General features: G+C 56.7%; 15 protein-coding genes and 2 non-coding genes across 26 annotated transcripts; 10 read left to right on the forward strand and 7 right to left on the reverse strand.

The window, feature by feature from the left end:
- Nucleotides 1–3,346: 3,346 nt before the first annotated feature.
- Nucleotides 3,347–9,307, reverse strand: TRAF4 (TNF receptor associated factor 4). Its single transcript, XM_041423031.1, has 7 exons — nt 8,679–9,307; nt 5,912–5,963; nt 5,501–5,605; nt 5,265–5,426; nt 4,793–4,954; nt 4,564–4,719; nt 3,347–4,199 (listed from the first exon to the last, which is right to left on the reverse strand). Exons 1-7 carry the CDS (start codon nt 9,020–9,022, stop codon nt 3,567–3,569), a joined length of 1,614 nt encoding a protein of 537 aa, XP_041278965.1. The 5' UTR covers nt 9,023–9,307; the 3' UTR covers nt 3,347–3,566.
- Nucleotides 9,308–12,718: 3,411 nt separating this feature from the next.
- Nucleotides 12,719–26,493, reverse strand: NEK8 (NIMA related kinase 8). Of its 5 annotated transcripts, none has more exons than XM_041423027.1 (15): nt 26,365–26,493; nt 22,862–23,067; nt 21,704–21,936; nt 20,934–21,065; nt 20,538–20,746; nt 20,054–20,133; nt 19,603–19,784; nt 19,242–19,392; nt 18,049–18,125; nt 16,717–16,834; nt 16,287–16,437; nt 16,009–16,172; nt 15,635–15,793; nt 15,370–15,528; nt 12,719–13,803 (listed from the first exon to the last, which is right to left on the reverse strand). In XM_041423027.1, exons 2-15 carry the CDS (start codon nt 22,995–22,997, stop codon nt 13,775–13,777), a joined length of 1,980 nt encoding a protein of 659 aa, XP_041278961.1. In that variant the 5' UTR covers nt 22,998–23,067; nt 26,365–26,493; the 3' UTR covers nt 12,719–13,774. The 5 variants fall into 5 exon arrangements, with proteins under 5 accessions (XP_041278961.1, XP_041278962.1, XP_041278959.1 ...); XM_041423028.1 differs by lacking the exon at nt 26,365–26,493 and adding an exon at nt 25,512–25,629; XM_041423025.1 differs by lacking the exon at nt 26,365–26,493 and adding an exon at nt 25,211–25,347.
- Nucleotides 24,663–26,913, forward strand: TLCD1 (TLC domain containing 1). The gene is made up of 4 exons (XM_041423029.1): nt 24,663–25,093; nt 25,237–25,319; nt 25,648–25,730; nt 26,153–26,913. The coding sequence occupies exons 1-4, from the start codon at nt 24,897–24,899 to the stop codon at nt 26,546–26,548; spliced, it is 759 nt and encodes a 252-aa protein (XP_041278963.1). The 5' UTR covers nt 24,663–24,896; the 3' UTR covers nt 26,549–26,913.
- A 2,674-nt stretch (nt 26,914–29,587) lies between these two features.
- RPL23A (ribosomal protein L23a) lies at nt 29,588–32,140 on the reverse strand. The gene is made up of 5 exons (XM_041423080.1): nt 31,995–32,140; nt 31,384–31,564; nt 30,971–31,147; nt 30,514–30,583; nt 29,588–29,649 (listed from the first exon to the last, which is right to left on the reverse strand). The coding sequence occupies exons 1-5, from the start codon at nt 32,017–32,019 to the stop codon at nt 29,635–29,637; spliced, it is 468 nt and encodes a 155-aa protein (XP_041279014.1). The 5' UTR covers nt 32,020–32,140; the 3' UTR covers nt 29,588–29,634.
- Nucleotides 30,655–30,720, reverse strand: LOC121345899. The gene has a single exon (XR_005954019.1). It is a non-coding gene; the product is annotated as a small nucleolar RNA SNORD42 (small nucleolar RNA).
- LOC121345904 lies at nt 31,218–31,288 on the reverse strand. The gene has a single exon (XR_005954024.1). It is a non-coding gene; the product is annotated as a small nucleolar RNA Z17 (small nucleolar RNA).
- Nucleotides 32,141–32,411: 271 nt separating the features above from the next.
- Nucleotides 32,412–35,527, forward strand: RAB34 (RAB34, member RAS oncogene family). Of its 3 annotated transcripts, none has more exons than XM_041423135.1 (11): nt 32,412–32,472; nt 33,156–33,254; nt 33,337–33,428; nt 33,759–33,824; nt 33,975–34,076; nt 34,148–34,212; nt 34,298–34,349; nt 34,484–34,565; nt 34,645–34,735; nt 34,822–34,932; nt 35,018–35,215. In XM_041423135.1, the coding sequence occupies exons 2-11, from the start codon at nt 33,201–33,203 to the stop codon at nt 35,083–35,085; spliced, it is 783 nt and encodes a 260-aa protein (XP_041279069.1). In that variant the 5' UTR covers nt 32,412–32,472; nt 33,156–33,200; the 3' UTR covers nt 35,086–35,215. The 3 variants fall into 3 exon arrangements, with proteins under 3 accessions (XP_041279069.1, XP_041279066.1, XP_041279067.1); XM_041423132.1 differs by having other exon boundaries at nt 32,423–32,479; nt 34,822–34,928; nt 35,018–35,527; XM_041423133.1 differs by lacking the exon at nt 32,412–32,472 and having other exon boundaries at nt 32,510–33,254; nt 34,822–34,928; nt 35,018–35,527.
- On the reverse strand, nt 35,291–36,700 carry LOC121345865 (adenine phosphoribosyltransferase-like). 2 transcript variants are annotated; one of them, XM_041423136.1, is made up of 6 exons: nt 36,634–36,700; nt 36,376–36,516; nt 36,149–36,242; nt 35,919–36,065; nt 35,739–35,834; nt 35,291–35,665 (listed from the first exon to the last, which is right to left on the reverse strand). In XM_041423136.1, exons 2-6 carry the CDS (start codon nt 36,496–36,498, stop codon nt 35,538–35,540), a joined length of 588 nt encoding a protein of 195 aa, XP_041279070.1. In that variant the 5' UTR covers nt 36,499–36,516; nt 36,634–36,700; the 3' UTR covers nt 35,291–35,537. The 2 variants fall into 2 exon arrangements, with proteins under 2 accessions (XP_041279070.1, XP_041279071.1); XM_041423137.1 differs by lacking the exon at nt 35,739–35,834 and having other exon boundaries at nt 35,398–35,665.
- Nucleotides 36,701–37,389: 689 nt separating this feature from the next.
- Nucleotides 37,390–39,833, forward strand: PROCA1 (protein interacting with cyclin A1). The gene is made up of 4 exons (XM_041423053.1): nt 37,390–38,105; nt 38,851–38,983; nt 39,068–39,202; nt 39,280–39,833. The coding sequence occupies exons 1-4, from the start codon at nt 37,925–37,927 to the stop codon at nt 39,761–39,763; spliced, it is 933 nt and encodes a 310-aa protein (XP_041278987.1). The 5' UTR covers nt 37,390–37,924; the 3' UTR covers nt 39,764–39,833.
- Nucleotides 39,834–40,713: 880 nt separating this feature from the next.
- Nucleotides 40,714–67,457, reverse strand: SUPT6H (SPT6 homolog, histone chaperone and transcription elongation factor). 2 transcript variants are annotated; one of them, XM_041423111.1, is made up of 38 exons: nt 67,241–67,457; nt 66,049–66,115; nt 62,051–62,182; nt 61,448–61,600; nt 61,209–61,279; nt 60,494–60,689; nt 59,714–59,798; nt 59,032–59,305; nt 57,701–57,802; nt 57,340–57,453; nt 56,775–56,864; nt 56,163–56,305; nt 55,772–55,923; nt 55,191–55,289; nt 54,897–55,026; nt 54,645–54,795; nt 54,102–54,256; nt 53,424–53,619; nt 53,080–53,219; nt 52,884–53,001; nt 52,714–52,790; nt 52,450–52,585; nt 51,931–52,068; nt 51,463–51,630; nt 50,663–50,790; nt 49,451–49,658; nt 48,869–49,016; nt 48,492–48,634; nt 47,609–47,749; nt 46,339–46,534; nt 45,977–46,215; nt 45,640–45,753; nt 45,403–45,527; nt 44,819–44,931; nt 44,370–44,447; nt 44,115–44,281; nt 42,768–42,949; nt 40,714–42,612 (listed from the first exon to the last, which is right to left on the reverse strand). In XM_041423111.1, exons 3-38 carry the CDS (start codon nt 62,157–62,159, stop codon nt 42,426–42,428), a joined length of 5,166 nt encoding a protein of 1,721 aa, XP_041279045.1. In that variant the 5' UTR covers nt 62,160–62,182; nt 66,049–66,115; nt 67,241–67,457; the 3' UTR covers nt 40,714–42,425. The 2 variants fall into 2 exon arrangements, with proteins under 2 accessions (XP_041279045.1, XP_041279044.1); XM_041423110.1 differs by lacking the exon at nt 66,049–66,115.
- Nucleotides 67,458–67,484: 27 nt separating this feature from the next.
- SDF2 (stromal cell derived factor 2) lies at nt 67,485–69,236 on the forward strand. The gene is made up of 3 exons (XM_041423112.1): nt 67,485–67,682; nt 67,762–67,958; nt 68,427–69,236. The coding sequence occupies exons 1-3, from the start codon at nt 67,505–67,507 to the stop codon at nt 68,712–68,714; spliced, it is 663 nt and encodes a 220-aa protein (XP_041279046.1). The 5' UTR covers nt 67,485–67,504; the 3' UTR covers nt 68,715–69,236.
- Nucleotides 69,237–70,660: 1,424 nt separating this feature from the next.
- On the forward strand, nt 70,661–83,613 carry KIAA0100 (KIAA0100 ortholog). Its single transcript, XM_041423109.1, has 38 exons — nt 70,661–70,829; nt 71,099–71,145; nt 71,421–71,583; nt 71,663–71,781; nt 72,124–72,184; nt 72,396–72,594; nt 72,756–72,879; nt 73,249–73,373; nt 73,459–73,526; nt 73,620–73,768; nt 73,988–74,106; nt 74,298–74,461; nt 74,588–74,852; nt 74,962–75,167; nt 75,323–76,418; nt 76,640–76,831; nt 76,909–77,111; nt 77,189–77,307; nt 77,382–77,602; nt 77,717–77,907; nt 77,993–78,092; nt 78,166–78,368; nt 78,669–78,963; nt 79,082–79,239; nt 79,330–79,536; nt 79,644–79,743; nt 79,938–80,120; nt 80,292–80,413; nt 80,491–80,646; nt 80,720–80,841; nt 81,122–81,302; nt 81,379–81,465; nt 81,566–81,676; nt 81,761–81,896; nt 82,113–82,237; nt 82,576–82,677; nt 82,758–82,892; nt 83,060–83,613. Exons 4-38 carry the CDS (start codon nt 71,678–71,680, stop codon nt 83,240–83,242), a joined length of 6,312 nt encoding a protein of 2,103 aa, XP_041279043.1. The 5' UTR covers nt 70,661–70,829; nt 71,099–71,145; nt 71,421–71,583; nt 71,663–71,677; the 3' UTR covers nt 83,243–83,613.
- A 371-nt stretch (nt 83,614–83,984) lies between these two features.
- Nucleotides 83,985–87,495, forward strand: RSKR (ribosomal protein S6 kinase related). The gene is made up of 11 exons (XM_041422846.1): nt 83,985–84,479; nt 85,167–85,250; nt 85,320–85,388; nt 85,536–85,605; nt 86,259–86,366; nt 86,503–86,543; nt 86,639–86,666; nt 86,763–86,852; nt 86,925–87,013; nt 87,083–87,193; nt 87,274–87,495. Exons 1-11 carry the CDS (start codon nt 83,985–83,987, stop codon nt 87,493–87,495), a joined length of 1,407 nt encoding a protein of 468 aa, XP_041278780.1.
- Nucleotides 87,496–90,687: 3,192 nt separating this feature from the next.
- Nucleotides 90,688–97,020, forward strand: SPAG5 (sperm associated antigen 5). The gene is made up of 21 exons (XM_041423079.1): nt 90,688–90,860; nt 90,944–91,136; nt 91,687–91,779; nt 91,885–92,019; nt 92,279–92,398; nt 92,633–92,725; nt 92,872–93,006; nt 93,130–93,223; nt 93,306–93,399; nt 93,486–93,567; nt 94,021–94,154; nt 94,449–94,614; nt 94,765–94,939; nt 95,049–95,120; nt 95,265–95,388; nt 95,664–95,775; nt 95,974–96,054; nt 96,139–96,237; nt 96,432–96,506; nt 96,681–96,761; nt 96,843–97,020. The coding sequence occupies exons 1-21, from the start codon at nt 90,688–90,690 to the stop codon at nt 96,948–96,950; spliced, it is 2,439 nt and encodes an 812-aa protein (XP_041279013.1). The 3' UTR covers nt 96,951–97,020.
- A 1,857-nt stretch (nt 97,021–98,877) lies between these two features.
- Nucleotides 98,878–102,692, forward strand: ALDOC (aldolase, fructose-bisphosphate C). Its single transcript, XM_041423046.1, has 9 exons — nt 98,878–98,989; nt 99,922–100,044; nt 100,128–100,339; nt 100,432–100,486; nt 100,591–100,751; nt 101,228–101,311; nt 101,394–101,568; nt 101,649–101,848; nt 102,202–102,692. Exons 2-9 carry the CDS (start codon nt 99,933–99,935, stop codon nt 102,295–102,297), a joined length of 1,095 nt encoding a protein of 364 aa, XP_041278980.1. The 5' UTR covers nt 98,878–98,989; nt 99,922–99,932; the 3' UTR covers nt 102,298–102,692.
- Nucleotides 102,693–103,136: 444 nt separating this feature from the next.
- Nucleotides 103,137–107,064, forward strand: PIGS (phosphatidylinositol glycan anchor biosynthesis class S). 2 transcript variants are annotated; one of them, XM_041423044.1, is made up of 12 exons: nt 103,137–103,197; nt 103,298–103,437; nt 103,511–103,622; nt 104,051–104,140; nt 104,277–104,368; nt 104,494–104,692; nt 104,961–105,103; nt 105,196–105,310; nt 105,481–105,626; nt 105,746–105,846; nt 106,182–106,392; nt 106,477–107,064. In XM_041423044.1, exons 1-12 carry the CDS (start codon nt 103,161–103,163, stop codon nt 106,750–106,752), a joined length of 1,662 nt encoding a protein of 553 aa, XP_041278978.1. In that variant the 5' UTR covers nt 103,137–103,160; the 3' UTR covers nt 106,753–107,064. The 2 variants fall into 2 exon arrangements, with proteins under 2 accessions (XP_041278978.1, XP_041278979.1); XM_041423045.1 differs by having other exon boundaries at nt 104,306–104,331.
- Nucleotides 107,065–107,615: 551 nt separating this feature from the next.
- Nucleotides 107,616–122,458, forward strand: UNC119 (unc-119 lipid binding chaperone). The gene is made up of 5 exons (XM_041423038.1): nt 107,616–107,733; nt 117,208–117,321; nt 118,208–118,310; nt 119,010–119,182; nt 120,590–122,458. Exons 1-5 carry the CDS (start codon nt 107,616–107,618, stop codon nt 120,700–120,702), a joined length of 621 nt encoding a protein of 206 aa, XP_041278972.1. The 3' UTR covers nt 120,703–122,458.
- The last annotated feature ends 6,784 nt before the right edge of the window (nt 122,459–129,242 follow it).

The following is a 129,242-nucleotide window of genomic DNA, read 5'->3' on the forward strand; positions in this document are numbered from 1 at the left end:
TTCAGCAGAGCCAAATTGCAATAAAATTACTGGAGTGTTTTATCTGCTTAGTTTAAGTTAATTTCAAAGCAATTGGGTACAGGCTGTTAATTCTGCTGGGGCGGCTGCAAGCCTGAGAGATGTACGGAGAGTGAAGGGAGATTGCACCAAAAAACTGCTGTGAAATCTTGTCAGCTTTCACTGCCCTCAAACCCCTCAGTCCTGGGGAAAATGGGGAGGGAGGGGGCCCAGATAAGTCTTTAATAAAGGATGTGCAAAGGAAATTTTTCTCACATTTTTCTCCCTATACAATATCAATGTCTGGTTTCAGAAGAAGCATCAAGAATCAGCACAAATTTGGGCTCTATGGTGTGAGCGGATGAAGTGGTTTTGCCAAAAAATCCTCCCTGTCTACAATCCCAAAGAGGTTAAAAAGGTTTGGGGGTTATTTAGGGCATCTCCACTGAGGTGGGGGTCTTACACAGGCAAAGAGCCCTCCAGGTGGGGTCTTCCTCGATTTTTCAGATATTTAATAAGATTTTCCTCCCTGATTTCAGCATCTTCTGGGGTCCTTCCAGCATCTCAGCAACGCTGGGACAGCGGAGCAGGGAGTGAGCTGGCAGCACAAACCTTTAGAATAAACCCTCAAACCACCAAGTTTGCAGGAAGTTTATTTTTAAACTTGATATTTGAGGCTAAATTTAGCAGCAAGCATCGATTTGTCTCCCTCTCCTCCCTGAGCACTGAGAGCATCTCCCCCTCCTGCTTTTCCTCGGCCCAGCCCTGCCGGGGAATCGCCGCCACGCTGAAGGTTAAGAGGTGCTCCAAGATCCCGCTGACATTTCCAGGGAACCGAGCTGGAGTGCAGCAATCAACAGCACATCCCACAGACAGGGTGGAAAGGGGCAGGAAAAGGGGAAAATCAACCCAAGCAGGGAAAGCAGAGCTGGGAGTTGGTCCCTGAGGTGGGGACAGGGATAACTCCAAGCTCCCAGAGTGGTTTTTTTCATCCAGGAGCTGCTGCCCAGGCTTCCTCCAGCACTGCTTCCCCCTTTTAGTTCATAAATTGTATAAGGATTTTGATTTTATTTTATTTATTTTAAGGCAACTTGTTGGAATAAAGGATTGTCAACACCCTGTCTGTGGGCTGGTCAGAGGGACAGGGCTGTCCCTGCACTCTGTGTGTGTATGGGGGTGTGTATATACACACACAAATAAAAATATATAAATAAAATGTGCATAACACATATACAATATAAAATATAAGAACAAGAATTATGAATGGCTATTAAATAGAAATTAAATGTATGATAAATATGAAGAATGGAAGGTGTGTAAAAACACAGATAAAATTTCTATAATATAAAATACTAAAATATTATGTAATGCAATTATATTGGTATATGAAATTTGATATAATAATATAAATATACTTATATCGTATATGAAATATTTAAATTAAATATTTTAAAGTATTATATATAAAATGTATATATTAAATAAAATTCATTACTATAGAATAAAAAATAAGCAGAAAATATGTAAGTATAAAATGTATACTTAATACTAATTATAAAAATTTGTTGCCATAATAATTATAATGATAATAATAATGATAATTATTATTCATGTATATAAATTATAAGGCAATAAATTTCTATCAACATCTTCCCCTCCCCTCGGTCCCCACGCGGCGGCGCCACTGAGCCGAGCACCGGGCGGGGGGACACGGGGACACCGGGACGGGCTGGAACGGGGCGCGGGAATGGGCTGGAACTGGCACTGGGATAGGCACTGGAATGGACTGGAACCGGGCACTGGGATGGGCACTGGGATGGGCTGGAACTGGCACTGGGATGGACTGGAACTGAGCACTGGGATGGGCACTGGGATGGGCTGGAACCAGGCACCAGTGTGGGTCAGCACGGGTCACCAGGCACCAGTGTGGATTGGCACTGGACATTAACAAATGGGTGGCACTGGGCACCAGTACAGGCTGAAACTGGGCACCAGTACAGGCTGAAACTGGGCACCAGTATGGGCTGGCAATGGACTGGCCACTTTGTGCTGGCACTGGTACCAGTATGGCCGGGCCCTGGGCAGCAGTTTGGGCTGGCACGGGTCACCAGTGTGGGCTAGCACGGGTCACCAGTGTGGGTTGGAACTGCCACCGCTCTGGGCTGGCTCTGGGCACCAGCACAGGCTGATACTGGGCAGGCCAGGCACCAGCATGGGCAAGAACTGTCCAACATCTGGGGCTGGCATCACAAATCAGCTTGAGGCTGGCACTGGGCACGAGCGTGGGGTGACACTGGGTGCCAGTGTGGACACCAGTACAGGCTGACATTGAACACCAGAATGGGCTGGCATCAGACCCGTTTGGTGGCCCAGTATGGACTGGCACTGGACACTATAGGCTGGCACTGGGCAGAGGGGTGGGCTAGTACTGGGCACCAGTTTGGGCAGGAACTGGGCACCAGAACAGGCTGGCACTGCGTACCAGCAAGGACAGCAGCATTGCCCAGCTCCCCAGGGCCCCAGGGCTGCCACACCGGGCTGGGACCTGCTCAGGGGACATTCCTGGGGGGGTGAGGGGGGAACGGGGTATGGGGACACCCCCGGCAGTGCTGCCCCCCACCAGCCCAGCCAGGGCCGCAGGGTGCAGCTAATTAGGGGCTAATTGCCTTAAACCAGAGCAGCACTAATGCAATTGTGGGATTATCCTGCAGAGACAGCGACTCCCCCATCGCCGCCGGGGTGACGGGAGGGGGCCCAGACACACGGACACGGGGCCTGATCCAGCCCGACACCCCCAGTCTGCCCCAGTGCCCCCCACCATCGCCCACCCCGTTTGCTCGGGATGCCGCCCTCCCCCGGGGCGTTAATTACTCCAGCGCTAACGAGGGGCTGATGGGACCGAGGGGGGCCCTGCAGGGAAACAGCCCCCCCGGGGCTGGCGGCTCCTCCATCCCCGCTGCTGCCGGTGATTACCGAATTAACCGGCTCCATCTGAGCCCGTCTGCCGCCGGGACGTGGCTCAGGGATTACCCCTCTCCGTGCCCCCCTGCCCGCTCCCGGCTCTCCCTGTCCGCAGCACCCAGGAGCATCCCCCGCTCCTGCCACCCCGACCCCGGCAGGCAGAGGAAGGAGGTTCAGGCTGAGGAAGGAGGTTCAGGCGGCCGTAATAAATACAAGAAAAGTTTATTGAAAAGAAAAAAAAATGTGGGGAGGGGGCAGCAGCCCCAGCCCGGGGTAATAAATAACAACCTGGGGAGCACCAGTTTACAAAATATGGCTCTGGCCAGTGGGGTCCTGCAGGGTCCCCAGCGAGGCTGGCGGGGGCCGCTGGGCACCTCGGGGAGGGGCTCAGGGGGCCCAGCCCCCCGGCACCCCCGGGCACCTGAGAAGGGGCTGCCCCAGGGGACAGTCCCAGCCCCAGGAGGGACGCGGGAGCAGCCCCGTGTCCCTGCCTGTCCTGAGAGCCACCGCGGTGCCACGGCAGCGTCCCCACGCCGGGGACAGCGGCTGCGGGCGGGGGCTCAGCACCACCGGGGGCACCCCGGTCACATCCTGTCCCCCTCCGGGGCTCAGGCCAGGATCTTCTGGGGGATCTCCACCGAAGCTTTGATGAAGATGGCGTTGTCCCGCACGTAGTTCCGTTTCCTGATGTCCTCGTGGGAGATGAACTTGGGGTAGCCGAAGCCCAGGGTGCTCTCGTCCAGGGAGCTGCGCGAGGCTCCCGGCTTCTGGAAGTTTTTCCAGTTGGGGTCGGGGTGGAAGGTCTCGGTGATGTGCTGGGGCTTGGAGAGCGAGGGGTCGCTCTGGTCCAGCAAGGAGAAGGTGACGCGGTAGGAGAAGGGCCACTCCAGCAGGTTGTCGTACTCGCCCGGCAGCACGCGGATGTAGACGGAGAGGTGGCTGCTCTCCCCGCTGCCGTTGCCGTTGAGGAAAGCCGACACCTGGAGCTTGTAGCCGTACTTGTGGGTGTAGAACGGGGGGCTGAAGAACTCGTAGTTGCTGCGGGCTTTGGCCTCCTGCAGCTTGCGGGCGTAGTCGGCGATTTTCCAGATGAGGGTCCCGTCGCTGCTCACCGACAGCTCCTCCACGTCCCGGCGCAGCTCCAGGATCTCCTGGCGCTGCCGGCTCACCAGGGCACACACCATGCCCAGGTGGGTCTTGGTGCTCTCCTCCAGGTGCCGACCCATGGCTAGCTTGGGGCACTGGGGGGACAGCGGGACCGTCAGCAGCGGGGTGGCAGGGACAGCAGGGGGACACAGGACAGGAGAGGAGGTACCGTAGGGATAACATGGAGATGTCACTGGAGCACGGGGTACTGGCACAGGCATGTCATGGGGACACAGGGGTGGCACAGGGACACCTGGTTGGGGTGGCAGGGCGACACTTGGGGGGCGAACGCAGGGGTGAGGACATGGAGCCACATGGATGAGGCTGAACACAAGGGATGGGACAGACATCGGGGCAGGAGCGGCGTGGAGGTGCTGTGGGGGACAGGCGTGACACAGTAGGGACAGCAGCCCATGCCCAAGGACGCCAGCGCAGGCTGGTCTCAGGGACAGCACTCACCCGGTGCTTGCAGCCAGCTTCCTTGAAGGGGCACAGCAGCATGGCAGTGTTGCAGCTCTCCTTGAGGTGGGTGGGCACATCCTCCCGGGCAATGCTGGGTGTCCCGCACTGGTTGGGGCACGGCACGGGGTACCGGGGACACTGGTACTGGTGGTTCTGGGGAGGCAGAGAGGCTGTCAGCAGGGGCTGGGAGCTGGCAGGGAGAGGGTCCCCGTGGGCTCCATCTCACCTGGATGGTGTCAAAGACGAACTCCTTGGAGCAGTAGGTGCAGGGCTGGGTGCGCTTGGGGCACTCGGCCAGGGCGTGCTGGGACAGCAGGCGCCGCATCATGCGGGCCCCACACTTGTTCTCACAGTACACGCTCTCCTGGGGACATGTGCCCTGGTGGCCCTGGGGACCACAACAGTGTCATCACCCTCTGGCTGCCCTCACCAGCCAGCCCTGACAGGGATGAGGACATCCCCACAGCCAGAGGGCACAACGACCACAGAAGCCCACATGTCCACATCCCCCCCAAGGCTGTCCCCATCACCACATGTCCTCATCCAGGCCCTGTCCCCATCCCCAGGCTGTGTCCCCACGGTGCCCCCGCAGCCCATGGGGTGCCCACACATCCCGGCTACACCCCCACAACACCCCCAGCACAGCCACACCCACCCTGGCCAGCGGTGTCCCCACCAGTGTCCCCCCCAGTGCCCACCTCGAAGGCCTCCCCAGTGAAGTCGCTGGCGCAGAACTCGCACTTGACCCTGCGCTTGGGGCAGCCGTGCTGGACGTGCTCGGGGAGGTCACGGCGGCTCAGTTTGGCGCTGCACCGGTTGGGGCAGGGGATCACGTTGAAGCCACAGGTGCCGAGATGGGCCTGGGGGACACAGGGATGGTGACGGGAAGGCCACGGGGTACAACTCTGCCACCCCCCATCCTCCCAGGCCCTACCTGGAGGTGCTTGATGAGCCCGCTCCAGCGGCAGCCCTCCTCGCTGTGGATGCAGCGGATGGCCAGGCTCAGCACCTGCGCCTCCAGCTCGGGGTCGGGGTAGATCTGGAGGGGCAGCAGAGGGGTATCAGCATCCTGCAGCGGGCTGGGGGGGCACAGAGCCCCCGGCACAGCCTGGCTGGGAGCCCTGGGCACGCTGCCCGGGGCCGGATCCCCCCCGGGCACAGCAACAAGCGCCCTTTGTCGGGAGCGGGTTTCCGCTCCCCGGCCCGCGGCACAAAGGGCTCTTGCTTCCGCCCGGGCGCCCGTGCCAGGCCGGCGTGGCTGTGCCAGGCGCTGTGCAGAGCTGGGGACGGCCCCTGGTGGGGATGTCCCCTTGGAGCAGGGTACCCATCCGTGTGCCAGGCTCACCTTGGCGTAGTCCAGGGGCAGCTGGTCCTCTGGACACTTGAAGACGCCTTCGCTGCAAAGACAGAGAAGGCTCGGGATCACTGGGGCTCACCGGTGACACAGCCACCGTGTCCCACCGGCTCCCTGCCATCCCGCCCCAGGACGTTGCTGCTGTCCCTGCACTGCTGAGCGCTCCCCCCGTACCAAATCCAGCCGCCACCCTGGGGGAGCCGCGGCTCTAATCCCGCTCCATCTGTCTGAGCTGGGAAATGCCCCCGCCAGACACCCCCCAGGCAGCCCCCCACGGCCCGGCCGCGCTCCCCAGGGGCCAGGCCAGCCGCTGGCACCATCTGGAGCCCCGGCAGCCCCTCGCCCATCCGTCCCCTGGGATTAAGGAGGGTGCCGGCGGCTGGCCAGGAGGGGGCCGGCAGGGGCAGCCCCAGGTGCCGGGGGGCCCAGGAGAGGAGGGGGAGGGCAACAGCTGGGCGCCAGATGTGCAGCCCTGATGCGTGGCCCTGGGGCTCCTGCTCCACAGGAAATGGCCCCAGCAGCCACCACGGTGAGTCAGGACGGGGGACAGGCAGCCCCCCTGGAGGGGTCCCCATCCTGCTGGGCCCCCAGGAGCTGTCCCTGAGGTGGGAAGGGCCCTGCTCAGTCCTGCCATGCAGAGGAGCAGCACGAAGTGGAGACAGGGACCCAGCCAAAAGGCTGTGTCGCCTGTGACAAAGCTGCCCAGGAGTCACCATCACCTCTGGTCCACAGATCACTGTGCCCAGGGGGTGGAGAGGGTGTCCATGCACCATTCCTGATGGACACTGGGGTGCGAGACCACACGTGCTGCCTACAGGGACATGCAGCAGGGACACAAAGGGACCCTGTGGCTCTGCTGTCTTTGAGGTGACACTGGACAAGGCTGTCCTGCCTGGACAGCCCTTGTGCCCATCTAATCACTGCAAGCCCTTGGCAGGCACTGGCGTGGCCTCGACCAGAGCTGCCAAGTGGATGTGAGACTCCAGGATGGAGCCAGCAGTGCTGCCGGGCACGCGCCAGCCTGGGCTGCCTGGCCGTGTCCCCTGCGGCCACCAAACTGTGCTGGGAGTGCAAGTGAACCCCAGGAACACCCTGTGGGGTGTGACCCACGTGAGGAAGGGCTGCAACCAGCTCTGCCACGTGCCCCCTCTGTTTGTCGCGGGTGGTTTTGTGGGAGTCATCAGGGATCCACCGAGATAAGGTGCTCCCAGACAGGGCCGGGCACCCGTGGCATTGCCTCGTGGCTGCCACTGCCCCGTGGCTGGGATCACTCTGCTGCCCTTCCAGGGCTGCCAGCTGTGCCTGCACCCCGTGCACGGTGTTGGGGTGCTGGGGCTGGCAGGGAAGTGGGACGATGACCCGAAGCCAGCGCCTAATCCCCGACAAAGCCTCCCCATTCCTCACGCTTGGCCGGGCAGGGAATGTGCTGAGGCAGCACCCGGGGGGACCGTCCTTGCCTCTGACCTTCACGGCGTGTTGGGGCACAGCGAGGTGATGGGGCGGGGAGCCCCGGCACCCCCCGGCACCCCCCGACACCCCCGGCAGCCCTTCCCAGCACCGCGCTGGGGCTGGATGGCTCAGCCCAAGGGAGCCCCAAACTGATCCGGGGCAAACACGTTGTGCTCGGGGGGGATCCCCCGAGGCCATTCCCCCCGGCAGAGCGGAGGTGCCGGCGGGAGGGGTACGGGGGAGCGGGGGGGACAGATGCGCCCTGACACGTGCCCCGGGGAACGCCCGGTTTCACAGAAACCGGCCCCGGTGACGGTGGTGCCCGTGAGCTGTCCCCGGGCGAAGGTCGCTCCGGCTGGGAAAGGCGGGGAAAGGCCCGGGGTGACGATTGTCACCGCCCGGAGGGAGCACGGGCAGCCCCTCGCCGTGCCCCGCGGGACCCCGGCTGAGCCGGGAACCGGGACAGCACCGGCCCCGCACGTGTGCCCCGGCTGCCGGTACCGGGGGTCCCAAACCGCAGGGCTCGGAAGAGGCCCCGGCTCCTCGCTCCCGTCCAGCGCACACGGCCGGGTCGCGCTCACCCGTGGGCGCGGGGACCCCGGGGTGGCCGTGCGCCCCTCCCCAAAAACACCCCCGGCCACTTCCTCCGCCGGGGCCGGGGCAGGAAGGGGTTAAGCGCGATTCTCGAAACTCGCCGCTCCGGGCTTCACCCGGCCCTCCTCTTCCTCCTCCTCAGCGAAAGGGGCCACGGGCCGCTGCACCCGCGGGGCGGCTGTCACGGGCTGGGCGCGCCCCGCACCCCCTCCCTGCCCCGGGGCACCCCGGGCACCCCGCGCCTTTCCCTGGCCAGAGGCATCCCGGGGCGCCCCGCAGCTTCCCCGGGGCACTCCGCGGCTTCTCCGGGGCTCTCCGCGCCTTGTCCCGGAGCACACCGCTGCCGTTCCCCGGCCCGGAGCACCCCCGTCACCCCGCATCTCTCCCCGGGACCCCCGCACCCCCAGGCACCCCGCGCCCCTTCCCGGGATATCCCGCATTCCCTCCCGGGCCCGGGGCATCCGCACCCCCGTGCACCACGCACTCCGGCACCGGCCCGGGGCACCCCGCACCCCTCTCCGGGGCACCCCGGGCACCGCACCCCGGGCACCGCACCCCGGGCCCGGCGGCGGATGGGGGGTGGCGATGGCGAGGAGCCCCCGCTGCCGCCCGGGGTGCGGAAGCCCGGACCGGGCGGTGCGGGGCACCCCACGGGGGACGGGGTGCGCGGAGTAACGTCAGCTCGGGTCGCCCGTGGGGTGATGCGGGGTCTCACCTGAGGAACTCCTGCAGGCAGGTGTCGCAGAAGCGGTGGCCGCAGGTGGAGACGCGGACGGGCTCCCGCATGGGCTTCCCGCAGAGCGGGCACAGCACCCGGCGCCGCGGCCGCTCCAGCAGCTTGTAGTCGTAGCCCGGCATCCCGCCGCCGCCGCCGCCGCCGCCGCCGCCGCCCCGCGCCCGCTCGGCTCCGCGCTCCGCGCCCGGCTCCGCCCGGAGGCCGGACGGGGCGGCGGGACCGGCCTGAGCCCGCCCCGCGACGGGGAACGGCATCGGCATCGCCCCCGCCCCCCGCCCGAGCCCGCCCCCCGCCGCACGGGGGGGATGGAGCCGTGCCGGCATCCCGGGGGCTCGGGGAGCATCGCACGGGGACAGCCCCTCCGAGGGGTTTGGGGTGCAGCACGTGGGGACGGCCACCCTGGGGGCTTGGGGAGCACCCCACCGGGCACAGCCCTCTGCGGGGGTTTGGTACCCTCCGCACTGGGAACGGTCACCGCAGGAGTTTGGGGAGCATCAACATCGCATCACACGCGGCCCCTCGCCCTCTGCAGCCTCCCCCGGGCCGGGCCCGGGCTCTGCGGGCACGCACTGCGGTGTCCTCGCTGCCCCTGCATGCCTCAGGGGTGTCCCAGGGGTGCCACACTCCTGCTCGCAGCCCGAGGACACGGCTGGGGGTGGGATACAGCTCCCAGGCCTGCTCCTACCACAGAGCAGCTCGTGTCCCAGCCACCACCCACAGCAGGACACCGAGGGGCTGCCCTGAGCCCTCCACGCTACAGGAACGAGGGGGACACACGCTCCTGTGGCTTTGTCTTGCTGGGGACTCTCACCCCAGGCTGCAGCCAACAGCTTCCCTCCAGCCACGGTTTGTAACTGAGCAAGAGCCTGGAGGAGGGAGAATAAAAGCAAATCTGTCTGGCTCCAGCCCCCTCGTCACTCTTTCAGAAATCAGAGCAGCATATGGGAGTATTTGCCCCTTTCCCCAGAGATGGAGCCGAGCAGATGACAGGCTGCGAGCATGTGTTAGTCCCACCAACGCTCGCTCCAGCCAGCTTCCCATTAAGGGCGGCAGTTGCTCCAGACCCAAATGTTAGCAGTTTTCAATTAGCAAATGGCAGAGGAGAGGGATTCCTGGGGGACACGCTGAGCAAGTCGAGCTCTATCACTTGTCACTCAAAGAGCTCACGTTACCCTTCTCCCCAAGAGGCTCTGCTTAAAATAAAACGCTGCAGCAGCCTGGGGGGAGGCAGCCTGCTCGCTGCCAGAGCTGCCAGGGAAGGGATGGGTGGCTCATTTTTGGGGTTACCCTGAGGGATGGCAGATTGTTCTGAGCTGCACTGGGGATTCCAAATATCAGGGAACCTTGTACTGGGGTACACTGAGCTGCCACCAGCAGGGGATTTTCCAGGAGACCGTGAGCTGCTGCTCAGATGAGGGAAAGCACTGAGCTAAACTTTAACCAGCTCCCAGTGGTACTGGAAACCCGACAGGTAAAAACAAGTGACAGTGGGCAGCTGTACAGGGAGCAGTGGGGAGCAACAGCCACCTTGAGCTGGGGTTGAGGTGCTGCCCAGCCGGGTTTGCTCAGGGCTGTGACACCCCCAGGGCAGCAGCCCCACGGTCCAGCTGGTTCTGCCACTCTGTGCCAGCAGAGCCCGGAGCCAGGCTGTCTCCAACAAGAGATAGGCACGACCCAGACACTGTCCCTGACACCCTGTGACCTGGCCCCGACTAGAAACTGTCCCTGGACACGACTGTGGGACAAGGTTCAGGCCAAAAGGACAGGTCCTTGGTGTCCTGGGGGTTGGGACTCCAAAGACAGGACACATCAGTCCTGTAAACACAGGCAGCCTGTGCCTCCGATGACAACCATGAAACAGCCGACTTTTATCATTATTTACTGCTTCTCTTTGATGTTTTAAAATTATTCTTCCCTAACCTCACTGAAGAGCATCTCTGCTAATTAGCCAGGAGCTGACAAAGCCATCAGAAGGTGCTGGCTGTGCCGGCAGGGCGGCTGGGAGGTGTCAGACCCTGCAAACAAAGATCCCTCCTTTTCCCCTCTCCCCAAGCAAAGCCCTCCCCGCACTCAACATCACAGCCAGGCATTTGTCTCACACAAAGGCGACACTCAGGGCAATTCCCTTTGTCGGGGTGATATGTTCCCTGTCTCCCGTGATGGGTCACTTCTTGAAACCATCTGAGTTCGGAGAGGCCTCTTGTGCTCTTCCCCAGCCTCTCCCTGCTACTCCATCCCTCCGCCTTCTATTTAACTTCAACTGGAGGGACAGAAAACCGACGCTCCGGCTCCTAAACGAGTTAAGGTGGAGCCTTTGGCCGCAGGGAAAGGAGTGGGGAGAGTGCTCTCCCGGCTGCTGGGGCCTCGTGCCCAGGGAGGGCAGGATAAGGGATGCAGGCAGACGGACAGAGGGACAGCAGCCGCACCTCCTGCCTAAGCCTCGTGGGAATGAGGATACGACCTCGACAGAGGTGCCGGAATCAAAATAAATCAGCTGCGGGATCAGCAGGCAGTTTCCTGCTACAGTAATGGCCCCAAGTCAGCAGGATCTTATTTGGAACGGGGACAGCCTTTGCCTGGGTGACAATGGCCAGAGGGGACCAGGATGCACAGGAGGGACCAGGCAGCCTCATCCCACACCAACCCCTTCCCCTCCGGCCCTGCCTTTCCTGAGCAGGAAGAGCCGCGGGGACAGCGATCCACCACCGGCTCCACACCACCCCAACAAAACAAGGACAAAGGGAGAAGCCCCGAGACCTGCAGATTTCACCGGGAGCTTCTGCAGGGAAACAAAGCAGCCGACGTGAGGAATGCAAGTGGCCTATTTGCCCAGGCTGCTCTCTGCCTCCGGCAGCACGGACATGCCTCGGCTTGTCGTTCCAGGAGCTTTTGTTGCTCGGGGCTGGGGGCCTCTTTGTTTCCTTTACCCTTTTCGCTAGGCTTGGTCACAGCCCGGTATTAAATTATTCAAATGATCTCGCTGGGCTTCACAGCTGAACTCCTGTGCGGAGAGCCCGGGCTGTGAAATCCCGAGGGCTCCTGCCCTCCCCGGAGTCCCTGGCCCAGCACAAAGGGCACTGGTCCACACTGGTTTCCCCAGTCTGGAGCAAAGGAGCCCAATATTCAAGCTGGTGACACCTCCAGTGTCAGCACTGCAGTGCAAAGGCGTCATTAAGCCATAAAATCATTCACCTAACACCAGTACACTGATAGGAAGCAAGTGGGGGGGCCGCACCCCTGGATTTGGCAGCCCAGCTAGAGCAGGAAGAGCTCAGCTCCTGAAGCAGTGGCATTCTGGTGCCACTGCTGACAAGACAAAGGGTGTTGGACCTCTGTCCTGCCTGCTGCTGTCCTGGCAGGCTGCAGGAGGAACACCAGCCCCATCCTATGGGATGTGTTTGAATGGGGTGTGGGGCAAGGGGAGCCCTGAGAGCTCTGCACAACACAGGCAAGAGAAATCTGGTGCTGGAAAGGAGCTGGAGCTGCTGCCAGCTCCAGACAAGGAAGAGAGGCAGCGGCCCAGAGAGGCTTTGAGGCAATTGAACCCAGCCCTGCAGCCACCCTGGTGCCCAGGTTGGTCTGGGAAGGGGAAGCACCTTCCCCGACACCGCGCTGAGCCGTCTCCGTAACCTGCAGCACAGGAAAGTGCCAAAGGACTGGCAGAACCTTTGAATTCCAGTCGGCTTCCTGGGATAGCAGGGTGTAACCGCCTGAAAAGGCAGCTCCACAAGAAACAAAAAAGGCAGGGAAAAACCCATGCACCCACCCTGCCAGGAGCCAAACAGGGAGGCTGTGTCTGCAGCCAGGGCTGCACACGCCTCTCCCGGCCGGACGGGACCTGCTCCCTTCCCCAGCTGGAGCCTGGCAGGCGAGGGAAGGACGGGCAGGAGCTGCAGAAATTCATTACCTTCCACATGACAGAGGGATCAGTTGGCTTTTACCAGAGCCCGTCGAGGTTTCCCTCATTGAAAACAGGAAAGAATCACGAAAATAATTAGAGAGATTTCATCTCAGCCAGCTTATGAAAGCACCGACTTTATACACAACAGATTGGCAACAGCACAAAGATGGATGTGAAAGGCAAGAGCATTTGCAATGTCAGACAGATCAGAGACAGAAGCTCATCAAAAAATGGCCCAGGGCAAATGTAAGTTAAAAAAAGAAAAGAAGAGGAAAAAAAAATAAAGGAAAGGAAACGACCCTTCTGGAGACAAAAAATGTGACTCCTGTCCATAGCACATGGATGTGCTTCTCCTGCCCGAAAAGACCCCTGGTGAAAACTCATCAGCTCCCTGGACAAATCTGGGTTAAAAAACTTCAAGTACTGACGATCACTGGCTGTGTTTTGCTGCCTTCTCTAGCTCAGCTGGGAGCCAGTGAGCCGGTCAGCAGCAGGACTGAGGAGCCTGAGGACAAATGTCAGCTGGAGGATCCTCCAGCGACCTCCTGGGGCCAGGGGAGGCTGTAATTGGAAAGCTCCAGGCAGCATTTGGGGAGAGCTGTGCAGCACAGGGAGGCTGCTCATGCAGAGCTCGGCCAGCCCTGCAGGCAGGACCCTCCAAAGTGTGCTCAATAAATGGGTGAAACGTTTTAGAGGGGGATGGGAAAGGACAGACTTCTCTAATTAGCAAAGAGGTTTGCATTTAGTCACCCAGCACAGCGCCTGGGGCCCTGACTCCAGACGCTGCTGTGCAAAGGCTGACAGCCCTCTCAGACACGGAGCTGTCAGCCTGGGCTTTGTAACCAGAAACAGTTTCCACAGAGGAAAACAACCTCCGTGCTCCTCACTCTTCCACACAGGCACTTCCAGCAGGGAGGGGAAGAGCCACAGTGTGACCCCCTGAAGGCAGCCCCAGAGCTCTGGGCACATCCAGGGCAGTGACTCTCAGGCACTGGAGGTTCACAGTGACGATTCAATAAGTGAGACCAGCTCTGGTTCCTTGGGAACCATCGTTAGGAGCTCTCTGTTTCCAGACTGCAGCCTTCAGAGTGCAGCTGAGGAGCTCTGGAGCCTGGAGTGTGTCTGAGCCAGGCCACCGTGGGCAGCAGGAAGAGCAGGATGAGGCTGCTCTCACTCACTGGGAAGGCGACTCCTCCACGACAGCTGAAACAAAAAGAGTAAAGATTGTGATTTAGCTGGAGGCCCCACCTTGATGAAGCTACAGGAAGTGTTCTGCCCCACACAGACACAATACCCAACAGATGGGCACCAAAATCCCTGTCCCCTTCCCTACAGGAAGCCACTGCAAGACCTCAGTAGTGGCACAAGCAAGGCAACGCCCAGCAGACAGAGCCCAAGCAGGATGAAATGCAGTCTCTTGAGGTTTGTGCTCTCCTCCTCTCCAGCCTGGCTTCTCCCAGTTTTTCTGTTTGCAGTGGGATTGAGAGAAGGGAGCAGCAGCAGCTCACGATAACCTGGGCAGCAGCCCAAGCCAGTCAAAAGTGGAGCTGGCCCCATGGGAGGAGCAGAACGGCCGCCCCAAAGGTAGAGTGCAGCTCGCCTGTGCCAGCACCCTCCCAGGCCAGATCACAGCAGCAATGACATCACATGTGTCACCAGATCCCGTGTTCTCACTGGAGAAATTTCCAGGCAGATTGAGCTGTGTGAAAGCCTGAATCTCAGCTCTTTACACAGCTCTTAGTGCTTTTTTGCATGCTGGTTGCTGAGAGATGCTGGGGCAGGCAAGGCTGCTGCCCTCACACCGCTGAGTTTGCACTCCTGGTATCGGGACAGGACAAGGTTTTGTGCAGAGGGACAGCAGTGGGGCTGCACACTCAGTCCCTGCTCTTACAGTGCTGCAGGTGGGAGCCCACAAACCAGCTGCCACAGAGTGCAGGGCAACTCAAGCAGCGGAAGGGGAGAGCAGCCTGCAGTCTTCCTGCAGAGACAAAACCCTTTTACTCCCATGACAAATGCCCTACTTGTTCCTGAGCCTGGGGACTCGGCCATTCCCTGTCCCCTTCACGTGGCAGCACACATCACATGAGAGCTGGGCACTTGCAGGGGAGGAACAGAGCCAGGGCCATCGGGCCGGGCCTCCTCCCCTCCGGGCTGTAATTAGCCTCCTTGAAGTGGGCTGGGGCTGGACTCCCTCAGCCCAGGCTGAGGCCATAATCAGCCCAGCACAGGAGGAAGAAAGGCCCCTGCAGCAGTCTGGGCCAGGCTCCCGTTGTACATCCAGGCAACGGAAGGGCAGGTCACGCCACGGGCACGTTTTAACCGAGCCACGATGCTGCCTCTGGCCTGAGCAGAGAGGAACCACAAAACCATTGCTATCTTTTCCAAACCACAATGGAAAGGCAGCAGCCAAAATGACGCCTCAAATCTCAGCTTCTATTTCAGCAGCATCAATTAGAGAGCTGCTCTTTTTGGATACTGAGTGGACCGCTGGCACGCTAGCTTGGCCAGCCTACCTGTCTGGGAGTGCACCAGACAGCCTCTGCCATCCCTTTGCTCCCCTTGCCCAGTGGGAGAGGCAGTGTCACAGAGTTGAAGAGCAGCAGGGGAATTATTTTGGGCTTGAAGTTATTTCTATTCATCTACAGCTCAAAAAGGACTAGAATAACAGTGAGTTACATGCCAGGGTTACTCAGCACAGCTCCAGTCATAAGGCACTGTGTCTGGCTAGGTCCTCATGGCAGGAATCACAGGGAGAAAGCCTTCACTCACGCTTTACTGCCAGCAGTGTGTTCCCGTGGCAGCAGGCAACGGAGGTCACCAGGTATGGATGTGTCTCCTCCAGCTGCACTGGCCTTGGCACTCCTGTTTCCTCGTCCTTCCTGCCCAGGCGTCCCCTGGCTCCTTTCCCCCACGTGCACACCTCGCCGTCTGCAGAGGGATGAAAACACCTCACTGCACACCTGCCTTGGCCACAGCAGAGGCAGAGGCCAGCCAGGGCCTGCTGCAGCCCAGGACATGGGGGCTTCAGCCTCACCTGCCCCGATGGCCACAGTGAAGGCATCTCCACAAGCCACCACGGTGACCTTCATCGTCTCGAGCCCCACAACCAGGTGGGGCACGCGGCTGTTGCGGCAGGAGTTGGTGCCCAGCTGCCCATGCTGGTTGCTGCCAAAGGTGTAACAGTGGCCAGAGGCTGACAGCAGAGAGGAGAGACACAACTGGGTGTCACTTGGGACACATTGAAACCCCAGAAGCTCTTTGCTGTCTCCAGGCTGAGCATCCTGCTCCACAGAGCTTCAACACTGGGAGCAGAGTGTCTCTTGAGAGACTGCCCATGGGAAACAGGCAGAAGGAAGACAGGGAAAATGCAGGTGTCCCCCCTCTCAGAATTTGGGCACACACCCTCACCTGTGACAGCAGCTGAATGTGCTGTACCAATGTCAGCACACACAATGGGCTCTTGGTTCAAGGGGGCTGACTGGGCACACACAAACACAGTGGCCTCCTCCACCTGGTCCTCTGGGGAAGGCTCCTCTGCTGAGCTGATCCGGTCTAGGCCCAGCTTGTTACATCTGCACAGGGAAAATCTCTAGAATCACACAGGGATGTATTCTGGAGCCCCTTAGTCACAACACAGACAGACTCAGGATGGAAAAATGTGGACCACAGATGCTCACCCATCTTACCTGTTGCTCCCACAAGCAAGAATCTGGTTCTTCACTGTGAGGACCATGGAGGAATCGATGCCACAGATGACCCTCTGAGCCTCGTGCTCCGGAGGGACTGTGACCTGCTGGGGGCAGTTGTGGCACTCCAGGGTGCCCAGTCCAAGCCGACCTGGTAGGAGGAACAGAGCAGGGAACAGCTGATGGCAACACACACCCTGAGCACAGCCCCACTGAGAGCAGCCCTGACACAGCTGCTGCAAGAGCCCAGCCTGGGATCCCAGAAAGCAGAGAAACCCAAAGCACGGGGGCCCTGGTATGCAGCAAAACAGCTGCAGCTCTTCCACAGCCACCCACCCTGGCACATCTGGAGGGGACTGTGGGCAAGCAGGGCCAGCAAAGGGAGTGGGAACAGGCACAAGCCCTGTTCTGCAAAACACACTTCTCTTACCGTTATCCCCCCTGCCCCAGGCAAACACTTCCCGTTCGTTGGAGACCGCCAGGACGTGAGATGCACCACAGGCCACCTGCACCATCTCGTAGCCCAGCAGGGCCTCCACAATCTTGGGCTGGCAGGGGAAGAGCAGCAGCCGTCAGCCGAGACCTCCCAGCCTGCCTGGCTGCTCCCATCCCTCCCACCCGGCCCCCCCAGACTCAACACAGCGCTGGCAGCATCCCAGTTTTCATCCAACACAAACAACAGAGAAATTTCTTTTTTTTTTTTTTTTTTGTTCCAAACAATCTTCAAAGGGATATGAGACTACGTGCACGCAGCACAGAAGATAATGCAAACATCTCTGGGGCGGAAGAAAGCAGCCAGCATGAGAGTTTGGAGAGGGAAGAGGTTCAGCAAGGGTTGGGATTTGCCCCCCTGCCCATGTGGGGAGTGCCAGGGGCTGTGAACGCCTGCTCTGAGCAGGCAGGGGCTTGGTGCAGGATGTGTTGGCTCAAAGGCTCTCGTGCAGAGGAGCTGTGAGTTAACAGCTCAGATTCATTAGGGTGTGGAGGGAGCAGGATCTCCACATTTCACCCGGCCCCTGCTGTGACCTGCTGTTAGATCTGACACCTCGCCTCATACTCATTATCGTCCTCAAGTGAAAAGCACCGTTTGTTGGGATCTGGCTGCTGCTTCCAACTGGTCTCCCCTCCCCAGCCATAAGCAGGGAGCAGCTCAGCTCTGGGAGGAGCAGGAACAAACGGGCCAGCTGACCACAGTGACAAATGGCACCAGTCCCCAGGCTCGGCTGGAAGCCATCGGCTGCTGCCACATCCGAGGGCAGGCGAGGAAGAAGCTGGAAGGGAGCAATGAGCCCTCAGCCCCAGTGTTCCGAGCCAATCGGAAACACACAGCTCTTCTTTAAATACTGGCTCTTTTGAAAAATAACTTTTCTCAGTGAACCCTGGCAGCTGCAGGCCAAGAGTGAAGCAGGCAGGTGTGTGATTGGAGGCAGGCTCCAAGCTGGGAGCCTGCCAACAGCAACCACAAGGCAGCTCTTGACTTCCCCCACGCTCAAAGGGATCTTTGTGTAGGGGGGGAGAGAAAGAGAGAGGCAGGTTGGCTCTTTTAAAACCCGCAGTGACATGCAGGAGAGGAGGGGGAGGGGGTCAGATGCCAGAGCATGCCTGGGATGCACATCCCTGGAGCTGGGATGAGCCCCCTCACGTGGTGCAGAAGCCACGATCCATCCTTTACCCTGGGGGAACAGCACCATCCTTTACCCTGGGGGAACAGCACCATCCTTTACCCTGGGGGAACAGCACGCCCAGCACCCTCTCCACCAACCTGGCTCACGTCCGTGAAGTTTCCGTGCCCCAAACAGCCATTGCTGCCGCTGCCGAAAGTCATGATTATCCCCCTGTCTGCAGGAGCAGAAAGGAGCCCTGTCAGTGGCACACGTGAGGCCCTGCAAGGCACACGTGAGGCCCTGGGAGGTGACACAGCCGAGGGATGGCCATGGCTCCCAGGACATCGGACCCACTCTGACTCAGAACGAGCTGCAGGGGCCACAAAGCCTTCAGCGAGCTTCCAGGGAGCTGCAGGAGCTTCCAGGGAGCTGCAGGAGCTTCCAGAGAGCTGCAAGAACTTCCAGGGAGCTGCAGGATCTCCCAGGGAGCTGCAGCCTCACCGTGCTGCAACGGCTCAACAAACAAACAGGAGTGATAAGAGCACTGAGATAACGTTGCTGCAGCTGGGTATGCAGGAGCTGAGGACCCCACGGTCTCTCAAGGTCACAGAGGCACTCCCTGAGCAGCTGCCCAGCAGAGGGGTGGCAGGAAATGCCATGGGAGGTAGGATAAACACATGCCCATGGAGTTTGCCCACTGTGTATTTGTTGTTTGCTGCTCTGACCCCCAGGAGAAGAGCAAACAGAGCTCCCACAGGACCCCTGGGAGGGCTTTGCTCACAAGCATGGCCTTGGACTGGTGTGTGTGCTCCAACTTCAACCCAGAACGCTTCCTGGGCTGCTCTGAGGAGGTTTCAAATCCTGCTCTCCTGCAGTTTGAGGACAACAGCCCTGAAGCAGCTCACACTGACTCCTCACTGTCACCCCAGACATTGGTGGTCACTGCATGTGCCTTTGTCACATTCAGAGTATGTCACACTGCAGTCCCCACTGTCAGTTCTGGTTTCAGGTGACACCAATGCAACCAGGACAACAAACACAGGAGATTTCATAGAATCATAAAGTAATTTAGGTTGGAAAAGACCTTTAAGATCACCTAAGTCCAACTGTTTGTGGCCCTCCCCACATCAGACAGTTTGGGACCAAGTTGCCCAGTGTGGCATCACAGGAGGATCCTGTCTGTCATTTCTGACTCCCACCTGATCCTACATGAGAGGCCACAGAGGCCTCTGGGTCACCCCAGCCCAGAGCATCTCTCTGGTTCCTCTCTGAGCAGGCTCCGCAGGCAGTCCCACTGGGTTTTAGGGGGTGCTGGGACCCAGGCAGGTGGAAGCAGGAGGTAGCAGCTCACCTGTGAGGCAGGCTGTGAAAAGATCACCACAGGACACATGTTTGATGGTCACTCCAGACTGGCCCTCCAGAAAGCGGGACACAAACTGAGGCTGGAGCTGCTCAGTGGCTCCTGGGAGAGAAGGACCCCCAGCAGCACCCATGGGAGGAGCCTGATGGAGAGAAATCATGGAAGAGCAGGGTTGGAGAACACTGATGAACCCCTTCCCACAGGCTTATCAGCATTACCCACACCCTGGCTGGGACTGCAGTCCTGGAGGAAGCAGTGCCAGGCTCTGTGAGTGAGCAGAAATGCCTCCTTCACAGGAATCACACATCCACGGCTCCACAGCCACTCCTGCCCCAGCTCCCCTGTCACTCACCTCCCACAGGATGAGCCTCCCAGATTTGGTGACCCCAGCCTTCTGTGTCCTGCCAGCAGAGACCTGCACCACCTCGGTGTTCAGCATGGGCAGGCGCAGAGGGGTGGTGATCCCACTGCCCCACGTGTAGATGGATGACAGTGGAGGTGGGATTCCTGTCCTGGCTGAACCACGTCGGACACCTGTGGGGCACAGAGAAATCCTTAGTGTGGATCCCTGACTCTGCTCCCACAGGAAAAGTGACAGCACCAGCCAGTCTGGGTGCCAGCAGAGCTGTCAGAGCCAGACCAGTGCAGGTCCAAGGGGCTGCAGGGCTCCTCCAGAGCTCAGGGAAGGTGACATCTCTTAAGTTCCTCTCTTCAGAACCCTGAGTGCCTCTCTGCCTTGTGTCATCCAAAGGAAAGGGTCCTTCCAAATGGAGCTGAGTTGAACACACCATGCCAGAACTCACCCCTCTGCCTGGCACTGCTTGCCCGTCCCCCTGTCCGGCTGTGGGTCACTGTGGGCACCGGAGCCAAGGGTTTTTCAGGCCTGCCAAACCAAAATCCAGCCTTTAATGTCCTGCAGAGCCCTGGATCACAGAATGTCTGGGCAGAGCTACAGCAGAAGCCACGGGTGAAATCACTCCCAGCACTGCTTTGTCGGTGCTTTAAACAACCTGAGAGAGAGGAGCTGGCACCAGCTCACTTCCCCCTGTGCTCACAGCTCTGTTTGCTGTCACTGTGATGACAAGCCAACACCTGCCATGGCACCTGCCTGGCTCTGAGCCCCTGGGCCAAGCTCAGCCAGCAGCAGCTGCACATTAGGCAGCAGAGGAGAGCTGCAATAGGAAAATGCTCCCTTTGGAGCTCAGAAGGGAGGCAGTGAGCTAGTCAGCCATGCTGTGGGCTGTGGCAGCCTCTCCCAAGGGACACTGAGGTGGCAGTGTCACTTGCCTCCTCATTTTGACGCTGCCCACATCTGTGTAGAGGTTCAGGAGGGGCCGGATGCAGATGGCCTGGGCCATGATCTCATTCAGCTGGGGCCGTTTGGAAGGATCCAGGTTGAGCATGCTGAGGATGAGCTGGCGCAGGTCGGGGCTGTATCGATCTGATATCGGGGCAAACGTCCCGCTCATGATCTTCAGCACTAAGGCAGGAAGGTTCTGGAGAGAAAACAAGAGACAAAACAGTGGCTGGGCAGTCAGGGGCGAGGCCAAGGAGGAAGCAGCTCTCAGCACTGCCCTCTGCCTTCACACTTCCCGGCTCGCTGAGAAGTGATCCCGGCACACATTTTCACCTCTGTGAGAGGCCACGGCTCCCTGTGCTACGTGTAAACCACGTCGCTCTTACCGCAGCCTCGAAAGCCCTCTTGAGGCTGGCGAGCTCGTACAGCACACAGCCCAGGGCCCAGATGTCACTCTTCTGGTTGTAAGGCTTCCCTTCACAGAGCTCCGGGGAGATGTAGCACGGAGTTCCCACCACCTACAAGAGACAAAAATTTACCACAGTGCAGAGAAACTGGGGCAGAGAGGTGGAAAGAGGGAGGCTTGGTGCAGAGCTGGCTGGAACACCACCAACCAAAGCTCCACAGAGCTGGCCTTTTGTTCCCTTGGCATCAACAGCTGCCTGAAAATCTCAGTGAAAAACAAGAGGATTTGCCTTTCCAGTGACACATACAGTGATTGCCTCTAATTTTGCTTCTATCCACTTGAGAGAATCAGAGCCCAGAGTGCTGAGCGTGATACACACGTCTGGTCAGATTAGCCCAGGTGGGGAAAGACATTAAATGTCAAGCAGAGAAAGGAGATTAAGGCAGGGTGGGAGTGCACAGGCAGGAATTTATTTGCTAAGGATGTGTCAGACAAGTCTGCAAACACCACCCCAGCAGGAGCCACCCTGCCTGCCCTCACCAGTGGGCCCAGACACCTCATCCTCTCCCAGCTTTGGGCAGGTCTTCCTTACCTTTCTGCAGCCCACAGAGCCACAGCAAACTGAGGCATGAAGATATCAGCCAAGGAACAAAGCAGCACTGCCTAAAGCCACTTCCCAGAGAGGACTGTGAGCCAAATCCAGAGTTTCCAGCCTGCTGCCATGGGGTAGGAAGCTGCCCTGGCACTCACCGTGTAGGCTTTGCTCTTGCTGCTCAGGATTTTGGAGATGCCAAAGTCTCCGATCTTGACGATCATGCGGTGCTTGTCCAGGAGGATGTTCTGGGTCTTCAGGTCACGGTGCAGGATCTGCTTGGTGTGCACGTGGTGCAGGGCCAGGAGGATCTGCACGAAGAAGTGCAGGATGGTGTCCTCATCCAGCAAGGAATTACAGCGCTTGTGGATGAACTCTGCCAGAGTGCCCCCTGCAAGGAACAGCAAAGGGCTGTGGGCACAGGACAGCACAAACCTGGCCTAAAACTGAGGGGATTTTGCCATTTTGGCTTCCTAACTAGCCAAGCATGTCGGAAAAACACATCCTGGTGGGATATGCAGCACATCCTCCAATGCTCCTGAACAACGGCAGCACAGTTGGTGGGAGGAAGAAGCAGCCAGAGAGAAGTTATTGTTGACATATTATCAAAAGCAGGAAAAAGAAACACTAAAATTACAGCTCTTGGGAGAGGACATAAACCTCCACGGCAGAACAAGATCAGCCTGTTCTGCAGAGCAGGATTCTTGCAGTCCAAGAGGCCACGTGGCACAGAGAGGCCCCTGTTGGGAAGGGGAGGTCCAGATTCAGGGCTCACACACAGCTTTTAGCAAACCCTCATGCAAATGTTGATTTCATCAGAAATTCCACAGGAAATCTTGTTAGAAATGTGGGGCCAACAGAGTTGACACAGGGAAATGTGCCTGAAACCTGAGCCAGGGCAGATGGTAGCATGCTGATCAGGGACAGAGGGGTTTGAAATCTCCTTGTTTTGGATATGGTTAGCAGGTGTAAGGCTTATAACCATGGAGGTTGGAAGGGACCTTGTGAGGTCACTGCTCAAGGAGAGACACCGAGCTTGTCCAGGACCAGAATCTTTTGAGTAGCTCCAAGGATGGTGACTGCATCAATGCTTGGTCACTTGGCTCATTGTCAATTGACCAAGAACCAGATACTCTTCTACAAAAAAATGTCTCCTCAAGAGAGACAGGCTTGGTCTCCTGGGGATGCAAAACCCGGGATTGTTACAAGGAGAACAACATGAGACCAAGCAGGTTGACCCAAAGAGAGCCAAGTGCTTGGCATCCCCTGGACCTGCCAGGGAGCAGCTACAGGCTCTGGGGGACAGCAGGGCCCACCTGGGGCGTATTCCATGGCGATCATGAGCGCCTTGTCCTCCAGGAAGTTCTCGTAGTACTCGATGACATTGGGGTGGCTGAGCAGCTTGAGGACCTGGCACTCGTTCTGCGCTGCCAGCCGCTCATCCTTGCTCATCTGCTCCACCGGGATCTGCTTCAGGATCACCAGCTTCTGGTCGGCCTTGCGCAGGCACAGGTGCACGATGCTGCGGGGACAGGGACGGGGCCTCAGCGCGGGGAGGGGGGACGCAACACAGGGCCTGGACATCACCCTGGGGTGACACAGGTCGCCCGCAATCGCCGCGCCCCGGGGTGTCGCGCTCTTTCCGCCATGTCCCCCCCGCTGCCACACCCCGGCCGACCCCGCACTGCCGCGGCCACAAGCGCCTCGCTGCCGCGGGGACGCGGCTGAAAGACCTCCCGCCCGGAGGCGGAAAGACTGGAGACGTGCCCATCGCCCATCTCCGGCGGCCCCTCACCCGAAGGCCCCTCTCCCCACCACCCGGATCCGCTCGTATTTCTCCATCCCTGGGCCCGGCTCCTCCCGTCTCCATGGAGACACTTCCGCGCTGCTACGGCGTCCGCGGGCGGACAAACCTCGCCGCGCGTGTACGGCCCGGGGGCTCCGTGTTTCGGTGGGGGGCAACGCCACCCCCCGCTCGGTGACACCCCAGTGCCACCGGCAGCCAGACCCTCTTGGGTCTGAGAGAGACAGACCAGAGAGAGAGGTTTGGGGTGCGCTGGGCTGCCCGACCCGACTGCGGGAGGCCAGCAGGACCCCCCGCACCCCCAGAGAGCGGCGGTGTGCCCAGCAGCCCCCAGCCCCGGGCCGGGAGGGACACCTGCGCTGCTGCAGGGCCAGCACACGGGGCACGAGTCCCCTCCATGGCCCCCCAGCCCTGCTTTAGACGCCCCCAGGACCACGAGCACCCCTGGGGCCGGCCGTGATGGCGGCTATAGCGTGGAGGCGGGTCCTGCCCTGCACCCAGGAGTGGCGGCCTCTGTCCTGGAGCGGGGACAGTGACAGCAGCGGCGGTGGTGGCACTGCCACGTGGCCCTGCTGCCACCTAGCGACAGGCGGCTCGGCTCACCGGGGAGGGGATCAGCCCTGCAGCGTGGGGCAGCGATGGGGCAGGACCCCCGCGCAGGAACCAGCCCCCCGCCTTTCGGTGCCGCCTTGTCGGCCTCACCCTACTGCAGCCTGGTATTGAGGGCACCTTTGAGTGCCCCAGCCCCGCTCCCATGTCTTGAGGTGAGCGTTTGTGGCTGCTCCCACTAATTTTCCAAATGTTTTCCCGGGCATCCTCCCCACCCCGACACAACGCGCCGCAAACACCGGCGACAGCCACACCGTGCTGGGTACACACACACGGCGCCGAACAGATGTGCGAGGCCCACGCCAGCTGTGCACCAGCGTGGCAGATGTGCAGGGCCCAGCACAGATGTGCAACGTCTGCCACGCACGCCCTCCCGCGCTGCCCGGTACAGCCGGGCGGTATCTGGCACCCACGCGTGCGGTGTCCGGCACACACGTGCAATGCCGCGCTGGCTCGGGAGCAGCGCCCGGCAGCCCGCACACCTGCCCGCCCCGCACACCTGTACACCCGCACACCTGTGTGCACCACAGACTTGCCCGCCCCGCACACTTGTACACCCGCACACCCCGCACACTTGCATACCCGCACACCTGTACACCCGCACACCTGTACACCCGCACACCTGCACACCCCGCACGCCCCGCACAGGCGCGCCGCGCCCGCGCCACGCTCCGCACACGTGAACGCGTACGCGCGTACACACCCGGCCGGGGGGGGCGTGGCCAGCGCGCCGCTTTATCAATGAAAGGCGCGGCCACGCCCCTCAGCGCCCGCCAACCCCGCGCAGGCGCGCGCGGGGGAGGCGTGGCCAGCGCGGAGGGAGTGCCCAATGGGAAGGCGTGGCCCCGCTGGCGCACGCGAAGGGGGCGTGGCCGGCGCGAAGGCGCGGCCGGGGATGGGGCGTGGCCCCGCGGCCGCGCGCCGCCGGACTGGGCGCGATGGGCCCGGGCTGGCGGGCGGCCTCGGCGGCGCTGGTGGGCGGCAGCGTGGCGATCTTCGGGGCACTGCGCCGGCTGGCCCTGGCCGTGCCACAGCCCGCCGCCGTAAGGAGCCGTCCCGGCCGCGTCTGGCGCTGGAGGAATCTCCTCGTCTCTTTCGCACACTCCGTGCTGGCCGGGCTATGGGCCCTCTTCAGGTACCGGGCAGCGCGGGGAGAGGCGGGCGCGGTGCGCACGCTGCGAACTGGGCACTCCTGGGGAGGGGGCAGCGGGTAGGGGGTCCCCGTGTTCCCCGTCCCGGAGCCTAGGCTGACCCCCTTCCTCCTCTCCTCACTCGCAGCCTCTGGCACTCTCCGGAGCTGCTCTCCGACATCCAGGACGGCTACAGCGTCTCAGGGCACCTGCTGGTCTGCTTTTCCTCAGGTAAGGAGCCAGGCGGGGCAGTGGCCGCAGCCACCCCGCCGGACTTCGCCCACTCCCTGCTCAGCTTCGCCCGGTATGCTGGCTCGGGACGAGCCACTGGCTCAAGGGCTGGGCAGCTCCATGCCTCCTGCCTTAATCACAGCGTGAGGCCCACAGGCTGCCAACCCCCAGGGAATCGCTGTCTCTCCATACCCAGACGGGGTGGAGGCGTTTCTGACACCTGAAGAACAGTCACACCACCCTCCTCCTCCTCCTCGCTGCTCCTCCTTTCCACAGTGGGTCACAGTGCACAAGCCAGACCTTCTGAACGCTCTCCTTCATCCCACAGGCTACTTCATCCACGACACCCTTGACATCATCTTCAACCATCAGTCCCGCTCATCTTGGGAGTACCTGGTGCACCATGCCATGGTGAGTATGGCCAGCACAGGGGGGTTACCACACACCCCGGGGCTCAGCCCACCCAGGTTTCATGGGGCAAGCTGGAGCCCTTCTCTCTGCCTCACCCTGGCTGCCAGGTAGGCTCTGCATCAACAAGGCGAGGGCGCCTGGCGGGGCAGGACGCCTGCCAGCATCGGCTCCGAGCGCCTGGAGCCAGACAGGCTGCCGAGCTGGGAGGGGGGAGAGCTGGAGGCTCATCCCAGCACAGGGAGGTGTAACTGGTCCTGGGGGATCTGGCTTTCCAGACTGGTTTTCTCTAAGCTCAGGTGCCTGCTGGGATCTCTGGGTGGGGGGAACAGAACTGTGTGCTCTCAGTGAGGGCAGGGAAGGACTCGCTTTCCCCAGGGCAAGGCGAGCTGACCCTGTTCTCTGTGTGTGTGTGTGTCTCCCAGGCCATCTCCGCCTTCGTCTCACTCATCATCACAGGCCGCTTCCTGGTGGCAGCGGTGCTGCTGCTGCTGGTGGAGGTGAGCAACATCTTCCTCACGGTGCGCATGCTGCTGAAGATGAGCAACGTGCCTTCCCCGGCGCTCTACGAGGCCAACAAATACATCAACCTGGTGATGTACTTCGCCTTCCGCCTGGCGCCCCAGGCCTACCTCACCTGCTACTTCCTCCGCCACGTGGAGGTGCAGGGCCAGGGTGCCTTCCTCACTGCCAACCTCCTGCTGCTCGACGCCATGATCCTCATGTACTTCTCCCGCCTCCTCCGCTCCGATTTTTTCCCCTCCCTGCGCAAGGGCTCTGCGGGGAGAGACGTAGATGGTGAGAAGTTTCTGATAGACTGAGACGTGCGCGCCGAGGGGGACCCGGACTCCGGCTCCTGGAAGTTTTGGGCTCTCCAAAGCTGCTCTGATGTGCCTTAGGGCTTTCTCCCTGGCCCCAGGCCCTGCCTTCACCCGCTCTGCTGTCTAAAAGCGCTTCCCTGCTGGACCAGCCCGACAGCTTCGCTGAGCTGCGGGGATGCTGCTGAAGCCAGAGGCACGGCCGATGGAGAAGCAGCCCAAGCCGGCTTCCCTGCAGGCAGCTGGAGGGCCAGGGGTGGCTGTGCTTTGCAGCTGATGCCTGGAAGGGTTGTGAGAGAGGGGGAGTCCCTCCCGTGGTGATGTTGGGTGTTATGTGCATTAAAATCGGTCTATTTACTGCTGCCGCAGCACACCTGGACTGGCTCTTCTGTGGGGCAGAGCAGGTTGGGGACTCCCCCTGGGCCAGGGCTGTGGGAAGGGATGTGCCCCATTCCCAGAGGAGGGCTGGCAGTTCTCAGGGACGGAGAGGGCACATTCCTGCTGCTCGCTTTTTTCTAGGGAGTTTTCAGCCTGCTGGGTCCTGCCAACCCAGTTGAGCCTTGAACAGCACAACTCTGTCTCTTCTGTGGATGGGTTCCCCTCTTCTTCATTCCTCTGCTCTTCCAGAGACCCAGGGCTGTGTAGGGAACAGTTGAAGGGAACCAGGAGAGGTACCGAGCCTTGTGGCAGTGCCTGACCTGCCTGTCTCCAGCCTGGCTGGGCTGTGTGACTCACCCGGCAGCCACGTGAAGTGGAGCTGGCATGGAAAAGCCATGTGAGGCCAAGGGCTCTTCCTGGAAGATTGCTGCATGCTTGCATCCCCCTGAAGCAGTCTTCACTGGCGCAGTGCAGCTGCAGCCCTGTGGGCATGCTGGGCCCTCTCCTGCAGCCACAGGACCAGGATGGTTCCAGCAGAGCAGTGGGAGCAGAAGCAGGGTTCAGCTCCCTGGCAGAGTAGAGCTAGAACTGGCCCAGCCGGTCCTGTGGAGCACCAGAGGAAAATCCTGCTGATGTGACAGCGCCAGGAGCGGTGTTAGCAGCAGGGCTTAGAGGGACTCCTGCCCAGCCCCTGCTCTGGGCACGACCTGTCCCAGCCACCCCAGCACCTGCCCGGCCCAGGCAGAGACAGACGCTGCGGTTGAAATAAGCCAGTGATTGAGGGGAGGCAGTGGGGGATCACCTTTCCACCAGAGAGCTGGGAAACACCCCACAGGATGTGGATCCTGGTGGGACTCCCTGGTGTGCACTGACACAGTGCCAGGAACAGCCTGGCAGCTGGAACAGAGATTGGATAGCTGGGACAGTGTGGGCAGGGATCGATGCCAGCTCCAAACCTGCTCCTTGTCCCTCCTTGCTCCAAGCAGAGCTCAGCAGCCCTGGCAGGGCTCAGCCTTGCTCTCAGCAGCACATCCCAACAGCTTCAGCTGTGTCTTCCAGTTTAAAAAACCCTTTGCAGTTCAGATGACTGCATCTGTAGTGACAACTAAGCTCAAACGTTAATTTTCCCCTCACCCCTGTTGCTGCACATTCCCCCTTGTCTCTCCACTTGAAGCAGACACAGCTCTGTCCCAGCAGGTCACAGGCTCAGACCAGCCCACACTTCCCCTGTCCTTAAACCAGTGTGGAAAGCCAGGCATGACAAAGCTTCCCAAAGGAGGCAACTCCCTGCTGTTCCCCTCCAGGCTTCCAGCAGGAGCCTCCCCCAGCAGTGCAGCTGTGGATCAGGCAGGCTGGCAGCCAGGAGCAGGAGGCAAGTGAAGTACCAGGGCAGCACCACTGGGCTGAGGCAAGGCCAGGGCTGACTGCAAGTCATGCTGATGTGGAATCCCTCCCAGCCTCTGGCTGCAGCACATCCAGGTTCTCCAGACCCAACCCTTGCCCAGCAGGGACAGCAGCTTTGCTACAAGAGGCAACTACTCACACATCTTTCTTACGTGTAAAAAGGTGCCTGGGGGTCAGGGGACCCTGCTGCTATGAATCCACAGGGAAGAAGCAGGGCTGGTGGTGCCAGGGAAGCACACAGGGAAGCAGCACTCCTCCCTCCAGGCAGTTTTTAACCCCTTGCAGCAGGCAGGGAGCATCTCCTGCCCACCTCCCCCGAGCCCAAGCGAGGGGTGTCAAGCCAGGGCCACAGAACCCACACAAAGCTCCACCGAATCCTGAGAGCAGCTCCTGCTTTCCATCCACCACTGTCCTGGGAATCTGCCACCCTCCACAAGAGGCCTGAAGGAACTCGGTGTCCCAGCATTCAAGAGCACAAATACCCCAATCAATATTTGGCCCCGGCTTTAATCATCGTTCTCAGTCAAGTTTAAGTGTGTACTTAAGCTCAAGTACCCTTAAGACTTTTCCATAACTCCCCCACTCCCTGCTCAGCCAGTGCTCCACATTCTCCTGACTCCAAACACTCTAAAAGCTGGTTTCATCTAGAGACTTAAAAGCCAAACGTTGCAGAGGCAGCAACAGTAGTATTTGGAAACAACCCTGAGGACAGTGAACCCTGTGAGGAATAGCAACAGGGAAACTCATGCTGCAAGCACATGGAGTGGAGATTGTGCCAGAAAAACCCACAAAGCCTCCACTGCTGGATTAGCAGGAGGATTCCAAGTGAACCTGCAGCATAAGCAGGGAGCTGATACGCTGGGGAAATGGTGTGACAGGTCACCTGTGTCACATCAGGGCCACTGACAGGTTTTTGTTGTGGCCACCCATGCTCTGCTCCACAAGGAAGTGACGTAGGACACCCAAAACACTGATCACAAACACATCCCAAACACCCTGTGCAAGAAAATGCAAGACACAAGAGGTGAGGGGGTAAATGTAGAGATATTTGAGATTTAGGTGTCACCTCATGCTGACAGGATCCCAGACACCCTCTGAGTAGGGCAGCACTGCTCCTGCACAGCCCTCTCGTGGAGCAGCCAGCCCTGCCCACCCAGTGCCAGGGAAGGAGTTTTCCCTCTAAAGAAGGGAAGGCCCAGGAGTTTGCTGGGTGCTCTCTCTCACACGGGCTGTGCTGTCACAAAACACAAGAGCCCTCAGTGGTGTCACAATGTTTATTAGTCTGTACAGTCCTCGGCAGATGCAGTTTAGATGATTCCAATCTGGAAAGAAGCAAAGGATGTTAAAACAGATGGTATGGTGGCAGAAAGGCAGAGCCTCCGCCACAGACATCACTGCATCTCCCCAGGATTCCTGTCCTCCGGGGCTTCCTCCTCCCAGAGCTGCCCAGGAGCTTTACACATCCACTCTGTGCACTGATTCCAGTGATCCTTGTGCTGTACATTCCCCTACTCCAAGGTTTCCTCCTCCCAGAGCTGCCCAGGAGCTTTACACATCCACTCTGTGCACTGATTCCACACTGATCCTTGTGCTGTACATTCCCCTACTCCAAGGTTTCCTCCTCCCAGAGCTGCCCAGGAGCTTTACACATCCACTCTGTGCACTGATTCCAGTGATCCTTGTGCTGTACATTCCCCTACTCCAAGGTTTCCTCCTCCCAGAGCTGCCCAGGAGCTTTACACATCCACTCTGTGCACTGATTCCAGTGATCCTTGTGCTGTACATTCCCCTACTCCAAGGTTTCCTCCTCCCAGAGCTGCCCAGGAGCTTTACACATCCACTCTGTGCACTGATTCCAGTGATCCTTGTGCTGTACATTCCCCTACTCCAAGGTTTCCTCCTCCCAGAGCTGCCCAGGAGCTTTACACATCCACTCTGTGCACTGATTCCAGTGATCCTTGTGCTGTACATTCCCCTACTCCACTTTGCCTCCTGCCTACCTCAACCACCTTGAGGACTGAACTGACTGAGGACGTGGCTCCCCAGCACTCGGATCCTGGCTGCCTTACAGGGCCACAGAGGTGCCACCACACAAGCACCTCATGAAGAAACTCAGCAAGAACAATCAGCGGAGGAGACACGAGACAAGGTGCAAAAAAAGCTTCCAAGTTTCAAAGCCATCTCACCTTGTTGGCCACATCCAGCGCATCATAATCGGGAGCCAGTCGGACGTAAGCCTTTTTCTCTCCATCAGGCCTAGAGAGGGACAGGAGGCATCAGGACAGAGACAACTCCTTCCTCCTGCTCCACATTCCTACAATTCCCATGTGCATCAGTGGTTCCTTTGGAAGCATCACTTTACTCAGTGGAATCAAAGTTTACATCACTTGCACAGGACTCCAGGGTGTGAGAAGTGCTCCTTGAGGAGGCAAAGAGCCCTCTGAAGAAGCCAAGAGCTCCCTGAGGAAACCAACCCTCTGTTCTGCCAGCATTTCCCACTTCCACCAAGATGTGCTCAGCCAAAAGCTGCACTTAGCTGTGGAGCTTCATCCCACATCTCCTCAATCTCACACACACTCCCATTTTCTGCTACAATGAAGCCCCTCACACCCTGCAGGGACCTGTTCTCCTCCCCCTCCTCACCTGATCAACGTGTTAACCTTGGCCACATCGATATCATAGAGCTTCTTGACAGCCTGTTTGATCTGGTGCTTGTTTGCCTTGACATCCACGATGAACACCAGGGTGTTGTTATCCTCAATCTTCTTCATGGCTGATTCTGTGGTCAGAGGGAACTTGATAATGGCATAATGGTCCAGCCTGCAAGAGAGGTCCTACGATTAACAGAGGGCAGGCAGGTGCTCCTCTGAATTTTAGGAGCTTTCTTTGGGGTGCATCAGTCACCTAAGGTTATAATCACAAACTCTCAGGCTTTGGTCGCTTAAAATCATCACCTGCATCCCAAACCACCAGGTCCCCACACAGCAGCCCATTCAGGGGGCTGCTCCCACCACCCAAACCCTCCAGCAGGGCAGAGTCCCACTGCCCACACGCACTTGTTTCTCCGGGGGGCGCTTTTCCGGGGGTACTTGGGCTGCCTCCGCAGCCGCAGCGTCTTGGGCCTGCGGAAAGTGGGCGACGTGCGGATCTTCTTCTTCTTGTGGCTGTGGACCCCCTTCAGGACGGCCTTCTTGGCCTTCAGCGCCTTTGCCTTCGCCTCTGTCTTCGGAGGCACAGCTGTGAGGAGAGCTCAGTCAGCACCACAAGCATCGGCAGGGTCGGGGTGTGCTCCCCGGCCGGGCATGGCTTCCCCCGCCCAATGAGCACGACCTCACCCCGCGGCCCGCGCTCCCTCATCCAACCAAGAGGAGCCCCAAAACGCCCATCTGTGGTAAAAGTCTCCCGTTTCCGTGCGGGAAAAGGCACTTATTCCCTCCCTCCCCACGCACGAGTCCCAGCATCGAGATGGGAACACCCCGCACCTCCCTCAGACGACCCGGCGGGCCTCTCCCGCCACCTCCACGTGCCCGCGCTCAACACAGCGCTGGAACCCCGCGCCACTCCCCGCTTCGCTCAGCCCGGTCTCCCCACACATACAGCAGCCCCCCGCGGGGTCGCACACGCCGCCCCGCGCCCCCAGCAGGGACCCAGCGCCCCGCGCCCTCACCCTCCTTCTTCGCCTTGGGCGCCATCTTGGCCAGGCGGAAGCCGAAAGGGGTCTCCCGCACCGCGCTGCACGGGCTTATACCCCCAAATCTCGCGGGAGCAAGACGGAATCCCCATCACCCCTCCGCCCCAAGTCTCGCGATATCTTCGAGGCATGCCGGTAGTGGTAGTACCTCACTAACGGACTCCTGCGCGCACGCGCGGCGGTGTCCCGTGCGCCGTAGGGCGTCATGGGAGTTGTAGTCTGGCGCGCTGCCGTCCCTCCCCGCCGTCGTGGCGGTGCGGGACCGGGGTGAGCCCCGGGGTGGCGGGCGATTACCGGGGTCCCGTCGCGGTGGTAGCAGCGCAATGGCCCAGTCCCGGAGTAACCGGCGTCCTGGCCCCTCCCACGCCCCCGTTCGGGGGCGTGGGAGGGGCCAGGACGCCGGTTACTCCGGGACTGGGCGTGAAGCACCGAGCACCGCTACCGGCGCTGGGAGGTTGGCGGTAACGGGGACACCCCGCTTCATTCCCTCGCTGTGGGGACAGGGACGAGGCGGGGAGAGCTTGATGTTGGACTGGGATGGGGCGAGGGGACGGCGGGGTCCGTGCACGGCGGGCACGGGACGTGGGGGGGACACGCGGGGACCGGTGGGACACGGAGATGGGGGTGGGTGGCACTTGGGGACAGACAGACTGCGGGGCAGGGACAGCGACACCGTGGGGACAGCTGGGACACGGGGATGGATGGATGGTGGGGACAGTGGTGCGGGAATGTGAGGGTGGCGGGACACGGGGACAGCTGTGTGCCGGGCTGTGCGACAGCCACGCCTGGGGACAGGGGGACGGTGACACCCCGGGGATGGCACACTCGGGATGTGGGGATGGCTGGGACACGGGGACAGCTGGGACACGGGCTGTGAGGCCAGCCACGGGCAGGGAGCTCGAGGTGGCAGGGATGTGGTGGCAGCCATCCTTGGTGTCGTGGGGAGCCAGGACACGGGGACAACCATGTCCTGGGAAAGCGGAGACTTGGGATGAGGGGACAGCCCCACCTGGGGACACGGGGACAGCCACGATCCAAAACGCTGTTCGTGGGGACACCAGTGACACGGGGACAGCAGTGACACGGGGACAGCAGTGACACGGGGACATCGCCGCTCCTCGCTCTCTGTGTCCCCAGAGCTCGCGGTGACCGTCACCCCGTCCCCGCTGCCACCCCCGGACCATGAACGTGCTGGCTCCGGTCCGCAGGGACAGGGTCATCGCCGACCTGCCCGCGGTGAGCAGGGGGACACGCCAGCGCGGGGCTGAGCCCGCCGAGCCCCGCGGTCACCGCCGTGTCCCCCTTTGTCCCCTCTCAGTGTTTTCGGAAGGAGGCCGCCCTGCACACCCGCCCCGCCTTCCACCCCGGCGTGGCCAGCGCCTGCCGGGAGCAGCGGACGGGCACCGTGGGGTCAGTGCCGCCTCTTTGGGGGTGACAAAGGGCCGGGCTGGGGGTGACAAGGGTCCCCAGCCGCGGGTGGGGGTCCCCGGCGTGGGCGCCGCGTGGCCGCCGGCGCTGCCGGTGCCGAGCCCTGCGTCACGGCGCTGGAATGCGGAGCGGGGGGGACACCGGGGGGACACGGGGGGAACACGGGGAGAGCGCGGGGGTCCGGGGGGAGCCGCGGCAGGGCACACGAGGGGCCGTGCGGGGATGGCCGCCCTGCCCGGGAGCCCCTCTGCCCCCCCCGGGACGGCCGGGGGTGCCCCCACCCTGCTGAGCCGCGCCTGCCCCTCGCTGCAGGTTCAAGATCTCCAAGATTATCGTGGTGGGCGACCTGTCGGTGGGGAAGACGTGCCTGATCAACCGGTAACGGGAGCCCCGGGAGGCTCGGAGTGGGATGCAGAGTTGGGAGTGACCCCACAGGGGCCCCGGGGAGGGGGCACCGAGCCCCCACGGGGTTGGGATGAGGGGCTCAGGGGATGTTGATAGCTTGATACCCCCCTGACTCCCCCCCAGGTTCTGCAAGGACACTTTTGATAAGAACTACAAGGCGACCATCGGGGTGGATTTCGAGATGGAGCGGTTCGAGGTGCTGGGGGTGCCCTTCAGCCTGCAGCTGTGAGTGTTCGCCAGCCCCCTCCCCACACAGCCCTGCAAAGCCCCCCTCCTCACCTCCCACGCCCCCCCAGGTGGGACACGGCCGGCCAGGAGCGTTTCAAGTGCATCGCCTCCACCTACTACCGGGGAGCACAGGGTGAGCTCCCCTCTGCAGCCCAGCTGCCCACCCCGCTGGCCCTGTCCCTGTCCCTGTCCCCATCTCAGCCTCCTTCTTCCTCCAGCCATCGTGATTGTCTTCGATGTCAACGACGTGGGGTCCCTGGAGCACACACGGTGGGTGACACATGGCCCGGGGTGGGGCCAGGGGTGGCAGTGGGGGCCTCAAGGGCTGGACAGAGAGGGGTTGTGGGGCTGGCGTGGTGTGTGAGCAGCGCTCGGCCAGCAGCTGGTGACAGTGGCTCCCACAGGCAGTGGCTGGCTGACGCCCTGAAGGAGAACGACCCATCCAACGTGATCCTCTTCCTGGTGGGCTCCAAGAAGGATCTGAGCGTGAGTGTGACCCCCACCCTGTGGGCAAACTGTGCCCTGGCTGTCCCTGTCACCCACCCATGGCCGGCTCCATTGGCAGACCCCAGCACAGTACAGCCTGATGGAGAAGGACGCTCTCAAGGTGGCCCAGGAGATGCAGGCAGAGTACTGGGCTGTCTCCTCGCTCACTGGTGAGTCCCAGCTGGGTGGGGGGCTGCAGATCCCAGCGTCAGCCAGCTCAGGGGGCACTCAGGAGGGGTCTCTTCCCGCGGGGCAGGGGAGAACGTGCGGGATTTCTTCTTCCGAGTGGCGGCACTGACCTTCGAGAGCAGCGTGCTGGGCGAGCTGGAGCGCGGCAGCAGCGCCCGCAGGATCGGCGACACCGTGCGTGAGTAGCCCTGGCCAGCCCTGCCCGGGGGTCTCCCTTGTCCCGCCACCCACCCGCCCACCCCCGCTGCTTTTCTGTCCCTCAGGGATCAGCAGCAAGGAGAGCGACCTGTACCTGTCAGCGCCCCGCAAGAAACCCAAGTGCTGCCAGTGAGGGGCAGCCCCAGCCCCCCCCCGTGCTCTGGACCAAAGAGGGGCGACCCCGGCCGGCCCCGAGGAGACGTCCCTGCCACCCCCAGCCCCCCCGGCCCCTGGCCTGCCTGGGCACCCCTGGCTGGGGCGAGCAGGAGCACTCGTGTGGCTCCTGCAGCTATGCAAACCCAGGTACTGCTCGCAGGGGGAGATGTCCTCAGGCTCCCTTTTGTCTTAATAAAATATTTTTTATGCTTTGTAAGAAAGACGTGGGGCTGGGGGTAGGGGGCTGGGGCTGGCTGTGGGTCTCCCTGTCACTGGGTGCAGCCCCCAGGCTCACAGGCAAGCAGGAGAATGGGTGGCTGCCACTGAGGACGAGTTCCTTTTCCACCGAGGATCATCCCTGTCCTGCAGAGCCAGCAGCCCTGTGTCACTCGGGGGGCTGCAGGGGACACACGAGGTGACACTCCCACATCAGTCCCAGCCAAACTGGTGCTGGTCGAAGCGGGGCTGCAGGCGGGGGGGGACACAGTGGGAGCACTTGTAGCGCTCCTGGATCCACTTCCCTCCCTCGCTGCTCTCCATGCAGATGGCAGCGACACCTGTGGGGACACACCGGGGGGCTCAGCACGGCCCACGGGAGTGGTGGTCCCACACTGGGGTGCCCTCTCCTACCTGCCACGACCCCCCCCAGCCGCTCCACCAGCTCGATGGCCGCTCTCATGGTGCCCCCAGTTTCAACCCACTGGTCCACCAGGAGGATGCGCAGACCTGCGGCGGGCGGGGAGAGGCTGCGGATGAGTGCCCCGTGCCCGCACCGCCGCCCCCCGAAGGGAGCGCGCCCCGCTGGCTCACCGGGCGAGATGGCGTCGGTGCGCAGCTCCATCAGCTTCTGGCGGCCCGAGTAGTCGCTGTAGGGCTGCGCCTCCGTCGGCACGCACAGGTGCCCGGCCTTGCGGATGGCCAGGAAGCCTTTCCGCAGGGTGGCAGCGGCTGCGGCGCCTGCAGGTGGGCACGGCACTGTCAGGACCCCCAGGACAAGGGACAGAGACCCTGCACTCGTGTGGGACCTGTGCCCTGCTCACCCAGGATGAAGCCCATGGCGTCGATGCCGGCCACCATGTCGATGGCGTCTCCCTGGAAGGGCTGCAGCAGGTCGGCCACGCAGTCCTGCAAGCCCTGGGGGGACAGTGGAGGGGCTGGGTGCCCGCAGCCCACCATGGGCACCCACAGCTGGGTGCCCCAGCAGCCCCGTGGAGATGCAGCCCTCCCTGGCACCCCGGGGGTGCCATCCACCCCGGGCACTGGGTACTTGCGGGTGGCAGTAGAGCCGGGAGGGGTCCAGCCAGGCATAGTTGGGACCTTTGACGTTGGGGGCCATCAGTGCCAGGTACCAGCCCTTCTCCCGGGTGGCAGGGACATGGCACAGGTCCATGTGTGGGGACTGCAAGCACTGAGCAGGAAGGGGGGGTGAGACTTCCCCACCTCCAGCCTCCCCACGGCCTGGGGCCTCCCACCCACACCCACACGTGGCACCCTAGGGCCCAGGGTTCCCGTTCTGGCTCCATACCTGGGTGCTGGTGGCAGGGCTGAGCCGAGCAGGACCGTCACAGGAGCGTCACAGACAGCGACAGCTGAGCAGGGGCAGCCCCTGTGGCACCGGGCCAGAGCCCTCAGCCAGCTGGACACGGGGACAGTGCCAGGCAGGAACCCTTCCCATGGGCCACCGACGTCCCCAGGGCTCTGCTGCCCCAGCCAGGCAGCGCTGTGGTGGGAAGCAACATTTGCACCCCACGTGGGTGTCCCCAGCACCAGCTGCCTGTGCCAGTGTGGGTGGCACGGTGGGGTGGCACCCTGTGACGCCGGGGTCAGCCAGCCAGGGTGCTGCTCAGGGGGATGTCCTGCAGCTTTGGGTGGTCTTGGGCAGCGCAGGGATTTTTTGAGGCCACGCACGTCCCCGTTGGGGTGTCCAGGCACTGTCCTGCCCTGCTGAGAGCTGGCTGCCGCTGCATCCCAGCGAGCCAGGGCTGTGTCCTGACTGCCAATGGGCTCCACGGGCAGGAGCTGGCCAGGAGGGACAGCCCTGGCAGCGCTCTGGGAGTGCCGGTGTGGGCGGCCAGCCCGGCTGGGCACCGAGCTCTGGGCTGTCCTGTGAAAGGCACATCCACGGGAGGAAGGGGATGCAGGGCCACAGGGAGCATCCCTGGGGTGGGACACGGGGATGGAGCACGCACCCATGGGGTGGGGTGTGCAGATGTGGGGAGCACCGCAGGAAGGGACAGGGGGATGCAGGGAGCATCTGCGGGCTGGGATGCGGGGCTGCACAGGGCATCCATCCACAGGGATGCAGGGAGCATCTGAGGGCTGGGATGCGGGGCTGCACAGGGCATCCATCCACAGGGATGCAGGGAGCATCTGAGGGCTGGGATGCGGGGCTGCACAGGGCATCCATCCACAGGGATGCAGGGAGCATCTGAGGGCTGGGATGCGGGGCTGCACAGGGCATCCATCCACAGGGATGCAGGGAGCATCGTTCTCCCGTCGGGGGCCGCTCCGGGGCCGGGGGCTGTGCGGGCCCGGCGCGTCACGGGGCGGGGGTTTGGGGCCGGCTCGTTACCGGTCCCGGCACATCACCCCACCGGCTGCCACAGCAACGGGGCCGGTCCCACCGGGAGGGGTGACCCCTTCCCCGCGGGCTGCCGGCGCGGGACGTGCCGCGGCTGCGGGAGCGGCGGCAGGACCCCGGCTCTGCGGGACCCTCGGCGCGGTGCCGGGCCGTGCCAAGCCGTGCCGGGCCGCCCCGCGTGGGCGGGCTGCGCCACTCTATAAGGCGGCCCCACGGCGGAGAGCGGCGCGGTGCCATGTGCGCCCCGGGGCTGCTCTGCCGCCTCCTCCTCCTCCTCCTCCTCTTCCTCCTGCTCCTGCTGCCACCTGCCCCCGGAGCGGCCCCGCCGGGACGGCCCCGCGCCCGCCGCGGGCTCACCTACCCCGGGACGCTGTGGTGCGGTGCGGGCAGCAACGCGGACAGCTACGAGCAGCTGGGTAAGGGCGGCAGGGATGCTGCTACGTCTACCTTCCCATCCTATCTCATCCCATCCCTTCTCATCCCATCCCACTCCTTTCCATCCCTTCCAATTCCGTTCCTCAAATCCCATCCCATTCCCAATCCAATGCTGCTCCATCCCAACCCAGTGTTGGGTCAATCCCCACCAATCCTAATCCAGTGCATCCCAGTACTGGTCTATTCCAGCCCCTGTTCCCATGCTAGTTGAATCCCGGTCTGTCCCAGTCCAATCCCAGTTCATCTCTGCCTAGTCCCTATCACAGTTCTTTCTGGTGCTGGCCCGCTCTTGATCCACCCCCTGTCCCCAGCCTACTCTGCGGTCCATCCTGCTGCCATTCCAGTCCCCACCCCAATAGTGCTCCACTCCCAGTTGCTATCCTGATCCCGAAACCCTCTCATGGCCCTGCTCCAGGACCCCAGTCTAGCCCAGTCTGATCCCCAGTGTGGGATTGCCCCATCCCAGTGCCAGCCTCGTCCCCACCCAAGTGCTGAACCCATCCACCCTCACCTATCCCAGTGTGATTCCACACACGCGTCACTCCAATCCAACCCTGACCCTAGTCCTAGCCTAGCTCAACCCCAGCCCTGCCTGCAGCCCCCGTTTCCCCGCAGGGGAGCACCGGTGTCACTCCAATCTAACCCTGACCCTAGTCCTAGCCTACCTCAACCCCAGCCCTGCACGCGGGCCCCCCAGCCCTGCCTGCAGCCCCCGTTTCCCCGCAGGGGAGCACCGGGACACGGACCGGTGCTGCCGGGAGCACGACCACTGCCAGCACGTCATCCACCCCTTCACGGCCCGCTACGGCTACCGCAACCTGCGCTGGCACACCATCAGCCACTGCGACTGTGACCACAGGTGAGCGTCCCCAAAGTGCCCCGGGGCTCCCCGGCATCCCCCCGGGGCGTGGCATCCCCCTGAGCCCGGCCGTGCCCCGGGCAGGTTGAAGGAGTGCCTGCGGCGGGTGAACGACACGGCGTCGCGCGTGGTGGGCCAGGCCTTCTTCAACGTCATCCAGGTGCCCTGCTTCGAGTTCACCTACAGGGAGGAGTGTGTGGAGCCTTATCTCTATGTCTGGTGAGTGCCCCCCTGCCCTGGGGACTGCCCCCTGCCCGGGCTTGTCCCACCCTGTGGTGCCTCCTCGATTTTGGCAGGTGTAAGGCGTACAACACGGTGGCCGTGGCGGTGCCCCGAGAGCCAGTGCTGTATGAATTTGGGGGGGAGCTGATTGACAGGGCAGCCAGGCCCAGGGGAGTCCCCCTGAGCCCCCCGTGGGGCAGCACAGGAGGAGGAGCCCTCCCAGGGGATCATCGCACCGGGACAGCGCCCAAGGCAGGCAAGAAAGAGAGGAAGAGAAAGAAAGATAAGAAAAAAAAAGGGAAAGGTTTGAAGAAGAAAGGCTCTTCTGAAAAGGGGGCACGGAGCCATCCTGGCCCTGCTGATCCCCGGGCCCTGCTGCCATCCTTGGGGGAAGCATCCAACACCATCCTGAGTGATGCCCCGGCACGGGAGGGAGTGGGCAGGGAGCCAGTGCCAGCCACTCCCTCCCCGGTCCCCACCACCAGCGAGAAGAGGAGGAGGAAGGAGAGGAACAGAAAGAAGAGGCTGAAAAGTAAAACTGAGGCCGAGCCTGCATGAGAGCTGCAGCTCTGAGTCCCCCCCTGAGCCCTGCATGGCTCCTGGCTGTGAAATAAATTTACATCTGCTCAAGCATCCTTGGCTTTGTCTCTGGGGGAAAGGATGGCACTGGGGGCAGCATCCAGGGGAAATCCCAGGGCTGATCCCTGGGAACACCTAGAGCTGGGTGGGTATCCAGGGGTTCGAGCTGTTCCTCACTGCCCCCCTCAGTTCATGTCATTGTCCTGGCACTGGGGATGCAGCTCTTGGCCACATGCTGGCAGCAGGGCTGAGCCCCAGTTTTAGCTGCCCTGCTAGAGGGTTAAATTCCAGCTCCTCAGGCATGTAATTTTCTCTGCGAGTTCTCTGAATTGCACCACCCAAGCTCTCTCATCCTCTAAATGCCTTGCCTTTCCCATGCTCCCACACCAGCATCAACTCCTTTTCCCTTCCTCTGGGAGGAACAGGGGCTTGGCCCTCCCTGAAGGCTCCTCAAATGCCTGCAGAGCTCCTTAGAGTGGGACAACAGACACTTTTCCAGCCCTGGGACAAAGGCAGATGCTGCTGGGAAGAGCTGGGAAGAGCTGTGTCCCTTGCTGGTGGGTGGGGATCCTGTCTGGGCCCTGTAGCCAGGAGCAGGAACAGGGCATGGCCACCAACTCCTCCAAAGTGCTTTCAAGGGTGGAGCATGGCTCAGCCCAGCGTCCTGGTGAGGTGGTGGAAAGATTTTCCTGCAGCAGCACCAAATTCCAGCCTTAGAAAAAGCTGGAGTGCCAGGAGCCAAGCAGACAGCAAACCCCACACTGAGGAGCGTGCAGTGCAATCCCAAATCCCTGAAATAAGCGGATCACCCGAGGCCAGGGGGGAATACCAAGGGTGGAGGAAGGCATTGCTTCCTCTCTGGGTGCAAAGCCCCCGTGGCAGCCACAGCATCCCGGCAGGAAGCACGGACAGGGGGCACGCGGACCAGCTTCCCAAAAGTAGAACTTTTATTGACAGCAAGGGAAAACTAAAAACAAAGACAGCCAGAAAGGAGGCAACAACACACAACTAGCCTCCCCTTTCAGGTCCAACCAGTAAGGAGCTGCTCCCAGTCAAATTCCTATTGTACAGTCTCATGAAATAAGAAAATAGCGCCAGGTTCGTCCACCCGAGACCTGCGAGCTGTGGGCCCCAGCCCACGGTTCTCCCCACGGGCCTGGGTGGCTTTGGGAGGAGCAGGACCCTGTCACCCCCTCAGCACTGCAGAGGGGATGGCATTGAAGCCAGGACCTGCGTTTCTCTGTGCAAAGAGCTTTGCTTTGTCTCCCGGGTCGCTGCCATTCTTCAGGAGCATTTACATGCAAAGAAGAGCTTTGTTTCCTAAGATCTGCTGTTCCTGCTCATTTCCTAGCAAAGGAGGCTGACCAGGAGCACTGGGAAGGAACAAAGACTCTGCTTCCATAGAAAATCCCTACTAACAAAGCAGGAGAGGGGAGAGTGTGTGCAGCAGGAACTTTCCCTCTCAGAAATGTCTCTCCCATGCGGGCAATCCCTCAGGAGCAGCACACTGGGCTGCTTCTTTATCGACTTTATCCCTCTCCCAATGTCTCTCCCTACCCAACAGCCACAGGGAGGTGCCCCCGATGTCAGTGTGATGTCTCCATGTGGTGCATCCATAACAAAACCTTATTTGCTAACAACAGAAATCAGCTCCTCTGTGAAACTTGCAGCACACAGAGGGCAACACCAAGCAACAAAGGCAGAAGGAGCATCGACTTCCACCAAGCAACTCTGCTCTGAGCAAATCCTAAGGGAAGGGCAGGCTGCAGGCAGAAAACCTCTGAGCTAGCATTCAGTAAAAACTCTATTTATTCACCCCTCTTGGTTACAGCTGGGCAGGGAAGCGGGTACAGAGGAGGAGGCCATGCACTCCGGGCTGCTCCGTGCTGCTTCATCCCACGTGTCTGTCCCGGGGAAGCTGCCGCAGGCTGGCGCTTTATTTCGCAGTCTGATTAAAAAAAAATAGTCAAAACTAAATAAATATTGTTCCAAAAGAAGCCAGAGGAGAGAGCAAGCCTTTGGTACGACAGCTGCATCTCCAGCAAGACCCCGAGCTGCTGTGCTGGACCCCTCCAGACACAGCTGGGGTTGGCACAGGCTCTGCTGAGCCTGTCACACAGGAAAACATGGAGCAAACAACAACAGGAAATTTGTGAGAACTCTGGTTCGTTTGTCACAACCCCCACGACTTTGCTTTGTGGTCTCGGGACGAGGGGAGGTGACAGTCAGGGTTTGGGAGAATCCAAAGGAAACAGGCTCACTCCAGGGCAATGCACTTTCAGCTCCATTTGCTTCCCAGTCTTTGGGGTGGAAGCAGAGTGCTGTGCATGTACAAGGACAGACTCCTTTGACCTCATGTTTGCTTAGCTAAGTTTCCAAGGTGCCTCAAAACCGGAGCCTAGAACGCAGAGGCCGATGCAGCATTCCTTTCTATGATATATTTTTCTTATATATAGCATATATTTTTAAACCAGCCCTGCCAAGTCTATTCTCTCGCTCAGGTGCACATCACCAAGAGTCATTTCCCACCATCCCACGACGTATAAAACAGGAGTTATGTGTCTAAGGGAAGTCGCTTCCTATTGTTCCCCCTCCTTCCCCCTTCCTCGGAGAAGAGAGGGGAGGTGTCGGGTGTCAGGTCCTATCGATCCATCTCATCCAGGAGAGGCGTGGCGTCCCCGGCGATGGACATGGGCGTGCTCTCGATCATGGGGCTGGGAGAGGGGCGGGGGGTCAACCTCTGCTTCTGTTTCCTCCGCTCAGCCTCCTTCTCCTGCAGCCACTGCTCGGCCATCTTGCCCCAGTCGATGGCAGCGTGGCTGTTGGTCCTGCAAGGACAGGGGGACAACGTGAGATGTGACGGGAAAAATTCCCTGCCCTCCCTCCCTCCTCGTGGGGGAAGTAACCCCATCATGCAGCTTCCACAAAAACCAAGAAAAGCAATGGAGACAGGACAGGGATAGGAGCACTCAGAGCTACTCACTTTGGCTGCTGCCTCTGCCTGGAGCTGGATGAGGGCTGTGACTGGGACTGGGTGGACTGGGGTGTGGTGTTGGCCTGGAGCTGGTACTGGGGTGTGGTGATGGGCTGGCTGGGAGTAGTGTAGGAGTAGCTGGGGGTCATCAGAGGGGTGGCCACTGGCTGCTGTGCTGGAGTTGTGAAGACCTGTGGAGAGCAGAGGCTGTCAGGGACCCTGCTAGGCTGGGGGGGCTCTGCACTGCCCTGCTCACCCAGGAGGGTGCCCACCCTCACTCTGCATGCCCCCAGCCCTGCTGAGCACAGCACAATTGCTCCCCTGAGAGCTGGGCCAGCACAGCCTGCCCTCCTTGCTCACCCAAGGGGAGATACTGGAGCCAAGCAAAGGCAAGGGGCACAGGAGACACTTGGGGCAAGCCAGCAGCAATGACATCCTGCAGTAGGCATGAAGAACAGCTAAATTCTTCCCCTGCAGGCTGCAGAGAAGGTGCAGCAGCTCCCAGGATGGCTCCCTCCCACAACCCAAGCCAGCTGGCTTCTTGTCCCATGAAGAGCTTAGTGTCTTTGCCTCCTGGTGCTCACCTCCCTTTTTTTTTTTCAGATGTCTTGATGATTAATACCGTGTTATCCACAGTCCCTGCCTATCCTCAGCTCAGCATTTACTGTGCCAAACTTCCTGAAAGCCTCCCAAGGTGCTCTAAAGGAGGATCACTCCTCCCTGCAAGCCTTGTCTTGCAGCATCTCTTTGGCTGCAACAGCTGGGTGTGTTTTTTGCACCCAGGCTCCTCAGTCCTTCCGCAGCTGGAATTTGCCTTGGTGCCAGCTGGGAGCTTGCAGAGTGGGTTGGAAGCAGGCGCACACCAAGGAAGGCTTCACCATGAGCCAAAGCTGTCCAATTCCATCTTACTCCCTGCAAAGCCCCTGGGTGTTGGGTCAGGCTGAGGTGTTCCCCACCGGTGCAGCTCAGAGATTAGCGCTGAGCTGAAAAGCCCTGCAAACTCAGCGCATACTTTCCCAGCTAATCTCCTCCACTGGCAGCTCACGTTGCCAATTCAGGGGCACAATCAGAAGGTTGTCTGCCCTCACTGCTGGATCCCTCCTCTCCACCCTGCCACATTCCTTGGGGGCCAGACCAGTTTGCTCCTTGCTCCAACTCCCCCGGAGCAGGGCTGTGTTATGTGCCTCATTTCTCCAGTCACGGGAGGCAAAAGGAAACCTGGTTCAAGAATCCAGCCTGTGCAGCACCACAGGGACAAAACCAGGACTTGGGGACCCCAGGCAATGAGGGATTCCTTAGGCTCCCAGAGGTTTCTAGCAGCCAGGAGAAGCCAGCAGAAGTTTAAGTGACACCTACGTGGTACGCGCTGCTGCCGCCTCCGCTGCCCCCGTAGCCATACTGGCTGGAGCCCCACTGTGCTGGGGTGGCATTTGGGTTCTGTCCCTGGCCTGTCACAGCAGCAATGGCACTGAACATCTGGGAGGTCATGTTCTGTGGTAGAGCATTCACTGCACGTGTCAGGTCTGCAAGGGAGACACACCACATTAGGAAAAGTGGAGCCTGGAGGAGCAGCTCACATCCCAATTCCAGCCGGGAATGGCTTGCACTGACCTGCCAGGTTGATGTTAGCTGGAGTAGCATTAATGGAGGCTGGAGTCCTGGTCCGACTGCTGCTGCTGGGGGTGATACCTGTGTAAAACACCAAGAGGTAGATTAATTCTCCTGGAAGAGCAGCCATTGGTCTGAAACTCAGGATTGGAAGTTGTTACCAGGGAATGGTGTGTGCTGGATTGTATGGTAGGGGAGACAAAGGGGAGGAAAGGGACTGGTCCAGACTTTGCTGCACAGCCCACTTGATGAAAGATTAACTCTCAGGAGAGCTCTCAGTGGGTTGGTGCATGGAGCGAAACATTTCAAGCATTGCTTGGAAACTTCCCACACATAAGAAAAATCCTAGGACACATTTTTGGGACAAGGAAGATGGAACTGTCCTTTAATAACTGTCCCTGGTACCGTGTGATAAACAAACAGCTGAGGCACTGAAGTTTTAGGCTGCTCACCTGGAACAGGGTCCTGATAATGATCCTTAAACCATCGGAAAAGTCCATTCACAGTAGGGAAGACTTGGCCCCGGTAGCGGAATCCCTCTGGTGTCACTGTCACATACTCTATCCTGGGAGAGCAGGGACAGCAGGAGACATCACAGGCTGTGTCAGCCACTCACTGACAGGTCACACTCAGAACAGGCACGGACTAAAACCACAGGCAACAGCTGCACTGATAATGAACACACAGATCCACCCAAGGCACTTTATCTTCAAACAATTACTTCAAACTACCCTGCCTTTCCATGACAAATCTGCCTTTCCATGAAAAACCCACCCTTCCCTGCCTACACTCCTACAACACCCACAGCCCAGGGCAGTGCTGCTTGTGGCAGCCAGATGGTAAAGAAACATGGGAGTCTCCTAGGTGAGATTTACTGCTAGAATTGGGTCCTCCACTGTCAGGAGGCCAAATCCTGGCAAAGAGGAGGTGTGATTTGCAGGGATTTTGACAGAGCTGGAAGAAAAACTGGCACCAGTCAGCTGAGGTTGGATACTGGCAGTACTCAGTGCAGATGATGGGCTTGCCTCTCACTTACCTTGGTTTGCCTCGAGGCTGATATCCCAAGAGGAATTTACCAGGTAGGTCTTTACAGGCACTAATAAAGTACGGAATAAATGTTGGCTTCTCTTTCTTGGTCTTTATCAGCAGCTCTTCCAGCTTCTAATTAGAGAGAGAAAGAAGATAAATGCTCCAGGGAAGCCCACATTTTCAGCAGCACACAGAGCCCATGGATCTCTTCCTAAGAAGATACCACATCCTGGGACTGTCTCACCTTCTTGTCTCCACCATTGCAGTCCTGATAGTATTTGTGGTTCAACAGGTCTCTGGCAAAAGAAGCCATTGGCTGGACATAACGAGCAACAATTTCATCCAGGTCTTCAAACTCCTTTGAACAAACACATTTAAAGAGATATTTAGGGTGTATTTGGTCATGCACTCTGCACAGCAAGGCTTGAGGAAAAGAAAAGAGACAAGTATTGTCTAAGGATCCAGAGAGTGTATTGGAAGTTACTCTCCAAGAGTGTGGAAGCAGCTACAAGGACAAAAGGGCTGTGTCAACCTGTAAAATAAGTCCTTCCCCTTCCCAGGGGGGCTCTGCAGGGCTTTACCTCTGTGTTAATCCAGAGCATGGAGCCCAGGCTGAAGGCATTCTCCTTGCCCTCCTCCCGGACATCCACGTGCTGGTAAATGCCGTCGTTGACCTTCCAGGTGACAGTCAGATGGTTCTCCCCTTTGCTGCTCGGCCGAATAATCACATCCCCTTGGTCCATGGTCTCCATCATCTTCTCTGCTTGCTTGAAGCTGATGTTGTGGAATGATGGGTGAGCAATTACCCTCTTGATGTACGCTGGGGAACAAAGGGAATGTTCAGCCTTCCAAGAGGAACTGCTTTAATGCAACTGTATCTAATTGTGCTGATTGTCCTGGGAAGGCTGGAATTACAAGGGAGAGAGAAATTAAGAGAACTCACTTGTCCTCTGCTGCTTTCTTTTCATGTCTTCTTCCTGTTTGTGATCTGCTGCCTCGGAGTCGAAGTCGTAGTAGGTGTCTTTGGGCAGTTTCCACTCATTGTTCTTGTCCATCAGGTCTGAGGTCCTGCAGGTCAGGTCTGCACTGAATTTCTCAATGTCAATCTTCATGATGCGGCAGTGGACAGTCATTCCCACCTGCAGAGGAGGAGCAGGCCAAGGTGAGCAGCAGGTTTGGCTGATACACCAGAATCCCTGTGCTACAGAACAATCCATGTGGATCCTGCTGACACTGAGGAGGTACAAATCACCTCAGCTGCTTCAGACTGATACAACCTTTAAAAGTGATCTTTCTACACAAACTGGAAGTCAACTGATCCCAAAAATGACCAGAATCAAAAGAGATTAAGGGGAAAATGATCAGTTCTCCAGCACATCTATTACCCACACCACACAGAAAGCTGCATGTCTGGAGGGCGAGGACAATCACCTTTTCTATTTCAAATATCTTTCACAATGGGAGTAGCAAAACTGGACTTTAAGATGTGCAAGAAAGCAGTTATGTGTGTTCAGAAGCAGACATCCAAAGGACTGCTCTAATAAAATGTGAGGCAGAAAATCCCCCCACAAAAACTGCAATGTCTTAGTTCAATTAACCATGATGAAGTTAATTAATAACTCTTTAAAGAAATGCTGAGACCTCTGAGCTTACAGGATTATCCATCACCTGCATGGCCTGCTGGGGACTCCAAAAGACAGCAAGGATGTTAAACTACTATTCCATAATGTGATAAAAAGGTGTTATTCCATTTCTTTAAGAACCCCAATCCCTGTCCTGAGCAGGACCAGTAACTCTGATGAGCTCCACAAATTAATGGAGAGGGAAGAAAAAGCTATAAGAGGGAAAATGACCCTTGCCTGTCCAAAAGCAGTTCTATGAACTCTTTAGAAAGCCAGAAACAAAGGGCAGCTCTGCATTAGAATGCCTTCTGGTCTCCTAAACCCAGACTCCAGCCAGACAACAATAAATCCTCCTGCAGCACAACGTGTTAACTGATTAACAGGGTCCCACCAGCTGCCAAGGGAGATTTGCACTGTGGGACAAGGACACTAACCAGAACCTGAACTTCCTGCTGATTTAAAGTCCTTACATGAAAATAAGGTCGGAAAACTCATTTAAAAACAGTGTTATTAACCAAACTCTGAGTCTTTGGTATTGGCTCCAGGTTCTTCCAGCTCTGCTGGGAGTGTGAAAATCCACTGCTTTCATACCTTCACCCTTTCTTCTGGCCTCTTGACCACCTTGTCACTAAGAAATTTTGTTGGGATGAAGCCAGCAACACCATTATCCAGACGTGTCTTCACTCCAATGGCCTGACCTGGGCAGGAACCGCTGTCAAAATGGTTCCAAACCTTGAGCAAGGCAAAAGAAAATAAATCACTCAGCATGGAAACAAAATAGCCCCAGCAGTTCATAGTCAAAACAAGTCCAAAAGCTGTGTCAGCAAAGTGGTGCAGCCAGCAGAGACCTGTGGAAGGGCAGGGGACAGAAGACTTCAACAAATGCTACCCAGTAATGCAATCTTCCTCCTCCAGTTCTGCTCAGCTTATGGGACATTGCAACCAGGAAGGTCAGAACATTTTTAGACCCTGAACACCAGCCTGTAGCCAGGGCTGGTCTCTAATGAACACTATAGGGGTTTAAAGTCACGGATTACCTAGGCTGGAATTCACAGTGTGTAGAAGGGACCTAAAGTACAGCTGCATTAAGCAGCAGGTGGTCCAGATAAGTTCTTAAAACTGAGAAGGTGGCAGAGCCTTCTGTTCTCAGTGTCACAGGCAATTTCTCTGCATAAAATACAATCCCAGACCACAAACAAGAACACTCTATCTATCTGCAGAGAACTGGTCAGCTTAGCCCCAGGTCCATTTCACTCTAAAAGCCATAATGTAGCCATAAAAGACCTGTCAAATCTATACTGAAGCAATTAGTGAGAAGTGCAACAGATTTTATTTACAGCCAAAGGCCACATCAGGTTGGGATCCTGAGGCACTGCGGACACAATCTTGGCTCTGATTCCTTGTCTCCTAACAACCCCACACGACATTCCTGCTGATAGCAGGCCCCTGGCAAAGGCAGGAGAAGCAGCCCCACCTCACTGAGCTCTGGGAAGTTGTCCTGCTGGCAGAAGGGGCACTGCCAAAGGCCAGTTTCATCATTCCGTATCGCCTGGTCGTAGCTCTCGCCCTGTGGGCGCCTGTGGGCAATCCCAGTCACATTGCAGATGATCATTTTACCTGTGGGGTGATGGGAGAGGGGAAGGAAAGAATGAAAAAACTGCACAGCCGGGCAGTTCCCTCCATCTAAGGGTGTTATTCATGCATGAAGGTGTTAGGAGGTCACCCAAGTACTTGAAAAGCTGCTTCACACTCCACCACAGCACCACACTCACTAAGATCCCTTTGCCCCACCTTCACACATCCTGTGTCAACTCCGGAGGACAGAAAGCAGGGATGTGAACAGGGGTGTACCTATGTAAAATGTCTCTGGAGTTTCTTTGGTCAGCATATTGAAGACCTCCTCTGTGTTGGGAGAACGGTACGGGGTTCTCAGGTCCTTGTATCTGCAGCTTAGCTCAGCTCGAATGTCATACAAGGTGATGTGCTTGTCACCATAGCCCTGTGTGGGATTCAGAGGTTATAAAGGCATGAGCAGCAGGAAGGTCAGTAGAGAATCCAGTGTAAGTTTTGGAAGAACTCAAGCAAATTATGAAATAGCAAATTTAAAAAAGGGGAATGCAGCAGGTACCAACAAACGGTGAAATTCCGTCACAGGATGTTGAGGAGGTCAAAAGGACAAACATATTCAGAAAAAAATTCAGGGAGAAGAGCTTAAGTGGTTAATTACTGTTCCCTGCCCCAAGTGTACTTTCTGCAAGCATTTACTGCATGCCATTGTCAGACACTGACTGCTCTATTGTGGCCATTTATACATTTTACGACAGCACAGCTAATGCCCAGCTCCCAAAAAGGATAAAGCTATAAAACATGAGCATCTCAGCTGGGCAGCAGAGCTTCCCCTCTGTTTCTCAGCACCAGGAACCCCCAGTGCACCTGTCTTTCCAGTTCTTCAGCAAAGGCATCGAGATCCAGGTCCTTCAGGCGCTCGGGGTTTTCCAGGATCTCCTCCAGAGCTCCTGCAGGATTTGCATCCTCAGCTGACTCATCGTATTCCAGGGCATCCACTGCCATTTTCCTAGCCCATTCATAGGTTTCAGGATGGACCCTAGAGCCATCTAGGACTTCAATGTAGGAATCAGTGCTGAAACAAAACCAATGTTCAGATCAGGGCTCTGAGGTGTTCCTGCAGCTCAGTGATCAAGCACTTTGTTGAGCACCACTGCTGCCCTCCACGGAACAAAGTACTCCGAAAAGGACACTGAATTATTCATTGCTAAACCAACAGGAGCCAAGGCAAGACCTGGCAAACTCCAGTCTGCAGCTCCAAAGACACAGCCAGGTATTTTGGATGCTGGGTGGGTTTGATCCCTGCATACTACAGCTGCTCTGGGAGCACACAGCTCTCTGCAGCTTCTCTCCTCACAAAAATTCAGTGCTGCCAATGAGCTGTTTGGATGGGCTACACTTTACCCCCAGCAGCTCTGGGATTTGTATCCTGCAAGAATCAAGGCATCTAGCAGGGCTGGATCACTCATTGTAGGGATTCAGCCAGGTGTTCTTTCTCACATTGCTTTTCAAAGGCAAAAAACCCAGGAGAAAGCATGTTTCTAGTAAGTAACCCTTCATGCGAAGCAGTCAGGTTCAGAAACACAGTTACAGCTGTCCTCAAAACACCTCTTGTGCAGTTACAAGTAACTTAATGCTCTATAAACTTCCCAGTATTGTTACTGGTTTAAGAGGAAGCCAAATTGGTGAGTTGTTTCGCAAGTTTGAAACTTTAGAAAAATAAAATACTGCTGGAAGGACCATGCAGAAACTAAGCTGAAGTGCCCATGGGTTACTGATGACTCCATGACAACTATTTTAGGGAACAATTGGTTTTAGTTTAGTTCCTCCTGACCACAAAGAGTCCTTCACACCAGAACAAGCCATATAATTAATTTTCTGCACTTCACACTGCTGCTGTGCAAGTTTAGCTGCCTGTAAGAATCAGATTAATAACCAGCAATACCTGAACTTGGCCTAAAGTCAGAGGGGCCACACAGAAACTCTGGAGAACACTGACTCAGGGAAGGTCACTGTGTCACCCTGTCACTTACACTGACCCCACACCCCATAGGACACCAAATACAACCCAACACCCACCTATCACCCAGTGATGCTGTGTCAATTTTGATGAAGCCAGCACAGTTGATAAACACTTTGGGTCCCATGTGACACATCGTGACCAGCTGGGTCCTGTTCTCCAGACGGGTGTTGTTTTGTTTTAAGATCTGCAGAGAGAGGCAAGAATAAAAACCTTGAGAGAGGCAAGAGTATAAACCTGCTATTCAAACACAAGATTGCCCACAGAGGTTGTGAGCTTCCTATCCCTGGAATTGCTCAAGGCCAGGCTGATGGGGCTCTGAGTAACCTGCTTTAGTGGAAGATGTCTGTGGCCATGGCCAGGGGTTGGAATTAGATGATCTTTAAGGTCCTTTCCAACCCAAATTGTTTTTGTCTGGGAAAAAAAGCAGAGGATTCACACTGCAGTGTTTAAAGCATCTGACACACGCCCATCACAACTCTTAAGCTGTTGCTCCCTGCCAGTGTCTCAACATTGTGTGAAAGATGATGATTCCACATCATCACGGCTCCAACTCTCAGGAAAAGACTTGGCTTCTTGCCTCGTGTTTTCTACACTGTGGAGGTGTCTTGACACTCTGACAGCACATCCATTCCTGTGGGTTTGGGAGCTGGCTGGGATTGATAGATCTGCTGAGCTGGTTGTGTCTCTCAAGGACACAAATCCAGGTGTAGCTTCGGGGCGAGGCGCAGTGAGGTAAAAACACACATCAACAGAGAGCTGCCAGCTGCACCTGGCACATGGATCCTGACTCACCTCCTGAGCACTCAGAGTGCTGGTGATGTGCTGCTTTTGTGGGCAGGCCCAGAAGCCTCCTTACCTTCAGCAGGTGAGTGCCTTTGCGTGGTCCCAGGCCACACACGTACTGCAGCAGAGCCTGGCTGTGGGGGTGAGCAATGGCCCTGTTCACATCCACCCCCACCTCGTTCACACGGTTGATGAATTCGCAGTAGAGCGCGTTCAGCAGCTCCTCCTTCACCACGTGCTCCTGGCAGAGAGAAGAGGTGTTAGCCCTGGAAAAGATGGCTCTGTGCAACCCTCTGCCACGAGCCAAACACAACACACTGGCACCCAGGAGCTGTGTTGCACCTCAGCTACCCCTGAGAACAGCCTAAAGGCATATGAGAAAGAAGAAAAAAAAAAAAGGAAGGTGCTGTGTAGCCTGAATATGGCACAGAACAGGCAGAACTTGCACAAGTTTAACACAGAAACCTTTTCTTTGAAAGCAAAGCCTCACAGGCTGCTTTCTCTTGCAGAGAAGGATCTTTCTTGCCCAAGGAAAATTTACCTGCAGAGGGTGGAGTTTCAGGCAGAGAATATCCTCATCAGAGCTGCAGACCTGGGCAAACTCAATGAGGGGGTCCTGGATGCGGCGAGCGAGGGACACGGCCTGACGCAGCAGAGGGGGGTAATCCCGGAATTCATTCTGCAACAGGACACACAGCCAGGGAAAACCCTCGTGGGGCTTTCACACTTTGTACCACAGGCAGCAAAGACACATCAGACAGGGACTGCAGCAAGGAAGCACTTGGTGCTCACGGCAAAGAAAGCTGAGGTCAAAGGCTCCCAGGAGCTCTTATGCAATTAGTAATGGAGCAATCTCACTAATTTCCAACTACATCAATATCCACTTTGTGCATCTGCTGGTGCTGATCTCTTCAGGGAAGCCTAAGATGTTTTGCCTTGATCCAAAGATCAGTACGTGACTGTCCAGATGGATCATATGAGACAGAGGATGATGCAAGGCCAGCACAACAAATGGAGGATGACACAGCACGAATGAGAAACAGACTAAGGGAGGGCTCACCTCAGACTTCTTGCTGTTCATGTAGAGGATGGCCAGTTCATTGTCCACCAGCTCCACTCCAATTGAGGACAGCTGCTGCCCTTGGTCCAGCTCATGAACAATTCTCTTTACATCCTCCATCAGCATCTGAGCATCCCTAGGGAGACACAACCAAGGGGACTGAGGGGAGAGCATAGAGCTGGGTCCTGGAAATAGTGAAATGTAGACAGGCACAAGGAAAGGACTGCAAAGAGACTGGCAAGTGGAAGGAGCACAAAGACTGACCTGTTCTCGCCTGCAATTGTCACCACATGAGGCTTCTTGTTCAGGAGGAATTTTTTTAATGTTTCAATATCCTGGGCCTGGAAAGGAAAGTAGAAAATCAGAGTAGAAAAGCTAGAGGGTTTCTGTTCTGAGCCACCTACATTCACCTTAGTGACAGCACCAAGGCTCACCTTCTTTTCCCTCTCCTCTTCACGCCAGGCATTCCTTCTCTTTGTGAAATGTGGCAGTCGGAGGAAATCTGTCACCTCACCCTCTCCATTAACGAGGGCACAAAACACAGGGTGGTCCCTGTCAAAGAGAGATCACTCAGACATGGAGGACTGCTAAAGCTGGACATGCATCCAGACACCATTCCCTCCCTCCTACCTGGCTGATGAAAAGGCAATGCCCAGCACCCGGATCCCCTTCCCTTGGTTCTCATCCATGAAATCATCATCTTCCTCCACCTGCTGATCTGGCCTGTATGCAGCAACCTTCAGCCAGTTGTAAAGTTTGCGGCTGCAAGCCTGGGAGAGCAGAGAAAGGACAAAGAGGAGTGAGAAAATCCCTGCAGGGGCCTTGGCATAACCCTCCTCTGGAGGGGAAGTTGAACCAGACTCAATCCCTGACTCTGCCTCCTCCCCAAGAACGTGTGTATGACGTGTCAGGAGCTATCCCCAGAACACTTCAGAGCTGCCAGTGTTTGCAAGCCCAGCTGTGCCTCATCTCACCTTGAGGACATACTCCTTGGCCTCCACTAAGAGCTTGTTCTTTAATTCTTTGGCCATCTGCACGTAGAGGAACTGGTTGAGAGAGCGCTCGATGGCCATGGTGCGCTGCCGGTTCCACTCCTGCACCTGGTGACTGAACTCGTCCCGGTAATAGAACTGCTTGATTTCCTCAAAGTATGTCTGGTCACTGCCATAACTGCAACAAAGGAGAGGAGGAGATAGAGAAAGGCCCCAGACAGCTGCATGGACCCATCACTGGCAGATTCCTGCACACCTCAGATTCGGGTAGCTGCTTGGAAAAACTAGGGAAGAGCCAACCCTCCCATCCAATGCTGCTTTAGCTGCTGAAGTGATGCTGTAGACAGATCACAACCATATTGCACAGTGTGGCCACTCAGATGAGCAGGGAAGGAACTAAGCTGGTTGAGAAACAAGCATCGTCTTCTGCAAAAATCCCAAGGTTTCAGCGTTTGCTTTCAAGTGAGTAAGACAGATGTCTGCTAAAGTTCTCAATAAGGTGATGAAGAAAGCAAGACCCTGAGAGGCTGCTTGACTTTGAGGTGCAGGAAACTACCAGGCCATGACTTTCAGAAGTAATTTGGGTTACAGAGGTGCTCAAAGAGCACTGCATGCATGAGCTCTGTCAAGTCAGGGATGGCACAGCCAGTGGGAACTCACCCCTCCACTCCTTTCATGTCAATGCTGATATCTATGGTGAGCAGTGCCTCATCCTCTGCCAGGCTCATTTTCAGGAACTGGTCATCTCTCAGCTCCTTCACAGGCTTGTTCTTCATGTATTTAAAGGAATAGGCATAGTGGGCTTCATCAATATCCTGGGAAAGAGGAGAGACAGTCAGCATGCACACAGGGTATTCATGAAGAAAGATCCTTCTTTATGCCACAGCAGACAATGGTTTTTATTCAATACCCCCTCAGCCCTATGCCTGCCAGTCTGCATTTCCTTCCCCAGCAGGACACAGTGGAATTGCTTTCCAGTCCCAGAGAAACAGAGACTGTTTCCATAATTGAAGGATACATCTCATCTGGTAAAATCCTGAGACTAAAAATGCAGCACGTTGCTGTGCTGGGCTCTGCAACAGCCCAGCTCAGTGCTGCTCTGAGATTTATTCAGAGTTGCCACTGACATGAGAGAACAAGCATCTGTATTTTATTTAGATCCTTCCCTCAACTGACCCACAGAGTCAGAGCTCCCTTCCTTACCTTCTTCCCCTTTTTGGTTGGTGAAATGTTGATTTTAGCTCGTTCTTGGAAAGTCTGTCTCAGCACCTGTCTGACCAAGGGCTCCCTGGCGATCTGCAGAGCCACCATGTACCGAGCTCCTTCCAGCACTGCTTCTGGGCTTGGGAATTGACTGAGGGCAAAAAGGCAACGTGAAGCCTTACAAGAATGCCCCCAGATCCTCCCACTTGCATTACATCCACAGTAACTCCACAGAGACCCCCCCACACTGACCTACACACATAATCCTTGGCCAGCTCCAGGGGCTCTGCAGGGAACTGCTCTGTCTCGTGACGCTGGTAACTGTCTCGGAGATTCTCTCCAAACTGCTCAGGTGTCAGACCAAATTTCTTAGCCAAACCATCTGGTAAAAGAAGAAAAAACACATTTAAAAAAACAAGAGGACAAGGGTATTGTAGCTAATAGTGAGCAAAACCACCAGTCTTCCTTCCACAGGTGAGTCACAGCACCCTACAGAGCACGTGGGCCAGGCCACTGCATGCTCAGCAGGACAGAGCAGAGCCTTACCCAGCCCAGCTGCCTGGCAGATGGTGTACATATCCCTTCGGGAAGCCTGCTTCAGCTCAGGCCCCTTCTGCTCATCATCCTCTGCATCCTCCCCTTCACCTGGAGGAAGGATACATTACAGAGGCATTCAGACAGCTGGAGTGTGTCAGAAGCACAATAAAGAGATTAAACACACACTGTGAAACAGAGCCCCTAAATCCCACAAAGGCATCTCAAAGGTAACAGTGGCCTTAAAATTATTCAGGGTTGGAAAAAGACCCCGGAAACACTATCTTCATTGTCACTCTTGCAGTTTTAATAGGAGCATCTCTAGATTGCACATTAGAACACACATCAAGTTTGCTGATGCCATCCCTGCCACAATGGGTGACATTCGTATTCCACTGGACAGCACCTTGTGAGGCAAACCTTAAACATTTTCAAAGGTGCCTGAAAGACCTGGAACTAACTTGAGATAGAATAACCAGCAGAGATGCATTGTGCAAACACATAGGTTTTCACCAAACTTTCTTCCTATTCTTTCAAACCAGGATTCTCAAGCAGCCCACAATGAGAAAACTATCAAATGTGGGGAGACAAACCTTCCTCTTCTTCACCATCCTCCCGGATACGCTTTTGCTTTTTGCGAGCAGCCTTGGCAGCATTCTGCATCTTGGGGATGTCTCTGCCATAGTACAGCAGGAAGTGATTGTACACGTCCTTCAGCTCGTCCATGGACTGCACGTCCTTCAGCCTGCAGAAAGAGAGCATGTTACACCCTGCCTGCAGCTGGGTCATGCTCAGAACACTCATGGAACCTGCTCTGGTTCCAGGAAGAGGAGCCCTTGGATTTATCTCCCAAAAGAATTTTAAGTATTTCTCATTATTGGCTTTGTGGGTGCTCTGCAGTGGCCAGAGTGCCTGTGCTGTTTGGGCAAGTCAATGGACATTTTAAGGAATTTTGGAATGAATATACAAGTCCTGGCACCCTACCTCTCCATGTCAGTAGTATCCAGGGCCCTTATTCCATCAGCCAAAGGCTTGTCTGGGTCAGCAGAGATTTGCTCATATTGGTAGGCCTGCATCTTCTCAAACAGTCGTGTCAGGTTCTGCTTGCGGATCTTCAGCTGGGTCCACTGACACAGGAACAAAAGAATTCCAGTGAAACACCCCATTGCAGTGTGTTACCTGTCTCCTCCCTTCCCAAACAGGGACTTCCAGGATTTTGGGATATTTGTCATCTCAAAATGATCATTAAAATCTTAATCCACAGCCAAAACCAAATGTGACATGTGGCAGGCCTCATCTCAAAGATGTATTATAATAACAGAAAAAAACCAAAATTCAGGTTTGGATCTGATAGCAGACAAGCAACCTGCACTGCTGACAGGAAATGTTACTACACAAAAGGAACTCAGTGAAGGAGAAGGATTTTTTTGGAATCTTATTTTGTCAGATATCCCTTTACCACCATAGGACAGCAAAAATGCAAAAAAAACCATGGGTAAAAACCCCCAGGCATGGCCAAAACAAACTGCTGGAAGTATCAGGCTAGATAGAAAGACAAATGTTGATGGGAGAACCAGCAATGGAAATATTCCTCACCTTCTCATCCCACTGCCAGACCCTCCACAGGTCGTTGATGTGCAGCTCTGGCTCCACATACTCCTTTCTGTAGAAGGCGATGAACGGGACCTGGGTCAGAAATGAGACTCATCAGCCCTGAGCAGGGGACTGGGCTGTTCCTGGCAGCCAGGAGCCCAGACAGAGCTCCTGTTCCATGTGGGACAACAAACTAATGAGCCAGTTCTTACTCCACCAAAGAATATACCACATAGGCCAAAAAACTTCTGCAATACCAGGCAACACCTCAGAGAATAGACTGGATGGACCAAGCAAGGCTCAAGAGAAATTCTCCCGCCTCATTCAGCCTCAATTTGGCCACAATCAGGGAAAGACAATGACAGCAGCTCTGTCAAACAGGCCTTAAAAACCTGCAATGCCACAGCTCACATAAAATAAGTTGCAGTTCCCAATGGAGCATCACAGGAGAGGCAACCAGGGATGGTATCTCAGCCCCTTCTATGTGCCCTAAATGTTTCCAGCAGTCCTGCTAATCTTGTCAGGAAAAGGAGACAGATCTTGGTAATGAAGAAAAGTTGCAAATTACCTCAAAATGCTGATTTCTCATGAAATTCAGGGCTTCTTTAATCTTCTGGATGGTGCTGGGCCCCTTGCGGCCAAAGCTGCTGGCTTGTCCACGGTCAAGGTAGTCAGAAGTTTCCTGGAAAGGAAACACATTGTGTTCACTCTGCTCCTGAGCTGAATCCCTAAAAGAGCAGCCCCAGGTTAAGGCTGAGAAAGTGTGGTTCTTTCAACTTCTTTGTGTTCCTTTTTGCTCTGTTTTGTGGATGCAAAAATGAAGACACACACGTCAAATGACCTGCTCAAAACCAGAAATGAAGGTGGGGACTGGGCACCACATTCCTATCAGCAGACCCCTGGAACAAGTCCCAGGCACAGTCCTTTACCTGCAAGGAGATGGTGGGTGTTGCAAAGGCATTCCTATAAATCCAGTCAGCTTCTTCCTCCAGCTCATCATCTTCAGCACTCTTCACTGGGATGGATCTCAGCTGGGAAGAGACAACACCATGAGCACAAGCACGTGCAACACCAGGGCTTGCATTGCCATGTTTCCAAGAAGCCTGGAAATTATTGTTTTGAGCTACAGGTTACCTCTGGGGACCCCCACCTACGGGGTGCCAAGGATATCACTTCAATGTCTGCACCTTCTGAGCACACAGGAAACTGCATCAGCTTTACACTAGATAAAGGCAGCTACAATCCTGTCAAAGGCTTGTGGAAAGGCCTGCAATGGTGCAAAGTCTGCTGTGAAAACCAAGTGAGGATATCCCCACTTCCCACCAGACACCCAAATTTTCTGCAGTTACATCCTCTGCTCCAATCCATCTGTGCCCTGCTACCACTTTCGTTGCTGCAGCCACAGAGTAACAAAAGATAAAGCAGCTCCAAAGCCTCTCTGGGCACTCAGTCTCAGCCACTTCTCTTTCAGAGGTGCTGCTCTAATCACCACTGACATTCATGAAGATGACAATAAGTGTGAACAGGCCACCTACAGCCACCATCACAGACAGCATTTCCTTCTGTGGCACAGACTGGCATGGGGAAAAAAGGTCCTTTGGAAAAGTGGCAGCTTCACACACCCCATTTCACAGAGAAGGGTAATAAACCTCTGCATGGAATTACACTAAAATACACTAAAGGGAGATGGATTTTTCAGTCAAAAAAATTAAGGGAGAATTAAAATACACTAAAGGGAGATGGATTTTTCAGTCAAAGTCTAAATATAGTGTAAAATTAAGACAAAAATATGAGACACCAGAAGGATTCCTCACAGCACAAACAGCACTTTGTATTGAGAGCAGTGTAAGTCTCACCACCTTGAGTAAAGCTGGTTACAGCAGTTACATGTTGGCTAGCATAGAGGTAAGCTAGAAACCTTCCCATGTCTTCTCTGGCACTGCATTTTGCTCCTCATATATTCAGCTCAAGGGATTCCTAACATCACTCAGCACAAAGCCATCTCAGCAGAGCCCAAGCCCTGCACTTCAGCAGTACAACACTGGCACCCAGTGGCCACAGGGAAACTGTGACTGGAGCTAAACCCAGATTCACACAGGTACAACAGTCACTGATATGTCTGAATGCAGTTTTAGCCTGTACATTGACAGGTAAGGCCATCAAAGAGGGAAAAAGATATTCCAAAATCCATCCAGCCTGCAGGTCCAAGCCTGAGGGCCTGAACGCTTCCTGCCAGGAGAGCTGCAGCCCCTTGCCTCACCTGGAACCTCTCAGGCATGTCTGTCATGCGGATCTCGTTGTCCTGGTCCGTGAGGTGGCTGCTCTCCAGCTCGCTGGGCTCGTACATCTCGAAGATGCTGCGGCGACTGACGCGTTTCTTGGCCGTCTTCTTGGGCCGCACGCGCGTCTCCCCTTCCGTCTCCTCATCCTCGTACTCGTACTCCTCCTCCATCTCCTCGTCGTACTCGTTGTACTTCTCAAACTCATCGTAGTCAAAGTCCACACCAAAGATTTCCTGGGCTTCCTGCAAAGCACTGGAAAGCAAAAATATAAAGAAGTCAACCCCATTGTTCAGCCTCACAGTGCAGTTCACAGAACATCTTTACGGCCACACAGAGGAGGCCAGGGGCACTGTCTAAGCTTTAGTTTTCCACCTAGGCTAAAAAAATCATGGACAAGTACAAACCCTGAGCTTTACTGCAAATATTTAAGGGCCTGGTTTTGGTATCCCTTAAAAAAAATCCAGGGGAAAAGGGAAAAAGGAAGGAGCCACACATTTCAGAAATCACACACTAAAAGCTCTGTGTCTAAATTTACCAGGTTTCTTCTGGGAAAATGACCAGCAGTACCCAACCACAAGCTGAATCACTCTGCAGTTGCAAGATCCAAATAAGTTGAGCACTATTTTCAAGGCTCCCAGCCAACTTCCAATCAATACTTACGCATCTGTGTATCCTGGAAGCTTCTTTCTCCATTTTGGCTTTTTTAGAGGTTGTCCATCATCATCCACAATGAAGTCATCAATGTCTGGACGTTGAAAAACAATTCAGTGGTCAGGGAACTCACATATAGAACTGGTACCTCTGACAAAGCTCAGCCAGTGCAAATGTGAGCCTCCACCACAGACTTAGGCTGCTGCTGGCTGTCAGTCTGCCCAGCTCCCCACAGCATCTCCTACACCCATCTCACACAGTCCAGGAGCCTGAACCACAGTAACAAGCTGGAACAAGCTTCCAGACAAACTTCCAGGCAAAGCCATCCGAGTTGCAGCTCAGTGCACTGAAAATACAGTCAGGAAAGGCCTGGCTGCTTTGGACAGTAGAAAGAATTCTTGGAACTTTTTTGGCAAGGTAGCAGCAGTGAGAGGCTGATGCTGAAGAGAGGTAGGGCAGGCATGCACTGTGCTATGTGGTACTAAAGGCACAAGGCTATTGCCTTGAGTGCTCTCCTCTGAAGCATTTTCACTTTTTGAGGCAGCTTAGGGGAGGTGTTCAAAACATCAGCACACATAACGTGCTCCTGCACAAAGTGGTTCAGACAGACAAACTAAACCTGTCACCCAGAAACTTTTAATTCTAAGGACTGTACTAATCAGAACAATAAGAGCTTTGACATGACAGGGTCACAGCCTTTTGGATACTTCTAGTTCAGAGAAATTGAATTTTGTTCCTGTGCTTTAATTCTAGGATAAACATTGGATATAACTGACCATCCACACTCACCAGATTCATCTTCCTCCTCCTCCTCTTCCTCTTCCTGTGGAGCAACAGGAGCTTCCACTGCTTCCCCTCCTTCCTCGCCTTCACCATCCTGAAAGATTTCTTCAGCAATGGCTTCCTTTTCATGTTCTTCCTTTCCATAATCTTCTGCTTCATCGTCCTCATCGTCAGACATTTTCCGCACACGCCTGAATTTTTGCTGCAAGGACAATTCCTTGTTAGTTCTCACAATCCCTGGCTCAGCACTGCACTTCCCCTGCAGGCACCTGGGAGGGAGCAAGATGGAGCCCAGCACAGGCACACAGGGGAGAGGAGCCACCCCCTTGGGAGCTGTGTCACTTGCACGTTGTCACCAGCAGTGCTGGCCTGGTTGATGTGACTCTAATGTTTCAGAAAGAGCTTTAGAGCCCTTAACAGCCTGTGCTGACCTTGAGGTTAGCACCACACAGGGATGGAAGATGAGACTGTCCTGAAGATGTGGAAAGGGAGGAGCACAGCAGATTTAGGAACCAGAAAGAAGTGTTTTGCAAACTCTGGGAAACCAGGTCCCAGTCACTTGGGCAGGGAGAGATCCTGCTTCCTTCAAGCACCCAGCTCTCCCTTTCCAAGAGGGCAGGAGCTGATGGGAGGCACTGTCTGCTCATGCCAGGCTGGAGCCCACCCTGCCCTGTCCTAAAACACACCAGACCATTAAGAGCAGCATGGGAACACAACTCACTCTTTTGACTTTAACACCCAAGTTTTCTTCAATGAGGTCAAAGTCATCATCCTCCAGGCGGTCATCAAAAGCTAGAGAAGACAGCAGAGCTAAGTTACACTCTCCCTTTCCTCATCTGGGAATGCACTCACCCAAAAGGGTGCAGCTTACCCAGCTCGTGCAGCCCAGGGCAGAGGGTGCTCTCTGCCAGCATTACACCCTGCCCTGCCTGTGATGGTACCAACCATCACAAAACTTACTGCGCTTTCTCTTCTTATGGCCAACATCATCCTCGGAGTCTCCAGAGTCACTGGCTTCCTCCTCCTCTTCCTCATCGTCATCATCATTAATGAATCCTTTCAGGTTCCCCTGCTCATCCTGGTCATCGAGGTTCAGCTCCTCCTCTTCCTCATCTGGGATGAAGAGCAGCACATGTTAGACACTTACTGGTTATCCACTGGGACCTGTGCAAGCAGCATCTTCTTCCACACCATCCACAGAGAGTTTTAACTGAACGCTTTTACTGACAGAACCCAGCCAGCTGCTCCTGCCAGATCCCCACTTCTTGTCTTGTGCTCTCTCTGCAGAGGGAACAGGTGGAGTGGTCACACTGGGAGAACTCCTCTGCTTTTACCATTTACTATCAAACTGTGCGACTGCAAGCCCCAAGAGGGTGAAGCAGCGTATTTTTTATTGCCAATTATAAATACCACTTGGAGCACTTGGAGTAAAGGAAGCATTTAAACAGCTGAGATTATTGACTACAGATGGCCCTGCTGTTATAGAACAGTTATTGCTCCATCTGCAGAGCCACAGAATACAGAATAGAAGAGCAATGAACACAGACAATTCAGCAAACTCACCATCCTCATCTTCCTCTACAAACTTCTTGGTTACTCTGGGTACAACCTCCCCATCCTGGTTGTACTCCTCCTCTGACTCCTCTGCTTCGCTCTCCACAAAGTCAGACATGGCTGCAACCTCTCACACAGCAGCTGGGGAAAGATGAAACATCCCTGGCATCAGCTGAGCAAGCAGAACACAAGCACTTCCCCCTTCAGGTTTCGGAGAGAAGGCAGCTAAAGCAAGAAGGGTTTCAAATTAGCTACAGAGGCCCTGAATTACCCAGTGTCCACCTTGCGTGGACATCCCTGTCACCAGAGATTAGGCAGCAGCCAAGAGCTGCCAGCTCCTGCCAACCCGTGTCTGGGTGAGGAGGGCAGGAGCTGTCACAGCAACACCGGCGGCTCCTGCGGCTGGAACGTGCACACAGCCAGAGCCTCCATCCCACCCACACCCTCCCACGCGCTGGGAAGGCTCCCACTGATGCTGCACAGTGTCAGGCACACAGCCCAGCTAATTAGGATCTTAATATGATTAATCCTCACTCAGTTAATGAAGCCAGGTGACCCTGAAAAGGGCCTGGACTGAGCTGCGGTTGCTGGCTGTGAGTGACTCTGCAGAGCTCACACAGCAAACTGGAGAGAGGTCTGGGGGTCCTGGGCTGGGGCAGGGGGTTTGTGGCTGCCCACAAACCAGAGCCACAGCCAGAATGTTCCATGCCAGGAGCCTCCATCCAGTTGAGGAAGCAACAAGAAAATTACAAAACCAGTGAATTTTTTATATCCAGAACCTTTTGTTTGATGTTTTTCCCAACTGGGGTTTCTGGACACAACATAAACCAAGCTTGGCACAAAGGAAAGTGTTTGCCAAGTTCTGTCTCTCTGAGCCTTCCACTTCTGGTGGTTACAAACTCACTGATATTTTTGAAATTTTCAAAGGAAGTTTTTTTTAACCTCCTTTTTACATACATCAAAACAACTGAACCTTACAAGAGTCAGCTATGAGGAAAACCAAATGAACTCCTCAAATGGCTGAGAGGATGAAAACGCCAGCCCAGGAAGAAGTACAGGCCTTTGGGAAGGAGCAGTACAAAAAGCAGTTCAGAGGTGTCAGATCTAAAGCCAAAACCTCCATGTTAAATTACATCTGATGTAATTCAACACACAAACAGGCAAAAACAACAGAGGAAAAAAAAACGAGAAAAGAATTCCATATGGCAGGGAATGATAGCTAAACAAATATCCTTTAAAATATTCCCATAATCATTTCCCCACTGCAAACAACCTGCTGAAGGAAATCAGTCCTATACAGAACAACCTGATCAAGGCTTTGCCTTGACACTTCTCGTGTGCAGATTTCTTGTTCTGCCCCGAGATCCACACATCTGCTGCACAAACACAACAACTTGGAGAAAAACAGGGACTTAGTGCTCAGTTAGAGTTAAAAGGTCCAAGGCTGATCTTGGATGATCTTTTAAGTCTTAAAATACGAGCAGTTCCGAAGGAACGCGTCATCCGTATCTCATTAAAGAAAACCCACAACAAAGATGAGGGGAAGACCTCTGCCAGATTTCAGACACGAGTGGAGAGAGCAGCTCACACTCCTTGGCTGCAGAATATGTGGCTGTGGCCAACTTCTATGCAGGATGCTCCAGACAAGCAGAAATCACATCAGGCCAAGGCTACTGCTCTGCATCCAGCCAGGACATGGCTGCTCTGGTTCATGTGAGATCCCCATCCTCAAGAGGACACTTTAGAAGTTAAACACTTGTATTTAAGCAACCCCTTCAGAAATACCACCTCAGAGAGCAGCACTGATGCCAGTTAAATGTGTGTTCCTGATGCAAATGGCACTGATGAATCATGAACAATACAGAAACAGGGATTACGTTTACCAGCCTGTGTATGAATATTCTGTCAACTTCACACTTTCTCACCAATCCTCCTGCTCCAGGTATTCACCAGGGTGTATTAACATACACAAACCTGCAGGCTGAGTGGCTTTTCCTGGAGCTTTTCCAAGCCTAATAACCTCGTTTATCTCCTGCCCATGATCAATACACAAACCCACCTTGTCAGAGCACCACATCCAATTCCACCATTCTCTGCTAGTGAAGTGTTTAACTCACAGTTCCAATTTTCTTCCTCATCACTTGCTCTAAAGTCTCGTGGCAATTTTACTCCAAGTCAATTCAAATTTGTCTGGACATGGAGAACAAACAGGACTCGAGAAAACCATCTTATTTAATGATCCAGCCAAGCAGGTTCCACGCAAGCCAACCACCCACAAACCACCCAGGTGCATTCAGCTCCAGCAAAATTCACCTCAGGACAGCAGGGATGTCACTTAGCACAGAAAAGAGACACAAGATATTAAATCAGATATTGATTAAAGGTGCCTCTCCCACCCTCTGTGCCAGGGAGGCCTTAATTTGAAACAACTCAAGCCAGGGAAGTGGGCAGAGGTGCAGAGGCAGAACTTGGTGTGGTCACACAGGCAGAGACCTGAGAAGGGTTTAAAGACTCTGGACCAAGGAGTGTTGGGCCAGCCCAGCTGTTTTGAGCAGGAGTGTCTGCACTTTGCTCAGCTCAAGGGCACGGTGGCACTGATCCAGAGTCCACAAGCTCCTTCTAACTGGGACCATTGAGTTCTGATCAGGGCAGGACCAAGATGGACATCGGCCGCAGACTCTGTGAGGGGAGGCAGGGCCTTTACAACAAGGGCTGCTTGGTGAGAACCTCAGGATTTCAGAAATCATTCACACCTCCAGTGTGTGAACAGACACTGGGAATAGAAAAGTCCTTCAAGAACTTTACCTGAGCAGGTGTGGGGTGAGGGAAAACAGAAACATCTGACACTGCCCAGCAACAGGGATGCCACCTAAGGCAGGAGACCTCAGTGGTGCTCAGAGAATAACCAAGCAGTGTCCTCAGAGCAAGATATATTTATTGTTCAGCAATTAACCTCAGGATAGCAGTGTGAATACACAAACCAACAAAGCCAGGTGCTCATCTTGGCTTTAGGACAGCATGGGTGCAGCAAAGACAGCCCTTGACTTCTCCCCATCCTTTGTGGAAAAAAACCTACATCAATCCGACATTAACACTTGTTTTGTGGGGTTTTTTGGAGAGAAGAGTGCTTGGGCAGGGATGGTTCTAAGCTCTGCCACTTCATGATTCAACTCAAAGTCCATTTAAGATCACACAGATCCAGGGAACCATGCTGCCAAAGCCACCACTGAGCATCAGCTCTCGTGGCCACATTTCAAAGGGTTAAACTGCAGAGGATTCAGAAAGCTCTGTGAGAATAAGAGAGTTGGGGAACTAGACTCAAAACGCAGAGCCTAAGGAAGCCAAATCTATTAATTTTGTCAATTAAATGCTCATGAAATTAATTTTAGCACAGTCCAAGTACATTCACAGGAGTCCAAGACTGACAACAAATGTCTGACTAGGAAAAACCCAAACGAACAAAGATAACACCACTCTTTCACCCCCTGAAGCTCTCTGTGAATTTCTCAGATAAATCAATATCAGTTTTCTTAAAATAAAATTAAAAAAAAAGGCAAGCCATGGTTGACCTGGAATGTGTAGATTTAACACCAATAACTAAGCAATGATCTTCAGGCTGTGTCCCACCACAAAACTCACACAAAATCATTTTGGCATCTTTTGATTTGAAGCTTATGAGCCTAATAGAAACATCTCTGTGAAGCACTGCAGGGCACTCACACCATGAGAAACCACCCTCACAGGCACCTCAATGCTGAGCTCTTCCTCACAGGCATTTCTTGGTACCCACATGAACTTCTGCTGGCCACTGGGGCCCGCCAGCCCTGACATCAGCAATACATCATTTTATATTTAGCTTTTACAGCTGTTTTGCAGATTTCTGAAGCTTGCATCTAAACCTGACACTCCCACCCTGCTCAGTGGGAGGAACACGGGGGGAAGCGATGATTGGGGACCAACGATGGGGAAAGCCCAGGCAGCCAGCAGAGCTCAGGAACTTCCCATACCTGCTTTGTTGGTTTTAATGCTGCTGCTGGTCCCACCGCTGCCGATGCTATCAGGTGGCAGCACGTCCTGTGGCAGGGTGACACATTTAATAGCACGTTGTGTGAAGGAGCGCTTCCGCCTGTTTATTTTAGCCCTGCTGCATCACAATTTCCGGTCAGAAACAGAAAACTGATGCTCCCTCCTCGCTTTCTCTGACCTGCCCACGACTTCAGGCACCTGGATCATATCTCCTGACAGCAAGCTTCTCCCCTAAGGTGAGGACACGAAGGCTTTGCTTGGCAAAAAAACCTGCTCTGCTCCTGCCACTGTGTATTCCAGCACTCCCTTTTTGGGATGGTCTAACCAGAATTGCCAGGACAGAAACTGCCAAGCATTTACTCAGCAGCATAACAATGTTTTCTATTTCATTCTCTCCTCCTTTAAAGTAATTTCAAAATATCCCTCTTAGGCCACAACGGGGTGTTGAAGTAATTTTAAAAGAAGCAATTGCTGAGACACCTACTGCTCCTCCCTGAATAAGAGGTGACACAGAACCAATTTTATGGTGTTTGTTACCTTCCTTACACCTTCTGCCATATCTCATTCACTACACTAAAACTCCCACCCAGTGTTATCTGGTCCCTGCAACCTCACAATTTAGTTATCCCAAATAATTAAGGAGTAACCTTCCTTCTCCACATCATTGTATTCAGGGGAATTAAAAAAAAAAACAAAAACAGCAGAGATGACTATGAAGCTCCACAATAACCTCACTCTCCTATGAGCACCAATCGTTTGCCACCTTTCAGTCATTTATTAAACCCAAAAGGACTTTCCCAAGCCCTTGGCTTTTTCGACAGAAGTTTGGAAAGCCTAATGCGGAGATCTGGTAATCGCACCTGCGGAGCAGAGATCCGGGAATCACACCTACAGCGCAGGGAGATCAGGACCACCAGTGTGGTGAGAAACGAAGGTCAGGCCCTTTTCCCCGCTCCGAGGAAAGCATCCCGATGCTCCCCACGCCACCGCCTCACACCCACAGCTCTCCCCACCGCGCCAGCGCTGCCCCGCGGCCCCGGCCCCGCCGCAGCAGCGGGCGGGGGCTGCGGCACCTCCCGCTCCTGCTGCCGCCAGCCCCACCCACGGCCACCGCCGGGGCGGCCGCGCCGCTTCATCCCCGCTCCGGGGCCCGCGGCGCAGCCCGACACCAACCTCGGGCACGTCCCTGCCGCCTTCACCGGGGCTCGGAGCCGCCGCGGCGCCGGGTCGGGTGTGACGCCCGGGCCGGGACGAACGCGGGTTCGCCCTTCCCCCGGTAAGGGACAGCCGTTCACCGCCGCCCCGCCGGGCCCGGCACGGCCTTACCCGAGGGGCCGAGGGAAAATGGAGGCGGCGGCGGCGGCGAGCGCGGGGGGCGGAGCGGGCGAGCCGCGACCTCCCGGCGGGCGGAGCGGCCGCGCTTCCGCTTCCTGCGGGATGGAGGCGGCGCGGCGTCCGCCGCTGCCGCTCCGGCTGCTGCTGCCGCTGCTGGCGGCGGCGCTGGGCGCGGCGGGGCGCGGCGAGCCGGGGCCCGTCACCTGCGGCTCCGTGGTGAAGCTGCTCAACGTGCGGCACAACGTGCGGCTGCACTCGCACGATGTGCGCTACGGCTCCGGTAACGGGCGCGCCCCCCCCAACCCCGGCTCCCGCGGTGGGCTGAGCCGGGTGTGATGGTGGTTCTCCCTCGTCCGCAGGCAGCGGGCAGCAGTCGGTGACCGGGGTGTCGGCGGCGGATGACGGGAACAGCTACTGGCGGGTGCGGGGCCGCACGGCCGCCGTGTGCCAGCGGGGCACGCCGGTGCGCTGCGGGCAGGCCATCCGCCTCACGCACCTGGGCACCGGCCGCAACCTGCACAGCCACCGCTTCACCTCGCCGCTCTCCGGGAACCAGGTACCGCCCGGGGATCGCCAGCCCGGGTCCCCGGGCTCGGTGTGCTTCCCTGGGCGCGATGGGGCCTGCCTTGTCACTCGGCTCTTGCTCCTGTCCCTGCCCATCCCGCCTGGGGTCCCCTCATCCCTCATGTTACTGCCAGCCCCACCTTATTGCCCAGTCAGTCTCCTAGGTTCTCCCAACCAGATCCCCCATATGTCTACTAGCATTTCCTGATTCCTGGCCCCAGATGTGTCCCCAACGTCTCACCTTGTTCCCCAGCTCAGGCTGGGTCCCCAGCAGCACTGCCTTGTTCCCTCGTCCCAGCTGGGTCCCTGCCAGTCCCGCCTTGCTCCCCACTCCCAGATCCCCAATGCCCTGCCAGTGCCTGAATCCCAACAGAGCCTCAGTCACAACCAGGTTCCTCTGCTCACCTCAACCCTTGGTTTTTTTCATCCCGGCCCCAAACGAGCTGTTCTTCACCCCCAGGAGGTGAGTGCATTCGGGGAGGCCGGCGAGGGCGACTACCTGGACGACTGGACAGTGGTGTGCAGTGGGACCTACTGGGCGCGGGACGACGAGGTGCGCTTCCAGCACACCTCCACCGACGTCTTCCTCTCGGTGACCGGGGAGCAGTACGGGCGGCCCATCCACGGGCAGAAGGAGGTGCACGGCATGGCCGCCTCCAGCCAGAATAACTACTGGAAGGTGATGGAGGGCATCTTCATGCAGCCCAGCGAGGCCTTCCAAACGGAGCAGTACCACGCCGAGTTGTGAGGGACAGACAGACTGATGCTGAGCTTCTGGGCGCTGCCCTGCTGTGTTTGGGACTGCTGAGCTCAGGGGGATGGCTCCTGTCCCCACCCTGGGACTGACACACACCACTGACACAGGGCCCCAGCACAAAGCAGATCCCGATGTCCTGAATTCAAGCTGGAGCAGATCCCATTGTCCCAAATCTGACACTAAACAGGCCCAGCGTCCAGACCTGACCCAAAGCAGCTCCCAACATCCTAAAACCACTACAAAGCAAATCCCAATGTACCCATAACAGAGCCCAGCATCCTAGATCGGCACAAAGCAGGTCCGAACATCCCAAATTAGCACAAAGCCAAGCCCAGCATCCAGACCTGACCCAAAACATATTCCCAAGCTCCCACCCTGTCCCTTTGCAGCCCATTCTGTCCAAGGACCTTGCCCTTAAAGGACTGCTGTCCCTGGGAGCTGTACCCCTGGCTGTACCCCAAACTGCCCCTCGTGCCCTGCAAGGACCTGGGGCCATAAAAGTGCTGAACTCTGCCCTGTGGTGTGGCTGTTTGTGTGGGGGATGCAGGGGATTTCTGGCACTGGGGGCCAGACCTGGTGTCATCTGCACTTGCCCCATCCCAGTGCCAGACCTGGTGTCACCCCTGCTGCTCCTCACTCCATTTCAGTGCTGGACCTGCTGTGTCACCCCCCTCACTCCATCCCAGTGCCAGACCCAGTGTCACTCCTCTCCCCATCCTGGTGCTGACCAGGTGTTGTCTCCCCACCCCAGTGCCGTCCCAGTGTCCCCGCTGTCCCCATGCCGATGTTGCCCCGATGTCACCCCTGTGCCCATGCCGTCCTGGTCTCCCCGCTGTCTCCATGCCGGTGCCACTGCAGTGTATCCCTGTCCCCATCCCCGTGTCCCTGCTGTCCTGATGCTGGTGCGGTCCTGCTGTCCCTGTGTCCCCATCCCTGTATCCCCGGTCTTCCTTTGTTCCCATCTCGGTGTCCCTGCTGTCCCTCTGTCCCTGCTGTCCTTCTGTCCCCATGCCAATGTCCCCGTGTCCCCTCCATCCCGGTGTCCCCGTCCCCGTGTCTCCATGCCGGTGTCCCTGCTGTCCCTGTGTCCCGCCGTCCCCTCTGTTCCCATCCTGGTGTCCCGGTGTCCCTGTGTCCCCATCCCCGTGTTCCCTCTGTTCCCATCCTGGTGTCCCGCTGTCCCCCATGTCCCCATGCCGGTGTCCCTGTGTCCCCATCCCCGCTGCCCCCGTGTCCCTATGCCGGTGTCCCTCTGTCCCCGTCCCCTCTGTCCCTGTGTCCCCATCCCCGTGTCCCCGCTGTCCCCGTGTCCCCATGCCGGTGTCCCTCTGTTCCCATCTCCTCTGTCCCTGTGTCCCCGTCCCCGCTGTCCCCGTGTCCCCGCTGCCCCCGTGTCCCCATGCCGGTGTCCCTGTGTCCCCATCCCCTCTGTCCCCGTGTCCCCGTGCGGCTGTCGCTGTGTCCCGATGCCGGTGCGGCCCTGGCGGGGCGCTGCGGCGGCCGCTGTCCCCGGGCAGGCCCCGCCCGGTCCCGCCCCTCCCAGCGGCCACTCGGGGTGCGCGGGGAGGTGTTGGGGGTCTGGGGGGAGGGAAGCAGAGGGTGAGGGGGACAAGGAGGGCTTGGAGGGGTGTCAGGAATTTGGGGGGCTCGCAGGGCTGGGAGACAGCTGTGGAGGGAGGCCTGCAGGGGACTGGGGGGTTGTAGAGCTTGGTGTCAGAGGCTTGGGGGCTTGGAAAAGTTCAGAGGAGCTCACAGGGGTGGGCATCGGGTGCCAGGGGGGTGTGGAGGACTCTGGTCATGGGAGGGGGCGGTCAGGGATTGTTGGGGGTGGTCCTGCAGGGTCTGTTCCCCACCATGAGTCCCTGGGAGCTCCTATCCAGCTGTCCGTGCTGGAGCTGGTGCTCAAAGGACAAAGAGCGTCCCTAGACCCCAACCTCAGCGGGGAGGCTGACCCTGCCTTCCTCCTGTCCCCACAGATGGCTGGCATGTCGCCTGGCTGTCACCTGGTGCCGGCAGAAGCTTCATGCAGAGCTGAAGATCGGCTCCTTTGGCTTCTTCTGGGCCAAGAACATCAGCCTCAAGTTCCAGCGGGAGCAGCAGACTGTGGTGGGTACCTGGGCAAGGGGTGGTCGCTGCCAGACAAGGCAGGGAGCATGGTTACTGTCACTTTCAGGCTGGCAGCAAATCCATGGAGCCACTCTCCTGTTGAGCACCCCCATGGCTGGTGCCAGTCCCTTCCTCCTATGGCCAGACTTGGGGTTTTGGCTGTTTCTTGCATGGTCCCAGGCACTGGGAGTGGAGTGGGGCTCTTGAGATGAGCATCACAAGGCAGAGCCAAGTTGTTTCTTCTCTGACCTACCTGCATGTCCTTACAGGAGATCGACAACGTCTGGATCTCCAGCAAACTGAGCCGGGAGCTGCCGTACGTGCCCCCACCCCAGCTCCCTGCCTGCTCCCTCTGGGGGTCTGCCTCACCCCTCACCCTGCTTGCCATCCTGCTGCCTTTACACCTTTCTGCCATCCTTATTGCCCTGTGGTCAGCTCTGTGAGGGAGTGACCCACTTGGAGGTGACAGTGTCTTGTGGGTGCCCTTGTGCTGGTCCTGCATGTCCCTGGGGTGGGGGAAATCCCTGGTGCCAGGGCCAGGTGTGCCAAGTTCAAGCTCTTGTCAGAGCTGCCTGTGCTGTTTGTCCCCAGGCGCTACTTTGAGCTGTGTTTTGGCGAGGTGCGAATCCGCACGGATCTCCAGAAAGGCCCTGGGTTCCAGCCATCCGTCCCAGAGGCTCCCAGAGAAGCTGATGGAAATGAAAGCAGGAAAGACCTGACCCTTAAACCCTCCCTGCTGAGGCTCCTTAGCCAGGTGAGGCACTGGCTCGGTGAGAGGGTGCTGTGGGCTGCGCTGCTGTTGGATATCCCTCACAGCAGCACCTTTCCCCCAGCTCTTTTCCATCCACATGGATTCCATCAACATCATGGTTCTGCACGTGGCCACCTCAGAGTCTCTCTGGCACATCCAGGCCAGCCAGACACGTCTCCTCCTGAATGGCAATGGGAAGAGGTAATGCTGTGCTCATACCCGTGTCTGCTTCCAGGGCAGGGAAGCTCCTCTGACCCCATCCTTGTGTCTGTCCTCTCTCTGTCCCACTCAGCAGCATCCCATGTCACCTGTGGTGTGACGCATTAACCTCCTCTGAGGCTGGCCTGCTTCCTTTTCCTGTCACAGGAAGCTTGAGTTGTGTGTTCCCTAAATAATGTGGCGTGCACGGAGTTAGGGCATGCTCTGCTTTTGGGAGCACTTGGAGCAGGGACTTGGGGGTCCCTGTGTCCCACAGGAAAGAGGGCAGGAACTTGTTTTGGCAGCAGCAAGACCCACATCCTCCTTCTGTTCTCTGCTCCCCAGCCTGACGTGCGAGGTGAGCCTGACAAAGGTGAACAGCAAAGTCCTCCGAAGCAGCCAGCTGGTGAGTGCTGGATGAGGGAGAAATTCTGCGCTTGGAACCTGGGCACTGGCTCTTTGGGACACGCTGAGGATCTGTCCCAGGGTGTCCCTGAGGCTGGGTGATGCTGCCAGGTGCTGGGCTCTCTGCTGTGCCCAGCTCTCCACCTGCAGCACGCACTGGGAGGGCACTGTGTGACTCCCTGTGTGCTCCTTGCTGTGTCCCCTGTGCACAGGATGACACGTGCCTGGCAGAGCTGGCCCTGGCACTCTCCCTCTCCCTGGAGATCAGCAGCAAGCGGCGGCTGGTGGGCGTCCGGCTCTGCGTCCGCACGCTGCAGGCAGAGCTGCACGAGGGGCTTTTCTGCAGCCCCCTCCTGCACCACGTCACTGCTGGGGCACAGCACAGCAGCGTGGGGGAAGAGCCCAGCGCAGGTGAGGACAAGGACAGGAAAAAGCTTGGGGCAGGGCAGGGGCTGGTGGCCCCCATAGTTGCACTGGAGCCAGAGGGATTTGGATGTGGGATCACTCCCTCCTGCTCCTGAGTGTGGGGGTTTGGGCAAGTCCTTCCCGTGACTCTCTCTGTCCTTCTCCAGGCCCAGGGGAGACCTCAAAATCCCTGTCTGTGCTGAGCAGGGACACACTGAAGCTCATCCCCAGGAGGGTGGAGATGAAGCTGGAGAACACCAGCATGGTGCTGTCCATGAACAGCCAGAAGAGGTGAGAGGCAGGCTGTCCAAGTCCAAAGTAATGCTGGGGACATGGACCTGAGGACATCTGTGCCATTCCCTTCTTGTCCCTTGGCTCTGCTAGACTGCAGAGAGGGAGTCCTAGAGCCCACTCCAGTGGGAAGGACTGAGCTGGGCCTGGGGCTGGGCTCTTGGGGATGGAGGAAGGCACGTGAGCTGGTTGTCCAGTAGGACAGCTGACAGGATCCTCAGGCGATGGGATGAGAGCACTGAGCTGTGCTGCAGCTGGGCTGCTGTCTTTGTCCATGCCAGCATGCTGGTCAGCTGGTGATGACAGACAGGGAGATGGAGGACATGACAGTGCAGTTCCCTCCTGGCAGTGACTCCGTGTGTCTTCCAGGCACCTCACCTGGAGCCTGAAGCTGCTGCAGTTTCTATATCAGCGTGAAGAGGAGCAAATCCCATTGCGCAACTTCACGCCCACCTCAGACCTGGACCAAATGAGTGTAGACCTCCAGCTGGAGGGCAAGTAGCCAAGAGGGCACTGATGGGACAGGTCTGCCATCACTGCCCTCTGCCACCCCTCATTTGTGCTCCTCTGTCCCCCCAGATGGCCTTCTCCTGTCGCAGAGCCGCCAGCGCATTGTGTGCCTCAACTCCCTGAAGACCAGTGTGCAGGTGGGCAAGCACTGGGCACACTCTGTCCCCTGGGGGTGGCTGGTTTGGCTCCTGGCATGAGTTTTTTGCCACCTGGCCCTTTCCCTGCTCTAGGTCACAGCCATTGACCTCTCGGCTGCTGTGCTGCTCAACACCTGCATCATCCACTACCGTCACCAAGAGTTTTCACACTGGCTGGGCCTGTTGGCACAGGAATACGGGTGCCAGGCCGTGCCTGTCCCCAGCCAAGGGCACAAGGGAAGGTAAACTTGGCCTCAGTGCAGCTGCTGGTATCACAGCTTGTTTCCTCTTGCTGGCCATGCTCTGGCACGGTGCCTGGGCACTCAGCACCTTATCTGTGCACCACCTGTGGGTTGGGGAGGCTGGTCAGGAGGGAGCCCCTGCAGAGAAGACATCCCTCTGGGCCTGCTCCCTGCCAGGCTCTGTGGCAGTAACAGCCCATCCCTGCTTGTCCTGTGCAGGAGCTATCCCCAAATCCTAGCGCCCATCATCCTGTGTGCCTCGCTGTCCAACGTCAATGTGTCTGTGCAGCTGGGGGACACGCCACCCTTCGCCTTGGGCTTCAACTCCATCTCTGCAGGTACAGGCTGGATCAGGGAGGTGCTGGGCTCTTCTTGGGGTCTGCCAGAGAGGCACAGGATGGGAATGGAGAGGGTTGTTCTGCCCGTGCGTGTGTGTGGCCAGGGGCTGTGCATCCCTGCCTGGTTGTGTCTGGGGTGCCCATGTTTGGGTGAGCCTTGCCTGCACTCCCCCCCTGCTCTGTGCCCACAGACTACCAGCACCTGCGGCCACAGAGCGTGCACCAGCGAGCGGTGCTGGCCGTGGACCACCTGTGCTGGCGAGTGGGCAACGAGTCCCACATCCAGCGTGCCCCACATCCCCCCAACATGCATGTGTGGGGAGAAGCCCTCATCCTTGACTCCTTCAACCTTCAGGTAAGGGGCAAGCCGAGGGACCAAGGGATGGCTTTCAATCTCAGGCTCCCTGTGGGTGGCACAGGGATGTGTGATGGCACAGGGATGTCCTGCAGCCTGAGAGTGATCATCCTCTTTGTCCTGCAGGGCAGCTACAACCAGCCCCTGGGCACGTCCAGTGCCCAGTCGGATACGCTCTTCCTGGATTGCACCATCCGGGGGCTGCAAGTGGAGTCGTCTGACACCTGCACTGAGTGCCTGGCCAGGGTCCTGCCCCTGTTCTGCCCTCAGCCTGGTGGGGCTGAACTTGCCAAGCAGCCACCCTCTGCCTCCAGCGAGCCCTGGGGGTTGCTCTGGAAGGTGGATCTGAAGGTGGAGGATGTGAACCTTTTCACACTCTCAGCCGTAGTGGGTAAGTAGCATCCATGCTGATCCCAGATGGCTGTCCTGGAATAACCCCACAGTCAGAGGAACCTGGCATGTTGTGCTGTGCCTCCAGCACTGACATGCTGTCTCTCCAGGTGCCCTGGAGCTGCGGCTGGACACGCTGACTGTCCTGGGAAGTGCTGAGAGCTGCACGCTGAGCGTCCAGGGCATGGTGCTGGCCTTGGTGAAGAGCATCACTGAGAAGATGCAGCCGTGCTGCAAAGCTCCTGCCATCCCCAACCCGGTGGCCAACGTCACCGTGCTCTCTGTCACCTACCACAGCAGCATCCGCTCCCTGGAGGTTTGTTTAGCTGTTGGGCCACTGCTTTGTCCTGTTCTGAGGATAGATGGGGCAGGGGGAGGATTGGCTGGCACGAAAGGTGCTGGGGGGAGGATGGGGCTGTGCTGTGCTGGCCCTGGCAGTGACGTGGTGCCTGCTCACTCTCTGCGGTGCAGGTGCAGTGCGGCGAGGGGCTGGCAGTGCTGTGGAGCCCACCTGACCACATGCACCTGTACCATCACACCCTGGCCACCCTGCAGTGCCACGAAGCCTTGCGGAGCGCCCTCGGCCACAGGACGCTTCCCTCCCTGCCCCCAGAGAGCCCCGTGTCCCACCCAGCCACCCCTACTGAGTCACCGGCGCCCCTCCAGCCAAAAGGGCCTCCTCCCAAAAGACTCCTGTCGCTGTCCCTGGAGCTGAGCTCTGCCAAGCTCACAGCCTTTGTGTCTGAGGCCAACTACATCAGCCTGGCTGCGGAACGGACCTCAGTCAGCTGGCACGGCGGTGCCCTGCACGGCTACTGCCCTGAGCTGGCCGCCGGCTTCGACGGACACAGCATCTTCAGCTTCAAGGAGGTGGAGGTGAAGCTGCTGCCGGAGCTGGAGGAGGTCGTGCGGCACCGCGACGCCTTCCCCACCCTGTGCACCCTCCGCAACCGCGGCTGGGCCTTCTCCTTCGCCAGCGTGACCATCGAGTTCCCCTACCAGTACGACTTCTCCCGCACGCTGGACGCTGCTGTGGGCGTGCAGAAATGGCTGAAGGGCCTGCACCGGCCCGGGCGCCCCGCCAGCACAGCTCTGCCCCCCGACCTCCTGCTCAAAGTCACCCACTTCTCCTGGGTCTTCCTGGATGATGTCTTTGAGGTCAAGTTGCGAGACAACTACGAGCTGATGAAGGACGAGAGCAAGGAGAGCGCCAAGCGCCTGCAGCTGCTGGACGCCAAGGTGGCTGCGCTGCGCAAGCAGCACGGGGAGCTGCTGCCTGCCCGCAAGATCGAGGAGCTCTACGCCTCGCTGGAGAAGAAGAACATCGAGATCTACATCCAGCGCTCGCGGCGCCTCTACGCCAACACGCCCATGCGGAGGGCCCTCCTCACCTGGACCCTGGCCCACCTGGAGCTGGTGGCCATGGCTGATGAGTCCTTCCATGGCACCGAGAGTGTGTTGGAGCAGATGAGGGACATGGATGACGTCAGCCCGTTCCCCCCAGAGGGTCTGGAGATGGTCACCCAGTGGTGCCGCATGATGAAGGGCACAGTTGGCAGCTTCTTTGGTGAGTTGCTTTGTGGGAGGGTGCCCTTGCAGGACAGCACAATGGCTATGTGGCCTGGCACCACATGGTGTGTAACCAGGGAGGGAAGATGATTTTTGGAGGCTCAAAGGGAGTGGGAAGGAAGCAGAGATGTGACAGGACAATGGCTCCTACTGTGTCCCAGAGTGGGGGATTGCCTGTCTCTTTGCTGCCCCATCCCTCAGCCCTTCCTCCACCCGCAGTGCGGATCCGTGACTACCCCCGGTACCTGTTTGAGATCCGGAACTGGCAGCTCTCCGGCCGGCTGCTCGGAGCCGAGCAGTGTGGCCAGGCCTGCTCCCGGCGCCGCCAGGTCCTGAAGCTGGGGCTGCCCTGGGGCGATGCCACGGTGGAGAGGAACATGCCACCCTTGAAGTTCTACCATGACTTTCACTGTAAGACCTGGAGGAATGTGGGGTCTGTGGTGGGGTAGGAACAGGACAAATGGCTGAGCCAACCTCTGTGTCCCCAGCTGTGATCTCCCAGTACACCATCGTGTGGGGGCCCTGCTGGGATCCGGCCTGGACCCTGATCGGCCAGTGTGTGGATCTCCTCACCAAGCCCTCAGAGGACCCCAGCGCCCCATTGCCCTGGTGGGACAAGAGCCGCCTTCTCTTTCATGGAGACTGGCACATGGACATTGAACAGGCCAACCTGCACCAGCTGGCCACCGAGGTGGGTGCTGCTGGACTAGGGAGCAACACGGTGTGGGGTCAGCTCACACCTGCCTCTCCTCACGCCTGCCCTTGCAGGACCCCTACAACACTACAGAGAACATGCACTGGGAGTGGAGCCAGCTCTCCTTCCACTGGAAGCCCGGGCAGTTTGTCTTCAAGGGCAACCTGGATATCAACGTCAGGACAGCCTCCAAGTGAGTGTGGGGCCACGAGCATGGGGGGTCTTCACCAGTTCTGGGTGGTGACTGGGTTCTCTTTCTGCATTCAGATATGACGACTGCTGCTTCCTGCACCTGCCTGACTTGTGCATGACACTGGACCTGCAGTGGCTGTGCCATGGGAACCCCCATGACCACCACGGCGTGGTGCTGCGCTCCCCCGAGTTCCTGCCCGAGGTGCCAGTGGGGCAGCAGTATGACTCCTACCGTGCCTTCCGCTCCGAGAACCTCAACCTGTCCATCCGCATGGACCTGACACAACCCAGTAAAGGTAGCTGACAGCGTCCTGGGGACCCCTTGGGGATAAGGGGCATAGGGCAGGGTGTGCTGGCTGTGGGTTGGGTCACGGCTCCATGGTGCTGGCTGATGGTGGGTATATTCTCAGAGTACTCCCAGCCCCGGATCCTGCTCTACAGCAGCACCCTCCGCTGGATGCAGAATTTTTGGGCCACGTGGACCAGCGTGACACGGCCCATCTGCCGTGGGAAGCTCTTCAACAACATGAAACCCAGCAAGAAGAAGCTGGGACAGCATTACAAGCAGTTGTCCTATACTGCACTCTTCCCCCGGCTGCAGGTAATTCCCAGGGCTGGGAATCCAGTGTTTCCTCCCTGCTCTGCCTCTGCTGGACTCTCAGCTCCTGCTCTCTGCTCCCTCTCAGGTGCATTACTGGGCCTCCTTTGCCCAGCAGCGGGGGATCCAGGTGGAATGCTGCCAGGGACACATCTTCACTCGGGGCACACAGCGGCTCATCCCACAAGGTGAGTGGGAATCCTGCCAGCAGCACTTGCAGGTACAGCAGGGCCCTGGCTGACCCCTGTCCCTGTCCCCCAGCTGGCACAGTGATGCGGCGCCTCATTTCGGAGTGGAGCATCACACAGATGGTGAGTGACCTGAGCCAGGTCACTGTGCACCTCATGGCCTCCACTTGTGATGAGAACGCTGACCACCAGCTCGACACCCTGGTGAAGAAAACCCACCTGCTGAGCCTGTCCTCCCTCACCTACCAGCGGCACAGCAACCGCACGGCTGAGGAGGTACCACTGCAAGCAGGGCACAGCAGCTTGTGCTGGCCTGGTGGCATCTCCAGGACAAGGGGATGTTGGTTGTTGGATGCAATGGGGAAGGGATTTGGCTGGGGAAGAGAGAGAACTTCAGGGCCTCCAGTCTACCAAGCATCTGACTTTGTGCCATGTTGTAGACCCTGGGGTGGTCTGGGCTCCAATCCCCACGCTCTGCCTGAAGGGCTGACAGGGCTTCTAGTCCCAGTGCATGAGGCCACTGGGCAGGGCCAGGGGTGGCTTTGCTGTGCTGAGGCACTGACCCTCTGTGCCCAGGAGCTGCCCCTGCGTGATGGGGACGACGGTTTCCACACGCATCAGCTGCACTTGGTGGACCTGCGGGCGTCCTGGACCACCACGAACCGGGACATCGCCTTCGGCCTCTACGATGGCTACAAGAAAGCAGCTGTGCTCAAGCGTAACCTGTCCACCGAGGCCCTGAAGGGGCTGAAGATCGACACACAGCTGCAGGCCAAGAAGCTGAAGCGGGGCCCTCTCTCTGCTCACTCCATCCCTGCCAGAGTGACCGCTCCCATCACCAGCGGCCGGCCTGAGAGAGCCTCCTCAGGGGGTGAGCACAGCGGGGAGGGGAGCAAGGGGAAGCCTACAGCTCAAAGCTCTGCCTGTTTTCATTCTGTACATTTGTGACATCCCCCCACAGCTTTGCACTGTCCTTTTTCCTTCCCCAGGGGCCTACATGCTGCAGAAGCTCATTGAGGAGACGGACAAGTTTGTGGTTTTCACAGAAGAGGAGTCGGGGGCCAGCGAGCAGCTCTGCGGCATCGCCGCCTGCCAGACCGACGACATCTACAACCGCAACTGCCTCATCGAGCTGGTGAACTGCCAGGTACCTGCCTGTCCCCATGGCCTGGCTGTGACAGGGGCTGTGCCTGCCCCAGAAAGGTCCAGCAGACCTCTGGGGTCTCTCCCCCCACAGATGGTTCTGCGTGGTGCAGAGACAGAGGGCTGTGTGATCGTGTCTGCTGCGAAGGCACAGCTGCTGCAGTGCCAGCACCACCCCGCCTGGTACGGGGACACTCTGAAGCAGAAGACATCCTGGACGTGTTTGCTGGATGGCATGCAGTACTTTGCCACGACAGAGAGCAGCCCCTCCGAGGGGGAGCATGGCCAGCTCTGGCTGGAGGTGAGCATGTGGTAGGTGATCTGTGTGGGGGGACAGGCAGTGCTGTCAGTGCCCTGGCCAAGCCAGGGAAAGTGGGGACAGCCAGCAGTGCCTTCTTGCCTCCCCAGGTGAAAAATATTGAGGAGCATCGTCAGCGGAGCCTGGACTCGGTGCAGGAGCTGATGGAGAGCGGGCAGGCAGTGGGGGGCATGGTCAGCACCACCACAGGTACAGCCCACAGCCCTGGCTGCTGTGCCTACCCCAGCCCCACTCGGGTGTGACCCCAAGGCTGGTAGAGCTGAGAGCACCTGTCCTGTCCCTGTGTGGCTCCAGGAGGTGGCTGATGCTGCAAGCCCTGCACTGTGCAGTCCCACTGTGCTGGGACATGCCACTCTGACTGTGGTCCCTCTGCCTGTCCCCAGACTGGAATCAGCCCTCAGAAGCCCAGCAGACCCAGCAGGTGCAGAGGATCATCTCTCGCTGCAGCTGCCGCATGTACTACATCAGCTACAGCCACGACATCGACCCTGAGCTGGCCACGCAGATAAAGCCCCCTGAGACCCCTGCCAACCAGGAGAAGGAGGATCTGCTGAAGAAGCAGGAGGGTGGGTGCAGCCAGGCAGTGTCCTTTGCGGGGTAGAGCTCTGGGCTGACCCATGGCTAACTCCAGAGGTGGTCTCTTTTGGCCCTGCTGAGGTCAGAGGGCTGCATACAGGAGGGCTCCCCAACATATTTCTGGCCATGCTGAGGCCCCACTTGCCCTTTGTGTCCTGCAGGAGCTGTGGACACCTTCACCCTGATCCACCACGACCTGGAGATCTCCACCAACCCCGCACAGTATGCCATGATCCTCGACATAGTCAACAACCTGCTGCTGCACGTGGAGCCCAAACGCAAGGTACCCATGGGGCTCCAGGTGTCCGTGCCACTCACTGCACCCAGGCAGTCCTAACCTTGCCCTATTCCTGGGTCCAGGAGCACAGTGAGAAGAAGCAGCGGGTGCGTTTCCAGCTGGAAATCTCCAGCAACCCTGAGGAGCAGCGCAGCAGTATCCTACACCTGCAGGAGGCTGTGAGGCAGCACGTGGCCCAGATCCGCCAGCTGGAGAAGCAGATGTACTCCAACATGAAGGTGAGCCCACATCCCTGGCTCCCTGGGGTCCCCACTCTGGGGCAGAGGGTGCTGAGGGTTGTCTGTCCTTCAGTCCTTGAAGGATGACAGCAAAAATGAGGTCCTGCTCGACCTGAACCACCGGCTGCAGCAGCAGCTGAGCCAGGAAAAAGCTGACCTGCAGCTGGAGAGCGAGGAGCTGAACATACTGATCAGGTAGGACATGGGGGAATGGCTTTAAACTGAGACTAGGTTTGGATTGGATGTTAGGGAGAAATTCTTCCCAGTGAGGCACTGGCACAGGTTGCCCAGAGAAGCTGTGGCTGCCCCATCCCTGGAAGTATTCAAGGATAGGCTGGATGGGGCTTGGAGCAACCTGGGACAGTGGGAGGAGTCCAACCCAAACCATTCTGATTCTATGATCTCAGTCTTCCCCAGCACTGTGTGCCCCTTACTCTAGGACTCCCACATCCCAGCTCTCTCCTCTGTGCTGCAGGTGCTTCAAGGACTTCCAGCTGCAGCGAGCCAACAAGATGGAGCTGCGAAAGCAGCCGGAGGACGTGAGTGTGGCACGGAGGACAGAGTTCTACTTCGCCCAGGCACGCTGGCGCCTGACAGAGGAGGATGGGCAGCTGGGCATTGCTGAGCTGGAGCTCCAGCGCTTCCTCTACAGCAAGGTGTGGAGCTGGACAGTGCCCTCAGCCCCTGAGCTGGGGATGGGGACACTGGGAGCTGATGGCTTTGTCTGCACAGGTCAACAAGTCTGATGACACGGCCGAGCATCTGCTGGAACTGGGCTGGGTGACCATGAACAACCTGCTGCCCAACGCTGTGTACAAGGCAAGTGGCAGCTGGGGGAGCAGCTCTGCATCCTGGGGACCCACGTGGTGTGGGCAGAGTGGCCTGTCCTCACCCCAGCCACCCGTCCTCTTCCCTGCAGGTGGTGCTGCGTCCCCAGAGCTCCTGTCAGTCCGGCCGGCAGCTGGCCCTGAGGATTTTCAGCAAGGTCCGGCCTCCCGTGGGAGGCATCTCCATCAAGGAGCATTTTGAGGTGCCAGGGCTGGGCTGGGAGGTGCCGGGGTCTCTGTGGGGCACAGGCAATGTGTGCCTGGCTCTGAATGTCGCTTTCCCACAGGTGAACGTGGTGCCTCTCACCATCCAGCTCACCCACCAGTTCTTCCACAGAATGATGGGTTTCTTCTTCCCTGGCCGTAATGTGGAGGAGGAGGAGGTGGGGGATGAGGAAGATAAGTCCAAGCTGGTGACAACAGGTGAGAGACTCGTGGTCACCCTCCTCTCTGGATGTCCTTGAGCAGCTCTGGCTGCGTGTCCAGGATTATGTTTGTGGGCAGCTGCTGTCCAGCCTTGAGTTGAGGAACAGGGATTTGTGGCTTCCCCTGTGGACAGGGAGATTGTGGGAGGGTTGGGGTCATGGCTAACCCCTGGCTGGACACCACCACCACTACCTTGCACTCTGTTTGCCCCAGGGATCCCCGTGGTGAAGCCACGGCAGCTGATCGGGGCCGATGACTCGCTGGGCTCAGGGAAGGGAGTTGCTCAGGGACTGAACCGGACATCAGGGGTCAGAAGATCGTTCAGAAAAGCACCTGAGGTACCTCCTGCTGCCCTGAGGGGGGAATCTGAGAGCCCTGCTGTGGTGCCAGTCTGTTTTCCCTTCACTGCAGGGCATGTCCTCCCACACTTCCATCCCACACTTGTCTGCTTTCTCCTGCTCCCTCCCACCATGAGGATTTGCATCCTTTACAACCAGGCGCCTGCATGTTTGATGTGATCCCTGTATCTCATTTTTCGAACACCGTGCCAGAGCAGCTCTCACCTCTCCCTGATGAAGCAATGCTGTGGCCTAGTGCCCGGCTGTCCCTTCCCTGCTGTTTCCTGGCTGTGTCCCTTCTCCTTCCCTTCTGCTCATGGCTTCTGCTCTGTCCCCAGCATCCCGTGGATGACATCGACAAGATGAAGGAGCGTGCAGCCATGAACAACTCCTTCATCTACATCAAGATCCCGCAGGTGCCACTCTGTGTCAGCTACAAGGTGTGGGACCAGTGGGACAGGGCATGCTTGGGGTGGTCTGGGCCATCGTCCCCACACTGCCTGACACCTCTGTCACACAGGGGGAGAAGAACAGCGTGGACTGGGGTGACCTGAACCTGGTGCTGCCATGCCTGGAGTACCACAACAACACATGGACATGGCTGGACTTTGCCATGGCGGTGAAGAGGGACAGCCGCAAAGCCTTGGTGGCACAGGTACGTGCTGGAGGCTGCCAGAGGTGCTCTGCCCGGGATGGAGATGGTAACCCCAGGGTGGGTGGCACGTTCCCCAGCGTGGCAAGCAGCTGCAGTGGCTCAGCAGCTCAGGCTGTCACCCAGGGTGTGGCCACGGGGCGTTGCTGAGCCCCCTGACTCCGGGGCAGGTGATCAAGGAGAAGCTGCGCCTGAAGCCGGCGGCGGGCGCGGAGGCCCGGGGGAAGCTGGAGAACAAATCCGACGGGACCATCCAGCAGCAGGAGGAGGACGAGAAGGCTCGGCTGCTGATCGGGCTGAGCGTGGGCGAGAAGAACCCCAGCAAGAAGTCGATCTTCGGCAGGCGCAAATGACGGCAGCACCCGGCAGGCCGGGAAGGGACTTGGGGTGCCCTGTGCTCCCCCCTTTGGGGGGGCACCCCGAAGGTGAAGGGGGGCTGTGCTGCTCGGCGGTGCCCAAGGAGGGCTCAGCCACGTGCAGGCCCTCGGTAGCCCCGTTGTTGTGGGGCAGGGGTGGAGCAGCACGGGGATGTGGGGCACAGGGTGCTCCGGGGCTGCTTTGTGGGGTGCAGAACCCTGGTGCCAAGGGCCCCTGTGAGCTTCCCCCACTCCCTGCTGTGCGGGTGCTGGGCCCAGCCCCTGGGCCTGGTGAAGCAGCAGGATCGCTCCAGGCTGGGAAAAAGGGGAACGGGAGAGAGTTTAAATAAAGAGTTTTTAATTTGGAACAGGCTTGGGCCAGTGGCTTGTTTCTTGCCTCACCCTGCAGTGCTGGGCTCAGCACCATGCCCCATCTTTGGGGGCTTCACCCCTTGCCCTTCCCCAGCAGTTGCTCAGGGCACCCCTGGGCTCAGCCCGTGCCTTTTCCCCTCTGCAGTCCTGTCGGTGAGCCCAGGGCCGTGCCGGGGCTCAGCAGGGACTGCAGGCACCCTCTCAGGGCTGCAGGACGTGGGGTGCAAAGAGAGAAGGAAAGGTTGAAGGGGGAGCCCCAGAGTGTGCAATGAGGGGGTCCCGGAGAGGGGCTGGGATCAGTCCTGGGAGGGAGTGGGATCAGTCACGGGTGGGTGAGCAACCCCCGGGTGTGTAGTGGGGGTCCCGGATGGCGGGGTTCGGTCACGGGTGGGTGTCACCGTGCAAGGGGCAGCCCCGGGGCGGGGGGTGGTCGCGGCGGGCGGGGCGGGGCGGGGCGGCGGGGTTATGTAAGGCGGCGACTACCGGGGACCGGGCCCGGGGCGCGGCCGGGCGGCGCCGCGATGGGAGCGACGAGCAGCGGTCCCGGCCCGACCCCGGCTCCGGTGCGGCCCCCCCAGGTGCGTGCGGCGGCATCAGCCCCGGGATCCCCCCGCGCATCTCCCGCCCCGGGGTCCCCTCGCTGACGCTGTCCCCGGTTCCGCAGGGCCGCGCCGTGGGGTCGTGGGTTCGGGCGCTGTTGAGCCGAGCAGGGTCGGTGCCGGTACCGGTACCGGGGCTCGCCTTGGCCCCGCGGGGCCCCGCCGAGGAGCCGCCGCTGCCCGGGTGGCCGCTGCCGCAGCTCGTCTCGTTGTTCCTGCCGGAGTTCCCCGTCCGCCCCTCCGCCCGCCAGCAGCAGCTCAAGGTGCCGTCGCGGGGTCCCCACCCTCCGAACGGGGTCCCGCTGCATCCGAACGGGATCCCCGATCGTCCTTCCCCGGGCGCGTCCTGCCCGTGCATCCCTCCCCGGCAGTCCCGGGCGCCCTAACGGGTCCCCTCGCACCCTGTACCGGTGTCCCTGCTCGTCCTACCGGGGTTCCTGCACGTCTCTACCGGGGTCCCCCAGCGCCCTGAGCATCCCGTGCCGCCATCCCGGCATCGCCGACTGCCTTACCGAGCTCCCCTCGCACGCTCCGCCGGGTCCCTGCGCATCCTACCGGCGTCCCCGGCCGTTCCGCCGGGTCCCGTTCCATCCCCTCCGCCGCCGGCGCCCGTGTCGGGTCTCGGTGTGTTCTACCGGGGTTCCTCCGCACCCCACGGGAGCGTGATAGCCCACCGAGGTCCCCCGTGTACCCGCGGGGGTCCTGTGCACTCTGTCAAAATCCACTGCTACCGCCTTGGGGTCCCCTTGTCCCAGTCCCCCGTGTCCCTGTGCCCCACACTGGGTCCCCATAAATCCTGCTGGAGTGTCTGTTGTGTCCTCCAGGTCCCCATGTGCCCCCAGCGTCTGCTTGGGGTGCTCTGTGCCCCTCACCCTACCCCATGCAGGACCCCAGCCTGAGCACCCCAAATCCATCTCCATGGCGTGCTCACCCCCTGCTCCTCTCCTCAGATCCTGGGCTTTGTGGCCAAAGGCTCCTTCGGGACCATCCTCAAAGTGCTGGACTGTGGGAGGGAGAAGGTCTGCGCCGTGAAGGTGGGTGCTGGCCCCTGGGTGTCCCCACCTGCCCTTGTCCCCCCCCCTTGACAGTGCCTCGCACCCCAGGTTGTGCCCAAAGTGGAGGTGCTGCGCCGCGACACCCTCAAACAGTGCAAAGAAGAAGTCAGCATCCAGGTGAGGGGGGGCCCAAGAGGGACCCCAGCCCGTGCAGGGGTTTAGGGTGGCTGCAGGGACGCCAGGAGCCCGTGGGAGCTGCGGATGGAAGGCGGCAGAAGCGGGGTCCCCAGGGTCCCCTCACTCTCTGCGCTTTTGTGTCCCCAGAGACAGGTCAGGCACCCGTTCGTGCACGGGCTGGGGGACAGCTGGCAGGGCCAGCGCCACCTCTTCATCAGTGAGTGACCATCTGCCCGCGGGCTCGTCCCGGCCCCCCCTGCCCGCGCACGTGTCCCCGCCGCCCGCACACGTGTCCCCGCACACACGCGCTCCCCCCGCCGCCCCGGGGCCATCCGGGCGCTCCGGCTCCCGCCTCCCGGTTCCCGGCTCCCAGCCCGCACACACCGCGGCCCTGCGGGTGGGGACACGGATGGGGACAAGCCACAGCGGGGCAGGGACCAGTGTGGGGGTGAACAGGGCACCCCAGTGCTGGCGCCCGCCCGCCTCTGATGGCTGTGTCACCTCAGCCCCTGCAGTCTGTGTGTTCCCAGTGCCTGTGTGACCCCCAAGGACCGTGTCACTTTGGTACCTCGCGTGGTCCCAGGTGCTTGTGTGTTCCCAGTGCCCGCAGGGCTCTGCTGCTGATGTCACCCCGGTACTTGTATGTTCCCATGCCACCTTGCTCATCCCTGTGTCACCTGGTGCCCGTATTGCCCTGGTGCTTTGTGCCACCTTGCTGCCAGTGTGCTCCAGGTACTTGTGCCCCCTTGCTGCCTCTATAACCCCAGCAGTGCTTCCACTACCTCAGTGCATGGCCGCAGTGCCCCCCCTGCACCCCTGTGCCCGTGCCACCCCAGCGTCCCTGGTGCCAGCCCAGCCCTGTCCCCGCAGTGTGCCCCTACTGCAGCACCGGGGACCTGCACGCGCTGTGGCGTGCAGCCGGCTGCTTGGCCGAGGCCACCGTCCGCCTGTTCGCCGCCGAGCTGGTGCTGGTGCTGGGTGAGTGACCCTCCACGCTGGGGACAGCCACCAGCGTCCCCACCCCCCCTGCAGGCAGGGTCAGCCACCCCCAAGGTGGCAGTGGGCACCGTGCTCGGGGGGACACATGGCACTGATGGCTCTGTCTTGTCCCCAGTGTACCTCCACGACCTGGGCATCATGCACAGAGATGTCAAGGTGGGTGGCAGTGGGGCTGGGGGCTGGAGGATGGTGTGGGGGGGTCTCTGAACCCCCAGCATGGAGACGCCACCTCAGTGCCTGTCTCATTTCAGATGGAGAACATCCTCCTGGATGAGAGAGGTAAGAGCCTGGTGGCGCTGCCCTGGGGACACCCCATCCGTGGGGACAATGGGGACACCGTCTCTATGGGTTCCCACGTGGTGTCTGGCCCCACAGGGCACCTCAAGCTCACGGATTTCGGCCTCTCCCGGTACCTGCGGTGGGGCGAGCGAGCCCACACAATCTGTGGCACCCTGCAGTATATGGGTAAGGGGGGCTGTGCTGGGGGGCTGTGCTGGGGGACACAGACCCCCAGGTGCTCACCCACTCTCCCCACAGCCCCAGAGGTGCTAAGCGGGGGGCCCTACAGCCATGCAGCTGACTGGTGGTCTTTGGGAGTCCTGCTCTTCGCCCTGGCCAGTGGGGAGGTAAGGACCACAGGGCTGGGGGACAGGGACACTTCAGGGAGACCCCGAATTCACTCTGTGCTCCCCCAGTTCCCTGTGGCTCCAGCGGGGGACCATGTGGCCATGCTGGAACGTGTCAAAGAGAGCAGCTATGAGAGCCCACCCGAGTTCAGCCCCGAGCTGGCCCGGCTGCTCGCTGAGGTAACCCTCCTGCCTGGATTTTGGGGTCCCTGGGCTAGATGCCGAGATTTCTACTCTCACTGTCCTCTCTCTGCCCGCAGCTGCTGTGCCACAACCCCCTGTACCGCCTGCGCTACCTCCACCACTTCCAGGGCCACCCCTTCTTCCGCGGGGTGGCCTTCGACGCTGACCTGCTGCAGAAGGACCCGGTGCTGGTGGCAGTGGCCCCGCGACCCCCCGAGCAGCCTCCACCCGACCCCGCCACTTTCGCCGACTTTGACTGCGACCTCACCGCCCTCCCGGACCGGCCCTGGCCTGGCTGAGCCAGCACGGCTGGGACCCTCGGCATCGCTCAGGGACATCCCCCTACCCCGGCAGCGGGTCGGACCCCGCTGGGCCGGGTCCCCAAGGGGTTACCCGGGTACCCCCCGATCTCATCCCCGGGTACCTCAACTGTGTACCTCTCCCCGCGGGAGCAATAAACCCGAGAGCCGCGGGCACTGCTGCGGGCGCTGCCCTGACTCGTGCTGGGCAAAGCGGGACCGGGGGCGCGGGGTTGGACCCCCTCCCTCGGGGCAGCTCTGGGGGCTGTGTGGGGTGGTTTTCCCGGGGCAGGCGGTGAGGGAGGAGCTGAGTCCGCCTGCCCATCCTTCTGCCCATTACTCTCACTCTGTCCGTCTGTCTGTCCGCTCTCCCGGCGCTGGGCAGAGCGGTAGGGGCGTGGTCAACGGATGAAACCACGCCTACGTACCCGTCCATCAACGGCCGTGGCCCCGCCCCAACGGTCGCCCCGCGGGGTGACGCGCGCGCGGCTCAGTCAATCAGAAGAGAGCGTGGTTTTCAAACCGGCGGCGCGCGGGCGGCGGCGGCCCGGACCGGGAGCCAGGGCCGAGACCGAGACCAGCCCCGACCCCAACCCGGCGGGCCGGACCGGGAGCCAGGGCCGAGACCGAGACCAGCCCCGACCCCAACCCGGCGGGCCGGACCGGGAGCCAGGGCTGAGACCGAGACCAGCCTCAGCCCGGCGGGCCCGGAGCGGGGCCGAGGTTGAGACCTGCCGTAGTCGAGGCCGAGACCGGGACCGGGAGCATTGCCGGGCCATGCAGCGCGCCAGGACCCCCGCCGTGAGTGCGGGCCGGATGGGGCTCGGTTCGGGTGTTCCGGTGGGGCGGCGGGGTCAGTCCCGGGGAGGATCCCCGAGGGGGCGGCGGGTCTGGTGCGGTGCGCAGCGCTCCCGGTGTGTGTGTGGTGGGGGGGAGCTGCCGGTGCTGCCCCCGCTGACCCCCCGGTTCCCCGCCAGGCGCAGAAGCGGCCCCGGCGCACCCCGCTGCAGGAGCTGCAGCTGCAGTCAGGCGCCGACCGGACCAGCCTGACCCCCCTGCTCCGCCGGCTGCGGCTCAAGGTCGGTGTGCGGGGATAACGAACGGGACGGGTAACGGGAAGGGCTACGGTGCACCGGAACCGGGAATGTTGGGCGGGTAGATGGCGCTGGTGCAATGGGAGGACGGGCGTATTTTTTGCATGGGGGAAATGGCTGCGGGTCAGGGGGAAAGGGCAGGGCTGTCCTGACCCCCTTTTCCCCCTAAAATGTCCTGTAGGACCATGACTGTGCCACCCCAGTGTCCCGTGCCCGGGGCCCCCGCAGCAGCATCACCACGGTGCCTTGCACCCCCGGAGCCCCACGAAGTGCTACCGTGGGCCCCCCCAGCAGCACCGCCCCAGTGCCCTGCACCCTGGAGCCCCCCAGCAGCACCACTTTGGAGTACCCCAGGACCTCCACCCGTGACCTCGGGACTCCCATCCTTAAGCCTGGTGCCTCTGAGGCCCCCAGCAATGCCACCCTTGTTCCTGGTGCTTTGGAGACCTCCAGCAGCACCAGCCCAGAGGCCCCTGGCAGTCCTGTCCCAGTATCCAGCATTCCAGAGCTCCCTGATGACACTGTGCCAGCCCCTGACAGCAGTCCAGTCCTGGGACCCAGCACTCAGGAACCCTTCAGCAGCACCGTGCCAGCCTCTGTGTGCAGTTCCATCCCTCTGCCCAGCACCCCAGAGCCCTCCAGCAGCACCGTGCCAGCCTCTGTGTGCAGCTCCATCCCAGTGTCCAGCATCCCAGAGCCCTCTAGCAGCACCATTCCAGTCTCCCTGTGCAGTTCCATCCCTGTGCCTGGCACCCCAGAGCCTCCCAACAGCACAATTCCAGTTCCCCTGTGCAGCTCCATCCTAGGATCCAGCACCCCAGAGCCTCCCAGCAGCTCCGTCCCTGTGCCCAGCACCCCAGAGCCCCCCAGCAGCACCATGCCAGTCTCCCTGTGCAGTTCCATCCCTGTGCCAGGCACCCCAGAGCCCTCCAGCAGCATCATTCCAGTTCCCCTGTGTAGTTCCATCCTAGGATCCAGCACCCCAGAGCCCTCCAGCAGCATCATTCCAGTTCCCCTGTGCAGCTCCATCCTAGGATCCAGCACCCCAGAGCCTCCCAGCAGCTCCATCCCTGTGCCCAGCACCCCAGAGCCCTCCAGCAGCATCATTCCAGTTCCCCTGTGTAGTTCCATCCTAGGATCCAGCACCCCAGAGTGCCCTGGCCACACCGTGCCAGTGTCCCCATGCAGCTCCATCCCAGTGGCCAGCATCTTGGAGTCCCCTGGCAGCACCATGTGCAACCTTGTCCTGGGGCCCTGCGCTCTGGAATCCCCTGGCAGCACCACCCCAGGGCTCCCCAACATTATTAGCTCTGTGTCTTGCAACCCAAAGTCTCCTGGCAGCTCTGCTCTACCCCCCTGCAGCCCTGGGTCCCCTGGCAATGCCAGCACAGCCTCCTGCACCCCAGGGCCCCCTGGCACCAGCTCCACTCTGCAGAAGACTCCTTTCCGCAGGTGGCGAGCAGCACCTCCAGACTTTTCCTGCAGCTCTGTGGCCTCTGAGCCCCCATCTGCAAATGGGAGTGCTGATCATCTGCATTGCCAAGGCACCCCTGAGGGAGCTGAGTTCCCTGCCCCTGTCCCCTTAGAACAGAGCCCACCTGGCCTCCCTCCCATCGAGGCAAGTGGGTTGGAGCCTGCTGGGTCAGAAGCCACTGTCACCCCTGTCACCTCGCCTGAATCAACCCTGGGTGCTGTGTCCTGGATGTTACCACTGGCGTGGCTGGAGAAGACCCTCAACACCTTGTTCCTGGTGGAATCCCTGCAGCACAGCCTGCCCCTCCGCAAGCTACAGCAGGATGCCAGCAGCAGTGTCACCCCCGTGCCCACTGCAGTCGCCAGCACCAGCACGACCCCCGTGCCAACCGTGGTCGCTGGCACCAGCACGACTCCAGTGCCAACCGTGGTTGCTGGCACCAGCATGACCCCAGTGTCCACTCTAGTCACTGGCACCAGCATGACCCCAGTGCCAACCGTGGTTGCTGGCACCAGCACGACTCCAGTGTCAACTGTGGTCACTGGCACCAGCATGACCCCAGTGCCAACCGTGGTCGCTGGCACCAGCACGACTCCAGTGCCCACTGTGGTTGCTGGCACCAGCATGACCCCAGTGCCCACCACAGCCATTGGAACCAGCATGAGCCCAGTGCTCTCTGTGGCCACTGGCACCAGCATGACACCTCGGGACGTGTGGGAGAGGAGCATGAACACATCCAGGGGAAGCCTCCCCTGTGCCAAGGACAGCGCTGCGGACATAGACTTCCTGCCCTGGCAGTAAGTATGAGGACATGCCCCCCTGGATGGGGCTGTGGCACCTGTGTGCTGTCCTTGTCCTAAGCCCCTCTCTTTGTCCCCAGCTGTCCCCGGGAGCAGCTGAAGACCCTGCCACGGGCAGAGCTGGAGGGGAGGCTGGAGAGCACCCTCATCATCATCGAAGCCCTCTTGCTGCAGCTGCGTGACTGGCAGGAGAGCCAGCGGCCGCGGCCTGACGTGGGGCCGGCCGAGCAGAGGGACGCGTTCACACAGACTGACACCACCGACCCCGAAGGGGTAAGAGTCCTCTCTGAGGCGATGCCACCCTGTCCCCCGCAGCCTCGGTGCCGTGACAGTGTCCTTGTGCCGCTGGCAAGACTGACCCCGTCTGGGTTGGTGGAGTGGAAGTAAAGCGCGGCTGCTGCATCACGGCATCACGCGCCCGGTGCTGCATTATCGCGCCCGGATCAACCCGCTGAGTCTGCTGGATTTGAACCCTTGTGGGGGGAAACATCCCTGGTGCATGTGGCGGGAGGAGGGGAGGTGTCATGGCTGGCCAGCTCTCGCTGGCCCCAGGGTGGAGTGGGGCTGGTGAGAAGTGCCCTCTGCTCTGGTGGATGCCCTTGGGAGGAGGCGATCTACTTGCAGCTCTGCCTCGAGCTGCAGAGGAAAACAGAGGCTATGCAGTGGCAGTGGGGAGTGCAGTGGGATCTGCAGCTGGAGCTGGGTGCCTGGTGGCTGTCACTGGCCATGAGTGTGCCAGATCTCAGCCACGCAGAGCACACGTATCCCCCTGGTGCTGTCTGTGCCAGCTGCCATAAGACTAGTGTCCTTGTCCCTTCCCCAGAGCACCTGGAGCAGCCAGAGCCTCCTGTTCCGGGGCCTCGCAGATGCCGCTTTTCGGAGCTTGCAGGACGAGCAGGGAGCCCTCGTGCAGAAGGTGAGCTGCACATCCCTCTGCTTCTCCTTCCCCTGGGTTCTGGGAGACCTGTTGGCACTCACAGCAGCTGTACCTGGTGTCTCACAGTGCTGTCACCTCCCACAGCAGGAGCAGGAGATGACCCTGGTGTCCCAGTGCCAGACTGTGCTTGAGAGTGCTCCCAGCAAGGTGCAGAGCTGCCTGGAAGAGCAGGATGCCATCAGGCAGCGAGTAGATGAAGCCCTACGAGCCAAGGATCAGGTAAGGGGGCAGTTGTTGTGGGATTGAGGCAGACTCAGCTGTCCTCATGCCTTTGGTGGGGCATCCTGCATCTCTACCCATTTCTGGGGATGAGAATTCCAGAGGAAGAAAATCCCCATGTGGAAGGCAAGAAGTGCTGTGTGATGGAGCCCTCTGGATGTATTTTTGGGAGCTGGAGTCCTAGGCTGGTGCAGGGATGGCTCCTGGGAGTTTTTCCTTGTGTGACAGTGTGGCTGGAGCAGCATCCTCTCCTCTGCAGGTATATCTCTTCCTGGAGGCTTTCTGTGCCCACGCCAGTGCCCAGATCAGTGCCCGTGATCAGAGCCTGGCCTCCCAGCAAGAGCTGAGCATGGTGCTGGCCCAAGCCATCAGCCTGCAGGTACTGAGTGTGGTGCTATCCCCAGCTACTCCACACTGGATCAGGGGTTGGAAGGGCATTGCCACATCCTGAGCTTGGGTGATGCTCTGCGATGGGTGCACCAGAGGTTTTCTGGTGCTGCTGCTGGGAAGCTGCTGCAGATTTGGCCTCGGGGCTGGTACTTGCCTCTCTTTATGGCCATTAAATGTGGCTTTTCTACCACGGCAGTGCTGACTCATTCCTCCTACCCTACAGGCATCCCTGTCTGCTGAGGCGCAGTCTTTCCGGGAATTCTTAGATGCCACCTTTGAAAATCTGGAGAAGGAAAGGAGGGTCCTGGATGAGGAGGTGAGGGGTGTCCCGTGGGGCTCAGCCCCTCGCTGCCTTACCAGTGCTCTGTGCCCTGGGTGCCATGACCTATCCCATGTCACACAGCAGGACAGTGCCACGGCAGTGCCACACTGAGCTCTGCCTGGTGCTGTCTCCCTTCCCAGCGGGAGCAGATGAGGGCCCTGGTGTCCCAGTCCCATGCCCTGTTGGAACGTGTGCCCGGCAAGCTGCGGAGCTGCCTGGAGGAAGTGGCTGCCACACGGGAACAAGCAGAGGAAGCTCTTCAAGCCAAGGAGGAGGTACAGGGGTGCCTCCTCTCAGTGCTGTGAGGTGTTTGAGGCACAGGGTGATTTGGGGCACCCCTTGGTGTGAGAACACCCCATGGGGAAGAGCACCCCAGAGCAAGCACCATGTCTCCACAGGCATCCTGCCAGCTGCATAAGACCTTGGTGACCCTGCAGGACACAGAGGCTCAGCTGGAGCAGCTGACAGTGGCCAACTCCCGCCTAGGCAAAGGTCTGGTGGGAGATGTGGGGGCTGGAGCTGTCTCATGCCCACTGCCCCCGTCCCCCCTTGCTGACAGCTCTGTCCCTCCCAGACCTGAGCTCCGTGATGATAAATCTGGCCAGCATGGAGCAGGAGCGGGATGCGCTGCAGCAGGAGAACGAGAAGCAGTGGGAGGAGATGGCCCGGTGGGTTTGAGCCCTGATGTCCTGAGCCCCATCCCACCTCTGGCCCCCAAAACACAGCATCCCCTGATCCCATCCCATCTCCTCAGGCTGGCACAGGAGAGGAACACCCTGCAGCAGGATTGCAAGGGGCTGTGCCAGGAGCTGCGGGAGGCCACTGAGTGCCGGGAGGTAGGAGCTGCCTGACCCTGCCCACGGGTCACATGCTGCCGGCCCCCATCACGGCCTCTCTGGGAAGGCTGGCAGATGGCCAGGAGTGAGATTAGCCCTCCTACTGAGGGGGATGAGCTCGTGAAGGCGGGGGATGAGCTCGTGAGGGCGGTTGACATACCGCACGTAGTGCAGCTTTTCATCCTGCCCGGCAGGGATTCCCAGGGAGGGGGCAGGGCTGCTCTTGGAGAGCATTTTCTTGGAGATAAATTTCCCCTGCAGGCATGGAGCTGTCCCCCAGCCTGTCCTATGTTCCCAGTAAACTGGTTTTTAGGGTTTGGTCTGCTGGGATAAAGCTGCCCCTGATTAGGAACAGCACCCTGAGGCATGGGAGGGTCTGTGCTGGGGGTCCCGATGAGCCCCCTCAGGTCTCTGTTGGCTGCTCACGGCTGTGTCCCCCCAACCCTCTTACAGTTCCTGGATCAGGAGAACCAAATGTGCCGCACGCAGCTGCTGGAGGTGGAGGCCAGCCTGAACTCCACGCTGGCCAGGCTGCAGGAGAGTGTCCTGCAGCACGACGAGCTGATGGAGTCCCACCAACGCCTGCGGTACTGCCCCACTCACCAGCTCCACTCAAACCCCTCTATTTTTGGGAAATAAAGCCCTTCCTGGGGTGTCAGGGGGGACATTTTGACCATGGTCACTGCTGCTCCAGCCAAGTGTGGTGGGTCCAGGTGGGTGAGAGAGGCTGTGGGGAAGGCCAGCAGATCCCATCTTGAGGGAAGCTGCCTAAATCCGTGGGATTTGCACCATTGCTGGTTCATGGTGAGAGGCAGGCACGTCCCCATCCCACATCGAGGAAGGGAAATGCTGCTCCTGTTGAGGCTGGTGCCATTCCACAGGGAAGAGCAGGCTGCCCTCAGCAAGGAGCTGGACAGCACCAAGGCCGAGCTCCTCAGCTTGCAGACAAAGAGGAACAAAGTTTCTTGGTGCTCCACGGACATTATGGAGAGCAAGATGCGGTTGCAGGAGCTCGCTGACTGCCTCAAGGCTGCTCTGGAAGAGCAGGTAGGAGCCCTGTGCTGGGGACAAGCACGACAGGATGGCCTGGGGAGGGTCACACATTCGTGGCTCTGCGTGGCATGGCTTTGAGACCCTGTGCTTGCTGGGACAGTCACAAGCTGCACTCTTATGCTGTACTCTCCTTCCCCTCTGAAGGATGATGATGATGCTCTATCGAGAAGCAAAGCCTGGACCCCGGGTCCCCGGACCCCGGGCTGGCAGACCCCACGCCGTGCCTGGACCCCGGCCTTCCGCACCCCGGCCTTCCACACCCCACACCGCACCGGCAGCTCCTTTGTGGGCAGCGTCCTGAAAGCTGTGGCAGGGAAAGGTGAGCTGGCACCCCCTCTCTGGGTTTTGGGCAGTACCAGGATGGGGATTGCTCCCTTCCGTGCTGGGCATTGTGCAGGGCTGGGCACAGCTGCTGTCTTCTCTTGCAGATGCCAGTGAAACCACCAGAAGTGGGAGTACAGTTGCCAAGGACAAACTTGCATCTGTGTCAAAGGCAATAGGTATTGGGGCTGTCACCCTGTCTGGGACCCTGCTCTGAAGCTGCAGGGCTGCTGTGCAGAGGGATGAGCAGGCACGCCTTCCTTTGCGTGCCCTGGGGCTGATGTTCCCTCTGTGTTGCTCATGAGGCTCTTCCCTGCCTGCAGATCCTGAGGACACTCTGCTGGAGAGTGTGAAGGAGCTGAGAGCTGTGGTCTCCAACCTTGCCATGCTGAGCTCCCGCATCCAGGAACTGGAGCAGAGCGAGTTCAGGGCACTGCAGACAGAGATGTGAGTTCAGAGCGGGCTCGTGTCAAGGACTGGGCAGGGGCATCACTGTCCTGGGCACGGCCTTTCCTGCAGGCAGCCTGCCTGGGTTTGCCTCTTGCCTCAGTCCTGGATTAGACCTCTCCTGTCATGGCTAGATGGGCTTTTTCCAGCTGGCTGGGCTGGACCATGTGTCTTCTCTCACCATGGGCCCAGGGGCAAGCCCAGGAGGGGGTTTGGTACCTGGTGCTGTGCTTGGCTGCGGTCCTGAGCCACTCACCACAACTGTCCTCTCCCAGCTCTGACCTGCAGCTCCACCTGAAGACAGTGACAGCTGAGAGCCAGGAGAAGGTGGATGCCCAAGCTGCCACCATTGCCAAGCTGAACAAGGCGCTGAGGACCAAGCTTGAGGTAAGGCAGAAGTGGGCCAGCACTCACCCCAGGGCAGAGCCGAACTGGGACGGGCACTGATCTAGGACATGGAGAAATCTGGTGATGCCTCATGGGTGCTCTTGGCTTGTCTGACCTCCAACATGAGAAAACCCGCTCTGGGTGCTGGGGGTGGCCAGGACTGGGCACTGCCTGACCCTGCTTCTTCCTCCCTGTCAGAATGAGAAGGAGCTGCAGGACGTGGTGAAACAGCAGGAAGAGAAGATGTTGCAACTCATCGACAAGAGTGGGGAAGTCATGGTGTGTGATGGGGACATGGGAGGGCAGCACCTTGGGGGGTTGCAGGGCACAGGAGTCCTCCCAACATCCCTTTTCCCCCTGTAGAGGCTGAAGGCAGAAGTCTCCGACCTGAAGCGCTTGCTCCAGCGTGCAGAGACAGAGGCCAAGGTGCTGTGGGAGGAGATGAGGGGCAAGGAGCACCAGGTGGACACTGCCTACATCCAGGAGCGGGTCATGATGCGGCGGGAGGTGAGGCCGGGGAGCTGCAGGGCTGAGAGCTCCTCATGTCACCCCACCATGGACAAGGAGACCTCTTCAGACCTTGTTCTTCCCACCCTGTCCTCCACTTCAGAGCTTTTCCCCACAGGGATCTTCAGCAGGGCTTGCTCCTTTTGCAGGTGGATAAACTGCGGCTGCTGCTCGTGGAAAAAGAGAATGAGAACATACGGCTCACTGACAACTATCAGGAGCAGGTATGGGAAGCCTCAAGGGGCTGCCCTGGCTCCAGACCTAGAATCAGAATAGTTTGGGTTGGAAGGGACCTAGTTCTAACCCTCCTGACATGGGCAGGGGTCCCCTCTCCCTTCTGGGCTGGTCCCTGCCCCAGTTTGGAGCAGAGTCCTGATGGGCGTCTCCCACCACCACAGGTCCGAGGGCTGGACATGAAGCTCCATCATACCCAGAAAGTGCTGAGGACCCATGAGGAGATGCAGAAGAAGATAAAAGAGGTGAGATTTACAGTTTATTTCTCACCCTTGCTGTGACTGCAACAGCACCAACTCAAACACTACTGCTGCTGCTGTCCCCAGGTCCTGTCGGCTGTCCCTGAGGTGGCTCTGGGTTGCCAGGAGCTCCAGAGCCTGCTGTGCTACCTGGGCCTGAAGCCAGCCAGCAAGGAAGCTGCCGAGCCGCTATAGCCTGTAGCCTGAAACCTTTCCTGTTTTTAATGTTGTAATTATTTATTGAATAAAGTTGTGTTGGCTGTTACCCTGCCTGCTGCTGTGTGCATTCAGGAAGCTCCTGGTGCTGTGGGTGGGGACAACTTGTCCAGCCTGTGCCGGTTGCTCCTGTTCCGTCACGGGGCTGTGGGCACAGCTCCCTGCTACCCCAGGGCCTCTCCTTGGCAGGGGACACATTCCCCCCTCTCTGCCAGTGTTTGCTCTCAATAAGGGACCGTGTTCCCCAGGCTCCCACCCTGTGGCCCCGGCAGCAGCCAGAGGGCCCGGGCTGAGCCAGCTTCCCTCCCCTGCTCCCTGCTCCTCCTCCTGCCCTAGATTCCCTCCGTGCCCTGCTCTGTAGGGGCTTGTCTGGACCCTGCACCCCATCCTGGGCCTGCGGGCATGAGCCTGTTGCGTGGAACTTGTTCCAGAGGTTGGATTCCTCACTTTATGACAGGGATGGTTCCAGAGGTTGGATCCTGCACCCCTATCACGGGGCTGTGGGCACATGCCTGTTGCACGGGGATGTTTCCCCCTCCCAGCCTGGCTCCAGCACGCAGCATCCCATGGCTCAGCCAGCGCCGGGAGCTCTGCCAGCTCCTGCTCCCAACCCCCCTTGGTCGCTGCTGCTGCATGGAGGGGGGGGCCTCCCTTAGGGGGCTCCCCAGCTCCCAGCACAGCTCCAACCTCACCTCCCTTCTTCCCTGCTGGGGCAGTTCCTGCGGGATCCCCCTCCCGGTGTTCCTGACCCCAAGGATGCTCCCCACCGCCATGGGGACCACGCGGCACCTTCCCTCCCCTGCCATGGCTCAAAATAGCAGCACTCCAACAAGTGCTCTGGTTTTTAATGGCCTCTTTCTCCTGCCCAAGGGGGATGGAAATCACCTTCCCCTGCCCTCTGCCACAGCCCTGCCGCTCTGTGTGGGGCGGGGTCCGTGACACGTGGGGCGCTGGCACCGATTTATCTACCGGGGAAATGTTTGGGGCTGTGCCTCCATGTCCTGGGTGCGTGGGTGGCTCGTGGGGAAGCAGTGCTCTCTGCTCCCTGGCACTGCCTTCCTCCCTGCCCTGTGACCCCGCGGGGTCGGGTACAGCGTCCCGAGGTGCAAGGCCGGCAGTGGGGGGCCCCTGCTCTGGGATGTGGGGAGATGTGCTCCCTTCCCTGGATCAGGGCCACGCAGGGTGGCTGAGCCTCCTTTTACGGCGGGATTCAGCACGGCAGGGCCCTGGCAGCCGTCCCCGTGGGGCGAGTGGGGACACTGGTATTGTCCCTGTGCCGGCTGCGGGTGGTTTTTTAGGGGGGTTGGTCTCCTGTGAGTGTCCCCACCCTGTCCTGGAGGGTCTGGGGCTCAGTGCTGCTGGCTCCTGGGCACAGAGGTGACCTAGATGTGGTATCCTGCACGTAACAGTGACCCCAGCCTGGGGGTGGCACAAGGGGGTCCCTGGCCCAGGGGTGATAAAAGGAAAGTCTGTTTTTAGATAATAGTGGAAATAGGGGGCACAGCCTGGGGGTGGCATGGAGGGGTCACTGTTCCTAGTTGGCAGTAGCAACAGGGGGGCACAGCAGGGTCCCCAGCAGCAGCAGGGGAGTGTCAGAGGTCCCTGCCCATAACGAAGCAGGGATGGTGGGACAGAGGGGTCTCCAGCAGCAACTGGAGATGGCACAGTGGAGTGGCCTGGGTGGCATGAGGGGGCCTTCCCACGACAAGGGTGACTCAGCTGTGTCCCTGGGCGGTAGCGGGGGGGCACAGAGAGGTCCCCATCACCAGCAAGGTGTTGCAAAGGGGTGACACAGTGGGGTCCCCAGCCTGGGATTGTCACCTTAGGGTCGCCAGGAGAGCGGGGGATTGTCGCCTGCGGGGGGGCACGACCCCGGTGGGGGGCCGGGGCGGGGCATGGGGCCGGTCCTGCCCGGTGCCGCCCCGCCGGTCACGTAGCTCTGCGGCACCGCAGCCACATTTACCGCGGGGCCAGAGCGCGCAGCCCGCAGTCCGTACTCGTCGCCGCCGCCCGACACGGTACTGGGGAACCGGGGGTCGGGGAGAGCCGGGGGGCCGGGGGGAGATGCTGGGGGGACAGCCGGGGGGTCCCGGCGGCGGGAGGCGGCAGCCCCGCCGAGCCTCCCGGGTGTCTCCGTGCGGCATCCCGGGGGTCGGTCCGCGCTGGGGGAGCTCCAGGGCGGAGAGACCCCCGGGCATGGGGGTATTGGGTATTTGGGGGGACCCAGGATACTCCTCCTTCGCTGGCGGAGCTCGAGTTTCTACGGTGGCGGCCGGGGGATCGAGTCCTCCGGCTCCTGAGGGCATCACCGGCCCCGCGACGGCGCCAGCCCCCGGGGAATCGCCATCCTTGGAGTACCCCAAACTTTGGGTACCTCCATCCCCGGGTTGTGCCGTCCTGGGGCGGCTCCGTTCCCCATTCCCGGGCTATTTCCGTCCCCCCGGTATCCCCATGCCCGTGTTATTGTCATCGCCCGCGTATCCTCCCCGCGGGTTATTCCCGACTATGGAGTATCTCCGTCTCCGGGGTACCCCAAAGTCCGGGTAACTCCAGACTCAGGTAGTGCCTCCCTGGGCTTTCTCTTTCCCCTTTTCCCGGAGTATTTCCGCCCGCCCCCCCGGCACCCCCATCCCCGGGCTGTTTCCGTTCCTCGCGGGGTATTCCCATCCCCTGGGTACCCCCATCCCGGTCCCCTCGTGTCCTGCGTGGGTCCCCGCGGAGCTGCGCTCCCTCAAGATGGCTGGGCTGGGGGCGGGCTGGCAGGCAGCAAAATGGCTGGGAGCTGCCCGGCATCCTCCACGATCCCTGCCACGAGGCTTATACAACGTGCCCTGGCCGGTGGGGTCGGGCTGCCAGCCCCGTGGGGGTCCGCGCTCCCCGGGGAAGGGGCTCTGTGTGGTTTCGGGGTGTCGCCCCGCTGGTGCGTGACTCAGTCCCCGTCCGCTCGCAGCCACCGCCACCATGACGCACCAACACCCCGCGCTGACGGCCGAGCAGAAGAAGGAGCTGTCTGACATCGCACAGCGGATCGTGGCCCCGGGGAAGGGCATCCTGGCAGCCGATGAGTCCGTAGGTCAGTTTGGGGGGGGAAATCTCTCTCGCCACCCCTTTTCCCCTTGCCGGATGGAGGCTGATGAGGGTGCTGGGTGCTTGCAGGGAGCATGGCCAAGCGCCTCAACCAGATTGGGGTGGAAAACACGGAGGAGAATCGCCGGCTGTACCGCCAGATCCTCTTCAGTGCCGACAGCCGGGTGAAGAAATGTATCGGGGGCGTCATCTTCTTCCACGAGACCATGTACCAGAAGGCTGATGATGGCACCCCCTTCGTCCAGATGATCAAGGACAAGGGCATCGTTGTGGGCATCAAGGTGTGGGGGGGTGTCCTGGTGGGTTTGTGGGGTGCTGAGGGTGCTTGGGGGGTGCTGGTGAGACTCAGCGCTGCCTTCCTCTCATTCCACAGGTGGACAAGGGTGTTGTGCCTCTGGCCGGGACCGATGGCGAGACCACCACGCAGGGTAGGTGCTGCAGGAGCTGTGGGGTTTGGAGCCAGGGGGTTTGGGGCTGGAGGGTTTGGGGCCATGGGATTTGTGGCTGTGGGGCTGACGTGCTGCCCCCCCAGGTCTGGATGGGCTGTGGGAACGCTGTGCCCAGTACAAGAAGGACGGGGCAGACTTTGCCAAGTGGCGCTGCGTGCTGAAGATCAGTGAGCACACTCCCTCCTCGCTTGCCATCATGGAGAACGCCAACGTCCTGGCCCGCTATGCCAGCATCTGCCAGCAAGTACGTGCCTGCTGCCATCGTCCCCCAGGGTGGGCAGTGACCTGCAGGATGGGTATTGACTTGCGTGGGCAGGTATTGCCCTGTGGGGGTGGGCGCACGTCTGTGAGGCTCAGCACTGCGCCTGTGCAGTGCTGATGATCCCTGGGGATCATCCCCAGCGGCTGGACATAACCCAGGTGTTGGGTAACACCTCACGTGGGTGGGCATGGGGCATTGCCCCGTGGCACGGCATCACCCATCGGGTCAGGTGTCAATCCATGGGGCCAGGTGTTGCTACGTGCAACTCACAAACCTGGACATTACCCCATAGGGCTGAGAACTGACTCTCCCAGCTTGGGCATCCCCCGTGGGGCTGGGCCTTGAGCCTTGGGGCTGAGCATTGCTCTGCAGGTCTGAGCGCTGTCCCACGTAGCCATGGGGCTGAGGGGTGCCCAGGGACATCACTGTGATGGCATCTGCCGTTGTGCTGTTTGCAGAATGGCATTGTGCCCATTGTGGAGCCGGAGATCCTGCCTGATGGTGACCACGATCTCAAGCGGTGCCAGTACGTGACGGAGAAGGTGAGTGCTGGGGTGGCAGCAGGGCGGGCACCGTGCTGTGCCATGCCATGCCAGGGGACTCCACGCTGCCTGTCCTCCCCAGGTGCTGGCAGCTGTCTACAAGGCACTGAGCGACCACCACATCTACCTGGAGGGGACCCTGCTGAAGCCCAACATGGTGACCCCTGGGCACTCCTGCCCCACCAAGTACAGCCCGGAGGAGATCGCCATGGCCACTGTCACCGCCCTGCGCCGCACCGTGCCCCCAGCCGTGCCAGGTACCAGCTGTGGCATGTGGCAGAGACCAGGAGAGCCATACCCTGTGTCTCCTCTTGTGCCATAACCCTGCTCTCCACAGGTGTCACCTTCCTGTCTGGGGGTCAGAGTGAGGAGGAGGCTTCCATCAACCTCAATGCCATCAACACGTGCCCGCTGATGCGGCCATGGGCCCTCACCTTCTCCTACGGGCGGGCGCTGCAGGCGTCGGCGCTCAGCGCCTGGCGCGGGCAGAAGGACAACGCCGACGCTGCCACCGAGGAGTTTGTCAAGCGTGCAGAGGTGATGGGGGTGGCCCTCCTCGGAGGGGAGTACCGAGGGCTGGGGTGGTGGGGACACCGAGGACTGTGTGCCCATGGGAGGAGGGGTGGCTGAGGACTATGTCCCACCAAGGGCTGTGCCCCGTAGGATGCCAAGGAGCATGGTCCCCATGGGAGGGACACAGTTCTGTCTCTGTGGGGGGACAGTGAGAGCTGTGTTCCCATAGAGAAATGAGGGGTGCCAATGGCCACATCCCCGGGCTCTGTTCCCCAGGTGTCCCCGTGAGCTGGGGCACCCTGAAGGCTGTGTCCCCAGTGACTTGGGGACCTTGAGTGCCACCCCAACACAACCACTGACCTTTCCTTCGTCCACAGGTGAACGGGCTGGCAGCGCTGGGCAAGTACGAGGGCAGCGGGGACAACTCGGGGGCCGCCGGGCAGTCCCTCTACGTGGCCAACCACGCGTACTGAGCCCCGGCCGGGCACCCCACCGGCCCCGGCCCCCGCCCCGGCCCCTCCCCGCCACCGCTCACACCCCGCTTCCACCCCAGCCACCCAGGGGAGCCGCCACGCGGGGAGGGGAAGGGGGGAGCGCCCCGCGGGATGTCCGCAGATGGAAGGAGGGGTCCGGCTCAGCCGGGCTCTGGGGGGAGCCACCCGGGTGCCCCTTTGGCCGGGGGCTCCGGCCGGGCCGTGAGGGGAGGAGGGCAGGCCGCGTGGGGGGCAGGAGGGGAGGCCTGGGGGTGCCCCTGCCCCGCCGTAGCTTTGCAGTCCTGGTCGCTGCCGCCCTTGGGGCGCCTGTGTTGTGTTCGCCGTGTGCACCCCGTGTACCAAATAGCCTAACAACGAATAAATGGTAGAGACAGCGCTGTGCCGCCTCTTTCCTCGCCGCGGGCCAGCCGGGAGCTTCTTGTCCCCCCCCCCCCAACTCCCGCTCCGGGCATCACCGGCAGCGTGTTGTGCTCACTTACACAATGAGCTGTGCTGGGTCGCAGCCCGCCCACACACATCGTGAGGCTCCGTGAGCTTGGCGGGGGGTGGGTGGGCTCCCCGTAAGGGCGATGGGGCGGGTGAGGAGCGCCGGTCCCCCCGCTGCCGGTACTCGGCGCTGCCCCGGTGCCCACGGGAGGCGCCGCCACGTGTCCCTCCGCGGCACTCGTAGAGGGCAAAGCTCGTCCCCTCACGGCCGATACGTGCTCTGATTGGTTCTGCTGCCCGCCCGTCTGTGCCGCCGCGCGGCGCACGCCGCGCCCATTGGGTGCTGTAGGAATTCTGAGCTCTGATTGGCTGGGCTGGCGCAAGGCACGCCCCCCCGGCTGGGCCAGGAAGTAAAGATGGTGGCGGCGGCGGCGATGGCGGCGGATGAGGCAGGTACTGGCGGGCGCGGATGCTCGGTGTTTGTTCACTGTCTCCCGGCTCCCCGACCCCGCTCCCAGGGGAGCCGGGCTGGTGCTGAGCGCTGTCCCCGCAGAGCGGGCGCGGGGCCGGCGCGCCGCCCTGTCCTTCGCGACCATCGCCGTGGTGCTGGGGCTGCCGCTGTGGTGGAAAACGACCGAGACCTACCGCGCTGCCCTGCCCTACGCGGACATCGATGAGCTCGGCCAGCAGCCGGTGAGCGCCGGGCGGGCCCGGGGGCAGCGACTCGGGGGGCTCGGCAGCCCGGGCTGACGCTGCCCCCGTGCAGGTTCAGCTGGTGGTGCCCATGGCCGTGGTCTTCGCCCCGGGATCGGTGCCCGGGGACCTGCCGATGCCGCTGCCCTTCAGGGACGTGCAGGAGATGGAGATTTCCGTGAACCGTGAGAGACCCCCTTGTCTGTCCCTACCCCGTCTGCTCCTCATGCGTGGCCTTGTCTTTTCGTGGGGGTCCCAACCTGCGCGTGGCTTCACTCCCCGGCAGCCCGGAGCTCCCGGGACCCCGAGCCCCCTTCTCCAGCATCACCCTGCCCTGAGCTGGCAGTGCGGGGAGCAGAGCTGGGACAATGAGGTCCCAGGGTGCTGCAGGGAAGGGACCAGCTCCATTGCCTGGGGATGATGGAGCCTTTGGAAGGTGGGATGTGTCTGGCTGGTGTGGGGCTGTCTCACTACCAGTGCAGCACTACATCCCATAGTGGTTCACCCCACTGGCACCCAAAGGACCTCCTGGGGTTGTCCCTTGTCCCTGTGAGCACCAGGCTCCTGTGAGGGGCCTGGGATCAGCAGATTCACTCAGGTTTTCTGCCCCCAGTGCGAAGCAGCGTCACGTCCCGCTATGAGATGCGCTATCGCAGCACCACGGCTCAGGAGGAGGCAGCACTGGCTGCAGCGACTGCACGAGGTACTGGAGCAGGGAGTTGCTGGGGAGCAACTTTTCCTGAGGCTGGCAGAGCAGAGAACACCTTTGGCTTTGTGTCAGAGTGAGACAGGGATTGGAGTGAAATTCCCAACCCTGCCAGTGCTTCCATCTTCCCCAGAGGCTGATGCTGCTCTGTACCCGCTGCAGGACACCACCCTGGGCTCTCTGACCATGTACGTGGTCCCTGAAACCTCCTCTTTCCTGCCTCAGGTAGGGAGTGGCACGCTGTGGTGCCAGCCTTTGCGTGCCTCACCCCTGGCAGGTGGCACGTGTCACAGGCGGCTGTCACAGGTGGCACCGTGCCGCTCCCAGCCCTCACCCCGTGCCATCCCCAGGGCACCGCTGTCTACGTGGGGAAGCACCGCAGCGCCCTGGTGAGGGCTGGGGGGAGCCTGGCTGCCCTGCAGGCCCGGCTGCGGGAGGTGACACAGGTGATGTCCTTCACGGCCAGCTCCATCGCCGCCGCCCTCTCGGACCGCGTGCCCGACGGGCGGCTCGGCCCCGACGCGCGGCGCAACCTGAAATCCAGCCTGGGTATGGATCCTCCATCCCTGCTCCCTGGCCTCGGGAAGCCTCCTGCTCCTGGGGAAGATGCTATACCTGCTCTACTTGTGGCATCCCTGGATGTCTTCTGGGCTAACAGATCCCTTTGCATGTAGCTGTTGTTCTGGGCCAGGGTTGTGCTGTGGTTGCTCTGTTGGTGTCACCTCACTGGGGTGGGCCAGGGAGGAGGGGACAGGTCCTGCTGCTCTTGGGAGCTCTGTCACGGCCTCAGTGGCTCACAGGCTGCGGGTCCTTGCAGGGTATGAGATCACCTTCAGCCTGCTGAACCCTGACCCCAAGTCCCACACCGTGGACTGGGACATCGAGGGGGCTGTGAACCGCTTTGTGAAGCCCGTCCTGGACAAACTGAGCTTGGTGGCCAACTTTTCTGTGGATTCACAGGTGAGGGCTGGGAGAGATGGTGGGGAAAGCCCAGCCTTGACCTCCCTGGGGTGCACTTCTCTGCCAGCAGCGTGTCCCTTGTGTGCCTGCAGATCCTGTACTACGCTGTCCTAGGAGTGACACCACGCTATGACAAGGAGTCCTCCAGCTTCCTCCTGAGTGCTCACAGCCTCCCACACGTCATCAACCCTGTGGAGGCCCGGCTGGGTGAGCTCTGTGCTCGTGGCTTACTGGGGTCTGTCTCATGGGACTGTGGCTCCCTTTCCCCCCAGCCCACGTGAGAGCTGCTGGGGTGGCTGTGAAGGAGGAGCTGAGCTGTGGGCTGCTCTTGCTGTCCCTGCCAGCCACAAGAGTTCTGTGACTCTGTCCCACTGCAGGCTCCAGTGCTGCCTCGCTCTACCCCGTGCTGAACTTCCTGCTGTATGTGCCAGAGCGCTCCCACTCCCCTCTGTACATCCAGGACAAGGATGGAGCCCCAGTGAGCACCAACGCCTTCCACAGCCCTCGCTGGGGTGGCATCATGGTATGGGAACCATGGGGGTGCTAGCAGTGCTGGGACAAGGTGGTGGCTTCTCTTTCCCAGCTGGTGACCCTGTTGGCCCTGAGGCCCTGGCTGTGCCTCATTAACATGCATTCCCACAGGTTTACAACGTTGAAGCCCCTGCTTCCCCCCAAACCTCCCTCCCTCTGCATGTGGATGTGGACATGGCACGAGTGATGGAGGTTTTCCTGGCCCAGCTCCGGTGAGGATGTGCTCTTCCCTCCCCAGGCCTCTGTGGAAATCAGTGGGGTCAGAACAGGCTGTACCCAAGCAGCTTTTTCACTCCTCCCTCTGTGGGCTCTGGGAGGCTGAGGGTGGCTCTTTGTGGCCTTCGAGGTGCTGGCTACTGGCCATCACTGCTCTGTGGCCAGGGATGCTGGCACATCTCCCATTTCCTCAGATAGGAGGCTTGACTTATCATGCCACACATCCAGGAGACAGGCAGGATTGGGACTAAACACAACAGGCAAGAGGAACAGGGAGCTCAGGGGAATGAAGGCTTCTGATGTGGGCTGGGACCATCCCTTCTACTCGCAGGTTACTCTTTGGGCTGTCTCGGGAAGAGGTGCCCCCAGAGTTCCTGCTGGAAAGCCCAGGGAATGAGGGGCTGGCAGACTGGGAGCTGGACCACCTGCTGTGGGCCCACACGGTGGAGAACATCGCCACTGTGTCCACCACGCTGACCTCGCTGGCCCAGCTCCTGGACAAGATCGGGAACATCGTCATCAAGGATGATGTTGCCTCTGAGGTAGGGCTGGGAGGGCAGAGGGGGCTGAGTGTCCCTCTTGCCCTCCCTCGCCAGGGACTGACCCTTGGTGTTGTTCCCACACAGGTGTACCGGGCAGTGGCCTCGGTCCAGAGCGCTGTGACCGAGCTGTCCCTGGGTCACCTGCTCGCAGCTTTCCAGGCCAGCAAGGAGGCTGTCACCTCCTCGGAGAGGGCCTTCTTTGACCCATCTCTCCTCCATCTCCTCTACTTCCCTGACGACCAGAAATTTGCCATCTACATCCCGCTCTTCCTGCCCATGGCTGTCCCAATTCTCCTGTCCCTGGTCAAGATTGTGCGGGAGACCAGGCTGCGTAAGAAGGAGCCCACCAAGATGGACTGAGCGATGCTGCCCTGGCTTGGGGCTGTCCCCACCTTGTGGGGTGGTGTTGTCACAGACTCATGGCCCAGAAAGGCACCCCAGGGTCCAGGCTGCTTGGCTTGGGTGTGCCAGGGCCAGGATGCAGGAGTGGGAAGAGAGGCTGCTTTGGGAGGTGGGAAGGGGTCTCAATTTGGGTGCTGAGCCTTCCTGCACCCACAGAGGCAGAGAGGGGAGGGGGGGAGCTGCCTTTGTGCACCCCCAGCCTGGTGCTGTAGTCAGAAGAAGCTGCTGTGTAAATAAAGAACCCCCTGTTCTGTGGGGGGCTGATGTGGGGCTGTGTGAGCCTCCTTTAGCCTTCTGGGGGGTACCTATTGCCCTGCCTTCCCCTGGTCCAGCTTTCCTGCCCCCATCCATTGCTTTATGGGCTCTGGCTCCTGTCTTATGGGTATTTAGCAAAAAATACTTGGTTGGGGAGGGGGGACAGTTCTGGGGGGGGCAGTTCCCATCCATGGGTGTAGAGCCCCCGGGGGCAGCCCGCGATCCAGCTCCTCCACCGTGTGTGGGTCTGAGGGTGGTTGGGGCGGCTGTCCCCCTGCTCTGGGCCAGGTCTGTCCCCACCTCACCTGGGGGGCTGACCCCCATGGCGGGGGCTTCTCAGGAGGGGGAGACCCCAGTCTCCTCCAGCAGCAAGGGCTTGCCCCGAGCCCCTGGGAGCAGCGTGGAAGGGCCGCTTTCCTTCTTTGCGCCGTTCCTCCCCCTTCCCGCGGGGCCGGGCGGTGCTGCGCGGCCGGGGGCGGGCCGGGGGCGGTGATGGCGATGCCCCTCCCGGTGCGGCGGCGCGCAGCGGGGCCGGGGCCGCTCACACCGGCGGCGGCGGCGGGGCCATGAAGGTGAAGAAGAGCGGCGGGGCCGGGGCGGCGGCGGCCAGGACCGAGGAGGAGCTGGGCCGAAAGGCGCTCATCGGGCCCGACGACGTGCTGGGGCTGCAGCGGGTCACCAGCGGTGCGTGCCGGGGGTGCCGCGGGGGGAGGATGGGGACCGTGTCCCCGTGGGGCTTCTCCCGGAGGAAAAAGGGCAGCCGGTTCTCCTCTCCCAGGGGTCTAAACCGGGGGGAAAAGAGGAGCCGTTCCCCCTTTCAAGGGGGCTAAACCAGAGGGAAAAGGGGAAGCGGTGCCACCTTCCCGGGGGACAAGAAGTGGGGATGCAGCACGGCAGGGGACAGAGCCCGCGCCGGGATGTGCCACCCCGGGGGCTGGCGACCATCGGGAGAGCGGGGATGCTGGGGGTGCTGGAAGGTCGGTGTTGGGATGCTCCTCGCTGCTTTCCCCATTCCCTGTGTCTGCTCCCACCCTGTGCCCATGGCAATGGGACGGGCTGGATCCCTGGCCATGGGGGGGGGACTTCAGAGCAGCCCCCCAACCCGGTTTCCCCCTCTCCAGTATAGCACCCCTGGTCTTGAGGGCATCTTGGAGGCGGTGGGTGGGAGTGTGTGACTGGAAGAGCTCGGGACAGCAGCACATGAGGCTGGGGAAAGGCCAGGACATGGGGGAATGGCTTCACACTGATAGAGAGCAGGTTTAGATTAGTTATTAGGGAGAAATTCCTCCCTGGGAGAGTGGTGGGGCCCTGGCACAGAGAAGCTGTGGCTGCTCTATCCCTGGAAGTGTTCAAGATGAGCTTGGATGGGGCTTGGAGCAGCCTGGGCTGGTGGAAGGTGTGCCTGCCCCTGGAACCAGATGGTCTTTAAGGTCCCTTCCAACCCAAACCATTTCATGGTACTGTATCTGCCTCAGCCCAGCAATGCCCAGGGACAATCTGCCCTGCTGTCCCCAAAAGTCCTTTTCCCATCTCCTAGGACCTTTGGGTTGTCTCTCTGGGCTGTCAGGGTGGAGGGGCTGGCCGGGGGCCTGGCTGTGCTCCCTGTGCCTCTCAGCACTCTGCCCTCAAAGCCAGCTCTGTGTCACAGGCCGGGCTGTGACGAGCCCTGGAGAGGAAGGATGCGGCTGTGGGTGCTGCTGTGTGCCGGCAGCCCCGTGGGGCTGCTGTGAGAGCAGGCTGGGAGGAGGACAGCCCGGCAGGGACTCGTGTCAGCCCTCAGGAAGGGCTTACAGAGACTCCTCTGAGAGGAGCTGCTGTTGCTGGGGACCCTTGGGTGCCCTTCTGCGAGCTGAGCTGCTCTGCTGGTGCAGCTGCGTGATTCACTGCCCAGAAATCCCCTGCCTGTAGCAGGGAGAGCACGCAGCAGGCACTGAAGCATCCTGCCAGCATCCTCAGTTGGATGGTGAGTCCCAGCCTGTGTGAAGCACTGTGTGCTCACTTCATGGCAGCCTCTGTGTCCCTGCCCTCGCCAGGGCTGTCTGGAGGGGACAGGGCCACCCCACACCCTGGCTGTCACCTCCTGTGGCATCAGTGGGGATGATGGTCCTCGCTCTTGGTGAGCTCCTGCCTTCCCAGGGAGCAGGGATTGCAAAGCTGGTGAGCCAGGCTTGGAGCAGAGCTGGTTGTTGTCTGCTTCTTCCAGCCCTGGGTCAGGGTGCTGTGGAGCACAGGGAGGATGTGAAATGCATGAAAATGTTGTGTTCCCCTCCTGCTGTGACACTTGCTGCTACCAGGGTCAGATCCAGGCACTGTGATGATGTCCCAGGCTTACCATGGGAAGTGTTTCCTGTCCTGCTGGATGTGTGGGAGCCTGGAAATGCTCCCCACACCTGAAACCCTCAGTGAGTCTGGGGATACAGGTAAACAGTACATCCATGTTGAGCACATTGTATTTCATCACTCAGGAACCCTTTGTGCCTCCCCTTCTCAAGCTCACTTTTTGTCCTGGTGGGTTTAACAGAAAGCAAAGAATATTTTTTCAGATTTTTAACACCTAATGATTATTTGGGGCATTCTATGGCCTTTGCTCATTTCTACACCCTTAAAAACAGATGGCCAAAAATAGCAATGTGAAACTGTTCCACTCTTCTGCTTCAGGTAGGGGAGGAGGAAGGACCAGGCTGTGGGAGAGAAGTTCACAGCTGCCCCAACCTTTTGTACGTGCTGGGTGTCAGGGCAGACACCACACCCTGTTGCAGCAATTCTGTCTTTGACAGTTTGGAGTTGAAGGAGGAGTTGGTGGTGGGGCTGCAACAGAAATGTCCTGGTGCCCTGGCTGCCCTTTGTTGTTCCAGAGAGAGGATAATCCACCTTTATCCAAACTCATGGGCCAGTAGCACTTCAGCTCACACATTAAACTGTGTCCTGCCTGGGACCTGGGGAGGGCTGGCTGTGTTTTGGGGTTGCTTCATCAAACAAAGCCCAGCAGGGCTCGGTCCCACAGGCAGGTGTGTTTTAGGAATGCTCACACCAGAGCAGGCTCTGTGTTTCTGAGCAGGTTTCCAGGGAGAGGTGGAATTCTGGCTGTAGCACAGAATGATTTGGGTTGGAGGGGACCTTAAAAACCACCTTGTTCCAAGTGCCTCACCAAGAACAGGAACACAGGAACCTTCCACTAGATGAGGTGCTCCAAGCCTCACCCAACCTTTCCTTGAACACTTCCAGGGATGGGGCAGCCACAGCTTCTCTGCCCAACCCCTGCCAGTGCCTCAGCAGCCTGAGAGGGAAGAATTCCTCTCTAATCATCTTCCCACCAGGCAGCACAGCTGGACTTTGCTCCCCCAGTAGGTGCAGCTGACCCAGTGTGAGGTGGCTGGGCTGGCAGGGTGGCGAGGCAGGATGTGGCTCTGTGGGCAGCCACAGGAGCCAGCTGGGCTCTGCTCTTAATGTGCTTCTAATAAGCTTAACTGGGGAGTTGTGTGAACTGCCCTGCACATTCTGTGTCCTCCCAATGTTAAATTCCCTGGCAGCTTTGGGCCCACATCGTTTCTGGGCGCGCTGGGTCCAGCCTGGTGGATCTGGGATGCTGCCCTGGGATATCTGGGCCTCCTGGCCAGGCTGGTTCTGGCTCTGCTCCAGCTGGATCAGGTGTAAGGCTGGAGAACCATTTCCTCTGCAATTAGTGAGATTTGTCACTCGCTCACACAACTGTGGTTGGGAAAAGCGGAAAAAGCTCATGACGTGATTAATTTAAGATTAGCAAAGGAGTGGGGCAGAGCTCAGTTCAAATTGCAATTAATTACTGAGGCAGCCAGAGCATCAGAGTCAGATGTGTAACAAAAGACAAGCTCCAGCCTCTGAGGCTGCCCTGCTTAGCACCTGCACACTTTACCCAGAATACCAGATCAAATCTTACATTTTAACTTTTATTCTAACGCTGATTTTATTTTAGGAAACCAAGGGGTTAAATAATTGATTACATGCTTGGAAACAGTTTCAAAACAAATCCTAAAAATAAGGAGCACACACGTAATCATTTCTGAAAGTAATCTCTTCCTTGAGCTGTCACTTGGGATTTCTCTGAGTCTTCTCTAGGCAGCTTTAGCTAAAGGCCAGCTTGGCACAGGGCTGCCTCAGTGGGCTAGGCAGGCCAGACCCTTCTTGAGGGACTTCCATACCAGTTTCCTGCAGTCAATTAAAGAAAAAAAAACCCAAATAAATCATTTCCCTGCCCTCTGCCTCAGCAGTTCAAGTCCTGTAATGCTAAACCATCCAGGATCCATGTTCAAATCCATTTCTATATCCATGAGGTTTTGATAGGCAAGGAGGGAGGGAGGCACTAACAGGAATGTGAGGCAGATGTGCATGAGTCCATCTTCAAAGCTGCTCCTGGACCATGACTTCCCTCCCCAATTAATGGGGAGAATGTATTTTATTAGGAGCTCTGAGGAGCTGTGGGTGTCTGCGAGGTTAATAAATCCCTGCTCTGCCTCGTCCAGAGCTGTGATGTGTGGCTGTGTTTTGATGTGCTGATTTCTTGTTGCAGAGCCATCTCCCAGAGCTGTGCCAAGCTGCTCTCCCCACGACCCTTCCCTCAGCATCCCACACAGGCTGTGAGCTTTTCCAGGGCTCTGTGTTTCCCAGAGTGTCACAGTACAATGTGAGCTGTTGGGATTCCCAGGGGCAGCACACATGGTGTGTGTGTGTGTGGTTGTGGGATTCCTCCATCTCCCAGGGTTGTGGGTTTGGGCCATCCCTGGTGGAAGTGGCAAAGGTAAGAGGAAAGCTGAGGGAGTCAGCCTCAGGGTCTGGGCAGAGCTTGGCTTTGGCTCAGCCCAAAAATAGCTGATTTAGTTGGTGTTGTGCACGTGGTTTCAGACTTTGAATGCAATCAGTGTGAAAAAGGGGGCAGGAGAAAGTGTTTGGGTGCCTTGGAAATGGGGGAAGAGCAGCTCCATCCACTGGCTGCAGGGCTGTGATCAAATTAATTGTGAGAGGGTGAAGTCTGGAAAGCTCTAGCTAAAATGAAAAAAAAAAAAAGAAAAAAAAGAAAAAAGAGATGAGCAGGCTGCTACAAAAATCAGAGCCTGGTGAGCTGTGCAGTAGGACTTGGCAACTGGGGGGCTCTGGGGACCTTGGGAAGTGCCTTAGCCTGGAGCCTCCTGCCCTAAATCCCTCTGCTTCCTTGACAGTAAATGTGCTGCTGTGGAAAAACCCCTGTGGGATCCTTCTGGTGCAGGATTTTCCCTCTGGGGCACTGCAGCAGCCTAATTCCAGTGCTGGCTCAAAGGGCAGCTGCTCCCTCCTGTGCAACCCCCCTGGTCTCTGGTTCTGCAAACCCCATGGTTTGGGTTGGAGGGATTTATTTTACAGGAGTAGATCCTGTTTCCTGGCTGGCTTGGTGTCACAGGGCTTGAACTGCTGAGGCAGAGGGCAGGGAAATGGTTTATTTTTTTTTGTTTAACTGAACCCAGGTTGTCTGGGCAGGTGTATCAATAGCACCTGAAACCTGCCCTGCCTTGCCCTCAGGTCCTGCTCAGTGTCCTGCGTCACTGCTCGGCCTCTTCACGGGGTCTGGGCTATTTTTGCTTCCTCCTGAGACTCTTCAATCTGATAATCTCCTAATCTCCAGCTCCTGGCAATTCCTCTGCAGTTGTCTTGGCTTTATACCTGGCTTATGTCTTGGGAGTTGGCTTCAAAATAGCTTCTGACCTTGTTGGTTAATGCATGTTAGGAAATAGGCCTGCATAACTACAGGAGCCTTCTCATCCATTCCCTAAATTGTTGTTTTCTGTGTTGGGGAGAGAAATTCCTGTTACAAGTCACTGCTCTTGCCTCAGTCTCTTGTACAGCATCCTCCTGATTTACACCCATTTCCAGGACCAAATTTTCAGTTCTTTCTTACCCTGGGTGCACTCTGCTTTCCTTAGTGGGCTCTTAAGGCCTTAAAATAGGAGCTGCCCCATCTGAGATTCGAGTCTGATGAGCACAGAAATATCCCTGGTATCTGTGAGAGGGGACACGTGCTTCCTCCTGATTGCAGAGATGGAGAAGGGATCTTGAAAGGAGCACAACAAAGAGTGTGCATCCTATTGCCCACGAACTTGTGACAAAATGCCCCTGGTGGGGTGGTTGCAGAGGAAATTTGGAAATACAGGATCAAATTTTAGCTTTCTGTGATGAGGAGCAGACCTGATCTCATGCATTTAAATGGCAGGGAGAGGTCCAGAGAACAAAGTGCCTTTGTTTGCTTTCCTGTGTCATTTAGCTCTGCATTATCCCTCACCTTTTGTGCTCCTCTGTAACACCAGCTGCTAAAACACACACCTGGAGTTCTGCACCGGGGTTCAGGACGTGCAGTGCTCACAGGCAGTGCCTGCTGGCATTGTCCAGGCTGTTCTGCCGCTTTATTTTGTAATTTTGGTTGGGTTTGGGAGGGCAGGAAGGTTTCCTGGATAGAGACTGTCCCTTCCCTGGATTAGGCAGTGGAGGTTCCACCTCAGAACTGTACCAGGGGACGGGGCACCTGCTGATTCTGAGAGCAAAGCTAGAGACCTGTTTGGGGTCACTTTGGAATCACTTTTTCCTACAAAGGGAATTAGAGAGTTTGTGAAGGAGTTAATTGAGCCAGATTCAGGAAGCCAGTCACCTCTGCTGCTTCCTCAGACCACCACAGTGGTTTTGCTTGTGATCCAAACTCTTCACAACTTCACCGTTTCTATTTTTAAGTCAGAAATTGTCTCTAAAAGTGGGGAGCTGCAGATCTTTGGGCATGATCCAGAGGCTATGGGAAAGAAGCTGGAGAGGCACCACCAGGAATGGGTGATGTGTGAGTGAGAAGTGGCTGCTAATACCAGGTGAATTGTTTTCAGGAAGGGTTTGGGGATGGAGGTCTGGGATATGACAATTCCCTGGGCTTTAGGAAAGGGTAGGAAGTACTCCTCTTTTGTGACCTGTTTTTTGCACTACTAAATGTGGATTCTTAAGGATAAAAACCAGTCTGATGGGTTTTCCATGGCAGTGCTGCTGTGTCCATGCCTTCATCCCTAAATCAGGTGAGTGCTGAAAGCTCAGGGACACACAGTGATGGTCCAGTCATTAACAGGGAAGCAACACAACCTGCTTCAGGGCAAGAGGAAGAAACAATATTCTGTCCTGAGACACCAACCCACCATTCTCTGTAACAATCCCCTCCATGGAGGTTTGATCTGCCTCATTCCCAGCTAAAATAACCACGGCTGCTGCCTCCCTTCCCCAAATCCTGCGACGGCGAATTAGGATAAGGGAAGCAGATGATACATTTAAGTGAGTCACGGAAGTGTGGGCAACTGGGCCCTACAGTAATTTAAAAATAAGTGTGTATGGCATGAGATTAGCAAATCTGACAGTGCTCAGCTAAGCAGAAGGATCTGCCAATTGCAAGCAGCCCATTCCCAATAAGACCTTCCAGTGCAGCCCCAGGCTCCTGTTACGTGTGGGGGAACAAGCCAGCACATGGCTACTTTGATTGATTTTGGAACAGGAATAGCAGAAGCAAATGCAATACAGACTGAGAGGAATATATATTCCTCTGGGTTGTTGGTTTTTTTTTTTTTTTTTTTTTTTTTTTTTTTTGTGGTTTTTTTTTTTTCCTTTCTAGGAGACTGGGCACTGCCAGAGGAGGGAAAAAAAAACCCCCTTGATTGCAGTATTCTGGCAGCTGATCTTCCCGGATGGCATCCAGTTGTATATTGGCTTGCTGATTAAAAAAACCAAAAAACAACCAACAACCAAAAAAAAAGGGTTTAAAATATTATCAGGGCAAAAATAATTGGAAAATAACAGTGTAGGGGTGCAAGCATCAATGAGCAGGAGCCTGGTGGGGATTCTACCCGGGGTTTACTCCTCTTTGGAGGCTCTGCTTGGCTCTCCTCTGCTCCAGATGAGTCATGGACACCGTTACTGCAGCAACGCTGCTGCCAAGGAGGGGGATAAAGCTGTTGCCATGGTGCTGGATGGGCAGGAATTCTGCAGGAGTAGAAACACTTAATAATTAACTTGCAGACAAGCGAGGCTTCAGATTTGCCAGCGTGCTCCAGGGAAGGTGTCCTGGGCTCCCGGGCGACTGCTGCCTGTTGCCAACAGCCTTCCCAGGGAACAGCCACGGGCGCAGGGAGGGGGAGCTGGGCTGTGGAAGCTGTGCCTGCTTCCATCAGTTTGTGTTTTGCATGCTGGGAAGTTGTGGGACGGGTTAGGAATTGGGGTGGCTGATGTGTCAGAGCCTAAAATCACGGTGTGATAATTGCAGGACATCTCCCTGAGGAATGCTAAACATCAGGGCCTAAGGCGAGGGCTGGGTTTAAATTCCTGTCCTGTCTTCTTGATTACTGTTAAAGACACAAAAGGAAGATTTTTTTTTTGTGCAGTTCTTGGGATATGTGACCTAACACAGGCTTGTATTTTCTTGTGGTAGTAAAAAAGGCAAGATTTTAGCTTCTTCTTCCTGACAGTTTGCGTGCTGGTGTCAGTTTTTCCTTGTGCTGTGTTGATAGGGAAGGGAAAATCCCTGCCAAATGCCAGGGATGCTTTGAACACTGTCCTCTCCCTGAACACCCATTTATAGAATTGTAGAAACTCAGTGTTTTGGCTTAAGAAGGACCTTAAAGATCATCCACTTCCATCCCCTCTGCCATGCAGGGACACCTCCCACTGTCCCAGGTTGCTCCAAGCCCCATCCAGCCTGGCCTTGAGCACTTCCAGGGATGGGGCATCTACAAATTCTCTGGCATTCCTTTGAGTATTCACCATATGGGGTTGTTGGAGAGCAGTAAAACTGGCCAGGGAGAACATTTAACACCTCTGTTCCTTGTACTGAGCTTATTTGGACAGTTCTCCAAGTTGTGGAGATTTGGAAGGAATAAAAGGTTTCTAGGAAAATGCTGGTGCCAGGTGTTTGTGCCCAGGAGCTCAGAGGTCTCTCACAGTGGTCTTGGATTTCTTAGACCTGTGCTGAAGTTTGGTTGGCATGGGCAGGTCTGAGCTCTGAGCACTTGTAACTTGTTTTTATGTATTCAGGGACTAAGCCTCAGGTGGATGGATTTGTTGGAGTTTCAGAAATAGTAAAGCAGACAGAAATAAGTGGTTAGCTCAGATTAACAGCAGGAATTAGTAGCTGAGAAAGTGTTTTGAATTCAAATGTTAAAAGTATTATTTTCACCTTGGAACCTCCAGAACCAGTCTCCTACATCAATCAAATGTGCTGTTGTTTAAAAGCTGACCTGGCTTGTCTACATAGAGCATTTCTTTAGATTTGTCAGGGTAAAGTGGAGCTGCATTCAATCTGTGCTGTAATGTGCTCCTTCCCCAGGGAGGAAGATGATTCCTGTGCCAGGAGCTGGCTCAGGGCACAGCAAGGCTGAAGGCCAAAACTATGGGGATGTTAGTAGTGGAATCCTCATCCCTGGAAGTGTTCAAAAGGCCTGTGGATGTGGCACTTGGGACATGGTTTAGTGGTGAACACAGCAGTGCAGGGCAAAAAGTTGGACTTGATGATCTTAGAGTGCTTTTCCAACCTTAACAATTCTGTGATTCCATGACTTTCTCTCAAAGATACAGCAGGGAAGGGCTCTGCTCCCTGTTTTCCTGATGTAGGGAAAGGCTTCAACATCATTTTCAGTGCTGAGGAAAAGAAGTCCTGGATGGGGAGAGGAGGCCACCCTTTGTCTGCAGAGGGCTGGAGCAGGGAGGTGGCACAGGGGAGGACACTCCTGTTCCAGTTAAGTGCAGTCAGCTTAGCTCCCAAAGCTGCTTAGCCCTCGAATTCTGCCACAGGGCAGTTTTTAAAACAGGCAAAGCCTCTTAACCCTGGAAAGGCCGGGATTTGATGGAGGTGCTGACTAGTCTGGGAGGAAATGGATGCAGGAGTTCCTGGCACAGGGTTGGGAAAAGGTGATGACCTCTGTGTGTTGGGGGAGAGAATTCTTTCCCCTGTCCTGTCTGAGCAGGGCAGTGTGAGCCTCCAGAACTGAGACTGTCTTCAGAGACACCAGTTTGGAATTAAAACAGGCAGTAGTGGAGATGCATTTGGGCTTCTCTCGCTGCTGGTGTGGCCTCCAGAGAGCAGCCAGAAATTCCTGGTGTTTCAGGGCAGCCTTCACTTAAATTTGCTTCCCCCTGCAGATTATTTGTGCACTCCTGAGGAAAATGTTTACAAGATAGACTTCACCAGGTTCAAAATCCGGGACATGGAATCTGGCACAGTCTTGTTTGAAATCACCAAGCCAGCAGCTTCAGGTGAGTGCACACACAAAACAAGGTTTCCCTGAACAAATGCTTTCTTTTGCCTTTCCCCACTCCTTTTGCTCCATACATTTCCCAAAAGTACCAGAATCTCTCTGCTGCAGGAGGGCTGGAGCCCCATCTTGCAGCAGGAATGTTTTTCAGGTGTCTCTTTGTACTAACAGGGTGAGCAGAGCTGGCTGCTGCTGTGCTCTTCCTGCTGCCATCTGTGATGGGAAGGGACAGATGGATGTTGTAAACAGGAGCAGAGGAGGAGGAGGAGATCACTGGGTGGTTTATTCTTGGCTGTTATTCAGCTTGTGCCCCCTGCACATAGTTTAGCTGTTTAGTTTAACATCTCTCACTGAGGAGTCAGGAAAATTGGTATTTCCAAAGGGGAGAAACTGCCAACAGGCAAATGAAACAAACTGAACATTTGCCTTTTTTTTTATTTTTTTGGTTTGATTAATTTTTAGGTGTTACTTGTAAGCATCCAAGTGTTGCCTGTTGCCAGTGGTGATAAAAACCCAGGGCAGCTGTTCTTTTCCTGGCCAAGCACTTTTAACCCTTCCCCACCTCCCTGCAGGTGAGAGGAGGTTTTCTGTAGCTTATAGGTAGCAAACCAAGCATGCTAAGGGGAAATGGCTTGTCCAGAGTCACTCTGGAGGTAGGGGCAGTAGATGAGGAAAAGAAATCCAGAAGATAAGAAATTACTCAAACCAATCTGTCAACATTCCACCTCTGAGTGACCAGGGGTGGACACCTCCGGACAGGAGGAGGGGAGAGCTCAGCACCAGAGCGATTTCCTGGCTTAGGTGGCACGACAACACCACCACAAGAATTTCCCCTGAGTTTCTGGTTCTCAGGCAGCTCTGACAGGGCTTTCCTTGGGCCTTTGCAGAGCGGGAGCACAATGACAGGAAGGACGTGGACCCCAACGCCGGACGCTTCGTGCGCTATCAGTTCACGCCGGCCTTCCTCAGGCTGCGGCAAGTGGGAGCCACGTGAGTAACCCCCTGCTCCTTGGGCTGGCACAGAGAACGGCTGAAATCTCAGGGAAAAAGACCCCTCTCTTCCATGTTCATCCTGCCAGGAAGTTGGTTGAACAGGGGGCTTTTTTCATTTATGATGAGGCTCTCCAGATCTCCTGCCTTCGCTGTCGCTTTAGGTTTAGTCAGGGGTGCTGAAGGGATTGGTGCTAAAAGAGGCAAAATAAAGTGGGAAGGCTCTGGGGAGACCTCAGAGCACCTTCCAGTGCCTGAAAGGAATCCAGGAGAGCTGGAGAGGGACTTTTGGAGTGACAGGACAAGGGGGAATGGCTTCCCAGTGCCAGAGGGCAGGGATGGATGGGATGTTGGGAGGGAATTGTTCCCTGTGGGTGCTGAAGCCCTGGCACAGGGTACCCAGAGAAGCTGTGGCTGTTCATCCCTGGAGGTGCCCAAGGCCAGCTTGGATGGAGCAACCTGGGATAGAGTAAGGTGTCCCTGCCCATGGCAGCTTTAAGATGTTTATCTAATGCTGTGGTGTGTCCCTGCAGAATGCTTTAAGTAAAAGAGGGAGCAATAATTTGATTAGTGCTGTTGCTTTATATTTTTGGCTTTTTTTTCATTTCTTTTTTTTTTCAGAGCTCTTCTGCCTTGCAGGAATATTGCAGACCTTACTGAAGCATGAAAGCTCACGTCAGTTTTACCCTTCTTTTTCAGGGTGGAATTCACAGTAGGGGACAAACCCATTAATAATTTCCGTATGATTGAGCGGCACTACTTCCGTGACCAGCTGCTGAAAAGTTTTGATTTTGAATTTGGCTTCTGCATCCCCAGCAGTAAAAATACTTGTGAGCACATCTATGAATTCCCCCAGCTCTCGGAGGATCTCAGTAAGCTCTTTGTTATAAACTTTCATTTCTGGGTTGTCACACCATGATGTTCATCTGAGGTGGTTTGGGGGGAGCCTTTTCTTAAAAGCTGTCTCTAGAGAGTGGGTGGGGTAGAATAATTCATCCTTTTATATCTGTGTTAACACTGATTTTGTTTTCTAGTAGGATGTATCTCATCACACACCAGGCAGTTGCTTGGGTTTTTTCTTTTTTTTTTTCTTAATTCATAAAAGGGAAGCTTCAGTATCAGGGAGAAAAAAGATAATTGTGTTATAAAAGAAGCAAGAAATAAGATTAAAAAGACATCCAATAAATGGATAACTTAAATGTTATGATCTGTTTTAATGTTTGATGTGCTATATTATTGTGAGCTTGAGAGGTTTTAGTATGAACATAACTTTTATTTTCTCTCCTCTCTCCCAAGACACAATAGCACAAGCACTAAATCTCTGTGATTTTCCTCTTTACAACCCCTAATTGTGTGTGTCAGCACTAATACTGCAGTCTGTGGAAAATACAGTGAGGCCCTGCTGTCAGGCCAGAACAAATTTACTTTGATTTTGCTGTTTTATCACTGTTTTTAAAAACAAAACAAAACAAAAATAAAAAAAACCCACCCAAGATGTAATAGGTTCTTATTCTGAGGTCCCCTTTATATGATGCCATAATATATTTGGATTATGAACAGTTTTCAGCCCTGAAATTTCTCAAAGAAAGTGTGGATGTGGCTCAAGGGTTTAGTGAATTCAGGTTGGATTTTAAGGCCTTTGAGGGCTTTTCCAACACAAAAACTCCATGATTATGCTTGAATTATTTAAAAGATACCAAGAAGGAGTGGTCTGGGAAATTCCCATTTGGGTTTTGGTTTTTCACCTGATTTTTCAGGTGCTTGGGGGACACTGAACAATGCTTGAGCCCTGAAATGAGTGTCCCTGAAATAAGGGTCTCTTCGAGCCAGGTCTCATAAATTCTTGGACATCTATTTCACACCCAAGATAGCTCAGCTACCTTAGAAGGCATAAAATCAACAGGATGGCTTCTGTGGTAGTGTTGGACACAAAAAAGTTTTAATAAAAGGCACAGTAACAAAACTCTTTACAGAGAAAAACCCAGCCAGGTGCAGGAGGTCCTTGCCCCGGTAAAACACCTCACAAAAGCGATTAGTTCCTTTGTTCTTTTTTTTTTCTAATAAATTGCTCAGGTGGGACTTTTTGCCTCCTGTCCAATTAGCTGTCCTTAAGTTTGAGGTGAAGTCCTCAGGTCCTATGAGATGCCTTTTCACCTAATTGAGGAGAGAAACTTCCGGGCTCTTTTCCTTTTTGAGGGGACAAAGGACAGTTTTGTCACTCCATCCAGAGGGGGAACATTCCCGTGCCTCCCATTAACTGGGTTTTTTCCCCCTGGCAGTTCGAGAGATGATCCTGCACCCCTACGAGACACAGTCGGACAGTTTCTACTTTGTAGACAACAAGCTGGTGATGCACAACAAGGCAGATTATTCCTACAGTGGAGGACCTTGAGCGTGGTGGGCTGGACGGCCCCAGCCGCGCTGGCTCCCCTTCCCTCTGGAAGTCGTCAGGGATCCCAACACCTCCAGCTCCTGCAGTGTCACCTGGACAAGGATCCACCAACCAAGGACTCTTTGCCGCAGTAGGAGTTTCATGACATCTCTTCTGAGCTCTGAAGCAGACCTGGCTCTTCAGAAGTTTTAAGCTAAAAATGATCTTTGGATACCACTTCCCTAAGTTCTTTTGAGTGTCTGCTTTGAAAATGGCCTTGTGGGACCTGAGGGGTTTTGCCCTAGTTCTGTGAGTTTTATGTTCTTGCCCTCGAGTATCTTTTAGGATTGCTTGATTGCTTTCCCAAAAAATGTAATCAGAGAAACCACGGCAGTGGATGGATGCAGAGGTTTGAGTGGTTGTATCTCTTTGTGAATGCTTCAAAGGCCAATTTAACTTGTCCAGCCTGTTGAAAATATCGAGCAAAACATCTCACAAAGGCAAGCTTCATCTTCAGACTGGCTCTCTCCACGAGTATTTCATCCTTTAGTGTCAATCCTTCTGTGTAATGTTCTGTTTAACCTTGGAAACACCAAAACCTGCAATGAAGAGCAGTAGTTCAGTGACAGAGCTGTGTTAATTGGGTGTTTTTGCATTTACATTCCTTTTACATTTCAGATGAAGGTAAAATGGCATTGTGGGTCTATGAACCTCCATAAATACATTCCACTGATTTCAGGTTTTTTTTGCAGAATAATTAGGAAAACCAGGAGGATTTTAGCTTTATTTAACATTTTTGCTGTATTTAACATTCAGCCTTTTCCTCCCATGTCTATTTTTTTCATCTCTGCTCGATACCAAGATAAGAACTTCAGCACTGCTTGTTAGAGCAACATTTTAAATGTCTAGGGCAGCTGGGGAGTGTGGAATTTCCAATTTTCTATGTGTATCTGCATTTAAAGGAGGTTAAGACAGCGTTTTCCCTTTGTTAAAAACGTTTCTCATCAGATAATAATACAGGTGAAGCTAAATCTAATAATCTACAAGTTTAACACACAGGAAAAAAATTTAGCAAGAGTTCTCTCTTCTCTTCTGGAAGAAGTTTAACACCAATTTAACCCAAGAAATAGCAACACCAAGAATAAACTAGTGTGGGGTGACTTGTTGTCATGAAACCCTTACTCTGAAGGTCAGTTCACTGATACTTAAAAAAAAAAAAAAAAAAGAAAAAAACAACAAAAATAAAAGACAGTTGCAGTCTGTAGATATTTCTATAAATACTTGATGTCTCCATGTCTAATTCTGTGAGTTGAAGTGGAACATTCTATGTTAGCCTCAGATAGGTGTAATAACTGTAATAATTTTTATAAAAATACCATTTCCAGTCGTGATGAGCATCTCTGTAGTCGCAGCCTGTGTCAGACAGGACTACAAAACAATTCCAACTGTAGCCTAAGGCCAGGGAGGTTTTTGTGCTCTTGTTGGGGTTGTGGTCACTTTTCAGTGTGTCACCATTTGTTTTTGGCTTGGCTTTTTTGACTGCTGAGAGAGGAAGCAGTTTCTTTAAAAAAAACCAAACCAGTGATTTTAGGTTACAGCACAGTTTTTATTAAGCTTGGTAGCTACAAAAGTGTGTCAAGTTCACTGGTTTTACACAAGTAGTAGCTTGTAGTAATTCTTATCACAGTGAGACTTGTGTTTATCACTATTTTTTGTCTCTAGTGTGTTAAATCATACAAGTAGCCTACGGCTGACTGATCAGTTTGAGAGATACAAAGGATTTCCTCATTGTTTGTGCAGTACTTTGAGCTACTGACCATTAATTTTATAGCACAATAATTACTAAAGATGGAAATAGTTTCAAAAATGTTTTCATTCCTTCCCCAACCTTTTTTTTTTTTTTTTTTTTTTTAAATCAGGACTGTTAAATCATATCTCCAATGACATTTTGCAAGTTTTAAGTATTTCTGAGCTTACTTTCAATTTGCAGGAGAGAAAAATATTAGTTTAAAGACGAAATAGAATGAATGTTTATAATTACCACCCTGTACAGGGCTTTTTGGGGGTTCATTTTTCACCTGCTGTTCATAATAGTCACTTCAGTGTATAAGATTTTTAAAAGACTTTTAGGAATTGAATTTGCCCAGAATTGCCAGTCATCTATTTAATATGTTGTGACGAGATCAGGTGTGGTCTCTTGGGTCATTTGATGGAGTTTCCTCTGAAATAGTCATGTTCTGCTCCTTTTTTATGCCTTTCAAGACTTTCAAAAAAAGAGATTCCATAAAAATATTACTCTAATCAAGGGAAATTTGAGTGGTAGACATGCCCCTTATAAAAGAACCAAGAGAAAGTCACTGTGTTCCCAGGAGTGCAGAGTGTGGATGGAATTGCTGACATTTTTCTGGGGTGGGTTTGAGGTTAAACACCAGAGGATGAATTATCAGCTGCTCCTCTCTGAAATCTTTTATAATTCAGATTATATATGCAATGATTCCAGTCTCACAGAAAATTTACTGTGAATCATATGGGAGGTATTACACTGAGTGAATTTGTTGCCTCAATATTATTAGGAATATTTTAAGCCAGAAATAAAGATTGGACATTTTCAATAAAATCAATTTCAACCAATTTTAGCTCTAGCTTTTCAGTTAGGACAATTTTGCTCTTATTAAAAATCCCCAGAGTTTGCCACAAGTAACAAATTCTGATTCCCAAACCCAGGCAAACAACAGAACTTTCTGTGGGAAGTGCAATGGAAGTGCTTTTCCCTGTGTCCCACTAAAGCAGTTATCACTGTTATCTCTCTGTTTCACTTGGGAATTATTTGTTAGCATTTCCTCAAGGCCATCCACATCCACAATCTTTGCAGACAGTGGGAATCACTGTCCAGGAGAGAGATTTTGTGCCTTTCCCACCTGCTCGTGCAGCAGCATCACGTGTGGTGTTGACGTGAGGCACATAAACAGCACTAAAAGAATGTTTCTTCAAAAACTTTGGCTCTAGACTTGCTGTTTTAATGCCACTTCTGTCCTTGTTTTGCTTAAAAACGACCTTCAGAATTTAGTGTTAAAGACCAAACTTTGTGCAGCACCCAATAATTTCAACTTCCTTCTGAAAGGGAGCTGAGTTTGCAGCCCAGTTGTGAAACCCACATTTTTTTCCCTTAAATTGTCAGCTGGTTCTTATTATAAACCAGTTGAGAATGAAGTCTTAGCAGCATTGTTCACAGAAGAATTTGTTAATCTTCTTGACTAGCTATTATTTTGTATTTTAACGTTCATCATTATTGGGTTTACTTTAGAAGTTCATTGCGAAATCACCAAATATTGGCTCTGGGAAAAAAAGAATTGTTGTATTTTCTTCCTTGATCTCATTTTAAACATGACTTTAATTAGCACCACAGCTTTGTTTTAACAAGCCAGCCTGGCAATTTGGGATCCGACTTTTTGAAAGTGAAAGAAAACATCCAAGAGCTAACTAAGATTATCTGCTAATAATGCCTGTCTGTTTCCTGTCATAAAACAGGATTAAGTGTGTGCTTTACACAGTGACTTAATCTTGGAGAAAGAAACTAAGTCTCTCTGAGTGCTAATAGTGACATAATTTTTCTGAGAGACAGGGAAATTACGGCTCAACACATTCTTTCAGTGAAATTATAATTTGACATATTTTCTTCACTTTGTCAGTCTTGGATTCCTTTCCTAGTCAGGGTTTTTAAGGAAAGCAGGAATACATTGGTGGTGAGCTGCATGCTCTAATAACTCACACTTCTGTGGCAGGGAGAGAGCCTTTTTTTTTTTTTTTTTTTGTAATAATTAACACATCAGCTGTGGTTGAAAATCTAGAAACTTTGCTCTCAGTTCAGTGGCAAAAGCCAAAATTGTTTCTGTGAATTATCCGTTACGTGGTGACATTTCTGAAATAACTGAATGATCCACCCTTCCTGACTCAGAAGAGTTTATTTATTTATTTATTTAAATGTAGAAAGTCTCCCCAGGGTTGAAAACAAGCTGCTGGGGTTTAGTTCTTGCTCATAATCTCTCTCTGTGTCTTACTTTTTGAGCAGGTCGGTAAGATGCTCTATTTTCCATCTCTGTCCTCTGAGTTTTATTCCAAAATCGTGTGTAGTGTCACAGTGGTGGCTGGCTGTGTGTGAAACATGCAGGCTACTTCCAAAATCTCTTCAATTTGAGAAAAAACTGTTAAGGTATATTGAGAATTATCCTACGTATTGACCCATAAAAAATAAACCCCAATCTTAATGGCAAATTTAAAAGGAACTTTTATTCATGCAAAGATTGGGGGCTATTTGAGGTAAGAAAATGCTAATACCAACTGTCATATTTAGTAAGTGTTATAAAAATGCTCTATTAATTATTCATAACCTGGAAAAGATGGTTAACAGCTCAGTTTTAATTAGATCTGGTTAGGAAGGAAACCACAGAAATCATTGCTGTTGTTTGGGGCTGCGGGGCAGCAGCTGGAGCTGTGTGGTGGCACAAAATTTGGGCAGGTTTGTGTGCATTTTGCGGGGGGAAAAGTGAGGGAAAGGAGGACAAGGACAGAAAAAAGCATTAATTTCAGCTATTTGGACCCAAGAGCTTCAAGGCCATGGTGAGTGACTCAATTTTCTGCTGGGTCTGAGGCAGCTGGGAGCTCCTGCTCGCGGTTCTTCTCTCTACCCCCAGCCTAAACACTGCCTAAATTTATAGAGGATTTTCAATATTAATGTTAAATACCACTGAGTGTTCATATCATTTAATCCATGTGGAAATTGCTGATTTATTTGAGGGCTGTGATGCTCCAGGTCTCACCTTGCAGCTCAGTTGTTCTCCCCATCACTGGTCAGTGGGTGGAATGGTGTTTGTGTGTCTGCAGCCCCCCAAAACCCCCCTGTGCTCCTGCCTGCTCTGGTGTCTGCCTGTATCTGAACACACACAGCAAACCTGTTTGAATGTGACTTTTTTTTTTTTTTTTTCTTGGCATAGAAACAGAATTGTCTGTATTAAGATGTATTTATATAAAAAAAAAAATCTATTTTTTGTGGAAGGAAAGTAGGATTCTGGTTGCTATACCACTGGGAAAACGCTAGGAGCATTTTTACTGAGTTAATTTCTAATTCTTTGTACCTTGGTAGTGATTTGTTTGCTAGGAGAACATCCACTGTGGCCCATGCAATGCACTGTCATGCAGAGAATCTGGTTTTCAGAAAACTGGGAGTCCTTTGTTTCCTTTTTGGGACAGGAGGGAACTGAGGAGATCACCAGGAATAGAAGGAACCTTGGCACAGAATCCCTTCTGTGGCTTTGGCTTCAGCCTGTTTGACTTTTTGCAGATTAAGTAGAGAGAGAGAAAAGATTGAGACTTCAGGATTAAAAAAAAAAAAGAAAAGAAAATTAGATGCTACATTTTAGTCTTCCTGTAGGAGAAGGAGAGTCCTTAAATTAATTTATACGAGGTTTAAATAGGGACTGCACTTGCTTCAATTGGTTTAATATTGGCAGCTTAGTCATTGATGTGCATCCTAGGGAATATGCTTAACTTTTTCCATTACCTTGGAAAATGGTTCAAAAACATGTCACTTCCATTAGCAAGTGTTTCTTCTCCTGTAACAAATTGCAAAATGTAAAAGAAAAAATAAAAGAAATAAATTATTGATCCTAGAAACCAGGGTGATTGTCTCTTTTGTTTCAATATTTCTGTGAAAAAAAGCATTCAAACTTTCATTTCAGGTCTCTTTCATCAATATCCAAACTCCAGTTTTTGTGCAAATGTGTGTGAGCAGCTTCATTTTGTGGTGATTGATGGAAAGAGTCTGCAGTGGTTTGGGTAGTTCTGTGGGTAAAGCCATCACATTACAACTGTTCAAGTGGGATTTAACTTTCAGATTGGGAAAATGTCTTGGGGTGTAATTAAAATAAATTGGTGTCAATTACATTAATGGGACTTTGGAGTTGCACAGATCACCGCTGTGTATCAGGTTGTGATTTTAAAAAATTTGCAAGTTTGAAAAGTCAATTTGAGAATTTGAAAAAATGAAAAATGTGAAAAATAAATTAGTTTCAAAGAACAATAACAGAATCTTGGAATTCCCTGGATCACTCTTCTGCACCAAGTTGTGCTTCTGAAGAATTTCTGGCTGCACTTTGGAGAATCAAGTTTTGAAATTAATGTGAAAATTGCTGTCTCTGCCTTATTGACTAAAGCTGACCCAGCTGCTCAGGCTGAGTTTTACTGTGGTAATTCCATCTTGGTGGCTTTGATATTTTATTCAGAAATTCCTGGGAATACCTCTGTGTTTCTCTGGGAGCAGAACAACTCTCAGAAGAAGAGAAGTAGGATGGTTTTGTGTGACAATATCTTCTATAACTCATCTTGATTCCACAGAATTCCTGGGGGCTCCTCACTGCCACAATATCATGTGGGACATCATTGTGTGCTGGAATGTGAGTGAGGAATTTATTAATGCAAGGGTTACCCTTTGGATTGTGACTTGGAATTCTTGCAAGGACTGGATGCTGACTCACAGAATACCTAAAAAAAAAAGAAAAAAAAAAAAGACCAAAATCATTGCTAATAACTAATAAAGCAGGTTAAACAGTCTCTCTGATTACCTGGACTTGCTTAGAAATCTTTTGAGATTGCAAAGAAGCTTAAAAGAAAAAAAAAAAAGAATTGTATTCCCATGAAAACTCCAGTGTTAAATTTCTGCCAAAAATACCCTGCATTACCAAAGCTCCCCCCTCTTTAGCTGGTGTGTCAGTCTCATTTATTAATGAATATGCCTAATCATTCTGGAGATGTTCTCTGCTTCTCCTCAGATTTTTATTTCCTTTGGCATTTCTCAGCTGCTGAGTTATTGTGGCAAATCTTATGTGTTCACCCCATGTTTCTATTTTATTTGTCATTGTTCAAGGACATTCATCTGTCTCTGACTTTCATTCCCTTAACATTTTTCACTTGTGGGACGAACACTTCTCAGTGATAAAGTACTCCAAATTTCCCAATTTTTCCCTCTAACACAATGGACCTTACTTTAAAGATAATTTTAGAGATTACTGAAATCTCTCATTGCATGCTAGGATAACCCAAAACCATTTATTCTCCTTATTTGAGTCCACAAAATAGAGCAATTCCTTTGCAGAGATTATTTTTTTCCCTTCATCAGTGCTGTAGAAGAACTTAAAATAGGAGGTGAAATCATCCTGGATAATGTATTTTAATTAAAACTACAAAGAGAATTTAGGTAGGTAGAACATAATTGCAGTTGGATGATTCCCAGCCATTATTTTGAAAACTGACTTGGGACCTTATATAACAAAGGCCTGTTTTATTTAATAATAATTTAATTATTCTAGTGGAGGGCGTAAACCATGTTAATGAAGCTGCATATGAAAGTAATCTGTAGCAAGAAATAAAAACAGGCAGGGAATTTACAAACAGCAATAGAGAAAACACATAATTAAATTTACTTTATGAAAGGGAGATAACACAGACAGGAGAGAAGTCCCAAACACCTTCAGCTCTTCCTTTCCTGTGGAATGAGAGGATAAATCCATGTGAGGGGAATAACAACTGGGATTAAATTAGATATGAGGAAGAAATTCTTCCCTGTGAGGGCGGTGAGTTCCTGGCAGAGGTTGCCCAGAGAACTACATGTGCCAGACCTGAAAGCTAAAAATATTTAGAATCTATTTTGGTAAAAAAGAAGCAAACAACAACCAAACGCCAAACCCAAAACTCCAACTCTAAACTTTGTTTTTCATGAGTTACGTGAAGGGCACAGTGCACCAGTGTTGTGCCAGTGTTACTCTGTTCGCTGGCATTTGACTGGGGTTGAAAATCATGTTTTTATTTCCCAAATGCATTCCTTACCATCCTGATCTATAATTAAGTGTCTAATTAAACCTGCTGCCTGCTTTGATGTCTGCACAGGCTCCTAAATCAGGACAACAGAGGGTTCACTGTAACCCTTAAAATTAAAGTGTGCACAGATTCCTGAGCACAAGTTCAGAGGAACAATATTGCCCCAGACACACCAAGGCTCTTCAGCACTGAGATGTCAGATTTTAAAGATATTTCCCCACTGCAGTTCATCAGCTGGCGTTGCTCATCACCTACATTTGAAATAACAGTGCAGAAATATTCCTTGCAGCTGACAAACACAGGGCTGTGCTTCCTGTGCCTGTGTGGCAAGAGATGCGTGGAGGAAACACAAGCACAAGTGTCACCACTCAGATAATTTTGAAAGCTATTATTTCAGCCAATGTTTAAATTTCTGTGAGCTACATTAAGATGAGAAAGATAATTTCCAGCCAAAGCAAAAATTTGCACTTTTGAATGCCTTTAACGCCAACTAAGCATTGCAGTTTTCTCCTACATCAACAGGATATTTGGTAGAAAATATTTTTCTCTATTTTTTTCTGTATGTTCTGTATATTTTAGGAGTTTTTTGAATGTTCTGAAGTTGTTTTAGGGGGAAAGGCAAATATAGAGGGAAAGGCAAGTAAAATAAAAGCCTTAAGAGATCGTTCGGGCCTGGTGCTTCCAGCAGGCCT

The sequence above is a fragment of the Onychostruthus taczanowskii genome, unplaced genomic scaffold (genome assembly GCF_017590055.1).
Source record: "Onychostruthus taczanowskii isolate IOZ18803 unplaced genomic scaffold, ASM1759005v1 scaffold75, whole genome shotgun sequence".
Classification (NCBI taxonomy): Eukaryota; Metazoa; Chordata; class Aves; order Passeriformes; family Passeridae; genus Onychostruthus; species Onychostruthus taczanowskii.

Bases quoted from the DNA above. Each gene is read 5' to 3' on its own strand.
- SPAG5 (XM_041423079.1), top strand. From the start codon at position 90,688: ATGACCCCAGTGCCCACCACAGCCATTGGAACCAGCATGAGCCCAGTG. The intron at 94,615-94,764 runs GTAGGAGCCCTG...TCCCCTCTGAAG, and splicing joins AGGCTGCTCTGGAAGAGCAG to GATGATGATGATGCTCTATC. The intron at 96,238-96,431 runs GTGGACACTGCC...CTCCTTTTGCAG, and splicing joins TGAGGGGCAAGGAGCACCAG to GTGGATAAACTGCGGCTGCT.
- NEK8 (XM_041423023.1), bottom strand. From the start codon at position 23,129: ATGTCCAGGCCCTGTGTTGCGTCCCCCCTCCCCGCGCTGAGGCCCCGT. The intron at 19,393-19,602 runs GTGAGTGACAGG...TCTCTCCATCAG, and splicing joins GGAGGCTCATCCTGTGGGAG to GCTCCTCCCATGGGTGCTGC. The intron at 16,173-16,286 runs GTAAGATGGGTG...TTCCCTGTGCAG, and splicing joins CTTGCTTGTGGGAGCAACAG to ATGTAACAAGCTGGGCCTAG.
- LOC121345865 (XM_041423136.1), bottom strand. From the start codon at position 36,498: ATGGACCTGTGCCATGTCCCTGCCACCCGGGAGAAGGGCTGGTACCTG. The intron at 36,243-36,375 runs GTACCCAGTGCC...CTGTCCCCCCAG, and splicing joins GGCTCTACTGCCACCCGCAA to GGCTTGCAGGACTGCGTGGC. The intron at 36,066-36,148 runs GTGAGCAGGGCA...GCCCACCTGCAG, and splicing joins CGCCATGGGCTTCATCCTGG to GCGCCGCAGCCGCTGCCACC.
- SDF2 (XM_041423112.1), top strand. From the start codon at position 67,505: ATGGAGGCGGCGCGGCGTCCGCCGCTGCCGCTCCGGCTGCTGCTGCCG. The intron at 67,683-67,761 runs GTAACGGGCGCG...CCTCGTCCGCAG, and splicing joins CGATGTGCGCTACGGCTCCG to GCAGCGGGCAGCAGTCGGTG. The intron at 67,959-68,426 runs GTACCGCCCGGG...CTTCACCCCCAG, and splicing joins CGCCGCTCTCCGGGAACCAG to GAGGTGAGTGCATTCGGGGA.
- KIAA0100 (XM_041423109.1), top strand. From the start codon at position 71,678: ATGGATTCCATCAACATCATGGTTCTGCACGTGGCCACCTCAGAGTCT. The intron at 77,308-77,381 runs GTGAGTGTGGGG...TTCTGCATTCAG, and splicing joins AACGTCAGGACAGCCTCCAA to ATATGACGACTGCTGCTTCC. The intron at 79,744-79,937 runs GTACAGCCCACA...GCCTGTCCCCAG, and splicing joins CATGGTCAGCACCACCACAG to ACTGGAATCAGCCCTCAGAA.
- UNC119 (XM_041423038.1), top strand. From the start codon at position 107,616: ATGAAGGTGAAGAAGAGCGGCGGGGCCGGGGCGGCGGCGGCCAGGACC. The intron at 117,322-118,207 runs GTGAGTGCACAC...GGGCCTTTGCAG, and splicing joins CACCAAGCCAGCAGCTTCAG to AGCGGGAGCACAATGACAGG. The intron at 118,311-119,009 runs GTGAGTAACCCC...CTTCTTTTTCAG, and splicing joins CTGCGGCAAGTGGGAGCCAC to GGTGGAATTCACAGTAGGGG.
- PROCA1 (XM_041423053.1), top strand. From the start codon at position 37,925: ATGTGCGCCCCGGGGCTGCTCTGCCGCCTCCTCCTCCTCCTCCTCCTC. The intron at 38,106-38,850 runs GTAAGGGCGGCA...GTTTCCCCGCAG, and splicing joins GGACAGCTACGAGCAGCTGG to GGGAGCACCGGGACACGGAC. The intron at 39,203-39,279 runs GTGAGTGCCCCC...CGATTTTGGCAG, and splicing joins GAGCCTTATCTCTATGTCTG to GTGTAAGGCGTACAACACGG.
- TLCD1 (XM_041423029.1), top strand. From the start codon at position 24,897: ATGGGCCCGGGCTGGCGGGCGGCCTCGGCGGCGCTGGTGGGCGGCAGC. The intron at 25,320-25,647 runs GTAAGGAGCCAG...TTCATCCCACAG, and splicing joins GCTGGTCTGCTTTTCCTCAG to GCTACTTCATCCACGACACC. The intron at 25,731-26,152 runs GTGAGTATGGCC...TGTGTCTCCCAG, and splicing joins ACCTGGTGCACCATGCCATG to GCCATCTCCGCCTTCGTCTC.
- PIGS (XM_041423044.1), top strand. From the start codon at position 103,161: ATGGTGGCGGCGGCGGCGATGGCGGCGGATGAGGCAG. The intron at 103,198-103,297 runs GTACTGGCGGGC...CTGTCCCCGCAG, and splicing joins GATGGCGGCGGATGAGGCAG to AGCGGGCGCGGGGCCGGCGC. The intron at 105,627-105,745 runs GTATGGGAACCA...GCATTCCCACAG, and splicing joins CTCGCTGGGGTGGCATCATG to GTTTACAACGTTGAAGCCCC.
- TRAF4 (XM_041423031.1), bottom strand. From the start codon at position 9,022: ATGCCGGCACGGCTCCATCCCCCCCGTGCGGCGGGGGGCGGGCTCGGG. The intron at 5,964-8,678 runs GTGAGACCCCGC...CTGTCTTTGCAG, and splicing joins TGCCTGCAGGAGTTCCTCAG to CGAAGGCGTCTTCAAGTGTC. The intron at 4,720-4,792 runs GTGAGATGGAGC...CTGCCTCCCCAG, and splicing joins TCGTCTTTGACACCATCCAG to AACCACCAGTACCAGTGTCC.
- RPL23A (XM_041423080.1), bottom strand. From the start codon at position 32,019: ATGGCGCCCAAGGCGAAGAAGGAGG. The intron at 31,148-31,383 runs GTGCGTGTGGGC...CCTCTCTTGCAG, and splicing joins AGCGCCCCCCGGAGAAACAA to GCTGGACCATTATGCCATTA. The intron at 30,584-30,970 runs GTGAGGAGGGGG...GTCCCTCTCTAG, and splicing joins AAGGTTAACACGTTGATCAG to GCCTGATGGAGAGAAAAAGG.
- RSKR (XM_041422846.1), top strand. From the start codon at position 83,985: ATGGCGGGGTTCGGTCACGGGTGGGTGTCACCGTGCAAGGGGCAGCCC. The intron at 84,480-85,166 runs GTGCCGTCGCGG...TCCTCTCCTCAG, and splicing joins CCCGCCAGCAGCAGCTCAAG to ATCCTGGGCTTTGTGGCCAA. The intron at 85,251-85,319 runs GTGGGTGCTGGC...CTCGCACCCCAG, and splicing joins AGAAGGTCTGCGCCGTGAAG to GTTGTGCCCAAAGTGGAGGT.
- RAB34 (XM_041423132.1), top strand. From the start codon at position 33,201: ATGAACGTGCTGGCTCCGGTCCGCAGGGACAGGGTCATCGCCGACCTG. The intron at 33,429-33,758 runs GTCAGTGCCGCC...CCCTCGCTGCAG, and splicing joins CAGCGGACGGGCACCGTGGG to GTTCAAGATCTCCAAGATTA. The intron at 34,213-34,297 runs GTGAGCTCCCCT...TTCTTCCTCCAG, and splicing joins CTACTACCGGGGAGCACAGG to CCATCGTGATTGTCTTCGAT.
- SUPT6H (XM_041423110.1), bottom strand. From the start codon at position 62,159: ATGTCTGACTTTGTGGAGAGCGAAGCAGAGGAGTCAGAGGAGGAGTAC. The intron at 61,601-62,050 runs GTGAGTTTGCTG...TCTTCATCCCAG, and splicing joins TGTAGAGGAAGATGAGGATG to ATGAGGAAGAGGAGGAGCTG. The intron at 49,659-50,662 runs GTGGGTGTTGGG...GTTTTGTTTCAG, and splicing joins ACAGCATCACTGGGTGATAG to CACTGATTCCTACATTGAAG.
- ALDOC (XM_041423046.1), top strand. From the start codon at position 99,933: ATGACGCACCAACACCCCGCGCTGACGGCCGAGCAGAAGAAGGAGCTG. The intron at 100,045-100,127 runs GTCAGTTTGGGG...GGGTGCTTGCAG, and splicing joins GGCAGCCGATGAGTCCGTAG to GGAGCATGGCCAAGCGCCTC. The intron at 100,752-101,227 runs GTACGTGCCTGC...TGCTGTTTGCAG, and splicing joins ATGCCAGCATCTGCCAGCAA to AATGGCATTGTGCCCATTGT.